At 45.1% G+C, this 119744-nt stretch overlaps 4 protein-coding genes and 1 long non-coding RNA gene across 17 annotated transcripts; all 5 read right to left on the reverse strand.

The window, feature by feature from the left end:
- Positions 1-441: 441 nt before the first annotated feature.
- Positions 442-8343, reverse strand: tmem269 (transmembrane protein 269). 4 transcript variants are annotated; one of them, XM_037456833.2, is made up of 8 exons: positions 8081-8342; positions 7106-7147; positions 6062-6111; positions 4533-4680; positions 4271-4368; positions 3010-3153; positions 2718-2918; positions 442-2478 (listed from the first exon to the last, which is right to left on the reverse strand). In XM_037456833.2, exons 4-8 carry the CDS (start codon positions 4571-4573, stop codon positions 2369-2371), a joined length of 594 nt encoding a protein of 197 aa, XP_037312730.1. In that variant the 5' UTR covers positions 4574-4680; positions 6062-6111; positions 7106-7147; positions 8081-8342; the 3' UTR covers positions 442-2368. The 4 variants fall into 4 exon arrangements, with proteins under 4 accessions (XP_037312730.1, XP_037312727.1, XP_037312728.1 ...); XM_037456830.2 differs by lacking the exon at positions 6062-6111 and having other exon boundaries at positions 8081-8343; XM_037456831.2 differs by having other exon boundaries at positions 4533-6111.
- A 785-nt stretch (positions 8344-9128) lies between these two features.
- LOC134132693 (uncharacterized) lies at positions 9129-10750 on the reverse strand. Its single transcript, XR_009956873.1, has 3 exons — positions 10694-10750; positions 10080-10252; positions 9129-9374 (listed from the first exon to the last, which is right to left on the reverse strand). It is a non-coding gene; the product is annotated as an uncharacterized LOC134132693 (long non-coding RNA).
- A 2924-nt stretch (positions 10751-13674) lies between these two features.
- On the reverse strand, positions 13675-89893 carry hspg2 (heparan sulfate proteoglycan 2). 10 transcript variants are annotated; one of them, XM_037478125.2, is made up of 88 exons: positions 89424-89892; positions 68378-68507; positions 68036-68095; positions 59694-59803; positions 59485-59543; positions 59234-59406; positions 59054-59092; positions 58277-58402; positions 57915-58127; positions 57695-57814; positions 57439-57570; positions 56923-57067; positions 56332-56489; positions 56075-56215; positions 55782-55945; positions 55513-55692; positions 55232-55428; positions 54845-54992; positions 54542-54669; positions 54253-54339; positions 53952-54019; positions 53443-53498; positions 53084-53224; positions 52792-52965; positions 52314-52493; positions 52102-52220; positions 51904-52015; positions 51587-51700; positions 51282-51409; positions 50968-51054; positions 46270-46331; positions 46091-46155; positions 45851-45991; positions 45133-45324; positions 44696-44734; positions 43485-43769; positions 43314-43367; positions 42761-42844; positions 41569-41661; positions 41397-41489; positions 40965-41195; positions 40736-40849; positions 40495-40622; positions 40114-40200; positions 39868-39926; positions 39252-39416; positions 38952-39062; positions 38363-38463; positions 37689-37869; positions 35432-35491; positions 33417-33539; positions 33125-33277; positions 32254-32414; positions 31938-32015; positions 30028-30163; positions 29795-29946; positions 29445-29589; positions 28782-28925; positions 28060-28194; positions 27771-27952; positions 27392-27587; positions 27070-27249; positions 26728-26988; positions 26422-26584; positions 25789-25886; positions 25434-25700; positions 25207-25319; positions 24939-25086; positions 24719-24835; positions 24502-24519; positions 23142-23226; positions 22910-23054; positions 22708-22810; positions 22502-22611; positions 22298-22406; positions 22061-22159; positions 21751-21972; positions 21362-21606; positions 21099-21270; positions 20820-20942; positions 20334-20396; positions 19205-19280; positions 18920-18998; positions 18449-18496; positions 18036-18106; positions 17870-17953; positions 16758-16861; positions 13675-15992 (listed from the first exon to the last, which is right to left on the reverse strand). In XM_037478125.2, exons 1-88 carry the CDS (start codon positions 89490-89492, stop codon positions 15820-15822), a joined length of 11184 nt encoding a protein of 3727 aa, XP_037334022.2. In that variant the 5' UTR covers positions 89493-89892; the 3' UTR covers positions 13675-15819. The 10 variants fall into 10 exon arrangements, with proteins under 10 accessions (XP_037334022.2, XP_062421394.1, XP_062421400.1 ...); XM_062565410.1 differs by having other exon boundaries at positions 53949-54019; XM_062565416.1 differs by lacking the exon at positions 24502-24519 and having other exon boundaries at positions 53949-54019; positions 89424-89893.
- A 2419-nt stretch (positions 89894-92312) lies between these two features.
- Positions 92313-97392, reverse strand: agmat (agmatine ureohydrolase (agmatinase)). The gene is made up of 7 exons (XM_037480637.2): positions 96960-97392; positions 95694-95896; positions 95553-95601; positions 95110-95305; positions 94741-94920; positions 94475-94559; positions 92313-94389 (listed from the first exon to the last, which is right to left on the reverse strand). The coding sequence occupies exons 1-7, from the start codon at positions 97250-97252 to the stop codon at positions 94313-94315; spliced, it is 1083 nt and encodes a 360-aa protein (XP_037336534.2). The 5' UTR covers positions 97253-97392; the 3' UTR covers positions 92313-94312.
- A 3579-nt stretch (positions 97393-100971) lies between these two features.
- On the reverse strand, positions 100972-109534 carry kcng1 (potassium voltage-gated channel, subfamily G, member 1). Its single transcript, XM_037480961.2, has 3 exons — positions 109357-109534; positions 103967-104804; positions 100972-102689 (listed from the first exon to the last, which is right to left on the reverse strand). Exons 2-3 carry the CDS (start codon positions 104747-104749, stop codon positions 101910-101912), a joined length of 1563 nt encoding a protein of 520 aa, XP_037336858.2. The 5' UTR covers positions 104750-104804; positions 109357-109534; the 3' UTR covers positions 100972-101909.
- Positions 109535-119744: the final 10210 nt, after the last annotated feature.

The raw sequence follows: 119744 nt of genomic DNA on the forward strand, positions 1-119744 counted from the left end.
CACCTGCTGATGTTATCGTACCTTGTGTCTCATGCTGAGAATTCAGAGAATTTAAACAATATCCTATTTGTTTAGCATATTTTAAGCAGAAGTAGGTTGACAATCAGTGTGCCAAAAGTGGCAAAATGTAAAGGTCCAGTGTGCAGGAACTTCATCTGTAGCGGTTGCAAATTACAAGGCAGCTATGACCAGTATTTTAATTTAGTCTCTTACGGGCTACTGTAGAGCCCACCCCCCTTCCTATCTTGGTCCAAGCTAAAAAAAAACACAATAATCATTTTTAGTTAATTATGCACTAAGGAAAAATAAGTATTTATGAATATTATGTTACATTTCTGAAAAAAATTACCCTACAACTCATTACTTTGAAAACAAGTAATCTCCTTATTAACTCCTAACTAACAGAAATGAATGGACAATGAAAGTAAAAGCACTCAATCATTAAGATTTTTTAAAAATTTTATTTATTGGGCAAAGAGTCATTTTTGTAATTGTAATGCTCCTGGCATGCGTACATTACTGTGGCTTCACAGTTTGAAAACCAAAACAACCACACAGGAAAGCAGATCTGTGGTCAGTCTGAGTATAGGCCCGGGCAAGAATTCAATAGGATAATTTATTGTCTTTTAAATCATCAATTAAATCATCATTAAAAGGTATATCGACAGCTGTCAACTATGTTGTCTAAACATCTTAAGGATAACAAGCACATAGTAACAAAAATTCTCAGAAGATTTTACACTCAAGTTCTTAATTAAATGGGAAAATACACAGTACTCTTCATTTGTCAAGTATTTCATTGACCCATGGCATTACCATGTGGTTAGTTCATACAGAATATCTTTTGAGCTAACATGCTTTATTGTGACATATACTGTATCGCTTTGGGGATATTAAATGACCTGTCGGGATAGAAAACTTCCGTCATTTATAGCCCCAGCCCTAATATGCACTTTACACTTCAGATGTTTATTTTCACAACATTGGTTATTGTAACCAGGTCAAGAACCACAGTGGGTTTAGATCAATATCAGTACCAGAATACATGGCCGTTTGTGTTTAATTTTCATGATGGAGATTCTGCCTTCGTCTTTGCCTCAGAAAACTGTGAGATAAACATTCAGATAACTGGGTTTCCATTTTATGTCTCCTTTATGAACATTTTTAAAACAAATTGAATGCAAAAGTTTATGTCGTCCGGGTTGTGATATTGTGTATATATAGGTTGAAATTATTAAAGCATCATTAAATTCACTGAACTATTGTTGAGGGTGATGTCATACCTTTTATTTCTACATCTCAGAAGATGAAAGATGACTTGTCTTCAGATAGTGTGGAGTTCAAAATGAAATATGGGTATACTGTATCATTTCAGCCTTTGTCACACACGCAAGGAGGCACAATTACACATTGCCGCAATGCAACGCCTCCTAAAACAGAGGCAAACACATACAAGGACCAAGTAAAATGACACAGAAGAACTATGGAAGCATCTTAAAAACATTCTCACAGCAAATCTAATATTAGGAATGACTGCACCATTTCATTCGAAGGTTTCTTAACGTTAGTCACTGGATTTTTTTTTTTTTTTTACCCCTACGAAGTGGAAAAGCGGATTACGAGGAAACGCGCACTCTGACCTGAATGCCGTGAAAGTGAAGTTACCTTTAAACCTGATAACAGTTAACATGAAATTAGTCATAGTTCTGTACGAAGGCCGGTTACTGTGTTATAAAGCAGAAAGGACATGGAATTTGAATCTGGCAAAACTTTACTGAGAAATCTTGTATATGATTACAGGCTTTACCTACATACCGTAGCACTCAATATGCTATGCTGCATGCGCATCATCTTAAGAGTTATGCTCCAGTGTGATTACACGGTTCAACTTTTTCTAAAGTTAGAAGCCAAAATCTATTAAAAATTATGGATTACTTGTTTGAAATCATTAATTTTTTTTAATACCATCCCGTGAGAAAATGATGTGTGTGCTGCTGCTGCGTGATCACAACATTGATGAGAGATTGAACTACTGAAGTCGGGAGATTACACAGGAGATAAACCGGGTGAAAGTGTGGAGCAAGGTGTCTGACCACCAGACACAAAACAGCATGAAGGCGGGTCATTACGTTAGTAACATTAAAATGCACTTCTCATCCCTCACTCTAACTCTCTTGGATCTGTTTTAGAGGTGTCACGTCAAAATAAAGGTCAAATAGAGCGAGTGTTCGCCTGTGGAACATGAGCATGTTTCAGCTTGGGTCCTCCATGGCTGTAGGGAGCAGCAGCAGTCTGGGAGCCTCAGTTCACCCAGATGGGCCATAGAAGCAAACCTACATGGGAGTTTTGGACAAAGCCAGCACCCATTTTACACTTTACTGCTCCAGAGGGATGTTGGGAACAAAATGTAGGAGACGGACCACAGCAGATAGTACACGCATGCAGGGGGGAAGGATGAGCAGAACAGCATCACAACTCCTGAAAATAACAAAAAAAAGTGTAGTCAGATGTTAAGGTTAAAAACACAGAATGTATTGTCAGAAAAAGGAGAAAATAAAAAGCCCAGATTACCAAAAATATCCACATGGCAAGATGCCGCTACCGCATGCAATGTTGTAGCTGATATCTAAACTTGTTGAATCTTTTCAAGCCATTGCGCTTAGCTCTTGTCGGAGAGAGATGTGAATCATTGTGTGTTTTGTGTTGAATAGCTTTACCTCCAGCATAGACTGCCTTCTTCCAGGCCTGGGACTCCAGCACTCTGTCGTGGGGGTAGAAGGTCTGGCTGATCATGAAGAGGATCATGAACACGGCGATGACCCGCAGCATGGGCAGGTTCTCCCCTGACAGCAGAGACGCACTGGCCAGGATGGCGGCGGAGTAGATGCAGGGCAGCCCGCGATACATGAACGGGATGCCTAGGAAACCAAACGACGACCCAAACATCTCCAGTAGCTCCTTTAAATAACCGGCACAAGGTGTACGATAGCGAACCATATCGGGACTTACCGCTTGTAAAGAAGCACAGGCGGGTGAAAACAGACAAGACGTAACACACGCACAGGATGTTGTCCAGCAGGTCGGATGTCCTTAAGAGCAATGAGGTGGCGATCCCGAAGGTCGTGAAGTCGGCGAAATCATCCAGCTTGGCACCTGAACACGATAAAATATCACAAGGTCATCTGAATTGTTTTGGACTGAAACGCATTCTGAATAATTGGCTCCCGAAGGAGCGACTGGTGAGCGGCAAACGATCTATTATTAAGCTGCCTTAAATCCGGCAGTGATTGATAAGTAAATCATGAGTTTTAATTCTATCAAAGTCTGGCATGGCCATCGGACTATGTCACCCACAGTGGGATGGGGTAGGCGAAAAAATTTCCAAGTGGAAATTTTACAGCTGCCCTACGGGCAACCATTCTGTAAACAACATTCTCCACTGCCTCGTCGCTTTATGCCCTTGGAGCACAGAGCATGTTTTTCAGCAGATGAGGTGATTCAGGCTCCGGCCCAAATGATAGAGGTGGAATTCCACAGTCCGGGGTCAACAATTTTAGCAATTCCAGATATGCACAGAAGCAAAAGCAACGGGATGAAATAGACAATTGGAGGGTGATCCTGTGGAATTAGGCTGCTTAATCAGAAAGTGATTGTTCATTCGACAAAATACGTGGTGGGGGTCACAACAACATACACCTGCAAAGTCATGCAGAAAAACCCTGACAGGACACAAAGCCCCCAGAAATGTGCAGCCTACGATGCATTGTGATGCACCTGGGAGCTATTTTGGGCTCCGGAGCAAATTTGAACTTTCCCACTGGAAGCTTTTTACAACAGCTATTTGTGCCTCTTTGTTTAATATTGGCTATTTAATGCTGGGGTATTTTTAAATCAAGCCACATCTTATGTTCGGTGAATAATCATTTGCATTGGGTGCCTGTTACTTTGGTGGTGGGGGCAACAGGAATGGCATGCCACTCACACTGAATTAAAAAAAAGAGAAAATGATTTTACTTGTGGAGTAATTAAAACATATAGGAATAGCTCAAAAGATGCCATTTGATAAAGCTCAAATGACCTTCGATTAAATATGTATGATCCTTCTATTTGATACTTGGTAAGACTATCCAGAGTGTTCAGTCTTTCCTTCTGCTACTCAGTGTTGTTTATGACTTTGAGTCCAGACAAAAGACTGTGCAGCGAGCCCTGCCAGCACCCGAGTCAAGGTTTTATCTTTGGTAGAAGCTCCAGACAACAACACTCCACTTACCCAGTGCAGAGCAGGCATCGAGTTGCCTGGCAACTGCTCCATCTGCCAAATCCAGAAGGTAGCCAATCAGAACCAGCCAACATGCAGCGTGATGGTGCCTGAACAAGAAACAAAAATTCTTGAGGTTTCAGAGTCAAATTTATTATGATGATATGGAGCTAAAATTCAAACATACAAAACATTTCATTAAATATAGTTTGGTCATCCTGCAGCTAAGCTTGTCTAATGTTTAAGTTAGTAAAATCCAATAATGTGAACTCACCCATTTAGACTGCTGAGTATGGAGCTAATGCCCATGACCATGTTAGCAAGTGACAGAGCATTGGCTGCATTTTTACGTGCAAACTCCTTGATCTGGAGTCCTGTGGCTTCATCACTCAGAAAGAGCTTGTTGGTACACTGGAAGAGACCTTAGACCACAACAACAGCAGTTAGTAGTTGTCTGTGTTATGTCAATAACCCCTGCCTTGCTACAGCTAAAGGCAAAATCCTCACTATCACCGGGTGACCATAGCAGCTGACCTTTTGATGAAGGTGTCTAAATTGTGGACAGCTTAATCATTATATGCCAGTTTGAGACAAGATTCCAGTTGTAGTGAAAGAAAAAAATGTGTAGAAATTCAGAAAATATTCTTGATGCTAATTTACACAGTACTTTGTACACTATTGGGTGGGAAAATATATGGCAAAATATTGTAGCATTTGTCTGTTTGTTTTTTTAACGTGTGACTTTAAAAAGATGATTACCCTGTCTAATGTAAAAGAAGCATCACTTACCAAGACGTATGTATATTGGACGAAGATCAACCGTATGATACATTCATCCACTTTCAGATCACTAAAATGCATTTGTTACTGTACATTCGTTCATTCGCAGCCTATAGCATGCAAAATTACAGTCTCTCATCATCTACCCATTCAATTATCAGTTATATCTAAGCAATTCAAATTATTATTATTATATATATTATATAACATTTTAACTTAAAAGCAGCATGCAGCAAAGTTTCAGTTCCAATATCAACAGATAATATTTGAAAAGAAAACACATCAAAAGGATACATGTCTGAACGGGATGCGTGTGGCGTGTTAAGACTCAATTGTAATCAGATTAGGGGTCAAATACACACAAATACTGGTGTGGGAAAACAAGGTATAAACATTTACGGGACTATCACATACACCATTGGCAATAGTGAGATTGAGTTTGACCTACTCAATAGACACATACCAGACGTGAGATGTGTGGTGACCTTAGACAAGGACATGGCAGCAGGATTAAATAGCTCACTATTCAAGTCTATTAATACCAATGTAGCTGAGGCTTTAATCGGGATCATGGTCTACATCTACAACCTCTCATTGTTTACATAAACACACAGTATCAATTACAGTACCTAACGGCATGGGGGTAGAAGGTCAATTGAATTTGATTTAATTTATTGAAGCTTGTTTTAAAGTGCAGTTGGTAAAACTAATAATTATTGATTGAAAATGTAGTTGATTTGAAGATAACATTAAACGTATGAACGATCCAGTTTAGTCAGCAAGAGGGAATGCCTTCTGACACTAACCAAAAAGCCAGAAACGTCTTCCTGGCCTCTAAAGCCCTGATGTTTCTTTAATGAAGCCAAACAAAGAAACCAGTGTTTCCTGTCCGCCTCCTCTTTTGGGAGTTTATTGCTTTCTCTCGTCATAGTACAGTCCAAGACAGAGTGCACAGATAAATTGACCTGCAAAACTTTAAGATTTTTTTAAATGTTGCAGTAGCAACCCTTCAAGTGTTTTCACCCTGAACTTCCTGTGATTCCAAAGCCAGGCGAGTTCAAGACACTCTTCATCTGAAAGAAAACAGCGTATGAGACACAGCAAAAGCCAACAATAACTTACACTTTTACTTGACAGCATGCTTTCTACTTCTCATTTGGGATTTTAAAACAATTCACAACCTGGCATTTGGATTGTTATCTGAGAACTGTTCATGGGTAAACAAACACATTAGTTAATGCAGTTTGCTAATGGAATAGTCAGCTTCATTAACTTTAGTCACAGTTCAAACAATTAGGGAGGCCCCGCGTGCAGCTCCACGTGTAAAGTCCGTGAGGTTGCAGATCTCACTGCCATGTTTTGCCCTAACCGCTTTCAGACAGTGTTGTGGTCACAAATTTAAAAAAAGCAGGTAAAGCCAGAGACACTGACAGTTTGAACCCGGTCTCTTTTCTTTCTGGATTGCTGTGTAGTGACTGCAAAGCATGATTGGGAGGCCGTTGTTATGTAATTCTCTGCTGTGCTATGGTAACAACTAAAATACAAAGAAAAACAAGGAAATCAATTCAGAACAGGAATATTCTGGCTCGACCCAATTGGACAGTATAAGCGAGAGAGAGAGTTAACTCTGTTTTGTCCTAATGGTCTATGCCATTAAGGCAAAAAGGCAATGCCATTGCAATTCATTCTGAATACTAAACACCAGTCATTCAACATGTATTACCATTCTATTGGGTATGGTTTGTGATTCTGTAAAACAAATTTACAGCGTATCCATAGAATCAGTGGAAATAAACAATAAAACACAATCTTCAAACTACCTGCACGTAATGTAAAATAATTGCATCTCAAACCTTTCTAAAATCCACTTTAAGCTAAATGTATTCTATGTTGTTGCTGTTTAATTCGTTTTTATTCAAACCAATCATCTTTAAACCTCACTCAGAAAACGTGTGGTTGTTTTCCTGCCTAATTTAATCCGGGTAGACCTCCATGTAGGTTGGATTTCTGGCCCCCATTCAAATAATAATCCAAATATTTAGGTGAAATTCAGAAACAAGTACCTACCAGAGGAGGGAGACAGCAGGATCATGATTGTCTGGTTCACAGCTGTAAAGGAAATTTTTTTTAAAAATGTGCTTACTTATATTAACGTTGAAACATACACTGTTTTTAGCAACGTCATGTCACAACAAGCCCATTGTACGTTACTAGTTATGAAACCCGTATGTGTACGCGTTGAACCAGTTTTATCAGTTGCGTCACAACTTACTTGAGGTTTATTTTGTCAATGAATGGCTCCACAACTCCGACAAGCTTAGAATGAGGGCCACGGTAACCTGGCCGGCCCTCTCTCGTCTGTCACTACTACTAATTTGTTGAAAGCATGATGGCAACACGTCAAATTGACCGTTGGCCAGGATATGCGCCGCGCGTGGGGTTGTTTTACGCATCTCAAATGTGATGGCACGTCTTCGGGAGCACGCACGCACGCACGCGCGCGAACGCACGCGCCATTCTGGAACAAACGGTGGAGGGGTCTGACGTCGGAGCAACAGGTGAACACCTCGCGCCTCCGCTCAAATCCCTTTGTCTGTCACGACACACCCTCACAGGATTCTTTTTTTTTATAAACCCTTGAAACTCCTCAGATAAAAATAAGTTTGTTGAGTTTGTGGGGTTTGTTCGCGGTGTTGTAATAAAGTAGGTGTGTTGGTTAGATTGTTATACGGGGCTCCTGTTTTGGTTAATTGCCGAGATGTTTGTTCTTTACCGTCGTGGTTTAACATCTCTATATTGTGTCATATATTTCTAGCCCCTGTGCTCATCTTTCCCGTTAAATGACTCCATGCAGTCCATTTCCCCTGAATAAACGAGTGTCGTGGAGGCGGGTATCTATAGAGATGTGAAACGCCACATCGCAACTGCGTCACAGACAAACGGAACGAGTGGCGCGAAGCAGGCCTGCGTTTTCCTAAAGAATAAAAACATTGACGACGGGGATACAGGCGTTATACACATGTGTGCGTTGTTTCATCTTACCTGACGGGACCTCCAAAGATGACAAAGTACAGACAAATCCAATGACGGAAAAGTCTAAGTGCGCACGTAGTTAGGAGCGCGCGGGTTTTCGTTTTCTTGCTTTTTTTTTCACGTGGATGATCTCTGTGTCCTTTAAATCTCTTTGGTATATTCAGTTGCTGCGCGAGCTAGAGTACCATTGGCAGTTTACGTTTCAACCTCACAACCGCTATTTCAGCGCGTCCTTTTAAAGACCAAGGCTGGAATTTTCCACCGGAAATGACGCCACTATTTATTCTAGTTTCTTCTTCTAGTCTCTTTTATTATGTAGAGGCAGCTTCCGGGTTACTTGAGGTGAAAAATGAGCCGTCCGGTGCGTGCACAGTTTTTTAGAAGTTGTTTTATCATTTCATCGAAAATATACAAAGTACCTCAGCGGTAAGAGGAAGTGTATAGGGACTTTTTTTCAGAGATCATATCTTTGATTTTTGATGCAATAAAAAAAAGCTGCAAAACGTACAGCTAAATTATATTTCTCTAGAATAGGCTTCTGCTATTGCTATGACGCTATTTAAGTTAACATGTGGATAATAAGACGATAAAGCCACGTAAATAAATAAATGATGTTAATCAAATACAATCTTCTTAATGTTGCATTTTCTTTTGCATATTTATGAACACCTAAAAAATCGCACCAACAATATGCTGTAAGCACCGTGGAGGCGTAACCGTTCTTCTCCTGCTGTTATTGGTCTTACTGCGTCATATGAGAAGTAAATGTAGTTCTGGGAATCAAGCATTGCAATGGCACTTCACATGAAAGTTAACTCATTAACTGTTAACTGAGTCGCTAATTATTATAGATAAATGTTAATAGCCTATCCCCTTGTGAGAGTGACCCTCATGCCACTAATGCTACTAGGTCTACACATGTGTCATCCATCAGATGCCTAATTATGTCATTATTTTACTCATGACTTGTCAATCAATGTATGGTCCTAATGCAATCAGAGGAATGCAAGAAGAGACTGTACCTTACCTACATTTCTTTTTTTTAATTGATGCTGTTTTGACAAAACCTCTCGTCTCGTGAGGCGCAAGCCTGGAAGACTTCTATTCTATAGGTTGACGACATATCATAATGCCTTATGAGACATTACACACCATGCACCAACAGTAAATTCCCAAAAATGCACTCATAGGTCACACTGAGCAGAAAGTCAGCGGGCATGTAAGGCGGACCTTGTAGTCCTGACAGAGTTTTCCACGAGGCTGCTCGGCATTCACACACGCAAAGCCGAGAGTAGCATCAAATCTGCAAAACATTCAGTGAGAAAACTATTAAATAAGGCAAATGTACACATGAATCTCAGTTTACTCTTTACGAGGAAGGAGGACTGTGCTTAGCTTATCACAAATATCGGCTCTGTTCCATAGTTACAGAATCTGTCAGGTATCTCTAAAGCTCCCAAGATCCCCAAACCTTAAAAGTACAAGAACGGCGCCAGACCAATGTAGTCTACCTAAACTGTGTAATATGGCTTTGTATAGAAAAGGTACTAGTGTTTCATCCGTGTTTTTTATAAGTAGAACAACCAACTTCCTCATACAAACCACAGTGATACTTGTGAAACACAAATCACAAGACATATTGTAATGCACCATGATATACAGAACCAGTCAAAGATGAATCATGAGGCAAACAAAACACAGCATTTGTTTCTTTGATAGTTACCTTGTATCACAGTTTTTGTCTTAGGCAAGACACTCAATATTCCTTCTAAAAAAACGGAGTGACCTCCTGGAAAAAAACAACTTATAAATACATTGAGACACAATGTAGCAATGATTTGCTTTTTCAGTGCCGTTTGGTATAATTAATCTCTGCCGAGTGGCTTTCGGCTGATGATCTTCACGTTGTAGTTTTTAGTTACACAATAGGATTTTTTACATGGCGCTGCCGACTCCAGGTCTTGCAGGTTTTTGTTTATCCATCAACACTTAGGTATTGACTACTCACATCTGAAAGACGTCCCCCAGTCCTGTGTGCAGGGACACCGGACACTGTCACGGCTTCAACGGCCACGGGCCTGGAGCAGACCTGACTGGGATACAATATCTGCAGCTGGAGGAGGGTCTCACAGTCCCCTCGCTTTGTGGGATTGTCCACGTTGAACCAGCGTGTCCTGCAACCTGCAGACCAGTGAGAAAAATGGACAGAGTGCAAGAGTCAAAGCAGGAGCTTAGTGTTTAACGTAGTGCGGTTAAAGGAGAATTCCCCCATGCAAAGGTCCTGAACATCCCAATTATGTCGAGCATGCTGGGTGAACTGTTGCCATGGTTATGGAAGTAGCTTAACAGTTGTGTTAACATCTCCATGTAATCAACAACTGACTGTCGGATAAAATGAAGTTAGTTAAAAGTTGAATATCACAACAGTATTGTCAAAGGTTTTATGGACATGTGTTATTATGAATAATAATAAATACATGCTATGCTCTCATTTTGATTTATAGGACTGAATTTAAAAATAAAAAAATGACCTGACGGAAACTTAAGAACGTAATTTAACAAAATGTAATTAACTGAATTATCCTGTAGCATTGAATTCAGTTAATATTCTATTCCTGTTACCTTTTGTTGGGCCAGAAGTTGGAGGGACTTTATCCTTGTTTCAGTTTTATTCTGCTTTCAGTTAACATCATCAGTGTCACTTACCTGATACTGATCTCACAACTATTAGGAGTTAACTGCTGATATGAAGAATGAAGATATACAGGTCTATGCAGTTAAAGGGTAGGGTTTCAGAAAAGAGCCTGAAAGATGTTCAAATCCGTGAATAAAAACATGTCAAATAAAAACACCTCAATTGTAAACCACATTTTACAGCATTGTCATGGTGACGTCACGTGACACATGGCAGCAAAGTTACACCATTTCAAGCCCTTACAGACTCCGTCTCTCCCCTCTGAGTATGTCTCTTGGGCCGCGGTGTTTACCGAGCTACACGTATTTGATTGCTAGGTAGCATCAGGTGATGTGATTAACAACGCATGTAATGGGTCGCTGTTCCTCCGGGACCGATGAACGAGTGCTGTAAAGGCTAGAAAAGCTGCATCAGTTAAAAAGAAGGCAAATTTAAATGATGATCAATTATCTAGCACACAGCTACTTATCTGTGATTCAAAATGAATGGTGCTTTATAGTATGCAGGAAAATGGAAAGCAGAGGAGCAGGTGGAAGGTCAGCTTATGAAAATCATAGGAAAACTCTGGACTCAAGGGGAGAAGAGGGGGATGAGGGGGAGACAAAGAGCAGCTTTAGAGGATAAAATGACATTAATACTTACCGTGACAGAAAACCGAGGGACAGGTCAGTAACACCTGATAGTCCTGACATTGTTTAGCGCTCTGTTTTTTTCGTTGATGCATGCAAATCCGAAAGCAGCATCGTAGCTGTATTAAGAATATAAAAACAGATAAAAAAGACTCAGACTGACACTGGAAATGACACATTACAACTTGAGTACAGCAAGTCTTGACTACAGGAGTCCATCCCAGCTTGCACTGGGCGGGTCACGTGATGAAATAGGGTTAGGTTTGTCTGTAACATGGTGCTGATAAGTCTTTGTTAATGTTGTTGTGAAAATGGTTATGATATTAATTAGCTTGGCAATTATGAAACCAGCTACTTTCGGACGTTCAGTCTAAAGCAACAGAAGAAAATGACCTTCACAGAACTCATTCGGACATGTAAACCTGACTTTGTAATCCTCACAACTCTTACTCGCCTGCTCTGCGTTTACACAGGCGAACCCGATGGTGGCATCATAACTGCAACAAGGAGAAGAAGGTTGGTGAGTGTCCTTAGGTGATTCAATAGTTTTAGTTTATGGTGCTTATCTCGCTTTATAAAGGTATCGGTGTGGGAGGCGGGTTCCCCGTAGATGGTCTGGACCTCGATGGCTATTGGCTGAGGGCTGATTTCTCTCGGGTATTTGCTTCGGAGGTCACTAAGGACCTCGAAGTCCCCGTTTCCTCCTGGGTCATCATCATCAAACCAGCGCGTCCTACATTCTACAAAAATTAGGAATCACATTTTAGAGCTTAACCCTTTGTTTTTCCTTGAATTTAAAGGGCCAGTGTGGTTCATTTTGGTGAATCCACTATCAGAAAGCATTTATGACTACGTTCTTCCATCAGTGAAATCACTTATATTTGGCGGTCCACCAGTTTGACCGCCAACGTATATATCTTCAGTAGCTCAGAACGGGCAAACCCATCAGTAGCGGACAGAGGGCCTCTTGCATTTCTTTGCAACCTGAGGACCGCCGTCGTTTTCACAAAAGTAAAACTACGGTAACGTGAGCCGACAACCGCATGAGTTCAATCGTGTCAGCCCGGTTCTGTGAGCAGTGGCCCAGGTTAATCCACTCTAGGAGTTAAGGGACTGAGCAAAGGGGAATTCAGTTGCCTGCAATCTGTAACCATACAGATGAAAAATCTTACCTGAGCAGAACTGTCCTGTGCAGGTGAACAGGACCTTGTAATCGTAGCACTGTGTCCCTTTCTGTTGTTCTGAGTTGAGGCATAAAAGGCCCTCTGATGCACTGTAGCTGCCGAAATACAACCATCCCATCCAAATGATACACATGGTCAAAAAACGGGTTCATTTGGTCTGAGTTGCCATGGTTTTTACAGGCAATGAAGAAGTGAGGCAGTCGTGTTTGTGTTGTGTTTTCTACATCTTTGGTTGTTTAAGAGAACAAAATACAAAAGTATTAGATTGCAATACCCTTTGTAAAATACCCCAAACCCAGTTACTGTCACTGTTATTCAATAAATGGTCAGGTATGGTCACTTGTAAATGAATTACAAGTGCTGCAACTTAAAAGAACAGCAAATTGTTTTGCCTGGAGAGAGAAATTATTTATTTTTTGGTTGGCGGGCAAATTATTCATTTTAGAAATAAGTCTTCCCAAATCTGATCTGTGAGCTCTGGTGTCAAATAAAAATTGGGATATAAAATAACTGGAGTAAAGTTCTCTTTCATACCCAACTTTTTCCAATGTGTGATTTTCCACATGTGTGGAAAAAGTGAGCCACCTCCACCTCTGTCCCGTCCTCCCGTGGCTAAAGTCCCCCGACCGAATTGATCCTCGCAACTCATCCATACATCTAGTACCTCTAAGTATTCAAACAGTTCATCACTGTTACCACATTGTGCTCTTACAGAATCAATAACCTACTTCACCTCGTTGTTGTTATTGCAGCACATTCATTTTACATAATGCAACATGTATTAATAAATGAATGCACTCGTTAATAAATGCAGAAGACTGTAAAATGCTCACTGTACCGGTGGGACAGTTTTAGTGTTAGAAACCTGATTTGGGTGTAACCTCTACAAGGGAACATTGGATCTCAACTCTTTTAATGGACTAGTTGGCCCCTCCTCGGGGACAGGATGACCTTAACGATTACCTTAACAATGGATTATATGGGAACAATGACGTGGTTTGTGGCAAAAATGATCCATCTAAACCAAATCAGTCAGCGTTGAGCCAAACACAGAAATTAAGACCTGCCAAAAGGAAAACTCAGGAGATAAAAAAAAATAGTACATGAATTTTGTTTTTAATTAAGAAACACCAAAAGCAAGGGGAGCATCTTTTAAACATTTCATATGGTACACTTTCATTCAAGTTATCCTTTTTTTGCCGTGGCATTTTCGAAGCAAAACAAATTTAAAAATAAAAATTGTCCATCATTACTACAAGTGCACCAGTCATTGCAATGGTACAGTGTACAGTGTATATATGAAAATTCAGTTTTAGAGCAGATACACAAAAGGCATCCAACAAGGGGCTTACACACCATCATTCTCTGCTTCACTGTCCTAAATCTGGACCACAAGCGTGGCTCCATTTAATCCACATGTTCACATCTACATCAACATCGACATGATGACAACTTTCTGCATAGATATATAATACATGTGCTGAATTTGAAGCCTACAATTTCTTTCGTTGAGTGAATAATAAAACCTGTTTCCAACTTTCTGACCAATCAGTTCAGAGTTTTATGCATTAACCTTTTCATGGAATTTCATTGAGGTTTTTTGATGAACTTCCTGGGGGGGCGGGGGGGGGGCATAATAAAACTCAAACATGATGGGGAAAACAAGGGTATGTGGGAGGCAATACACAATAACCAGAAGAGAGAAAATAGAGAGAAAGAAGAGAAAGAAAACGCAAAACAATAAATAAAAATGAGTCAACTCTAAGAGGAAGGATAGTGCTCATTTCAATTGTATAAAGGATATTAATGCACATATTTTAAGCTTAAAGAATTGAGAAAAAAGGTTTGCGAAACCCCCGTTGCCGTTTTGTGGTGTGGTTGAAACTAAACCCGAGCTACACAACTGGTCGCAGCACCTGCACGAGGCTTCCGCTGCATTCCCACACACACCATCAAACACACTATCCCAACTGTGTCCGATACTGCTGTTTGCTGCAGATGCATCTCCTTCTTCTTCAGTTTTGTAGCTTACTGCATTGCTAAAGCCACCAAACTTGAAAATAAAGCAATAGGTTAATGCAGCTCTGAGGATTACACAGTCACAGGTAAACACACACACACACACACGTACTGTGGCTTAAAGTATGGTGACCTATGAGAAATGGAAGGGACTTAAGCATACATAACCAACAAAAAGTATTCACCTCATTTCCTCCAGATATTGACCTCTTTGGCACAGAAATTGCAAATTACTGCTTCCGCTCAATCAAATCACTGGATCTACTCAATCAAATATGGCTGTGGAGGCAACAAATCATGCCATATTCTTCAGCAAATCAACCTCAAACGCCATGAATATATTAACAAAGGTGAATTGCTCTACAGCACATTTGACAGACAGCATGCTGTTTCGTTACTTCTGACATTAGCACCATAGTTTCTATCTTTGTCATGAAAAAACCCCCCAATACAGACACAGAGGACCCTAAAGCGCTGTGAAGGACTTGCAAAGCAAGAGATCGGCAGAGTCAAAGCGGCGGTATGTAACATTTGTGGTTATTAATTGGTATTGGACGACCTGAGTTGTGTACCGAGGCTGCGTGTGACCATGCGCCCTCATCCCTCAATAATTTGTAAAAGACTGTAAATGCATGCTCACGTGCGGAAGAAAAAAAAAAGTTCCTCTACAGAAGTGAAGAAAGAAGGCCTTAACATTGTCAAGTATGAATACAGTTAGACCTATACAAAGCCCTGGACACACATTATTAGAACCCAGAAAAAATTCTAGGGAAGCTGAAGAGCAGTTATGGTTAGTTTGCATGTTTCCCCCCCACACATATAATATATTTATATGTATATAAATAAAAAATTCAGTGCTGTAAAAACATCTCCAACTCCATAGGATCTGACCCATCGTAGAAAGCCTAATATGTTTTAGTCTTACTCTTTTCATGGCTAAACTACTGCTGGAAGTATATAAGCTGTTTTGGTTCTTGACTCTTTAATTGTCCTTCATTGAGAATACACCACAGAGTAGGAGAAAACTTGTTAATGTCGTTTCATGGTTTCACTCTATTTTTTTGGTTTTTCTGCACATAGAGAAAGATATCCTGTTGTGTCGTCTCTGCATTTTTTTGGTAGCAGCGAAGCACCAAGTCTCTCTGTGTGCGTCTGCTGTGTCTGCGTGACTTAACTCCATAGTCTGTGTGTGTGTGTGTGTGTGTGTGTGTGTGCAGAGATCTATGACGTGCATGGCATCACGTTGATGCCGTGGGCTGCGTGGGTCTGCAGGTCGATGGCCTGGGCCGGCTGCTGTCCCGGCCGGGCATTCATCATGGCCAAGTTCCTCACGCAGCCGGTCATTCCAGACGAAAACTTCCCCCCTGTCATGGCAGCCATGTCTGGGGCTCCACCTGTGGCGGGGGGAGGAGGAGGAGGGAAAGTAAGGGAGGACGTTCCTCCTTGGTCATTTGGACCCACACAGCATCTATGAATCTGGAAGAACTGCCAAAAAACGAAGCGTTTGAGGTTGCATTTTCCACTTCTGAAGTGAAGAACAGTTTGAAAATAGTATGAGGTAGATACTTCCATTGTGTGGACTGCTAGCTTAACCAAAACATTGGAAGCTAAACTTACCAAAGCACAGATTTCCATCTTGGTTATTGATGAAGAAAACAGACGCATGTGTAAAGCTGGAGATGATGTCATTGAAAGAGGAAATAGTGTCTGTGTCCAAGTAGCGTCAGCTAGCTAACTGCGCTGGTGTTAGCTTGCAGGCTAACATGTGTTACAGCAGTAGTTTTATGAAGAACAGTTCAGCTAGGTAGCTCATTAAAAAGTCTGGCGCTCAATGTATTGGCCACTTACACAGTGTTTTCTGTGAAATGAGTCACCACACAGTCGTTCTTTCTTAGACAGTTAAACAGTTCAACAGATTAACAGTTAAAGGAAAACTATAAAGATTCTATTTTAGTCCTGCTCCTTTTGAATTAGGGTTTGGGCTGGTGAGCGCCGGCCGGCAGTCATGGACCAAAGAGCCCGACATCGTGATTTAAAATCGAGAGCACCAAGGAGCAAGATGTCTGAATGTTAAGTAATCCACAAATGAACTTTAGCATCCAAACATAACCCTTCTTTAAGTCGTCAGTTTTGGGCCTCCGAGCTTTCAATTCACACACCGAGGTATACGCTGCCTTTGGTGTTGACCATGAGGCTTCTGCCTTTGGACTGTCCAGAGAGCTCGGCGCCGCCATCAATCTGGATGTATCCGTTTTTTCCAGTTCTGTAACAAAAGGAAAAAACATGAGGCGACACACACATATAAGCACTGGTCACACAGAGACAAATGAGAAGATTGTGCACGCAGTTCATTGATAATAGCTGATATACAGTGTTATGAAAAAGTTTGGGCACCCCTGATAATTTTCAAGATTTTCCTTTATGTTTCATTGGTTGTTCGGCACAGCAATTTCAATTAAATATATCATATAGCAGACAAACACAGTGATATTTAAGAAGTGAAATCATGCTGTGGGGCTGTGTGGCCAGTGCAGCTACTGGCAACCTTGTTAAAGTCGAAGGTCACATGGATTCCAGTCAGTATCAGCAGATTCCCCCGAACAATGTCCAAGAATCAGTGACAAAGTTGAAGTTGCGCCGGGACTGGATACTTCAACAAGACAATGACCTCAAATTCTACCAAAGCATTCATGCAGAGGAACAAGTACAACGTCGTGGAATGGCCATCTCAGTCCCCAGACCTGAATATCATTGAAAATCTGTGGTCTGTTTTAAAGCGGGCTGTCCATGCTCAGAAACCATCAAACCTGACTGAACTGGAGATGTTTTATAAAGAAGAATGGTCAAAAATACCTTCAACCAGCATCCAGACCCTCATTGGAAACTATAGGAAGCGTTTAGAGGCTGTTATTTCTGCAAAAGGAGGATCTACTAAATATTGATGTAATTTTTCTGTTGGGGTGCCCAAATTTATGCACCTGCCTACTTTTGTTGAAGTATTTATTGCACACTTTCTGTAAATCCTATAAACTTCATTTCACTTCTTAAATATCACTGTGTTTGTCTGCTATATGATATATTCAATTGAAATTGCTGTTCCGAACAACCAATGATGCATAAAGGAAAATCTTGAAAATGATCAGCGGTGCCCAAACTTTTTCATACCACTGTATGTAGGCGTATCTCGTAAAACAACACAGCTATCACTAGGGTCCAAAGTCACCAAGCTCTTTTTACGTGAGTACGTATATATACATAAATGCAAACATACCTGACTGCTGTGACCTTATGCCATCTTCCATCATTTATGGCTTTCCGGGACAAGATTTGTGCCTCTCCGCTGCCCAACTGGTAACTGGAGATCATACCAACCGTCAGCGTTAGTGCGACATTAATAAGCGCTGACACAGAAGCACCAGGTAATTCGGCTCAGTCACCTGAAAACAAGGTGTCCGTTCTGCAAACCCAGGCTTATGAAGTCCTTGCCTTTGCCGTGTTCTCCATGTTCCTGGAAATACATGTTTTGTCAGCAGGGGGAAAGAATGCTGTGGGATCGAATGCCGTGAATCATTGAACAGCTTTGGTGGTTGTTCGCACCAACTGTTACAAAAGCAAACATGAGGCCACGCAGACAGATTGCTCCCGACTGTGTTTGTAGAAGTGTGACTTAAGGCCTCAGGGCAAAAAAAAACAGTGTCAGTAGGAAGAATCGTGCAAAACAAACACTTTGTCGTTTCAAATGTGGGGATTCTCCACTAGTGTCTTATAAAACCATCGAACATGTGAATGAAAAGCATATGGTGTGAAACATGCAAAATAAATAACCAGTGTCTTGTGTTCGAGTGGATACCTTTTTACTAGCATGCACCTTTCGCAAATTGCGTGCGCCATTGGTCTCCTGAGGAAAATGGAGGGTGAGTTAGAGAAGCAACATGCATTTATTTAGTGGTGTGAGATGGAGACTTGTAGCCAACATGCCCAAATATGTCTCAGCCTCGGGGGGGGGGGGGGGGGGGGACAAGGATGAATTAAACAGTGAACACTGAAATGAAAGAGAATTCAGTAATGTGTAAGAGATGTATTATTGTTGACGCCTAAGCAAAGAGGACACAAAACTCGCCGAACGCTACGACAACATTAATGAGCATCACGTCTTTAAAAAGGTGAGGCAATGGTGATGAATTAAGAGTTCCTAAGTGCCATAGACATGTTAGGGTGAGTATGAAAATTGTAAAAGGGAATGCACAAGTATCCGTTTTAAGATTTGGAATAACCTTGATCCAGTACTGTTAGTAAGTCTGAAGGCAAGAGCAGGACTCACCACTCCCTGCCACAGGATCAGGCCCTCAAAGGAGCTCGTGTTGATCTCCAGTTCGATTGTCTCTGGTGAGTCATGAGCACTGATACAGCAGAAATGGTAATTATTTGGACCAATGATGCATTGTTACATCAGTTTTGTGGGTTTAAACAGGTTCACAATCTTTTTTTTTTTAATTAAATACTAAATCTCCCATACTCCCTGCAGTACTCCAACGGTGTACAAGAACCATTTAAAAAACAATGGGCTATAATTGTTAAAACAGTGTTAAAAAGTAAAACTAATTACCTTCTCGGAAAGACAGATTTAGGAAGGGCAATGTATCCATCATCATGGAAATGAGCTGCATACTGGTAGGGTGAATCTAGAAAAAGAATACAGTAAATACACATTAAAATTTTATTTAAATAATTATGAGCCCCCTGTGGACTTTCATTCTCACTGCTGTAGTGCCCTCCAGTGGCAAAAGGAGGAAGTGACCCAGAGACAGAAGTTACATATCAGTCAGAGACATCTCCGAAATCCCTTAGAAATATGTATATTATGTGTTTGTGGTGTTTAAAACGAGACCATGCAACTTCTCAAATAAAGACATAACACATTGTTCATCTTGTCAAATGAACATTGAATTCATAAGCAATACAAGTGGATGTTTTATGACAAGTTGCTTGGTGGCTGATGACTTCACTGCTGACTTTACTGCTCATTTCCGCTAAACTGTCATACATACTGTCACAGACAATTACAATTACAAACGGCAAAACTCTTCGATATGCCCAAACCAGGCTCCATGATGCAAAAACCTGACAGTCCAATGTTGCTCACACGCTTCACCATTTCTGAACTTTCACTGAGATCAAACGGAACGCACACCACGGGTCCATGCAGGAGCACCTATATTCGAAGTGCATCTCATCTCACCCAAACACCATCACACTGCGCTTTCAACAGAGAGAAAGGTGTTAGTAACAGAATAAGTGTGTGCAACAGATTTAATGGTTTGATATAGAGAAGGACAAGTGTTACTGTTTATCTTAGGCATTCTTGAGGGAGAAGACAATAAGATTATAAGCTTCCATCGTACAGGCACTGACATGACAACAGGGAAGAAAGAGAAACAAGAGGAATTCCGCATTTACGTCTGGCAGCATGATCCAGTCGATCTCCCAAAAACAGCCCAGCATCCGGTTACCTTTTATTACAGATGCAGAGCGCCCCTCTCCCGACAATACAATGATGGGCATAGGAGCTTCAGATGAGCACAGACGCATGTTTGGTATGCGCGAACACGTGTTAGGCAACAGACAGTTTGGGTCGGGTTTGGGGGGGGGGGGGGGGCGCTGGGCCCCCTCGGGCTCAGATGGGCCCCTGTTAGTCACGGTCAGGTCAGGCAGACTGAAATATTGAGATACTGTACCATTTTCATCGCTACTTTCCAAATTCCTCAGGGCCTGGGGGAGGGGGAAGCTGGAGACCTGACCTGTGTGTGCAGGATGTATAGCATTGAGAGTGCAGGGGTAAAACAAAAGCCATCACTGAGGTGTAACCCTCCCAGCATGCAGTGCAAAGCCGGGGGGGGGGGGGTTGTGGAGTCGTCTGATGTCCGACGGGCTTCATACTGTGGAGAATGTGAGTCATGTGTGCTCATTTCTGGTTGTGGGTCTAGTCTTTGATGATGATTATCTTTGTCCATGAGATGCAGGTGCATGAAGTCATTTGATAGCGGCGGGAGAAACGCTTTGAAGATCTGGAGGTTTGCTTTTCAGAACTCCTTTTAGACAAAATTGGCCACTGAAATGATAAGTAATCGGCCATACAACCAAACCATTTCCTCCCATTCTTTCTACAATTTCTGGCTTACAAAAATGTGATACACGCGGCTGTCTGGTTGGTCAATACTTACTCTCTTCACAGTTTAGACCTGTGCGGCCGGGTGCACACACACACTGGCCCTTGACACAGATGCCACCATCTTGGCATTGAAGGTTGCTCTGGCACACGTCTCTCACCACCTCACAGCGCTCACCTGCGGGGTCACATTCCGGTTAGGGGTCAGGAATGAAAAGGCAGGGCGAGTTCCACCTGATGTTTTGATGCTCCCACAAGTCAAACTTTTTTGAAGCCGATGATGATGAAGTGGACATTGGGCAGGAACCAGAAATATAGAGCAGGTGACGCTAACCTTCAAATCCGTCCTTACAGAGGCACTGGTACTCGTACTCAAAACTTGTCATGCAGTGGCCCCCATTCAGGCAGGGCCGGCGGTCACAGGGGCTGTTGTCCACACACTTGCCGATGGATCTGCTGTCGGTGAAGCTGTAGGACAGATCCACCTTCTTGTTGTTGATAGACACCTGCAGCACGCAGCACAGACACATTTAAGCAAAACAAACACTGGACAGTATTCATTACATTTCCTCTCCGTTCTGAGCATCGATATCTCACCTCTCCTATACACCCCACAAACATTTTGCTGATGTTAGCAGGCATAGGCAGGAGGTCCGTGTTGGGAATTCCGCCCAGGTACATGGGGGTGTGGATGTTGAGGCCCTGGGCTTTTCCTGGAGACGTTTTTTTCTCCACTGGGCCTTGGTCAACCCTGAGGTGGCCGACCCTCTTGTTTCGCTCGGCCACAACCCTGTGCCACTGGCCCAAAGACACTGCCTCAGGACTTCGAAGGATTGCTTGGCCTAAAAAAAAAAAAAAAAAAGGGCTGTCTCAATTTGAGCCTCTCTAACTCTAACCGTACCAAGAATCCTAATAATGTTCATTTACAAAAGCATACAGGATATTGTTCTAAGGAGAACTACAAAGGATTTGTGTGGATACTTTACCTGAGCCCAGTTCATATCTGAACTCCACGTGTCCCTCCACCATGGAGATTGCTACAAAGTCCTCCACCTTCATTTTCTTCCCTCCACAGAAAAACATCAGGCCATCTCTTTGCGTGGGCTTGAACTCCAGCTCAACGCGCAGGTCGTCGTGAACGTTGGTCAGGGGAGGATACGCAATGTATGACTCCTCGACATCAAATAACGGAGTGGTCACCAATTCCCCTAGGGAAAGTCAACAAACGTCAGTACCAATATCTCAGATCTCGCTAAAATTCTTAGATTTGTAGAAGAGAGCAAATTCCATTCTTACCGCCCATGCATTTGTTTCCAAACTTGCCAAGATGGCAGCGGCATTCGTAGCCCATGCCACTTGCGTGAGTGATGCAAGTGGCGTCTGGTCCGCAGGCCTCTGCGGGAATTAAAGTCAAAAACACAGACATGAAACACTTTTTTAAAAATACCTTTGGTGCACATGGAATAGAGTTGATAGAAACATCCAGGTTGCTTTGATCGGGTCTTTGCGGTCAGGTGGCGATTCTCCATGTACCTGAGTGACAGTGCAGGGACGAGTGGTGCTGGCAGTTGCTGCCTGTGAATCCTCTGGGGCAGCCGCACTTGTACAAGCTGGCTTCGGAGTCCTCGCACATTCCTCCATTCTGAATAAGGACACGGAAGCAGTAAACTGTCTGCTTTGGATTTAAACAAAACCCCCGAATGCTATAAATGCATCAAGCGGATGGAAGCAACCGACCTGGCACGGGTGGTCTTTGCACGTGGGGCAGTTCGTGACACCAGTAGAGCTGCGGTCGAGGTCTTTGAAAATGACCTCCTCACCCTGGATGACCAGCTGACGGATACAGCCTGCACAGGAGCAACATTAAATGAGAAGTCACGCCGATAGGGCTTTTTCTTCCATTCCATGTTTTTTCCATGGTGTAAAACAGAGTGACGTCTTACCAACAAAACCAGTATTTATTCCAGCTGTTTTGGCGAGGACTGTGTAGTTGGGGTAACCGCCCACGTGCACCTCCTCATTCAGATCCAGGCCCTGGAACTTGCCCTGAGGACAGAATATGTGCATTTATTAAACACAATTACACACATTAATGAATCAAACCCACGTATGTGAAGGTGGGAGTTAACATTAACATTGAAGTACCTGTGAGCTGCCATTGATGGGCTCCCCTCCGTCGACTATGATGTAGCCCAAAGTGTGGTTGCGATACAGCTCAACGGTGTGAAACTCTCCCAGTTTGACGGGAGTGGGATCGCGTATGGTGGCCATGCCTGAGCCGACGTCAAACCTATGACAGCATCCGAACCTTCATCAGCAAGATCATCACGCTGGCTTTCTGTCAATCAGCAGGACGTTTAAGACGAGCTAAACTGACCTGAACTCTAAGCGGCCGCCCACAAGTCCCACAGAGATGAAGTCTGCTCCAGTGGTTTTCTTCTGGCCATTGTAGAGGAGCATACCTGCGTCCCAACAACCGGATGAGGGGGGGAATTAGTACAAACTAAAAATATGAAATGTGTGCCCTAAAATATTACCCATCCTGGCAAGTGAATGAATCTAGAAGTTTTATTATTTACAATTGGAATCTTCCAGTTTGTTTAAACAAAATGTTGAGCCCAAGGTAGAACCATTTCTGTGTTTCATGTTTTGTCTCAAGATTTTTTGTTTTTATCCATCCCTAACAATAACCAGGTCAGCCCACTGGCAGACCCTTCTCTTAGGTAAACCAAAATATTTGGCTTAACATGAGAGTAAGTGTCTTGTTAGGATGGAATATCTTAGGTACGGAGTCATCTATAAAGGGTATTCTTTAAAAGCTGGACGGTAGGCAGCATGCTATGGTGAGGCAGGTTCAAAGCCAACCAAAGCCAGGTCACGACCTTTCCTCGTCTCTAGGCATCACTGGGCTGCACATGCTGGGAACACATGCTTCGTACGAACCGCAGAGGCTCACAGGGAACTGGGAACATGCCCTCTCACACTTCCATCTATGTCATCTCTGAAAGTTGAATGCCTGAATGTGCAACCCAAAGAAGATTTTTTTTTAAAGTGTAAAGTAAGTTCAGACATGCGTACATTAATGTTCTCATGTTTACGATGCACTTTCACACATTTGAGGAGCCAAGCGCATTTCAAATAGCTTCTGCGATACATTCATGGCCGGTTTGTGGCTGTTTGTCACCTGAAGGGTGGAATGTGATGAAAATCCAAACAGCACAAATCATTTCAAACTAGTAGATCTCAAGCATAATACATTTTCCTCAAATTTTTCAAATATTTACTGTAGTGTTCACACATGATGCTGTCTTGTTCCAGCACCAAAGCCGCATGGGATAAAAGAAGCCATGTCTTTTTTTTTTTTGCAAAAGCAATTTGACTTTGTGTGGCTCCCACTATTTTCAGAACTTTTCAGAAATGTGTATGTAGCTTTTAACAATTCCAGCGCACAGCAACTGTGTTTTTAAGCAGCGGGGCTTCTGTGTGGACAGTGTAGAAGCTGATGGGGTCGTAAAAGCACAAGATTTGGAACCAAGCTATCCTGAAGACAATGTGGTTTCATAAAAGGTGGAATGAAAGCCAAAATGAAAACATGCACCATCTTGTTGCACATCTCTTTCACAGCCCCTAAATCAGCTCTGAGCTAGATGCACAATGTGAGAGAAGGCCGGAGGCAAAAAGCAGTGCTGCCGGCATCAGCCTGTAGTTTCCTGTGGTTCTCAAGCACTGAGACTCACCAGCGTACAACATGAGACCTACCCACCGCGTTGGTGAGGCCGAGAGGGAGGGGACACAAGACGCAGTTAAGTTATACACAAGGAAATATGATGGACGTAGTACACAACAAAGTACTAGAGGCAGAAAACACACTGCAAGATACAACAAGAGAAAAGTCGAAAATGTATAAACCCTTTGATTTGACTGTGAGGCAAATGTAAGGTTGAAATTTCTTACCATCAACATTATCAGGTCTAAAGTTGATCTTAATGCTGAAAGCCTTGTAGGCATTTTTGATGGTGGGCAGGGTGAGGTAGGACAAGGGTTCCTGGGCAAAGTACGGCATCACTCTCTCTGGAAAAAAAAGGACACATCATCGATTTTTAGAAACAGCACACGGTGCATTTGATCCTCCAAACGGTTCCTTCGCACCGTGCTCTCTACACCGCGGACTGACCGTGAACTTGAAGTGTAGTAAAGGCTTCCACTTTTCCCTGTTTGTTAGAGGCTGTGCACACGTATATCCCTGAATCGTCATGGGTGACGCCAGGAACCGTCAGCACGTTGTGCTCCTGGAAACACTTTGGCGGAAGCTCTTTTTCCACCTAGAAACAGACACAATGAGCATCAACAAAAAGGTCTATCCTTTTAAGTATATTGACATCGAATGGCATTTAATAGAGTTCCTTAACAATGAGTCACAAAAATAGAGGTATCTTGGTTACCTTGGACCATTTGATCTCGGGTGCAGGGTACCCTGAGGCCACGCAGGGCAAGACGGCGTCAGACCCGACTGTGACCTCCGTGGTTTCTGGCAGCGCGGCAATCTGAGGAAGGGCTATGCAAACAGGCAAAAGGGTTTAAATCAGCGGTGCCCCCCCTGTAAAATGCACCAGTGGACGAGGCTCTGTGTGTAACAGAAGAGTTCGCTCTCTTCCCCTTTCGCACTCACACTGGACGTTCAGGACCACCTGAGACTGGACCGAGCCCACGTCGTTGGTCGCCGTGCAGCGGTACTTCCCGGCGTCGGCCTCCGTCACTCGGTCGATCCTCAGCATGCCGCCCTTCACCACGATGTGAGCGGGCAGAGAGCCACCGACCTTACTCCACCGCACCGTGGGCTCCGGGTCACCGACGGCCTGGCACTCAAACTCCACAGAGTTCCCGATCATCACGGTCTGCACCGAGGTGCGCACGTTGATCATCACCTTCGGCAGGGCTGAGGAAAGGAGAACGGCAGCGGGTTTTATCGGGCTCTGATGAGAGCGGGGCGTGAACTGGTGTGTCATCCGTGGATGTTGGCAGACCTTGGATGGTCAGCCTGGCAGTGTCCTGGGCCTGACCGTACACACCGCTGGCTCTGCAGATGTAAACGCCTTCATTGCTCTGCTCCAGGTTCTCAATCCTACAGAGAGATTCGATGAAACACTTTACTTTGCCTAAGGCACACTATGCCTAAAACGTGTAGGGACATTGAATGCTTAAAGCCATTCAAGGATCCGGGTCCGGTGAATCCTTTTTTCTGTTTGTCAACGCATCCCATTAAAAATGACCCGAAGCCTGGCAGCTTATTCCCTTGGCGACATTTCAAAAAATTATCAAGGAGGCACAAACATGTTCCTTTATTGAGAGGAGGAATAGGCAGTGTAGTTTCTCTGGAGTTAATCCCACACGCTGGTTATCTTCCTGCTGTGCTAGAGCACCAAAATCATGGCTGGAAATCGATACCACAATGTGCAATGTGTCAATAACAACGACAGGGTTCTTGCAAATCATTCAGCCTATAAAAAATGTCATGCCAGTGACGAGATCCACAGACAGGCTGGTACAAGTATTATCTGACCTAAAGTCCATATTATGTGTAAATTGTTGCTCAAATTTGGTTCTTTCATTCAGAGCTTGTTTCAACCAACAGGCAGCAATGAGAGTGTATGAGTCACCTGAGCACCCCGTCCTTGATGTGGTGGTTCGGTGGCAGGGCTCCTCCTTCCTTCAGCCACTCAATTTTGGTCTCTATACCGCCAGCTGAAGAACAAGTGAACTCCACAGCACTGCCCTGGGCCTTCACTTCCACCTGGGGCGACACGCGCACTGCTAAAGGAGCTGCGGATGGGAAGGATCGAGAAAATTATTGCTCTTGTAGAAATGCATTTCTTTCATATGTGGTTCACAGCAGACTTGTCAAGCAATTCCATCTGCATCCATATCGATAACGACACATGACACAATATCTTCAGTAAACTTACATGTGACGGTGACTTTAGCGATCACTTCGCTGTTGGCCACTTTGTTACTGGCCACGCACTTGTAGCTCCCAGCATCCCCAGCGGTAGCCAGGTTGATCTGAAGATCCCCCCCGTTCACCTGGGCCCTCGGAGGCAGGTTTCCGTCCAGCTTGGTCCAAGTGTAGGTCAGGGGAGGAGTGCCATGCGCAAGGCACTGCAACCTGATCACCTCCCCGACCCGCACGGCCACATCGTCGGGCATGGAGGTGGCATAAGGAGGCGCTAGGGGTATACATTACAAAATGAGACGCTGCGCACTGACTTTAACAAAATGACAGCCAACGACGGAAGCGCAGCACTCACTCTCTACATCCAGCATGACGGTGACTTCAGTGGTGCCCATGTTGTTGGTTGCAGTGCAGATGTATTCTCCGGAGTCTTGGCGGCCCACCGTGGGCAGCACCAGGCTGTTTTTCACCACCTTGTGTCTCCAGGGCAGAGGAGAGCGCAGCTTGGACCAAGTGATCGTCGGGGAAGGGAAACCTAGAGGCAGAAAGTTTGCTTAAATGAAGATGAAAATATGTTATGATAAAATATATATATTTTTTAATCTTCAGACATCTTCGATCTGCAAGACAAAAAGTGAATCCCAGCTGATTGAATGGGATTTTCGGGCCATCATTACCGTGAGCCTCACAGCGCAGCGTCGCAGTCTGCCCTTCCACCACAACCATCAGCGTCTCGGGAACGGAGGCCCGGGGTACGGCGGGCACTTGGGAGCCCCCCTCGACAACAACCTCCACCCTGGTCTCAGTGGTGCCCTCGTTGTTGCGAGCCGTGCAAATATAGGTGCCGCTGTCTTCTGGGCGTGCCACTAGTATCTGCACAAGGAAGAAAAACATGAACATCACCATACAAAATGACACAATGTCAGAACGAAAAAAAGCTGAAATGATTTGACATGATTTGAAGCTTTAAACCTGTCGTGAAAAATCTGCATAATAGCAACACAGACGTGTTGGATAACAAACTGTTCTACAGATCTTCCTCGTCGGACACATCACCTGCATGACTGCGTTGGACTCCATGGGCACGGGGCTGCTCAGCATGGTCTTGCGGTTCCTGTCCAGCCTGTGCCATGAGACCGAGGGGCGGGGCTCTCCGGATGCCTGGCATTCCAGGTTAATGGGTTCACCCACCCGGATACGCAGAGGTCCAGCTGGGGTGACAGTGGCCACAGGAGACTCTGAGGGCACAGATGCAAAATACTATAACTCCGTATCCTAATCAGCCACCAGGGGGGAGCCTTGCCTTAGAGTTGTATGGTTGTGAGAAGACCAAACTCTGGCCTACCTTTGACGATCAAAGACACAATGCTCTGGGTGATGCCGAACGGGTTGCTTGCCACACAGCGGTAGGCACCGTGGTTCATGGGACGGGCGTTGGTGATGGTCACAACAGAACCATCGGGGCCAACTTTAACATTGTCTGTAAATCAGAGTAGCAAAGCTTTTTTATTTAGTGCTAGTTAAATTGGTACATTATCAGTCTGAGCCGGAGCAGTTCAACGATCTTGTACTTGAATGTTAAGTTTACTCATCGTGGTAAGCATTATTCAGATCCACTTGCTGTGTAATTTAAAGTTATACAGAAAGTTTAAAAGTATATTAGGGCATATAGATATGAGGAGTGTAATGAAAACTGCTCATCAGTTGCATTGTGGGAAGTATGTGATCCAATGTTTTTGTGTCTGTTGATTCCCTCAGTTCTATGGAAGGCTATTGTTGGCGTATATTGAGTATAGTGAGACTGGACATTTTGAGTAGCTTTCAGTCTTAGGTCCAAGTCACCCTTGGACCTAAGACCATCAAGTCGTGCTGGGCTCAATGGCATGCAATACTTACTGCAAAACTACTCAATGCAAGTCTGCAGGAAATACATTTTCGAAAACCATGTTGAAAAAAAATCGTTAGATGAAGTAACAAAAGAGTGATTCATGGGTGGATTGTGGCTGTAATAGCATGAATATAATGACATCATAAAATCAGAACTCAGTGTGTGTGTGTGGTTGTTACCTGGCAGCGGCTGGTTGCTGGCCAGTTTCCACTCCAGTCGGACAGGCTGGGCTCCACTATACACTTTACACCTGAAGCTGGCCGACTCCCCAACACTCACTGCAGTGATGTGGGGCTCAATGGCGATGATTGGACTCTGAAGACCTGCAGCAGCAACCAGCATTTTAGGCTCCTGACATATTTTATTAGAACGTTGCTGTTTACAATCACATTTCCAATAAATGACTGTAGTTCACGGAAACCTGAAGTAACATATGACTATTCAACGAGGGTATGGTCTTCACTGGGAGCGGTTAAGTATTTCAAACAATCCTGAATTTGAGGCAAGAGTGAATGAAGATGAGATCATGGGACCGTAGCAAGGAAAATTTGATGTGAGATCACACTGGGCTACACTGGAGGAAATCCATGAAGCGAGGCAGTGTGAGAACAAATCCCAGCCATGTAATGCCCTTCCCTCGATGTATTTCTCCCAGCCTCTGACTGAAGCTGACATCTGCTGTAATTAACATGAAATGTAACTCAAAAACTGTCATGTTTAATTAAAGTTAAAAAAAACGGGGAAAAAAATAGGAAATATCAAAATTGGCCCTTTGTTTCTATTCCGTTGAAAGACGGACAATGTACCACCTGGATGAGGCCTAACGTGTTTGACCAACTCACGTGAGGAAGTTGAAGTGACGGACACCGACACAGAGGCCGGTTGGACGTGAGATCCTGTGTTTCCAGGGTTGACCTTCACCCGGCAGACATACTCCCCTGAGTCCTCTGGAGTGGCCGACAGGATACGCAGCTGACTGCCCACGACCTGCAAGCAAATGAGGTCCCTTTACTTCAGCTAACAGGAAAACTAAGTAAAATAATACTACTAGCATCCGCTAAAACTACCTCCAGAAAGGGAAAATAATATCTCACAATAGTAACGTTCCCATGTTGCCTGTAGGAATCAGTATTCAGATGGGATGGAAGTGAGGCGAAAGCCGGCATTTTTTTTTTACTTTTCATGTGATTACCTGGTGGTTAGAGGAGAGCCGGCCGGTGGCTTTCGTCCAGGTGACTTGCGGAGGTGGGTTTCCAGGGGCGAAGCAGTTGAGCTCAAGATTTTGTCCCTCCAGCACATCGGCTGTAGATGGCTGGACGCTGACCACCGAGGCGCTGTGGTCCCCTGCTCAAACACAGACAACGTGCTTCCTAATTTGGGTTTTCTCTCGTGTTAGCGGATAAGAGGAAAGGGCGGATGACTCACCTTTAAGCACAGAGACTCTAATGGGAGCGCTGTTTGAGCCGATGCTGTTGCTACCGACACACATGTATGTGCCCGAGTCAGACATCTGGATGTTGGGTATGAGCAGAGTGCCGATGTCGGTGCGGTCCATGCGAGCCTGGAGAGGACATACCGATGGACGTGGAGAGATTAGATGCCTATCAAAACCTTACGGCTGACATGGCAAACAGCACTGTGCACTACAATTAATAGGGTCATTTACACCATAAAAACACACAGAGCCACGTCATATGCTGAAGACAAAGCATCACTTACCTGTCTCATGTCGCTTGAAACAACACAAATATGACATTGGAGACATTACAAGCTAATAGCAACACAGAAGCGCCACAAAAGAAGATCTTTAACACAAGGAAAGAGCTGTTATTTCTACACTTACGTCTGTGTGAATGGATTTTATATTCATGATGTCTGTGACACCATGTTGAACATAAAACTGTGCACAAAGACAGTCGATAGTTCTTCAACGATTGGTGGAGTTATAATTTGTTCAGGGAAGACAAACCAGGCAAAGACTTTGCTTTCAGAGGAAAGAAAACATGCATCCTTATTTTATTGTACTGTTTGCACCTGTAATTTCTCCTAAATTCAAGTTTCATCATATAAAGGCTATATTTTAAACCTCAGATCTAAAAAATAAGATGAATCATCTTAAAGTAGATAATCAACTAGTATGAGTTTCATAGCGACCTTTACCGTATTCACCTGGAGTGTCTTCCCATATACATCATAATCAGTGAATTTACTACGCATGATATCATTAAAGTTTGCTCTAAAACAAGATTAATGATTAATTTGAAACATCAGGAGAGTTAGAATTGACAGTTTGGGATACATTGATTTAAGGTTACTCCATAAGCATTGCCAAGCAGTTCTTAACTTGACTGAACTGAGAATAATCTCTAGGCAGTGCCCCGGAAATCTAAATAGATTAAACAGTAATTAAAAAAACTAATAAATAAAAGACCAGCCAAAAACATCTCAACTTGTTTGTACACTACTCCACTGTCTGAAATCCAGCAGGGCTAGATTCCATAAAGTTTGGAAACACCTCAAAGGGGAGGGGGGGGGGGAACAAGCCCGGGAGGGCCTGGGGAGGGATTACTGTATCCGGGAGGGGGGTGGGGGGGGGGGGGGGGGTGTTGGTGCATCCGCGGACAAAGCTGCTTAGCTCACGCTCATTCAACCGCGATGGGAGGCTAAACCGAGCACTGGCTGAGGCGGGCCCAGACTCAATGTGGGTCTGAGCCCCATTGAGGAGTTTTCAAAGCAAGCCGTTTGCCAGAGCACACAGAATTTCTGCGTGGTCGCACGGCGGGGCCCAGCTGCCCCTGGGAAAGGCTGACACGACGCAGGGGCTCTCTGAGGCAGAACTAAACGGGCCCCGGAGCCCTCGTGGGGGGAGGGGGGGGGGGAGGCAGCGCCATGCGTCTGGCACGGAGTAGAACATGTCTGAAATACCTAAAGTTCCTCCTGTATACTTAGTCCTGTTAATACACTCAATGGAATGACGAGGGGGGGGGGGGGGGGGCTGAGGGCCCAAAAAAAGAGTTAGGGATGGTGTGATGTGACAGCACGACACAAAAAACAAAGACTATGAAACACCTTTGTTAATACAACACAACATAAAAACATGTGCCGCCTGCAAATTATACATCAACAAGTGAACCTGGCCCAGCGGATTCTAATAATGTATTTGGCATCAGCTCTAAAGCGACTTAGTAGGCAGGCGTAGTAAATTAACAGGGCCACAAGGTGAGAATCAAGGACAGGCTCATGCACTTGGACTCGACAGTGTGTGAAGACAAGGTAAGTGGGGGACACTGGTTTTGATGAATGAGACGGGACAGACAGCGGACAGATGGACAGACCTGGAGCTCCCCAATACGTCTCTGTAACACATCGAGACTGTTGCTTTTAAACTGATGGAAACCATGAGAGGGAATGGCCTGAGTAAACGTCAGGACAGGGTGGGGATCCAAATAAAAAAAAAGGGGAAGAGACAAACAGAGGGAAAAATAAGGGTACATGGTCAAAACGCTGAAACAGTCATACAAACTGACACAGTATGAGTACGAGGCACACCTTGAAGTGCAAAGTAGAGATACAGCACAGCAAATGTAAATACAGTTATTCATCCGAGTTAAAGCCAACTTCAAGGGACTGAGACAGCAGGTGGTGTCTCACCTTTGGAACGACTTGTCCTCCGTTTTTCAGCCAGGTGAGCTTCGGGGTGGGCACTCCTGTTGCTCGGCAATACAACCTCAAGTTGTCTCCTTCATGAGCTTCGATATTTTGGGGACTGACTTGGACTTGGGGCTTGGTGCCGAGGCCACTTGGGTTAGACTCTGACCGAAAAAGGAGTAATGATCAATTGAAAATTCAAATTCAACCCAACACAGCTTAGCTTAATGAAATAAGCATTTGCTTATTGCTTTTCTTATGTAATGAAACCCTTAGAAATATTTGTGAAATGTTAAAACATTGAATGGCATTATCACCAATTGAAAATAATCATGAAGTCAATAAACCATCCATAACAACTGAACAACACAACATACCAGTTAGACCAGCAAAAGCTGCTTTGACTTTGGCAGGTTTTGTGTTATTGTCCATTTTTTGTTCATCCATGGAAGAAGATTAACTTATTCTTTTTTTTAGTTGAGGAGAATGATGAGCTAAAGCCATTCGATCTCATTCAATATCTATGAATTTTTTTTAAATAGTGACATGAGATGCTTTTTTAGTTTCAAGCAGTCGATAAAATCCTTCAACCTAAACATGAAGGAAACTATTTCCCTGTACTGGGATTATTTTGAAACATTTGAATTTCCATATATACAGTATGCAAGGTCCAAACGTACCCACACACACTTGTTTCCCTGTTTTAAGGGAACATTACTTTGACAGTAACCATTACCTACTCCCAAATATGTCCCGTTTACATTAACATGGAAATTGGTATTTTGTCCTCAAAAGTGAAGAGTCCCCACGTTGCAAGTGTGTGAACAGATGAGTGTTTCCACAACAAGAAAATACACACAGACGCAAAGCATACTTTGGACAAACAAGGAAACCCGCGCGGTGTGCTCCCCGTGAGTGTTCAGGGCCTTGCAGGTGTACTCCCCCTCATCAGCTGCGTCCACTGCTGCGAAGGTCAGAACGCCGCCTCGTACAACGGCCCTCGGACTCATTCTGTTCCCGGGACCCCCTGTAATAACCACACAGTTACACTCTGCCTCTAAAGGGCCGCGTGTACTGGATCAACAGAAAATGGCCTTTCCACTCAGATTACTTTAGGTGTAGCTCAACACTAAACACGGCAATAGAGGCGAACTGACTAGACGTACCGATCCATTCAATGGCGGCCGGTGGGCTCCCGGTCACGGTGCAGCGAAACTCCGCCCGCTGGCCCTGCTGGACGTTCAGCACTGAGGGAGTGACGGTGGCCACGGGCTGGGCTTCCTCGGAAGCTACCGAAGGAGAAACATCAGTCAAGCACGGCACAAGCTGGAGGGGGGGGGGGGGGGAACTTCACAGCGGCGTGTGGAGAAATGTAGCGGGATGATGTGGGCGGCTCTGCTGGGGTCGCGGGGGGAGTGAGTGAGGGAGGGAGAAACCTCATCTGGAGTCTACAACCGATTGCTTGGGCATTCCATTTAGCAGTGGCAACCCGCTAATAACTTGGCCAAACTGAGAGAGCGATGGCCTCTGCGCCCGCCCCCCCCCCCCCCCCCCTCCCTCCCTCCCTCCTCTCCACCTCCTTCACCCTTGGCAGACTGGGACCAAACGGATGAAAAGTGGCAGGAAAGCATTGGCGTGTCACGAACGATTCCAGGGTGAGAGAGAGCAAAAGAAAGGCCCCCTTTCAGTCGGAGGGGAAGGAGCACGAGGCGGTCTGAGCAGGCGGAACACCTCTGGGACTGTTGTGAGCAAGCGTTTGACTCTCTCTCTCCCCTCAGTGACATCAACACTACAGGAAGGAGAGAAGTTGCATCGTCTCCCGTGGGACACAGGGCAGACATGACCGCCTGCAGTCTACACTGAACAGACAAGCAAATATTTGAGAATGATTTGAATATGGGTACACTAGCGTCTGTGCTAGGTTTAAATAAATGCATCAATTCAATAAGGTCAGGAAATTACATCCTTTCTTACTTCACCACCTTCAGAGCTACCTACAGGACATTGATTTGTCCAGATCTCCAGTTATGGCTTTGAATTCAACCCAATACAACGGAGGTGAATGGATTTTCACTTACTCTGTGAGGTTGAACTGGACAGCACAACTTTGAGCGCAAGCGTTAATGACAGTGTAACAATGTCAGTGAGATAACCATTGCTAATTATAACTAAACATAAAGTACAGCTGAGGCTGCTTATTGTATGTGGTCATTGGAAAAATGTCAATCTTGACCAGATCATGACCAACCACAAATATGGCTAGAGAAAAACCCCAAATAAGGTTGATTCAGCTTCTTGGGTCCACAAACGTCTGTATAAAACCCGGAGAGACTACAGGTGAGGAATTAAAATATGTTCCTATATCTTTATGGAGCACTGAAACCAGGCCTCTCACCTCGGACTCAAATCTGCTACCCACATTTAGCAATGGTGCAATGAGTTTGCGATAGGACGTATTGAGCACAGTATGATGTTTGAAGTCAAGACAATAGCTTTTTACAGATATAGCATGTTTCCTAAGGAGGAAAGGGAATAAGAAAAGTACAAAGGATACAAAGAGAAAGAAGAATAACGGGCTTCTCTGAATGTGGAGACGTCGTGAGATGTTATTGTGTTTGTCCAATTGACAGTGAAATGTATCCAACACTATCCAACTGGTTTGTCATTTACTCCACCAGTTTTGAAAATCATTTGAACTACACCATATATTTAGACCTGTAATTACTGTACAACACTGAATAACTTTTTTATTTTTAATACTTGACTCAACATTCATGAGTAGTGGCCCTTAGAATGAAGATTTTTCCTGCAGTGATGGAACCTGAAGGACCAAAGAACAAGGGGAAAGCCAGTAATGCTCATGTACAATCCAACTTATGACTCTTTCACATTTTGTGAACTTGTCAACTTATAATACCATAACGTGTACCAACACACTGGAAAAATACATCTCTAGCTCTGAATTCAAATAAAGGCGATTGCCAGAGAACGCGATACAGCACAGAGTCTCGGGTTTGCAGGAAGTCTCTGCAGATGCTGTTTGGTGGATTGTACATGGGCGCCAGCGGGTCAACAGTACGTCCATGCTGAGGAGAAGGAGTGCATACATGACGCAGAGAGGGAGAGGCCGGTCCCTCCAGGGAGCCCAGCAGAAGAGGAAACCATGCCCATGCCGACTTACGCTTTCTGTGTCCTTCAAACATTTCATAGGCTGTGTAAAACATCTGAGTCTGTGAGGGCTCTGGAGTTGTGGAGGAAGGGAGGAGGAGGGGATGGGGGGGAGGAGGGGGGGGAGGGGGGGGGGAAAGGTTAACTGAGGTTTCGGGGGGTTAACGGTAAATCTACCCTTCCCGGAGACAGTTATCTCCAAACATGGGCCGCTGTAGTTGTGCCCGACTGATTCCACAAAAAGCATCACACATGATGTACACATGCAAACAACGGTGTTTTCCATCACAATGTCTGGTGCCATAGTTCATTCAATTTTCACACTTACCTTGATGTATGTTTATAGGAAGAAAAAAAAAATGAAGATCTCTGTGATTTGAAGAATGCTGGTTCGAATGCCGTTTTGCTTGTAACAGTTCATGCTTCTCTAATAATTGATAACAAACGCAACAAAAATGCTCCAACACAAGGTGAGATGGAGGTATGCAGTGTTTAGTCACATGTGAGACATGCTGGTTAGTAGCAAAAAGCAGTTTCAAATATTGGAAGTCTACTTCCATTTCAGCAGATAAAAAAACATACAGCTTGGGGTTATCCTGACTTGATTGAGGTAATATATGTTAGTGGTACACATCCATGAATTAGCAAATCACTTTGATCAAATGTCGTTATTTTAATAATTTGCTCTTTTTCACAAAATATTTTCACAGTTAAGATAAGTACATTACAACGTGACACGTGTGCATTACATCAGATAGGTATTTCTTTAATGAAATAAAATGAGTAAAACTTTAACTAAAAGCACTTTTGGGAGTATTTCCAATCATGTAGTCTTTGAATTGTGAATAAACAAATAAAGCTAATGCAATGAAGGTCCAACGATAAAAAAAGATTTTCAATGTGACTTGTAAGTGTAAGACGGTCTAAGAGATATATAAAAATATTTTTTGCTTAAAACCATTTAACAATGCTTAAATGTAAACACACATCATGCAAGGTAATTGTATTCAAATAGAAAATTCTTTTGAAAAGAAAAACATTTCTAGAGTGAAAAATTTCAGGATAACATATTTCAGTCAATCAAAAAAAAAATGTGCCAGCAACAATGACAGGATGTAAATAATAATAGATAATTGGAGATGGTTTTTGACAAAATTTGGATAACAAAGTACTTTTCTTTTGACATTTTAATCCACTCAGAAATATTTTACCAACTCAATCTGACACAGATACAAACGAGACTGACTCATGCTGAGACTTAAGGAATGAAGGAGTAATATTACAGCAGTGTAACATCACTTAGAAAGTGGCAGGTTTAACCAACCACATATCACATAGCTAATAGCACCATTTTGTTCAGTAGACAGTCATTTCAGGAAGGAATACCGCGTGGAGTACGATGGTACGAAGGAATCAGGGGCACTGGGGTTCTTCCTACTTTTCATCTCTTCCCGGCACACCGAAGTCCCGTTCTGAGTCGCGGAGTCACTTAGCACCAACCGTGGCATCCGCATTCCTCCTCTTCCTCCTCATCATCATCATCATCATTATACACTACAGCTCAGGCTAAGGAGTGCCCCCCCCCCCGGGAGCCCAAAGTTAAAGACACCAGAATCCAGCACCCTGCTAGTGAAAAACCTCGGACAGCGGAAACCAGCAGCTACGCCAGGGACCAATGAGCCACCGAACCACCACCAATTAATTCAACCCACGTGAAGTAAAATCATGAAGAGGAAGGATGAAAATCTGCCCGTAGCCTCAGTTGAGTGTTGGAGGAAAGCAAATTGGCTACATATCACTCATCCGAAAGAGCACTTATTAGATCGCAGTGTAACTGATATGCAGCTATTTTAAGAGCCCAGTAGTTAAATCTGATACTGCATACTTGACCCCGTGCGCTATTTGGAAAATTTGTAAATACACTGTTTTAGTACTACCGAACCCACAAGCTGTATTTCTTCATATCCACTGATAAAGCGACATACAAAACAAAGCGTTAGGCAGTAAGAAGATCACTTTATGTTGCTGTCTGAGAGCAGAGGGGGCAAAAGCGTTGGGGGAGTTAGAGCGGCAAGCTTGTTACGCTGTTTACACCATGAGCGCTCACAGCGTTCGGAGAGCACGATGGAGGATGCGGCAAAACGGAGAAGCATGCACCACCGCAAGCTGGGGGGGGGGGTAAACTACGGGATGCCAGGGGGCTGGTAGGGTTGCCGGGGAGGGGGGCGGGTGTCGATGGGTAATGGAATGCGTTGCCGAGGATCACGAACCTGGCACGTGGAGGACGGCACTGCCCTCGTCCATGGCAAACATGTTGGAGCCAGTGCAGACGTACACGCCCGCGTCCTCGGGCTGGACGTTCCGGATTGTCAGGATGCCGTTGAAGTCCATGGCCCGGTTGGGCAGCTTCCCGTTGCCCATCCGGGTCCACACCAGGGTGTAGGCGGGCGACTGTGAAGCGCAGGTAAACACATACACACATCACCAGATGCATGCAATCCCTTACGCGTTACGTGTTTTTTTTTCCGCAGACAAACTTTGTTGTGTGTTTTTTTTTTAACTTAAAGACAAGGCCAGGCTCTTGGTTTTCAGTCTTTATGCTAGGCTAAGCTACGCTAACAAGCAGCCACTGGCTTCAGCGTGGTGCGCTGGGAACCGCCAGGTCAGTGGTTCGAATCCCAGCTGCTCCATGTGCCATCCCGAAAGTGTCCCTGAGCAAGACACCTAGCCCCCAATTGCTCCCTTGGGCAAAATGTAACGCATGGGTTGTAATGCAATGTCAGTTTAATGACAAGTGATGTAATGTAACGTACAGATAAGAGTGGAAGACATCAATCTTTTCATCTAACTCTTGGCAAGAGAATGAATACTATTTGTACTAAATACTATAGTATTTCCCAAAATCGTCAAACTGTTCTGTACTATGATCCCTGTCTAGGTTTACCTTGCTTTTAGCAGTGCAGATGAAACTGATAGTTGTCCCCTGGTGGACAGTCTGGGATTTGGGCTCCTCGATTGTAACCTCAATGTTTTTGGACGGGACACCTGGTGAAATAAAACGATAAAACAATTAACTCTGATAAGGATTGGAAATAAACAAAGTAAACGGTTAGCAAAACACAAAATGAAAGCAAACTGATTGAACACCTTAATAAATGGCAGTTTTGATGTTTTTATGTACAGGGTTTCTTCCGCCTCTGTTTCTTTATTGACTGCAAAGTTCTGTCATGTTTCCACTCACCCTTAAAAGTAGGTCATTTATCACTTATTTTAAATTCACTGGAAAAGCTAAAAGAAGAAAAACATATTTTCTGTGCTCTCATATCAGCAATCATATACCAGCCCTTGCTTTACAAAACTTTAACTATGCAGTACCCCCCCCCCCCCCCCCCCCCCCCGCCCCCCACACCAAAATTAACTATGGAATCCTCACATAATCCCTGCGTAAACAACTCCATGTGTCGAACCACGGGTGCAATCTATTCTGGGAGCTGCACCAAGCAGCATGTTTGCGAATGTAAGACCGCACACACTTGTGACAACAATTTCAGCGTGGCTCCTGTTGGTGCTGCGCTGGTCTCTGCAGGTACAGATGTAGACGCCGGCATCGCTCGGCTGAACGTTGGGGAAGTACAGCTCTGCTCCTGCGCACACAGATGATCAAACGGGTGTAGACCAATTATTTAAAATGCATGTATTCAGATTCAAACCAAAAGAGAGCGCGAATCACACTTGAATTGCGTTGCAGTGACCTCGAGGGATCGAGGGGATGTGCACATTCATCCATCCCGGGTCCTTGTTGTGACCCGCGAGGTGGAGGTGTGTGCCCCTACCTTGTCGGCGTCTGTCAGCACTGCTGGAGATGGATCGTCCGTCCTCTCTGGACCAGTGGAAAAAGTGAGGAGGAGAGCCGGACACCTGACAGCGCAGAGTGACAGAGCCACCCAGAGACGAAAGGACCCTCGCGGGGTAAACCTTCACCACCAGTGAGCCCGCATCTGCAAAGTGCAAAGTTCATTACAAAATAATCAGGAATACTTTCTAAAACATCACACAAAGTGGTATTTCACTCTTTTACAAAGTACAACTGGATGGAAACTAATCTCACTTTAGATGTTTGACAACTTTTCAGAAAATATGCTCGTTCACTTTCTTACAGAGTGACATTAAAATATCAATACCACTCTAGTATTAGTCTTTTTTACTGTAAAACGACGTCTAACTGATGTAAAATCGGTTTGGTAATCTTCAGTAAGCTGCAGTGTGCATAATTCTCTCACCTGTAATGGCTCTGTCTTTATTTTAAAGACTCATGCGTGTCATTTGATGTTCAAACGTAATTAATCACACCAGAATAGTTCAATTTTTCCATTTTTTTTTCAGTTAATGTGTTGAGTACAGATACACATAGACCCCTGATACTTTTACTTATGTGAAATGTAGCCTTACCATTGTATGGTTGACACTTTTGTCTGCCCTGAGGGTTGCCAACGTATCCAGAAGCACAACTAATGATGGTAAAAAAACAAAAACAGACAGACCATTCAGTCAACAACATCATTCATCTTGCTCAGGTTTTGATAGAAATACCCATCATGGAAAGTTGTTGAGACAGAAGGTGAAATCGATCAAAACAAACTACATGTCATTTTTTTTATGTAGCCGTTTTGACCCACATCGAGAGGGTCATCTCACCGTTCACAGTACTGGCCGGTGTACCCAGGCTGACAGGCAGTACACTGGTAGCCTCCATTTCCAAGGCTCTCACATGTGGGGGAGAACCTGTTACACGAGTCACACACACACACACACACACACACACACACACACACACACACACACACACACACACACACACACACACACACACACAGTTGATTTACTGCTGAGCCAAGGACATTATGTACACTGCCTGTTAACATGAATAATTATGATTTAAATTAATTTACATAACATTCGGGGTCAATTGAAAAGTAGCTTGTAAGCCTTGTAAAGGGTGTTGGCACCCCTGCAGCGGACAGTAGAACCAATAATGGAGGTGGAATGTCAAGTGTTGGTAAATGCACCAGTACTCACTGGTTGTCTGGGTCACTGTGAGGGCAGGCGCAGGGCTGGCAGTCCTCCGGGGTGCCAACAGTGGGGTCGCCAAAGAACCCAGGAGCGCACTGCTCACAGAACTCACCCTGGGTGTTGTGCAGGCAACTCTGGAAGAAGAAATGTACCCTGTTTATATAGACCCGCCCACTTGTGCCAGGATGATATTATCCAACCACAACTTGACAAATATCAGCCATGTGCTAATCTGGCTGCTTCGTACCGTGCACATGCCAGTCTCAGGGCGGCAGGAGTCGGAGTGTCCGTTGCAATCGCAGAGCTCACAGTGGCCCAGATATAAACCTCCTCCGGTGCGGGTGTACCCAGGCGCACAGTCCTTGAAGAAACACCATGCGATTGAGATAATCATGAATCAGTACGCATTTGTAAGTAGCACAATTCGACTGTATTGCTTCCAAGGGAAGTCAACTATTCCCGAAAAGAAAGCGTACCTGGCAAGACAGTCCCTGGTATCCAGGTGGGCAGCGACACTGCTCCACCTCGAGCGCCTGGGCCAAGCCGCTGAAGTTAGGCACGGCAACGTCCATGCTGATGTCAAAGATACTGGAGGACCGCATCTCAGTGGAGTAGGACGCTCTGATCAGGATGTCATCCAGATCCGCCAAGACCATCAGCAGGTGCTCTCGGGTGGCCGGCATGCCATCTGGACGACGCCAGTTTTCCTGTGAGGCAGAAAATGCACTTAGAGCTCATCTACCGTTTTTATTTGATCTAGTTACATTTTATTTTTGATCAGAAATGAAAAGAAATGCCACTTTGCTTCCTTTTTTTTGGAAGACGCCAGCCCTGGTTCACTTCAACGGGCCAGTTTGTGGGCCAAAGTACTTTTTGTTGGTGTAAAAGTATAGTTATGGGCAACTCACCTCTTTGAAGACAATCTCAAAATGGCGCGTCTCCTTGACGCCCTGCTGCCTCGGCTGCCAGGGCTGACGAGCTACCAAAGTGATGTCGTTACCCTACAAGAACGAAACAGGTCACTAAAAGCTGCAAACGCGAGAAAAAACATTGAATCCAGCAGGACGGCATTTTACTCACAATAATCTGGACGTCCCCATCATCGAGGGGTAATCCTCTCTGGCCAGCAACGTAGGAGATGGAGTATTTAATCTTGCCTCCGTAAGAACCCACCTAAGATGGTCAGCAAGGAAGAGGCTTTAGATATTTCGGGCAGTTAGAACAATGTTTAAATTGCCCTGAAACATCAAATGTAGCAAAAAGAAATGCTTAGGCGACTCCTCAGAGCAACAAAGATTGCACAGTTAGGTCAAATGCATCCTGTCCTAGAAGGATGTGAAAGAGAAAACTTATTTAGACATTTGAAATTTGTTCTAACAGTTAACATGTTCGATGGGGCGAAAGAAGATGAAAATACCCCTAATGATGTCATACGGATGACTCACTACGGTGATACCTGACTTTACCTGACGTAGATACCATAGTCCGAAACAGAATACAGCAGCCTTGGAGTTAGTGGGGCATGTGACATTTCACACAAAAAAAACCCCACTTAATTCCATTGATTGTTTGTGTTCAGTTGTGCGAGCACTCATAGCAGTTGCAGCCTACTGCAAAACTATGGAGCCAAATCCAGGTCAAAAGTTTTGTTCATTCGAGAAAAAAAACTGAAAGTTTAAGTTTTGTTGTTGAACATTGAAAAATACAACACTGTATTCAAAATAAAAATAAATGGACGAAAAATATTTTTGAGTTGAATATAGTTTTGACTTTGATTTTTTCGAATGAAATATTTTTTTTTTCATTGTTCACTTGTATTTATTTTTTGATATTCACTGTATTATATTTTTCGGTTGCAGATTTTATATTTTCAAATTCAAAACTTTTTTTTTTAGGTTCAAAACTTTTTTTTTCCCATTCAGACTTTCGACCCTGATGTGGCGTAGGGGGGCGGGGCGTCGACTGGGAGGGGCGTGTCATCATGAGTGACAGTTTCATCGACCGCATTGCCTTCTGGAGACGTGGGCACCCGAGACTTAAGAGTCAACCCTAAAAATGAATACAAGTGAAGAATGAAATGTACTACAGTGGAGGAAGGTGAGGGGCTGGGTGGAAGGGAGTGTGAGGATGGAGGGGGGGGGGGGGGGGGGGGCTTGTGTTGAAGGGCGTGGGCATAGTGCTGGAGGATACTACGGGTGCTGTATTTTCTGTGACCTCACAGGGTTGACCGGCGGTCGGGAAGGGACGTGCCTCTGGAGGTTCTCGCGGTTACCTTTTCCCCTGTGAATTGCGCTGGGAGCTGCCAGTACAGCAGATCATCCTGGTGCAAGCTGAACCCTTTGTCCGCAAGATTGTACTGAGAGGCGGAGGAGGAAAGGAAAAGGCAGAACAGAATAAAAGGCACGGATGGAGAGAGGGTCGACAAAGCATGCCGAAGAGTAAAGTGCAATAAGAATCTCGGGGACAAATGTGTGACATTTAGCCAAACTCTAAAAGAGCATCTTCTTAAGTACACATGCTTTTAAGGACAGTTTGATTATAGCCTACAAGTGGCACGGTGCTTCGTCTGAGGACAAAAACACCTTTTGCTGAGAGGGAGCTATTGGCTTAACAATGAGGAATACCAGCCAGTCAACCACCGGAACTCGGTAAATTATCCATTCTTTACTTTACTACAAACTCAATATATTCTTTAACATAGCTGCTGAGAGCTGCTATGAGTTTCTGAACTAAACATTAACTGCCTTGGACAAAGTGAGGGCAGTTGGTCGCTAATTAACTTTTCAAAGCTTTACAATCAAGGACAAGTCCATGCAACGGTCTACCTTGCTGCTGTCTCCTGAGGCACGAGCTAAAGTCTTGCTCACAGAGTTCTTGCTCTGTTGCATCCCCAGCAGGGCCCAGGCCCCAAAGACAAACGGCACAAGTCACGTTAATATGATCACGAAAGAAAAAAAAGGACTCCCGAACCTCTTGCAATCTCTGACAAAGTGTACCTGGAGATGGAGAGAGCGGACTGGGGAGTAAGCCTGAGGTTTGGTTGGTTTGAGTGAAGACGACATACCAGACCTAGAGGGGGGGCTCGGGTTACGCAAGGACCATCGGGAGGAGGAGGACGAGGAGGAGGAAGAAGAAGTTGGGATCCGAGAGGAAGAAGAAGAAGGAGAGGAGGAAGAGGTGGAGGATTTAGAGGAGGGAAAGAATCGAGAGGAACCAGCGCGTCCATTGGAGAAGTTAGAGAAGAGCGCCCAGACCTCGTCGTCCAGCTGACTGATGCCACCCTGTGGGGGCGGACGTGTAACCACGGAGAAAGTCAAAATAATGGAGGCAGGATTTAGAATCAAACTCGTCAGTGTAAGAAAGTGAACACGCCGAGTCATGCTTTTTAGTCCACGATGCTTAAAAAGGTGCTGCGGGCCAACATTTGGGCCCCCGCTGGAAGGGCAATCTCCCTCCAAACAGACGGATCCCACCCCGAAGAAACACACAAAAACCACATACCTCCTTGCATGTAGTAACTTTCCCCGAGTGTGCATACCGACTCACACCACTTTGTGCTCCACACACATGCCAATGCAGTGTGTGACAACACGCTGCCGCTCAGTGATCCTTCATCAAACCGAAGCGCTACGTCATGCTGCTACATCGACGTTTCTTCTTCCATGAGCTACAAACTATCAGCGTGTTAACTTCTAATGAAAAATTTCCCCGGGTAGCTCTTTTAGCTCCGTGGATGTCTCCACGCTCGGAGGCCATTGGCTTCCAAGTGGAAGCATCTTTCCTTAGTTGCTCCCCCTCCCCCCCCCCGTGAGTTGGAGTCACTCTATCGATGCGGATAAAGCAAGCGCTTTGATCGCTTTCCTCATCACTGAGCTGACGGTATTCGGGGGTGTTGTGAGAGTGTCATTGGAGCAAAGTTAAACGGTATGAAGATCCTCGATGGAGCGGTCAACAATGGAGCCGTTTCCGCAGCCCCCCCCCGCGCGCTGTGAGGCGGAACACAATGTCTGTGTGCAGCACACAGCTGCGCATCAGGCTGCAGTGAGACACCATGCGTCTAATGCAACTCAACGAGGCGAAGGTTTGTTTTAAGCCACAAAATGCACGTTAACCACACAAAGAGTACAAGATTTGGCATTCAGTCCTCCACACAAAGCGTTTGTAGTTTTTAACCACACCACACAACGTGACATCCACCCTACTGTACCTGCTGTGCTCGTTTTTTGCGAGTGAAAAAAGATGTTTTCTATAGAGAGGGGGGGGGGGGGGGGGGGGGGTGCGAACAAAGACACAGAGAGCTACGTTATGTAAGTTGACACGTGGGGGGGGGGGGGGGGGCATTGGATCTATGCACATATTGTGTGAAGACAAAGTTAAAAAGAAGAAACAAAAGGTTGCAACAGAGGAAAGGAAGTTGCAAAGAGACTGAAAAAGCAATCCGCTTGAAAAGAAACGCCGTCTGAAAGTTTTAAGAACGAGAAGCAGAAGAAGGGTGACAGCAATGGAATAAAAGCTATTTTAAGCTTTCTACGTTTCAAATGAGTGCTGCTCAGCCACTCAAATGCAGCCGGGGGTTCATGGTCTTTTTTTTTTGGACTCATTTCCACTGATTGAGGTGCAGCGTATGTGCTCCTTGAAACTGACCTTGTCATCCTGGAAGACCCCTGGAAGCTGCCAGTAATGAGGCTCCTGTCCCAGGTAATCAAAGTTGGTGTAGGACAGCTGAGTGCCTTGGGTGGAAATCTCCACGGTGAAGCCAGTGGTGATGCGGTTGGTGCGTTGGCGGTTCACCAGCGCAAATCCCTGGAAGTTTCCCGGTGAGAAGACTGAGGACACCTGCAAGAGCACATGAATAAAGATAGATACAGTTCAATGGACATTAAAAAAAAGAAGCTAAAATCACTGCAGCAATTTTGATTTCAACTGGACATTTGGCTTACTTTGATAACAGTATGAACATTATAAGAAAACGACTATTGGGCTGCTGTTGACTGCCTTTGCATTAAATGGGTTAGGGTTAGGGTTAGGGGTTAGGGTCATTATAGTGAGGACTACTTTAAGTTTCAGTATTGGTTAATACTCTCAAAGTGGACTCAACTGGTAGATCACAGCCCTTTAACTGTTTTAGTTCCCCACCCATAGAGCTATCTTTTTTTTTTACTCTAAATGTGAAGCCAACATGTGACCTCATCAGACTTCACAGACGGATCTCCCCCTTTTTCCCTGTGGAAATTCTGAGGGACAACATCTCCAATGTACCATTGCATTAAGAACCACTTGATGGTGTGATGAGGGTGTGATGTTTTTTTTTTTAGATGTTTGACCTCATGCGTCTTTGTGTCATGTCACTTAAAGGCCTCACCGTGTCTCTGTAGTGGTTGGAGCTGGAGCACTGCTGAGTAACACCCATGCAGAAACAGGACAGGCAGCCGTCTTTGACCTCCCGGCTGAGATGGAAGGTTCCGGGCTTGCAGTTGGAGCAAGACGGGCCCTCCACGTTCAACTGTGATGCATTAAAAGAAAATCAGTTCACTGTAAAAAAAGACAAAAATACCAAAAGATAACAACAACAACAACCAGCAAATAAAGTTTGTTCGATCACCTTGCAGTGGCAAACATCACCATCACAGCCTTCACTTCCTCTCTCGTCACAGTCGTAGCAGTTATCTGAAACAGTAGATTAGTTACAGTGTGTAAATGATAGATTATTATTGGACAGAAAGGGAATCCAGAACATGGAAGAATTTCTGTGCTGTGACCAAATTAAAACAAAATCTTTACCATTGTTGTCAACACTACACCTCTGTCCAAGCAGCGGATTGCCAATGAACCCTGGTTCACATCTGGAACAAAAATAGATACGTGTTTTTGGGTAAATGTCCTTAACCAAAAGAACAATGAGCTGTGAAGTCTGCAATAGGTGACACATTTTTATGAATCACATCTTTCGGGAAGTCGTCTTGACCAAAGTCAGACCTCAACCACGAACAAAGAAATGAGTCATTCAGACGATAAGCATACAAACTATTCTGTTATTCCATCCACTAAGTGCCCGGATCTGCACTTAAGACTTAAGTTTTAAAAGGCACACCAAGCTTTTGTAGTGACCACAAACATTTTCCCCAGAGACAGAGGTCATGAAACAGTGCTTGAAGACGGATGAAGCGTCGCCTCAACGTGTCCGAGATGTTGATCTCATCTCTCATTTAGGTGTGACGCAGCTCAAACTGAGGAACACCTTTGCGCAGCGAAAGAAACTGTCACCAAATGGAAACAAAACATGGTTGAAAGAAAAGCTTCAAATATAGAAAAGGTAAAAGAACAAAGCAGAGGTCCAAACAGCCATGATATAAATATATATCGAGAGAAAAAAAAAGACGCTAAGCTGCCCAAGAGGGAAGTTATTTCTGATATTGGAGCATAGCGAAGCAATAAGCCTTCAACCCAAGCAAACAGCGCCACTGCCACCGGAGCAAAGGCCAAGATCCCACATCTGTGCAGGTCGCCCTGGGAGCAGCTGCTGTCAGTCTTACCTCACCTGTCCTCTGGCAGGTCCGCCGGTCAACAGCCAACAAGAGCACTTCCGTGCTATGAACTCTTTTTGGGAAACTCTATTCAGACTAACCGAGCCGTACAGCAGTTAGATTAGATAATGTAAGCGTTCATAGCTACAGACTAGACTATCAAGAATGGACACACAGCGCTTGATGAGATGAAAATGAATTTAGTTTAACATCACATTAAAATTAAAATAAATCCCCGGAATTTGAAACAAACTTCCACTAAACGATGTGTAAAATGATCTTAAAATTCCATGCGTTTCTTAAATTTCTTCAAATTTTAATCCAGTGTTTTTTGGGGTACATCCATCTTTTCCTCTAGTGCCATCATGTCGAATTTTGTAAATACTTCATGCGATATATTTGACTGTTAGAACTTGATGAATGCCACCACTGCGTGCTTCCAACAGGTTTAATCCAACAGAAACAGTCCTGATGCCATTCTAAGCACGGCTATGCTAACATATCCCAACATGTTGTTGTTTAGCAGCTGTCATTTTCCCCACGTTTGATGGATTGTTCGTTTTTACCATCGATTCATGATACAACAAGTATTGGACAAATTACATTTTAAAGTGCTCGTCGAGCTCAGTGAAAAGACTCGGCATCAGCAAAAATCATTTTAATTCCTCCCCCCGGGGGACCACAAATGTTTCTTTAAAAATCAATTGCAATCTTAGTGTGAAAGTGTGTTAGTGTGAAAGGCCTCATTACGGTTAAAGCTCTACGAACAACAAATGAGGATGTTTTGTTTGCTCTTCCAATCCTTTCAAAATTGTTCATATAATTGTAATTGCAGCATGTAATGCAACTACCAGAACACATTGGAGGTGTGAGGCTTCTCAACACATTTGATACCAGTAAAGCATACTCATGAGAATGCAGGAAATAATAATAATAATGATTATTATTAGGATCTAACTAAACGTTGGGCTGTGAAATTTGAGGTAGTTTGGGCTTAACACAATGAAATAATGCACACTTAAGAGGTACGACTGTGGGTGAGTGGGGCCGTCTTCCAATCGGAGGGTTGGTGGTTTGATCCCAAAAACCCGGCTAACCCGCATGTCGATGTGTCCTTGGGCAAGACGCTCAACCCCAGCTTTGCTCCTCTAGCTGTGACTACAGTGCGTGATGTCATGTAGGGTTAAGGCGCTTTGAGTGGTCAGAAGACTAGAAAAGCGCTGCACAAGCCCATTTACTGCCGAGTTATCTTTTCATAGCACAGCAACGGTTCTGATCGTAGTAAAACACACCTGAAAAGTAATTAATATATCAAGAGAACATCCCTTTCAGGATGGCATCAAATGTCTGAGAAAGTCCCTCTGGAACAACACAGTTGCATGAACTTAGTGCCTTCATTACGTTCCATTTAATGTGTAAAATATATAAATATGAGAATTTAGAGATATCCACAATGAAAACATAATGAAAAGCAACACGTTATTCCCTAACCATCGGGGATAATTTTGATAGGAATGGCCAGCCTTCCCAAGACAACATGAAGAGAACCGTCCGGATTGTCCTTCTGCTTTGCAGACTTGTTTCCTCCTTGTAGGAGCCTCAGTAGTTCCAAGACAACAGATTGAGTGTTTTTCTTTTCTTTCTTCTGCGGGTGTTTTTTAGTTACTTTCTTTGCAGCGGCAACCTCGGCTTTAGTAGCTTTTCTTTTTGCCGTTGTGTAAGCCTTCTTCTTTGCAGTGACTCTTTTCATTGTGGTTTTGGACCTCCTCGCAGTAGCAGCTTTGGTTGGTTTTGCTGATGAGAGCGCGTTCCTCGCAGAGCTGTTCTTTGCATTCCGAAGGAACACCTTCTTTGCGCTGGGCTCCGTCTTTTTGTCATTTTGGCCAGCTTTGTGGGACTTTGACAAACTCTTTGAAACGCCTTCAGAAGACTTTGTGTCCTCCCGAACCTTCTTCGTAACCGGCGCGTCTGATCTGAACGCCTCGTTGCGTCCCTTTCCGTCGGGCCGGCCGGGATTCGAAGGCCTTGCCTTGTGAGACGGCGGCTCCAGCTGAAATTTGGTAACCGCTCCGATGACTTGCTTACGATGTTTGGGGTTCGCCGTCCCGGCGGGCCTTCTCCCTTCGGGGCGTTGGCTTCGAGGCTTCACTGCAGACGCTGAAGTGGTCTTAGGTTTACTCGGGGTGGCCCTGAACTTTAGCGTTGACCTCGTTGAGACGAGACTTTTGGATGTGACCTCTGCTGGTGTGGCGGTGGTTCTCGCCGATTGGACTTTGCGCGCTCTCTGAGAAGCGGAAGTGGGCTTGTCTGCCGGCAGGCTCGGGGCGGGTAAGCTTTCGGGCGCCGTGGCTCTGCTGGCGAGTGGCCCTTCTGTGGCCGTAGTTCTGACTGTAGCGAGTGAGGGCAGAGCCCTCTTCTCTTGCAGGGAACGGGAGATGTGCCTGCTGCGCTTCATTTTGTTCAGCTCCTGAGCGAGGTCGGTGAAGCCGTCAATCAGGATCTCCAGCCTCCCCTCCAGTCTGCTCAGGCGGGCGTCCATGTCTCCGTAGCTCTTCTCCAGCTCGTCGGCCTTCTTCTTCTTCTTCTCCTCCTCCCCCCCCCCGGCCGGCTGGATGGCGATCAGCTCCTCCAGTCGAGAGCCGAGACGGCTCTGCTGCCGCCCCATGTTGTGAACGCTCTCCTTCATGTCAAGTGTGTTTCTCTCCAGCATGCTCAGGCGTTGGTTGAAGCTGTTCAGGTGAAACCGGAGGAGGCGGTGGTGGCTGGAGTGCCTGACCTCTGGGCTCGGGGTGAAGCGCGGCGGGAGTCTGCTCGCCGATCTGCGCGTGGTGACCGAGGCCGCGTTCGCCACAGCCGCCGTCGTCCAACGAGTGGTGCCGTGGCGAGCTGCTGTGGACAATAAAGTCCTAGTAGGGACTATGGTCGCTGCTGTGGTCTCATCATCGTCGCCATCGTCGTCGTCTCCACTGCCAGACGACAGGATCTCTTTCTCCCAGCTGAAATTGAATACTGCTTCTGCTCCACATAACAAAGGTAGAAGGCCTTCTGTGTGCTTATCCAGGAAAGGGTCCCCACAACTGTCTGCAGACGGCATCTCTTCTCTTAATGTCAAAACAGCAGAATCAGGTACGATGCAGGCAGAGACGTTCAAATAGTAAATAATTCATCAATTGGCATCTTGCACCCAAATCACCTCGTCATCTTTGCCCTCGGCGCAGCAAAGATTGATCAGTCACGAGTCCTCATAAATGCCACACCTACATTTATGTCGTCGGACACTCAGGTTATAGAATGTCTGTGCTCGGACAGCAAACGCTTGAGCCAACACCTGGACATGTCATTCCTAGCAAAGCGCAAGGCCGAAGCAGAGAGCCACCTCAGAGAATGCATTTGGAGGTAAAGCAAAAGGAAGGAAGAAAGCAATCGAAGGATCTGAAGTAGACTAAAATGAAGGTTTTCCACAGGACACACAGCCCTTTTATTCCTCAAATTTCTTTTCCAGAACAATAAAATCTGAGTGATGACGTAATCACTGCCACCAAATATATTATTCTACCACCGCCGGGTGACCTTAAATTTGGCAGAACAATAAATCCAAGAAAAACAATATCCACCAGCAGATCTAGAAAAACATCTCGCAGTACAAAACATCCGGACGGGTTGGAACCCATTTGTGTCTCCCATCCCTGCACTGACACACATCTCAATCACACCTGCTGAGGGAAGAGGGGGGGGGGGGGGCGAGAACCACGGACATGCTCACATCCCTTTTCCTGTGAATGAAACCACTGGGTGCTACTGCCGGCCCCTGGTGACCTTTGCTGCCCGCCACCCCAGTAACCCAAAAACACTGTCCAGAAGACCGTGAGAGCAAGACAGGGGAAGAAAGGGAAAGCAGAAAATGAATGGGGGGGGGGGAGGAGGATGGGGATGGAAGAGGGGAGGGGGGGACTACCTTTCACAGCGTCGGCCAGTGTATCCGGCGGGACAGCCTCGACATGTTGGCTGGCCGTCGGCCTCCAGATAACAGGCGAGGGCGAATCTGTGCCAACAGAGGGCGCGGAGAAACCATGAGAACACTCTTTTTTTTTGGCAGGATTCATGTTATTTCAAATACAGTGTGACCTTTGTTTACTAAGGAGCAAATGAGTCGTTTCTTTTCTCTTGGCGCCGCACGCTGCTCACTTTCCATTGTCCACATCCTTCAGCAGCGTAATTAACAGTAATCTGCAATGCAGACCGACTAAAGCTCAGTAGACATGAACTCACTGGTTGTTGGAAGCCGTTCCAGGACAAGGGCAGGGCTGGCAGGCCCGAGCGCCGTCCGTTACCGGGTTTCCGTAGAAACCATCCTGACAGCGCTCACACCTGGGCCCGGCGGTGTTGTGGAGACATTGCTTTTGGTTCGGGACACGAAAAAATGAAAAATCCACGGTGAATATATACTGTACACAAAAGTGTTTCCACATGTGGTCGGGATTAACCCCGGGAAACCATTAGTGCATTCCACTGCTCACATCAAAGGGGGGGGGGGGGGGGGGGGGGTAGAAGAAGAAGAGCAGCATTAAACCCACCAGACAATTGCCGGTCTCCTTGTCACAGCCGCTGGCGTGACCGTTGCAGTCGCAACTCTCGCAGGTGCCCAGGTACAGGCCAGAGGTCGTCCTCGTGTAACCTTCGTCACACTCCTGCAACGACATAGAAAAACGCCTCGGGGTGAGAGACGAGTACACTACATTACGTTTATTCTTGATCTTGGAAAAAGTGAAATAATGAGTCCACATACTAGTTTTTGGATTACAAAAAAAATCCGATGTCATGATTTAGCTCCATTTGGATCGTACAATAATTAAGTCAATTTATGACCGCTCTCTGAAATCTGCACGGTCACCTGGCAAGAAGGTCCTCTGTATCCCTGAGGACAGGCGCACTCCTCCACCTCCAGAGCACGTCCGTTACCAGTGGAGTCCGGAACGGCGACGTCCATCTCGATGTCTTTGATACTATTGGACACCGAGTGCACGCCGTTAACGAAACACGCCGCGTCCCCTCGAGATGGGCGATGGCGCGCCAATGAGCCGTGACAAACCTGCTCTCCGTCATGTCGTCCGCGTAGGTCGCCCTGATCATGAGGACAGTGACGTCGGCCAGGGCCATCAGCAGGTGCTCCCGGGTACACGGCTGCCGGTCAGAGCGACGCCACCCCGACTAGCAAGCAGAAGGTTCGGAGAGAAAGGGCGCCGTCAGTCCGCCGCGTTCGGCACGCGATACGCGTTTCCCCCTTTGAGCGACGCAGCTCACCTCTCTGAAGGTCACGGCCACAGTGTTGGAAACCCGTGGAACAGGCTTGGTCTGAGCGTAGTGCTCCAGGACGATGCCGTTGCCCTGGAGAACCACATCTGGCTGGCCGTCGATCGGCGGTGATCGCTGATTCTCCTGGAACAGCACCGTGTAGCGAAGCTCTCCGCCGTAGGCCGTCACCTGGGAGCAACGCCGTCAAAAAACAAAAATTGCATGGTGGGAAGGCATATCACCCCACCTATGATATTGTGGGGGAAGTCACAAGACACCAGATGTTGGGCCTGGCTGTGAATTGAAGCCAAAAGGTTCAAAGGAGGCTCTAAGGGGGGTTGTGCATGAGTGCAGTCTTTTCACTTCAAAACATGTCAAGGCCTGACTGAGTGAGACAGAACAAGCAGACACATCTGGCTGCACCACCACTTTTCTTTCCTTTCTTAGCCTCCTCCTCTGCTCCTCCACCCTGTTGTGTTCCTCTTACCTTATCTCCTAGGAAGCTCTCAGGCAGAACCCAGTAGTAGATATCTTTGGGGGAAAAGGGTGATGTGCGGTAGACAACTTCAGAGGAGCCCCTCTGGGAGATGCCTTCGGAAACAGTTTTGGTGTTGGCTCTGTTGGAGATGGAGAAGAGCTGCCCGTTCCTCCCTCCGCGCACCTGAGAGTGACGCAAACTAGTTGTCTGAGATGTGAACAGAGACTATTTGAACATGGCATCTCCCTATTCAGCATTTGACAGGATTTGCTGATTCACCATTTGTAGCTGAGCAACCTACTTGATCTCTATTCCAAGTGGAGCTGGCGCACTGCTTGGTGACGCCCATGCAGAAGCAACGTTGACAGCCGTCGGGGTTGGTCTCCGATAGGTGGAAGAATCCGGCCTTACACTCATCACACACAGCGCCCGCCACGTTGTTCTGAACCACACACAAACGCACACGTGTAATTCTAACCAATAGAATACTTGGCCCGGATCGTTTTACCTGTTGGATTTTTTTATCTTCTGCAGAGTTACGTTATTTCATAGCAAAAGACTAAAGAAAATAAACAAAGAAGTAAGACAAGTCTGCCCCCAATATAGGACAGATCTCACAACAGATGGTTAGAATATAAGTTTGCATTAAGGCATATATACCTTGCAGCTGCATGGTCTGCTGCTAGAGGTGATTGTCCCTCTGTTATCACAGCTTTCTGCAGGAAGACAGCAACGGAAAGAAGATGACACAATGTGTGGGGTGGAAAGTACACCTGGGAGTGTTCCAGCCATGCTGCATATCTGAGCTATGACCACATACTACTGCCTACTGAAACACCAGTGTGTGTGTGTGTGTGTGTGGGGGGGGGGGGGGGGGGCAATGGTAATCATTTGATTTGATTTGATTTGAAGCATTTTATTTCTTGAACATGTAGACATTTAAAAAAAAATAATATTTAAATTTATTTAAAAATCAACATAGACATAGACCACAAAATTAGAAAAGTCACCTTTTGTTCAAGAAAAGGAGTAGAGAGAAGCAAAAGCTTATAGATACCCACCCCTATCTTATCCATATTTGCACAGGACTCCTTGAATTCCTAGCACTAGAATTATTTCCATGCCATGAAATGAGAATAAATATGTTCATATGGCAATATACTCACTGGTGTCAGGTGTTATAGGAGTACATCTTCCATTAGGCTGAAGAGGGTTACCCTGGTAACCAGGAGCACACCTGAAAAGAAAAGAAAAAAGCCCAAAATGATTTATGCTTTCCTAAAAATCCAATTCTGGGACAGATGATGTCATTGCTAGTTTTAATAGCAATCTGGTGTTACACTTGTATATATGAATTAAGATTGAACTGCCACTAATTAAATAGGATTGTTGTGTTATATAATCCATATTACTGCCATCTACAAACTATTTCAATAGTAATAAAGGCACAGTTGATATCAGTTTCCTCACTTTTCACAGCGTCTCCCTGTGTAGCCGGGCCTGCAGGCGTCACATGTTGGCTGTTGGTCAACGTCCAGGAAGCAGGTGTCCGAAAACCTACAAAGCCCAAAAACCAACAACAGTGGATTAATGACAAGCAGGTTGAATGAACCTGTGCCAAACTGTTGAATGAGCTCAGCTTTAGGGAATACAAAAAAAACAGCACTTCCCTTTGATGCCTTGTGTGTGGCCCGTGTGTGTGTGTGTGTGTGTGTGTGTGTGTGTGTGTGTCTATTGTGTGGTTTGCTTGGGACCTTACCGCCGCGAGGTCTCATGGTATGGGCAGGGGCAGGGCTTGCAGTCATCTGAGCGACCTCTGGTCGCGTCACCAAAGTAGCCAGGGCGACACTTCTCACACTGAGGGCCCTCTGTGTTGTGTTGGCAGCTCTGCGGCAGGGAGAACACATTGCTCATTCATGTGCCGGGATGCCACTCATAACAGGACAGGGTAGTTTGACATTTTGGGACATGAGAACTAGTTTTAAGCTCTCCAGGGTATGCTCAACAAGATGAACTCTTATTATTCCCAAAAGAGGGAGTTAGCCATTAGTTAGCCATTTACCAGACAGCGTTCACTGATTGGGTCACAGGCGCTGGCGTGTCCATTACAGTTACAACCAGCACAGGTGCCAAGGTAGGAGCCGCCGGGGACACGCTCGAAACCAGGGGAACACATCTCACAGGACAGGCCCGAATATCCAGGAGGACATCTGGGAACGATAAATATGACCACCAGCAGCGACGCTTTCATCAGGTTCAGGAACACAACTGTGACAAGTAGCAAACGTTTCTCAAAGCGGAGATAGAGTCACGAATGACATTCTATAATTGTGCAGCACTTCTCACCCTTATTATGTGCAAAACGCATCTGTGAAAAAGGTGTCTTTGAATGTCATATGCTGCCCGAAGGCTTACGAGGCGTAGGAGAACTCATTTTGAGGTGTCTTACCTGCACTCTTCGACATCCTTAGCGTGACCCAGAGTGCTGAACTCCACAGAGGTGGTGTCCATGACGATTTCACTGAGCCCCACGCTGACCATGTGGTTGTCGTAGATAGTGCGGATGCTTATGCTCTCCAGGTTGGCTAGCGTCATCATCAGCTCCTCGCGGCTCACAGTGCGGCCGTTGGAGTGCTGCCATTTGTCCTAAAACAATGGCAAGCAGGTTTTACCGATGTCGATTTCAATAAATGAATAAGGAATATATGGCTTTCTTTGCCAATGACTTACTTCAGTGAATCTGATCTCCTTCTGGTTGACCACTCGGCCAGGGGTAGGTCTTCCCCTGACGGACACAAGCCTGCGTCCATTTCCAACAAGAACCACATCGGGCTTCTCCACCGGCTCAGACAGGCCGCGGGCCAATGTGTACCGCACCTTGAACCTCAGGGAACCTCCGTAGGAGTCGATCTAAAAACAGTAGAAATAAACGCAACGCTTTAGTTTGCGGGTAATCAGCAAAGTGCAAGAAAAGCCCGCCGATCTTTTTACCCTCTTACCTTGTTGCCCAGGAAACGGCGAGGCAGTGTCCAGAAAGAGTCAAGGTTGAGGAAACGGCGCGACAGGTCGACGAGCTGGAACTCCTTCATCTCTGGATTGACGAGGAGCTGGGTGGAGGAGAGCGGAGGAGTGCCCGGCCTGGACGGGTAGGTGACATTCACTCCTGGAAGTAGGAACGACACAATCAGCTAGCTCCGTTTCTATGCCCTAAATCTAGGGCGACGCAAACTTTTCGAGGCAAAGGACAGCGCGACCGCATGGTCGGTTTAATAAGCATCGACGGCTTCAGTGCCTTGGAAGTCTTCCTCCTCTGTGAAACGCAGGCTGATCTGGTTACGGTAGCGTCCGGTGCCCTTGCAGTTTTTGGACGTTCCTGCACAGAAGCAGGAGACACAGCTGCCCTCCACGCTGAAGTGACCAGCTCGACAGTTGCCTAAAATGATCAAGACAAAAACACAAGACAAATGTAATTTGTACGAAGAATTCACTCGGGTGAAAACGGGTAGCGATGCTGATAGCGAAGCCACAGTAAAAGTGAGAGGGCAGTACCTAGATTTGAACTGGACGTGAGAGTGAGCACGCCGTCGGGGATACCAAACACCAGGCCCTTGGCGTTGATGGCCTCACAGGTGTACGCCCCCTGATCGGCCTCTTTCACATCGCGAATGGTCAGGGTGCCGCGGCCGTCCTCGCTGGTCATGGAGATCCTAGGGCACACGGCGCAGAGGATCAACTGCAGTCATTGTCTGAGCACGCGCGCACGGCAGACCGCTCCCACCGGGTGGACGTTCTGACACTGCAACTTTTAGATTGGAGTGCGCGCCACAAAATACTTGGAATCCCCAGTGTAAATAATCTGATGAGTCGGCGCAGAAACCCTTGCGTTGTTACGTTTCTCGAGAGTTGAGTGCGAGAAATGTGCAGGGAAGGCGAACTCGTAGTCCCTTTTAAATCCTCGAGGTGTGCTGCAGATCAACTGAGCAGGAAACGGCTTCCACCAGATGTTTTATTTGAGATAGCCTCCCCAAACAGTGCAACACATGCTTTTAAGAAATGTAGCACCAACAAAACTCACATTGGATTTTCTTTTAAAATTGATTTGTAGTACAATATAGAAGAAGAACTTGTCATCAAGCCCACCTGCTGCTGAGTGGAATGTGTCCCCAGTTGAGTCTCCAGGTGATGATAGGTGTTGGCACTCCAACAGCCTGACACGAGAACGTCACCGTCGCCCCCCGCGCTGCCTCGATGGACTCTTCCGGCGGGCTCGTCACAGAGGGAGGGGCTGCAGATTGTCAAGAAGATGACAGCTGTTTTTAACGTAATAAACGCACACGTGACTGGAACTCGCCGATGAAGGGAAGCCCATAAACGCCCGAATTGGAATCAGAATTCTCTGCTTTGGACGGACAATTCCCTTTCAGTGCTCAGGAATGGCCGCTTCACAAAAAAGCCCTGTGTCTAAGTTGCCGCATGTGCGGGAAAAGAACGGTTCACAGCGAATTCGTCGCAGCATGGAGAGGAAGTCACAGGGTAACTATGCAGGAGAGTCAGAGGAGCGTATAGAGAGGGTGTAAAAAAGTGTAATGTGCATGAGAGAAGAGAAAGAAAAAAAAAAGGAAAGGCGCCGCAGACAGCTGCCGGGGCGCGACTTACTGCAGCCGTACTCATCCGAGCGGTCGGGGCAGTCTGGTTCTTCATCACACTGGTAACTGGCTGGGATGCAGGTGCGACTGTTCAGGCATTCAAATTGCTCCGGAGCGCACCTGTCGCCGGGGCCCTTGGTGGCTGCATTTGTGACAAAATAAAGAGATGGAGCGCAACTTTCATCGACTTGTATCCCGGCAGTGGTATCCTTTGGCTGCTTAAGGAAGTCTGCGCGTTGACCTCTTCGGGCTCAAAGGGGACTTACGGCAGTCCGTTTCATCCGAGTTGTCCTCGCAGTCGTTGTCTCCGTCGCAGCGCCACAGCTTGAGGGCGCAGCGGCCGTTCCTGCATTTGAACTCGTTGGGCTCACAGGGAGACGGAGTACCTGTGAAAAGACGGAGGGTAATTAGTGCGCATGCTGTTGTCTGAGAGGGGGGGGGGGGGGGTGGGGACACACACTCGCAACGGCCCGTGTCTCTACGCACCGCATCTGAACTCGTCGCTTCCGTCCGAGCAGTCCCTCTCTCCGTCACAGATGTAGTCCCGGGGGATACACTCGCCACTCTGGCATGTGGCTTGATCCGCCCTGCAGGGCCCGGGTGGGCCGGGGGGCCGCACGGGCTTCTTGCCGGCGGCGGTCGTGGTTGTGGTCACGGGGGTGGTGGTGGGGACCAGAGGGGGTGGCGGCGTTTTGTTGGCTAAAACAAATCTCTGATTAACTTTTAGAAACCCCCAAGGAACAAAGGACTTACTTCAGTTACAATAGGGGAATGTGTGTCTCTCACGCCAAGGCCAATGATTCCACGCAGCCGCCGACCGCGTCGCAACTCGAGCAGAAGCCACTCACCACAATTGGTCTCGTCGCTCATGTCTCTGCAGTCGGGTCTGTCGTCACACAGGTATTCCATCGGGATGCACGTCCCGTCCCCACACCTGTGCTCGTCTGACATGCAGGGTCTGATGCCGGGGGGTGCTGTGAGAGATGCAGAGGCTATAGTTCCCGCCCATAGACCACACCAAAGGCATACCACGCTGCGCGGCTACCAACAAAATGAGGTGGAAAACCGAGGCTTTCTGAAGCCTCTCGGACGTCAGAACACTACGGGTGTGAAGCAGGTGTCGGGGTGTAAAGACGATTTGTGTGACACTCAGATAACCAAGGATATTCTGAAAAAAGAAGAATTTGTGGGGATGTAGATGGATGGGCACCACGACTTTAATCTTCTGATTGAAGAGTTTAAAGATAAAGTTACAATTATTCTCTATCAGTTGCCATGCCTGTGTAAAGAGTTGGTGGAATTTGTGTGAATCAAAAACTCTGGTTTAAACAGCAACACTCCTAATCAAACTCAAGCCATGCAAAGGTCTTTCCTATTCACCGGGGACCTCCCGGGCACTCACAAGTCTACTTTATATTGGTGCTGCCATGCAAAACATTCCTCAAACCACATGAACACTGCTTGTACACCACAAGGTAAAAGGTCGTCGCCCCGGTTTCAACAACAACAATAAAAAGACAGGATACGCTCGACTGTTCTTTCAACAAAAAACAAAAAAAAGGCACTACAGCTTCTACGGTACAGTCGGCTCAGTCACCATGCAGAGGGCCTGGCCCAGTACAAACCTGGCACCGCTATGGGCTCCACCGGAGGCAGAGGTTGAACTAGAAACCAGAGGGAAATGTTAAGGGCACCGCCTGCCGGTGGACCTTAAATTTGCTGTAAAAACACACAGCCGACGCTTGTGTGACAGAGTCACCTCCACCGCCCGTGTTAAGCGCCCCCCCCCCCTGTAGATGTCTCACCTATCCCGAGGTGTCTGAACTCAAAGCCCTGGACCGAGGTGACGTAGGAAGCGATGGACCCCTCCCTCACCACGTTGTACAGGACGCTGCGTATCTGTTCGGTGTTGCTGTTGTGGTCGGAACCCACGTCCATCTCCACAAATATGTCCACGCCATCGTCTCGTATCATCTTCCTGCAAAAGAGCAAGAAAAAGCCTGGTGAGTCTGCGGAGGTTTAACAGGATTACCGGTCTAAAAGATTCGGTTCTTACTTAATGAGGACCACGTTCACTGTTTGGACACCTGGAATCCGGTTGTAGTCTGACTCCAGCTGCGAAGAGAAAGTCACACTCGGTTGAGTTGAAATACACTTATTTATATTTTATAAATAACATGGCTGAACCTAGTAAGGTAGCCCAAAATTTGTACTAATGTAATGGGTTCTTTGTACTTGAGTTCATCCTGTTAGAATAGGACGTACCGTGTCCACCACTGCTTCGGAGATCTCATTAAAGGCCACTGAAAAGATGTCCTCAAGCTCGGGGCCGTACACCAGGGAGTCAGTGAAGTTGACAAGAGCTCTGTAATATACTAGAGACACAGATATGAGAGGAGAATCTGTCAGGCAAACAGTACAACAGCACACAACGACCAACAGGCTCAGCGTCGATGTCCATCTGTTGTAGACCCTAGATATTATAAGCCAATAAAACAATCCAAGATCAAGTGGCTGAGCTTGTCAAACACAATGTGATACTGGGATACTGTTCGGGAATTCTTCTTCTTCGGGGAAGGCTTTGGTTCAATATTTCAGAAAGTCCAAACTGAGGCGCATGGCTGAATGAGAGCCACAGACAAATTATGGCATCTATTTCCATATCTCAGTTGTGGTCGGGCTCCGCGCTAAAAACCGACGACCGCTGGGCTGCACCACACACGGGGCGCAATGACAGGCTGCTCCCCAACACTCAAATATAACCATGGAGCTAAAGTATCAGGCCATGTCTTCTTCCCCCGTGTCTCTTTTTTTGTGTTTTTTCTTTTTGGGGGTCACGGACACGGGGGAGGACGTGCTCACGACACGTCACAGACAGGTGCTGATTCTTTTGCAAAAGCGGAGTTGAATGTGCTGTCTGAAACCTAATCCACGAAGACGCTACGAAGACAAAGTACGTGCGTATCAGCCAAAACAGCAGGAGATTGCAGAGGACCTCCTGAATGAACGCAGAGGATGTCAGACATTTGGAAGGGAGTTTGATTGTCACTGCTGTGCTCGCGGCTGCAGAGGAAGGGTCAAAGGTGGCGTAAACATCCTTTTCCCATTAAACGAGTCATTTCCTTTTAACTTTTCCACTTCTTTATGACGTTTTTTTTTTTTTTACACTTGCGCATATCCATCCATCACACATGTGGACCGACCACAAAAAAGAGTTTTTATATAATGCGTCATGACGTTTTGTGTTAAAAAACATTACATGAATAGTGCTACTAACACTTTTGGCACGTGTGTTATATCACATGTAAGCAACCATTCCGAATAGCACATCTCAAAAGCTGGATATTTTTCTAGAATCGACTCTTTCCCAAATTTGTGTTGACTCCCCAGTCATTATCTCAATACACTACATCTAAGCATCACCTAAGCCCCCCTACGCCCTCTAAGAATGATTAATTCATCCAACCATCACTCCAGCAATGTATACTTTTGTTAACTCACCAACAAAAATGTAGACTGTATATATTATGATTCCGATGCCGTGCAACTTAGCAAAGGCCCACTGGGTGCCCAGTTCTCAAATAGCTGCCAACGCTTTGTTAGGAAGGGCCAGCCAGCTTCTGATCTCAGACTGGCAGTGTGGGTTTAGGGAGGAAGTCAATATTTGAGCCGTTTCTGGCATTCAGGCGGTAATTTCCATGCCAAAAACAGCCATGTTCCTGGAATGCAAACATACATACCCAATTATCTGCATAAGAATACATAAGAAAACACTTCCCCTTGGTGCTTGCTCTGGTTCCTGTCTCCTTGGGTAATCCCTTAGCAGGTGGACATGTATCATGCTTGCTTACCAGGAGAAACTCAAAGAAAGCTCTGTGTTTCACATTCAAACTGCTTTATCTGCGTTCGAGGCGTGTTTTTGCTGCACTGCCTGAGCTCTGCCTGGTTAACCGCTAAACTCTCCTTCCTTTAACCAGAGCGTTTGGCACTAACCAAACCTCCCATTCCTGGAGAGGAAAAAGACCCATTTACGACAAAAGCAAACCGAAACGCCCGTGCAAACATACAGTAACGTTAGCGTGTAACAACAGAACTGCAGGCTTTGGGCTCGGCCTGGCAGGGTGCCTGAGCGCTGGCTGTTACTGTCAGACTAATAGGATTAATAGGCGGGGCTTGAATGTGGACCCAGAAGACAGGCAACATCAAAGTTAGTCATCAAAGCTCCTCATTTGACCCGCGTATAATCTAATCCCTCGAGTGGGTACTTGCCGCGAGGTCAACGGCGGCCCGCGGGGCCCCCCGACTCTCTCTCTCTCTCTCCCCCTCTCTCTCCCTCTCTCTCTGAGCTCGCCGCTTTGACGTTCGCAGACTGGCAAGCGTGGAACTGCCGCCGCCCCGAGATCTTTTGATTAGAGCGGCGGGTTGTGCCCCGCTGCGATCCTGTGGCTCTTTGACTCTGAGAGCGGTTTCTCTCTTGTGTCCAGGGGTTAAGGAGGTCCCCCGCATCCCCTCCCCCCCCCCTCCTCCTCCTTCGTCAAGCTCGACAACCGTTCAAGAGCGATGGCGTTGTCAGATGGGCCGACATGACGGGCAGAATCATAGCATTCCATACTGTTAATGTGCAAACTTATTGAGCTATTAAAGCTGCTCAGTAGAACTGTGGCGGCTTTGTCCGATGGGCCCCTCTGAACACATGGAGGCCTTTGCAGAAGACAAAGACTCGATTGAGCAAGGGAGCGCAGCTTGTCCTTTAAAAGCCCCGGCCGCTTTGGGCTTGACCTTCAACCCCTCAAGGCTGCGCCCCCCCCCCCCACGGCATCGGCCTGAGCACCACCCGAGCCATTTACAGAGGATCTTATAAGAAAAAAGGGCTGGAAGCCACACCTGCGCTTTCTACTCAACACTCTTTGATAGCATATATGTTAGCACCCCGCGTGGGGTTTTCTACTTTGTCCCTCTAAATATAATTCCAAAACAATTCTCTCTCCCTCAGTTCACACACACGGCTTGTGAGCATAATAGAGACACCATGTGTATGACAGATCCCGTTTTCATACCCAATGTTGCAGTGATTCTCAAAGACAGCTGGTTTGCATCATTGTAATGAGCCGTTGAAATTACAACCACAAAAAAAGTCCTTTTCAAATTAAGTTGTTGGAACCCATGTTTAGCAAGTGTTGGGCGGTCCACAGTGATGAAGAGTCACGTATTTCCATGATATCTTGACGAAGATGTCCCGGGCTGGAATACGCAAGTGTTGTCACGTCAAAGGGTGACGAACTGTATTACTCAATGGAACAACTCACTTATTTTCCACAGGCATCAGAGCGGGACTCTTGGTGGAAAAGACACTCAAACGCTGCATGCCCAAGCCTTCCTTGGAATGTTATCTGAGAGTGTGTTTGGAAACGAGAGCCGCACAACTGAACGGAGCAGGTGATAGGAGAGAGCGCTCTAAAGGCGAGAGAGAGGGGGGGAGGAGGAGGAGACAAAGACTGTAGTGCGGTTTGACTGGGGCTCTGTATGTTCCCCAGATATGAAAACTTTGACCCGCTTGCTAAGGCAGCCCAAGGAGACGGAAGAAATGCCGAAGCCCAAAAGGGAAAAGGGTCAAAGAAGAAAAGCGACACAAAGACCAAGGGAGAAGGATCAAGTCGGCCAGGTTACATCGTCAGGAAAAGATTGGGAGCAGGGGGAGAAAATAGAAGGTGACAATCAGAAAGGGAATTGCTATAAGAGGTGTAAGAGAAACATTATGTTTAGGAAAATGCAAATAGTTAGCATGAAGATTCTAATAATGTAAATAGACAAAGTAAAACAGCTGAGACAACAGCTGGAGTGGAGTGCTGATCCCTGGGGAAGTCAGTATCCATCTCTTGCAATAAACCGCCCCACTAATCGCCCCCCCCCCCCCCCCCCCGTCCACATGTTGTGGGTTGGTGGTGCTCGGTGGGACAACGGATCCCGTGGGTTTTGTTTACTTGATGCTCATGACTTCTGGCAAGAGAGTCAAGGAGAAAGGATCAGAGGGCACATCTCTTTCTAACCGCCCCATCTTTTGGTCCGGGCAGAACAAATAGGATATCCTGTGAACCAAACACATGCTTCCATGCGCCAAAATGTACCCTTCAGCTGTCCGCTCCAGAGACACACACACACACACACACACACACACACACACACACCCTGGGGTTTTGCAGTGACGCAGGGAGGAGCCGCTTCCTGTTTTCCCTCCCAAATGGAAAAAAAACTGAGCGCCATGATGAGTGTGATTATTATTATTTATTTTTTTTTAACCAAAAGTCAAGCCCTGGCAGAGGCAACAATGACCATGTTCTGTTTCGCGGTGACTCATTCATTCTTCCACTTGCTTTGGATGCAGTTACACCGTGGGACGTGCTCTGAAATGTCAGCTGAGCAGAAGCCTCTCGGTCTGCAAAGTCTTCCGAGAGCCTGTTCACTGTCTTTAAATAGAGAAATGTTCTCATCTAATCTCGGGGACCAATACAGATTCTACATTAACATAGCGACACTGTGCCGAGACAGACATGCACACTTGGATCCGGACTGTGTGCGACTCCACTCCTTGAACAACAGCTCCTTCATATTCAAGTGGGTGTGTTGGAACCAACTGTACAGCTGTTTAAACAAAATAAATAAAAAATAAACACATGGCTCCTAATGCATCATTACTATAGCTGTTTGCATGTCTTTTAAAAGGAGAGAAGATTGATAACATGTTTTTTGTAAAGTTTTCCCTTTAGATTCATCGCGTTTGCTGCAAAACTACTACAAAAAAAAATCCCAATATCTCCTGCCGAGAACGCAGAGTATTAAAAATAATGAAATATCCACAACATGAAAGACTGCAGATATGCTGCGACCCTTGTCCTAATGGGAGTGAGAGCCAGCCAGACGGTGGGTAACGGCTCTATTATTACTCTTCACTCCTTTATGGTGATCAGCGAGTGAAACGAGGCCTTCACTGCGAAAGACCACCAACGCACAAGATCCCTGCAAATAAACCCCTCGAGAGATTAAAAGCTATATCTGGAATAAGTGCCCGCGTACAGCAAGAAAAAAGTGAGTTAACCGTGTTTTCACAAATCCCAGGAGAGGTTTCTATTTGCTTCGGATGTTCTGCAGAACACAACCAGGAGGCCTGGTGCAGCTTTTATCCAAATAAACCTTCAAATCTGGGAAAACTACAGGACAACTGGAGCCCTGCCAACAACCACACGTTCCAACGCAGCAGTCGTTGTGTGACACAAACAAACTCATTTCCCCCCCCCCCCTCTTATTTAAGGTATTTTCATCCGCTGCAGCATAGATCAAATAAACTGAGGTACCAGTTGCGAGCTTGTCCTTGACCAAAGAGAAGTCCTTCAAACAGCTGCACGCGCCCTCTTTCCGTGTAACCCTCCCCATCTTTTTTTTTCCCTAAAAGAGGAGCAGCACAGGCAAGTCCTCCAAGGCAACACATTTTTGTTATTTTGGCACAACAGAGGGAAGCATCACGGGGCAAGGTGCAGTAATAAGGCTCGAGTCCAATCACCCCGCGGTTCCCCTCCATGTGCATTAAGCACAGTGAGCGGCTTCCACCAGCGCCTGACCGCTCCGGCTGAAGACGGACCGACCAGACGCCTCTTTCAGTGGACGCGGGCCCTCGTGTTTCTGTCTGCCGTGTCCACGGCTGGGAGCGGGTCCTCTGATCGTATTGTCAAACAAGTTTTCTACTTCTGCTCTCGGGTCATTTTGTGACCACCTTTAGAGCTCCCCCCCCCGCCCTCCTCGTCCTCCTCTCCCCCCCGGCGGGGCAACAACAAAGACTTCACCAAAATAGCAGCAGCTGCCAGCACTCGTCCCCCCGGCGTAACTGCCCAGGAGTGCACCAGTATGCGACACACACACACACGGAGGCAGGGGCACTGAGACCGCGCACTTCTCACACTCGATGATGATGATGGAATAGTGAGTGGGTGGCCGAAAGCAGCGGCCGGTTCACTGCCCGGGCCAGAGAGAGAGAGAGAGAGAGAGAGAGAGAGAGAGAGCGAGAGCGAGAGCGAGAGCGAGAGAGAGCGAGAGCGAGAGCGAGAGAGAGACAGGGGACATTATCCTGATGTATGGCCCACTTATGCTGCAACATCTGTTATTCTCTGGAGAAAACAACAAAAAAATATCGACTACGGCTTGCTGACATGGCCAAAATCTTTGATCCAGACCAAAGTTGTGTTCTATCTTGATAATGAAGCAGTGGACATTCTTGTATATACTGCATGTGTTCAGAATTGAAACATTTAGTCCAATCTGTGTCGGACCAAATATGCGATATTAAATCACTTCTCCAAAAAGAAAAGTCTCCGACAGAGACGTATTAAGACTGCCAAGTGTATTGCGTCACAGTGTGACATCGGAAACAACTTTATATTTAACAAGGGGTTTTTTTTCCAATACTGTGACACCCTCCCTGAAAAACACTTTTCTGAGGATAAGAATTCTCAAGGTTTTCTTCCCAAATTGGCTCCCATCCCCATTACAAAGTGGGACATGGTGACTTTTGCTTCTTTGCTTTCTCAACAATGTGGCCAATATCCTTGGTGCAATGGGAACGTTCGGGACGGAGCAACAAGGAAAGGCTTTCACGGATGAGATCAATTCTATTTTGTCTCCCAGAAATCACTTCTGGGATCTCAGTGTGGAGGTCAAGACAGGTTGGGAGGACATGGGACGCAACCTTCGTATCCCCATAGGAGATTGCAGACTATGATTGTGTGCAAATAAAAAAAGATTAAGAGGCTAAAAATAATCTCATCTTGGCTTCTGGGAGGGTAAGGATAGGGGAATGGGGATTCAATAGCTGTAGGCAAATAGTGACACAACAGGAAATAAGCCTTAATCGGGGCAAATGTGGTAAATACATCTCCTACTTCAAAGTAGTGGAGGGGGAAGGAAGGAAGAGGCTTGCATGAACAGTACAGGACGAGAACCCTCATAGAAAGTATTCAGCATTATGCACAGGAAACTCAATTTCCTTCCCACTGCTGTTGGGCTCAAAACTATATAAGGAGATGGCCTGTCTCCCCTAATGGCACCGGGATCACACCGAGCGGAATCCAAATATATTGCCACCTTTGACATTCCGTAATATGTGAAATAAATTGCAGCGTAATCTCAGTTTCGCATTTAATTGCCACATTAAAGCAACACTGACCTTTAAGTGGTTACGAAAGCCAGGACGTTCATGGAAACAGACGCAATTAACCAAAGTTACGGGGAATGTTTGCGGTCGCGTCTCACACCACAAAGTGTGAGCACAATCGAAAATACATTACATACACGTACATACACGTAAAGGAGTCTATTTTTGTGGTCAAAACTGGCCTTGACCTTAGGGATACAGTACCAAGACACACACAAAAACAGATAAACTGTCATCACTTTAGTAGCTAAACATTTTCTTCATCATTTAGCGCTGCTAAAAAAGTTTTTAACCTAAAATTGCCAGCCGAGGTTTGCCACATGCTTTGAAGGCCACGCAAACAATTAAAAGCTATTTTAATGAAGAAAAAAAAGAATCACAGTGGTTCTATTTCTATTTCTGTGAACGAGGCACATGATGCGCCTCAGCTGTGATGTCAGGCCGCAATGCTGGTGGCGATGTAATCCGCCCGGCGACACCAAGGACAAGACGACAATAGGAACATGATCTGACCTGTCAGGATATTGATTATGTTATTGTTAACAAACTGTTATACAACAGTATAATCATTTTTTTTTTTCAAAAATAATTTTGACTTTTTACCCATGAGATTTTCAACTCTATGTATTTGATATTTTCTTTAAAAAAAAAGTTTGACCTAATATAATATTGACAATTTTTTAACATTTTTTTTATTTTTTTCTCAAAACATTTTTCAATCAAACATATTTGGACCTTTTTTTAAAAAACATTTTTGACTTTTTTCGGCCCAAAATATTTTGACTTTTTTTGTAGGACAATTGACAGTAACACCTAGATGCGGTCTGATAATAGACAGGAAGAGTAACACACAGCAGTAAACCACAGATGTGAATTAATAGTTTCAAGGATTAATTTGCTATCTAATTAATGTTTTAAGTTTTAATTTTTCTTTCTGGTACCGTCCAATTGATGTATTGAAATAAAAAAAATGCAAGTGTTAAACTTAAACACAAAAGTCTACAAAAAGTGAGAGGGCTGCAAATAGCGAAAAGCATTTGAGTGGAAGGTTCTGTTCGGGGAGCTTTCGTATATCTCATTGTGCTGTCGCCTCGGCCGCTGGTTTAACAGATGAAAGAGGAGCGGAGATGCTTTTGTCTCAAAGACAAAGCTGAACAAGTGTGTTATGACCAGACTCTGGCAGGCTGGAACGGACGGGGGGGGGGGGGGGTGTATTAGGATGTGACGGTATCATCATTCAGGCACCGACGCGCGCACACGCGCACACCCCCACACACACACCGCGTGTAGCGACTGAACTTGGGAGTCACAAATAGGGGAGCTTCAGAGGGATGAGTTATCTACCGCACATTGACAAAATCTGCCAGGAGAAAAATGGTTCCATTCAATAGATGTTCTGGTCCCTTACTTGTGCTCTCGGAGACGTCAGGCCAGGGCGTGCTACCATCATCCTCTCCACTGGGCAGATCTTTGAAGACAGAAAATTGGGTTGATGGTGAAGTGCGCTGGTTATGCTCAGCTATGTAACACTTACTGTATAATGCATAAGACTTGCTCTAAATTCCTCCTGAAAAGCGTGAATGCTGCACGTCAGTGGTTGTATGTGGCATGAAATTCACCCAAGTACTTCTGTCATTGCATATCTAGTATTGGGACGGGTTAACAATACGAGGAATGCATGGGTGGAAAAACATCTTTAAGGGATTTAGGGCAGCTGTGTTTGTGGTGACACGGCCTCCATGGAGCCCACCTCCTGAAACTCCGTCGGCGGCAAAGTCCTCGTCGTCGTCCAGCAAGCTCTGAGACGCCGGGGCGGCTTTCTCCTCCTCCAAGTCTTCTGGCAGAGGGACCTCTCCCCACACCTTGGAGGCCTGAGTCACCTGCAGCAAACAGAGAGAGATTTATAGGGGTTGAAGTCTCCGCAGAGAGAGGTTACACCCAGTACTACACGTGCACACTGGAAGGGTGCAGGGAGAACAAAAGCTGGGACAGGAAACATGGGGTTGTGAGGTGTTTACTTTTACCATTTATTATCTCCTCCAGGCCTTTGTCACAAATCCCATACAAACAGCACTAGTGTGAACAAAGCTCATTCAGAGATTTTCTGTTGAAAAGAAAAAATTCTTTGTCTGTGTGTTTTTAATATGAATGGAAGAAGCTGGCAACTGGCAATAGATTTGTACAGCTGGTTGCAATGACGGACGGAGGGAGATACACACACACACACACACACACACACACACACGAAACAAACACGAAACTCTGAAAGCCAAAGAAAGCAGCTGAAGTTGACATCAGATTAAGTGGATGAAAAAAGTTGAAGTATGATTCAGAATCCCCCCCCCCGGGACACAAAAACAGCTCCACACTCTGGAACTAGTAAGGAGTCTATCGCAGAAACATGAGGAAAAAAAACATTCATTAGCCACACCTAGTGGGGGGGGGGTGGGGGGGGTTAATTAGTAAAAATACACAGTTTTATGCCAATAAGTAGTGTTATTTTATTGAGGGGATTATTCCGGTATTCATTTGCATTACATGAAAATAGAGAAGGAGCTGGCTACACTCACAGAACACCTGATAGACATTCTTCCATCTTATCATCATCATCATCATCATCGTCGGGTTATCTGTGCTAGCGGAGCGGACCTGTGTTGGTTTGTTATCTCCACTCTCACCATCTCAGCGAGCCCGGACCCCGGCTATAAGTTTGGAGAGGACCATGGCAGGATGGCACCAGCGGCATTTACGAGTCGGTATGGTCCGCATACGGGACATATCCCCAACAAATCCCTCTTCCCACCGACTGAACACCCTTGTAGCAACAATCCCGGGCCGTTTTCAAAGGGAAAGCGCTGACCAGCCGAATTCCTTTCAGTGGTGCCGACCGGCCAACCATCAGTTTGATCACCTCCTGCTTCCCAGTCCCTCGGGATGGGTTATCATCCGAACCCGTTCGGTTAACATTGAGGCAAAAATACACCTCAAACTTATTGGAGCAGCCTTCGCTGATCTTAAAGCCGGCGGGTTAACCCACACGTCACACAGGAACTTGCTTTCTGAGCGGGCTCCTGCGACCTTTACTCCCGGTCCAGGAGTTAGACGGGCGTTGCTGTGGAATAAGTAATAGATCCCTCGAGATAAAGGTTCTCGACAAACCCCTTGTGATTCTTTGGACTCCACCCCACTCAAGAGGGCACTCGCCTCAGAGACCATTCCCAGAGGGGACAAATCCCAGCCAGGTAGCTGCTCGCGGTGCCCATTTACATGCACGCACACGCATGTCACACGCTGCAGAGCGCAGACATTCCAGCCAATAGGAATTCCACCGTTTTACTTATGAAATACTGCGCGCACCAAGAACAATGTGTGCCTAGCAGGACGAAATAGTTGTAGCTCTGGATAACTGACAGAAACCATGAATAATGACTGACAGGTGAGGGTATCCAGAGGCCTGTGGATGGACATTACGTTTATCCAGCTGTTAGCGGGACCAAGGGAAACAATATAGAGTTTGGTCATGTGAACCAGTGATCAATGGGGCGGATGCAGAACCTTCTCCAAAAAAAAAAAAAAAAAAAACCTGGTAAATGTGAAATTAAAGCCAAGATTCATTCTTCCGTCTGTGGTGAAATCTCGCAGCTGGAGACCATCTGTCGTCTCGACTTCCAAACAAATGCTCAACATGGTGCATTTGTGCCGCGTGCCCGTTTATTTCATTTCACATTGACTTGCCATTAACATCCGCTCCAGTTTGCCTGCTTCTCTGTTTCCGGATGTAGATAATAGACTGCTACCAGACACACAAAGGTTTACCATCCCATCACAACAACAAATGTCTCAAAGAAATGATTTCAAAAAAGCGGGGTACATTTTTCTGTAATTTGACCTGGCGAGATAAAGCTGAATTGAAATGTTTTATTGTGAGAATCTTCAGTGTCGTGTAATCAATGCTGAGATAATGATGCACGAGCTTATTCACCACAATTTACTTCTTCATATCACCCCCCCGGCTGCTTTGCCTTAACACTCCCCGACTGGTGCTTATTTGCAAACTACTGTGTGTTGCTGTTGAGATAACATGCACTGACTTACAGGGGGTCGTTTGAGCATTACCGGATAGAAAGGAACACAAAGAACACAAAGTCAGAATATCACTAGACGTATACTTTAAGCCCTCTCATCAAAAGCTTTAGATCCAGACACATTCTTCATGTTTACCGCGATGGACATGCCTGTGTCTGTCCAAAGAATCATCACGTCATCATTTGATCCTATTCAATGGGAAATTAGCATACTGTAACGACTAGCGAGGTCGCAGTGAGGTTTCACCACCAAATTATGATCGGAACATCCTAGTGTCAAATTCTGCGTCGAGGTTGAAGAACGGTTTCCAGAAGCAGTGAGCGTGGCAGGAATGTACAGAACGACATCCAAACAACTGGAATCCCCCCCTTCAAATGGACTTCTACATAAATGTAAGTGTCCACAAACACACACGCGAGCATGCGGCAGTACACGCAAACACACATCCACACTGTCACACGCCATTATAAACCCGCACTTGTGGTTACAGCTCTGTGACAGCCAGATCCTGTCAGAGGCAGTGGGAAAAGAATTCTTCATGGGATTTGATTCGCCCCCTCGGCTAACAAACCCACCGATGCAGCTGCAGGACAATCTGTGAGAAACATCTCAACACGCATAACCAATGTGTAACAGGAAACACGAAGCTGCTGTCCCACAGAGAGGTGACGCTCCCTACTGGAAATATGTAATGCTGTTTCATGATAGAAGCTGCAAGGCTTTAGCATTTATAGCATCTTCTGAGATCACGCCATGCATCTGCACACACACACACACACACACACACACACACACACACACACACACACACACACACACACACACACACACACACACACACACACACACACACAGAGGTGAAAGCAGAAGGAGGCAACGTGCCGTATACGGTTCATTCCCATCAATCGATTCAAACCCCAGGTTGTGACCTTTCAAGCAAGCAAGCAGTGCGCTGGCACTCGCAGAAAACCTTCACAGGATGAATTCCCAACCTCTCTGACCCTCCATCCCTCCCCAGCTACTCACCTCTCTTTCTCTCTCTCTCTCTCACTCTCACTCTCTCCTTCTTCTGGACTAACAATATCTGCTTGGACTTGAAGTTGCGGCGTGCGCTAAAGAGGAATGGAATGTAACCGTCAGAGAGCATTAAGGGCCTGAATGCTTAACACATGCTTTCTTCTCGTTAGGCAGAGTGGGCTGAGAAGAAGGAGCTCGCCCAGCCCTACCAGGCACCAATGAGCTACCGAGCCTCGGGAAACCCCAGCGCTGCCTCTGCCCGACCCCGTTGCCATCAGTGCTGCAGGAGTATTAGGGGGTGTTGCGTTAACCGCGGTGATCGGAAAAATGAATCCGGTGCATGTTGTTTGCGATGTCCTTGGCCTCGTGTTATGAGAGGGGGCGATGAAAGATAAGGCGGGAAAAAGGACAAACCCTGGAGAAATGTTTCTCTTCCACACTCGCAGGAACGGGAGACACAGACGTTTCAAGGTTCCAAACAACGGGGGGGGGACGGGGGGGGGACGCTTTGTCTGTGTTGGTGTATGTTTGTGTGTGAGAGAGAGAGAGAGAGAGAGAGACAGGGCTCCTACGCGTTTAACCCTTTGGTGGAGTGCTGGTGGATTGACCAAGCGCCACCTCTGACACCAAACCCCAGCCTGGGCCCCCTGCGGCATGGAGGGCCGACGAGTGAGCTCCTTCAGCTCTCTGCGGCTTGTTGACATTTTCTACAGGGTTAAACCCAAAGTTATTGGAAAGGGAGGAGGTGGAAGGAAGCTCTTCATTCAACGTACAAACACCCTTTGACAAGGTGCAGGCATTGTCTTCTCGAAGCGTCCCACGACCAAAAGCACATGTCGGAAAAGCGGGCGTGCTGAAGGGGGAGTGAAGGGGGCCAGGGAGGGAAAAATGTGAAGGACAAGTCTGCATTTTTAAACACGTGCTTTGAGTGGCTGCCCGGCCTCCCCCCAGGTCATTCGTTCTCTCTCCCACACACCGGCCATGCCGCGCTTTTTTTTACCATAAGCTTGTTCTCCCCCTGGATACAGACTGAGAATGATGCATTTTTAGACATATTCTGGTATAATGAGGTGATGCAGGAGAGTGCAATGCACTGATGGCCTGTATTTAATGACAGCATTGAATGTATTCAACGTGTAACAAGCATACAGTGTGGTTTATTCTGTGGTGCATATTGTAAAAGGACCTCAGCTGCTCAAAAAGTACTTTCGGTTCAGTGACTTTGTCCGACTCATGATGCACAATAATAAAAAAAATGATTACCCCCCAACGCAACAGAACAAAAGATATGAACGATGATTTTGGCCGTGTGCCTCAATTACCCACAAAGCAAGTGTAGTCGGCAAACCCAGACATTGACCCACGTTGCCTTGAACAGATATGAAGGGCGGGCTGCGGAGGTCTGCTGAGCATCACTTTCATCATTGTGTAAACCGCACACAGGAAAAAGCCCACCCGCTGCACCTGGATGCGATCAAAGAAATTCAACGAAACGCCATGAGAGGGCCTGTTGTGTCTGCCTCCTCCGAGGCACAACACTCCTCTGTGATGAAGCAGTCAGCGCCTCCCACCATGTAAGCATCTGCTAAGCAACCTCACACACTCCCGGCCCTTCAGACCAACTGGTTTGGGAGGCACGTCTAAATGAGCATCCAGCCCGTGTGGACTTGTGAACAATAGGTGCAGTCACAACGGGGCGAGCGAGGGGGGTGGATGTCTACAGACCAACAATTCAATGAAAAGATAAACTAAATTGCATTTTGTGTTTGGCTTGAGGGTTATCTTTTCTTGCTCTGCTGCCGGTATGAAAGGAACATGAGGATGAACGGTACACAATTGCCTCAAAAACCAATTTTAAGTTAATACCAATAACCCTCTGTTTTTGCTTTGGAATGTGCGTTGTATCGAATCATCAGTATTTCCCCATGAAATTACATTTCCCACAAGTTGAAACTGCCAAAGGAAAGCATTTGCAAGTCAATTTAACACATTTCTGTAACTGACACAGATTAAGTGATTTTATTGGGTGTCCCCAATGAACAAAAACCAAGACTTGGGGTAATTTAATAATGTCATTTCTGCCCTTGTCTGAGTCAGCCCCAAATGGCCCAGATTGCAAAATAGGGACGAGTCACCATAATGTATTTTAGGCCAAAGGTCGCAGCCTGGCGACACAACGACCAGACCGCGAGCAGAGGTCGTATTAAGCGCGCTGTGAAACCAGACTCCCGGGCCCAACATGGAAACAACAGAAACAGAAAGCGCATCTCTGATGGCCTTTTTTCAGCCTCAGTGATACCAGAATCACATGACCTGGGATTTGTCTAGACTAAAGTAGAGCAAAACCTCATGAGTCTTATAATGACAGTTGCTAAAAATTGGAGGTTTGAAAGAAGGACACTGTGTTCTCTCCCTTTTGAGAATGTTCCCCCCCCCCCCAAATGAATATCATTCTGCCTTCTTTACAGGTATCCTAAAAGTGTTTTTAAAAGCTGTACTGTATTCCCTTTTTTCCCCCCGTGGGTGGGATAATACATTCACAGTATGCATTCACTACATTCCACCCAAAGATCTCTTTAGGCGTGAAGGTCCGGTTGACACCTTCAGGAAAAGCCCCATCTTTTCAATTATCACCCCAGCAGGGGTCCCCGGACGGACCCTGCGTCAACAGACCACCTAGGACGGACCACGGATCAACCGACAAAAAGCCTAAAATGCACAACACGCACACGAAAAGGCTGCACACAAGAACACAAACGCAGAGGAAACCCACCTTAACGGGGCCGTAAGTTATCAGCCAACCGCTCAAGCCCAGAATGAGGCTGTTCTGTTTTAATGGGGCTCTGTGGTTTGTGGGAAAGGCCAATAGATTGGATTTGAGGTTTAGCTCTTCGAACGGCTGGTAGTCTTACTGTGAGATAAATATCACAATGAATATTTTTATTGGTAAACCAATTCATAGCTAAATCAACCTGCAGCAAAAAACAATCGAATGATGGAAAAAAGAAGAAAAAAAAACGTTCCTGTCTCACCTGAAAGGCATGTCATATTAAACATAAAGACAAGGAGAGCAATTTATAGGTCTACAAATAGTGAGCGCGTTTCCGGTAGTGTCTCCAGGAGGAGGGGAGCCTGGGGAGCGAGGGAACGGGCTCCGGTTCCCCCAGACGACAGCTGACATGGTCGAGGTGCTGAGACTAGCGGCCCAGGCCCGTTTTATTTATATCATAAAGAGGGCCTCTTCTTCCACCCTAGGTGCCTGCTTTTCCTGCTACTGGAAAACAGAGCGATCACAGATCCGCGAGGTACCCTAAAAGTTCAAAGGGGATCTTCTGTATTTCATAACCTGGACTTCATGTTTTGTGTGACTAATGGGGACAATTTCTGGAGAAAAAAAAGCAGGTCAACGTTGAGGGAGAGAGGTGCAGACGGCTAAAAAGTAATCGCTCAGGGTAACCGACTTTGTGAGGTTGTGCCTTGGCAGAGGTTGATTTGAGCTGAAATCTAACCCAATGTGGGCAATCCATTCGCTGTATAAATTACGGCATTGACCTGCTAGTGGCCAAAGACAAATCCCCAAAGCCATTGGGAGTCATCCTCTAGACTCTGGGGTATCTTATTACAAATCGCTGAGTAATTCATCCAACAGGTAACGAGATATGTTTTGTATGTTGGACCAACTGACTCAGGCGCTAAAGCAGCGTAATATTTAACCACAGCGAGGGGTTCTGCAGAGAAGCAGCCACTCTTTGATTAAGCTCTGGCTTCATGCATCACCGGCAGCGTTAGATTTAGCCTCCCTTTAGGACCAACTAATCTGACACCACACGTTGACCTGGCCACACTCACTACGTCCCTAACAATCACAAGCCAGAGGTAGCTCGGCCTTTTTTCGTCTTTTTTTTCAACCCTTCCCAACGGCGTCTGTGTATCGCGCTCGATCGGTTCACGGTAACACTGTGTGGGAAAAGTGGGATAAGCAGAGAAAATCTTTCTAAGTACGCAGCTTATGCAACCATTTCTGGAACAAATTGGATCCTTGGAGTACCAACAAATGCAAAAGCTTTCTACGGAGGTGCAGAGATGACTAATTAGCATTTCTGCAATAATAGCCTGCTTATGATGAGCTGACTTTGTGAGAACAGAAGTGCATCCAGGCTTTTCGGTGCAGGGAGAGAATGCCCTCCAGGCGCCCTGTCCAGAGGGAGCGGTTCCCAGGGTCATGCTATTTGGGATGAGGATCTCGTAATTAACTGGGATTTGGCAGGGTACCACGGTGAAGCTTTTGGAACGCTGAAGCAGCCTCCAACACGTTGGACACCCTCAAACCAAAAGTTTTGAACGGTCTTTGTTTGGTAACCCAAGACGCACGTTGATCTCATAACATCGCCACAAAACCCTGCTGTTAACTGAACAAAACCCGTTGTGGGAGCGCCATCTGCACATCAAGCCCCCCCCCCCCCCCCTCCCCACCTAACACTTTATTTATTTCAATAACACTCTTTGTTAGCTCTGCCAAGATGAAAAAAAGGCCACAAAAGTGATGGACTGTGAGAACAATAATATTCCTTCTCAGCTGTTTATACCATTAATATAAACAGAATAGAGCTGGAGCCGGAAAGACGGCTGTGCACCTCTCCAGATGTTGTGCTCTGCAGAGCAAACTAAACTATGGAGTCTGAAAACCATCAAAGCGAGGAAGCAGAGCAGGTATTCAGAGGTTATCCTCACCCTGCCCATTGGATGTTACCTGACAGCTGCTTTTGACAATGGGAAAGCCGGAAAGTGGGAGCAGACGAGAGAACAGAGGGCTGACCTCACTTGCAGAACAGCACAAAATGTCCGTGGGCAAGAAGAAAAGGTCAGCTTTCATCACAGCCCACACGAACAAGCATGAAAAAGGTTCTCTCGTCTTCTACTTCAATTCTTGGATCAAAGAAATACATGTACACAGGTGACCATCATGGGCTGGGTGCCAACATTCAATGGTTCAAAAAAATGATACTACAGAGCCATTCACACCAAAAATAAATACAAAACATAATGATACTACAGAGCCGTTCACACCAAAAATAAATACAAAACATAATGATACTACAGAGCCGTTCACACCAAAAATAAATACAAAACATAATGATACTACAGAGCCGTTCACACCAAAAATAAATACAAAACATAATGATACTACAGAGCCGTTCACACCAAAAATAAATACAAAACATAATGATACTACAGAGCCGTTCACACCAAAAATAAATACAAAACATATTAATACTACAGAGCCGTTCACACCAAAAATAAATACAAAACATAATGATACTACAGAGTCGTTCACACCAAAAATAAATACAAAACATATTAATACTACAGAGCCATTCACACCAAAAATAAATACAAAACATAATGATACTACAGAGCCGTTCACACCAAAAATAAATACAAAACATATTAATACTACAGAGCCATTCACACAGGTGCTTTGGACCAGAGGGGCATCTGTTACTTTGAACTCATTTTTTTGTCTTCAAACAAAAACAACTTTCACTGTGCTATATTACGTCCTTTTGACCATGAGTTGATGGCTCTTTGTGGTGTGAAGCGTCTAAAAGATACATAATTAACGGCACCCTTTGCAGCTGAGCGCAGACAGAGCCGCGTCGGTGATCTTTCTGCTCGCTCTGACAGCGTGCTGCAGGTCCTTCGACCCCCAAGGTGGCACAGAGTCAACCAATGACATAATGTGGTCTAAACGGCAAACAAGAATTCAGAAAATAGAAGAGTGAGGCGGGCAACGTGCACCCAAACACGAGTTCCCCTTGAATTCAGCCAGACGATCTCTGAGGAGAACAGAGGTGGAATTCCAGAGGGAGATAAAAATACCTCAGGTGTCATTACACCCTCCGCTAGAGGCCCCGCGTGAGGTCCGGCGAGGAGACGTCTCTAGAACCTCTGTGCCGTTTCAGAGAAGTGAAGTTAGCGCCCACGTCAAACAGTGCTTTTGGGAATTTGGCATCAGGGATTGCTACTGGTCGACGCGGAGTTCCCAGGAACTTTGAGCATATCAGTATAAATGTAAAAGGCTGGACCCGGTGCGATTCTCCACAGGATCAGTACAGTAGGCCGTCTGCTGCTGTGGTTGGCAACCAACCCCTTTGAGGTTAGGCCTGCACAAGAACCAATAAACACTGAAGAAAAGCCGTGTTTGAGGGGGCGCTGTGAGCGGTGCCAGGCACAGCCAACTGTTGCTCAGCTTGCCGGCACACCCACTTCAGCACAGCACGCCACTCAGGACCTCCAAGGATTGGTTAAGCTCCTAAAAGAAAGAAGACTGTGCACCTCTTACACAGAGCGCTCAGTTTTCTGTTTATACATGTACATCATCTAACTTTGCTCCGTCTTCCTCCAGGAGAGAAAGATTAAACACTTTTGTTTTGACAGCGGGAACAATTTTGTATGACCAAAAATAGTCATGTTTCGGAGCAAATCTTCCCACACGGGCCAGCAGAACTGTGACCTTGTGCTTCACTCTAACAAGGGACTTTCCGGCGCGTTGTCGTCTGTCTTTGGTGAAGGGAGTCATTTAATTCCTGAAACCCACGGATGGGGGGGCAAATCTTGAACGCCTTCCAAAAAGCCAGGGAGCTTTCCTCCAGTGATGACCCCCCCCCCAACCGCGAAAAAAAAGGCCAACATTCCTGAATCCAATTACTGGGTATGGCACGTGAGAGGGGATCAGGTGCCCACTTTGCCGGGATAACATGCGTCTATTCTGATTGGCTCTCACCTTCTCCATTCACTATATTAAAAAAACCCTTTGGTTCAGATTCCATCGCCCCCCCCCCCTCCCCCTCCTCCCTGCCTGACAAAGGATCAAGGGGCGGGACACTAAAGAACCAGATTATGTTCTGGAGGCTGGGTCCAGGAGAAGGCTCCAGGGGGGGGGGGGGGTAATCCCCCTGATGTGAAGGTGTAAAAGCGCATTTGTTTTAGTTTAATTTGCACCTTATTCCACAACCAAGTCAGACAGAAGCAGTACGTTCTTCCCTTGATAATAGGAAGAATTAATGAGACATTTTCTCTACTGCTGCAACGCCTCCAACTTTAGACACAAGTATGGGAATGTAAGCCAGCCAAGACCTAAGTCAGTCTCACAGCAGACTTTGGATAAGCAAGCTGAGAGAGTGCCGGATGAAGATATGGTTGTGAACAAGGGCCGGGGGGGGAAAAGCTCTTGGATGGGACATAAACAGAACAGAAGCCTTCATCGTTCATTTTCTTCGGGGTCAACAAGGGGCTCCATAAGAGCCTCTTCAGAAGACCTTACGTTTAGCCAAGTGTCTTAACACAATAAACCAACGTTAAAACACGCTTAAACTATACACAATATTCTCGTCATCAACGGCATCGCTGGAAGACCAAATTTGTCACAATTGCGTTTAATGTCTTATCTCGTTTCAACACTACTTATCCCGATTGACTTAAGATAGAACCCCTCACTATGATTCATGCACGAAACAGATGAAATGATGTATGTAGTCAGCGAAACAACCTACGCTACATATTCACCTAGTCTGGGAACCTTCCTGTCTAGACTGTGAGCCGCATCATTCACCTGTCAATCACACAGACTGAAAACCAGGCGGTGAATTCAATCCAGCTGTAATGATGGATTTAAAAAAAATAAATAAAAAGGTAAATTATCCCAGCTGAAATGAGCAGATCTGTAAAATATCAACAAGAAATCAAGCTTATCTAATCGTATTAAAATGGGTTATATATGTGACAAAAGAGCCTTTCAGTACGCATGCAAGCAGCCTTGTTGAGGTCCGGGGAAGGAATTCCCCCTGGCGGGACCACGCCCGCCGGATCTTACGCTTTGAGAGCCAGATAAAATCCCTCAGCTAAATCAAACACTTTCTTTAGTCCATTTATCTTTCCTCTACAAGATAGTCCCCAAAAATAAACAGGCTGCGTTCCCTGGGCAGAACAATCGTTAAATGCAGCGACAGCTTTCACTGCAGTGTAAACAAGACAAAAACAGACTGGGTCCCATTGAATGGTTGGGGGTCTACGGCATGTCAGCACATAGGACAAACCTCCTGATATCACTGTGGAATTAAAGGAGATGCAACTCAAAGCAAATTGAAGCACACTTAACGCCAAAAGACAAACTCATTTTTCCACTTGTGGGATTCAATCAGAATTTTTGTCTTGAAAAATCCTTTGCTTGTATCAAAACCAAGCAAATAGCAATCCAACCATTGGGAAGCTAATTGGAACAACAAATCTTTATTGACATTTATTGCAGACATTCATCTTGCAAAACCTTTAACAATCTCAGTCCTGTGCTTCGTGAACTGCTCCCTTAACAATTAGCCCGGAGCAGGAGGTAAAAGTCAGCAAAAACAACAAAAAAAGGTGGCTCAAGGAGCTCTTATTCCATCAATTTAAATGTTATTACATTGGTATTCTTTAACATTTAGGTCATAACTGACGTTTTATGTTCATTTTGCTCTTGAATACACCTTGTGTTTAATGTGCTTTGGCCTGGACATCATTGTAAATTGATGATTTTACCTGGTTCAATAAAAGGTCAAATAAAATATACCTGTAAGGCTCCAAACACCAGCGTCACATGGTCTACATTCCTACTATACATGGGATGATTCTGTTAAATATGCTACAAATGCAAACAGGACCATTTGTTTTTTTGGCAAATACGTAGAAGCTGGAGGGGAAACTTTACTAGATAATAAACTTTAATAACCCTCCACATTAAAGTCCACCCAGGGGCCTGACATCTGACAAGCATAAACAAAGTCTGGGGGTATCTTCCTCTCAACGGTTGACAGACGAATTTCCCCTGTCCTCGTAATTCAACAGCAAGCCTTCATTTGCGGGGGTAGTCGCACCTACAAAGACATCTGTTTGCCAAGAGTTTATGCAATATCACAAGAAAGCAGGAGGTCGATCCTGGCCATTCATTGGAAGCAGATGTGAGGGATCCATTTCCTACTATAATAAGAGGTAATTATAGACAAGGGTGTTTGTGTGAAAAACCGGCGAGCTCCGGTGGCTAATCAGCAGGGCGAAGCAGTCAGGCACATGAGAGAAACTACCTGCAGTCTGGTCTATCGGCGTGACTCATCGCGGTCCTAATGGACACGCCAGCACAAGCCAGTTCATGACCTTTCCAGGAGAGAAAAAGTGCAGAAAAGGGATCATTTAAGACTGAGCTTTCACCGGTGAGGTCACACCACTCATCCTGCAGACAGCTTGCCACAGTAAAACTTTGCTATCTGAGGCAAGATGCATTAATGCAGCCGCATTCTTTTACATGCATAAAAGGGTGGGAACTAAAATGCATTTAAAGTGATTTCACTTTCAAGTAGATCTTATGATATTCATGCCATTCATTCCTCACCTTAATTCCAGGTATTACTGCCCAGAGGGTTGGATGGGAGCGGGATGAGCCATGACCAAGCCAACACACATGCTGGTGATGCCTCGGAGTACAATACATGTTTATTCGAAAGATAAAAACATATTTTTTCTACTATCACTTACTGTTAAGGTGTTCTTGCAAAGGTTTTTCTATTCTACCATCAAGTGATCCATGCATTACACTTTAAAGCTACGCCAACTTCCAAACACAAGTTTTGCATTGCATAGATTAAGGAGCGACATTCAAAAAAAAAAAAAAAGTGGAATGGATAGTTTTTCTTTAGATGAAGCCTCCACTATGGGTTTAAGGCATGAGAAGGACAAGGTCTACCTCGGAGCTACAGCGGATAGCGCTGACTCGCCCTCAGAGGCAAAGCACCAGAGGCTGATCGGACCATAATCTCTGCCTGTAAAGCATGGAAAAACATCTTTGCTCTCATTCTTCTATCATCTCCCAAAACCCTTTGCATTATTCCTGCACCAGGAAAGCTGCGGTGAGACAATAGACTGAGGTTAACCATGTGCCAGCAGGCAAAAGTGATGTCTGGGCCAGAAGTTCTGACTGCAGTCTAGTGTGTCCCAATCTGCATCCTTTGAACCCCGGGACAGCGTCACAGTGGAGCCTCAGCAGGTGAAGACAAGGCTTCTTGGTGCTGGCACAGTGCTCAAAGTCCACGTAAATCACACAGGCTTTCAGTTCAGGGGGCAGAACCATTTAATTACCCCTATTAAAGCAATAATAGCCTGACTTGGCTGCAGGTCCCGCTTGCTCGAGGAGACAGAAAAGTGAGGCCTCCGATGATCACGATGAGAAAAACACGAAGGGAGACCGAGATTTGTGATTTAGTTTAGCAAATAAAATATTTGTACTCTCACATGGTTATACAAAGAGATCAAGAAAAGATATATGAAGTGTACTTAAAGTGTGAGCTTCACAATTATACGTGAAATATTGCTACGGACCACTAGCACATTCGTAATGAACAGTGTGTTGGTCTTTAATCTTCCTCAATTAGAGTCTCCATCTATGCCATCCATGCTCAAAATAAAGCATGCTCCTTCAACATGAGTGCAAATATGGCTCCTCATTCCACTGGATAAACAGAGGGTTGGGGTGGAGACAAAACTATATACAGCCACTTCAGGCTAAAACCACAGAAATCCGCATCGCTTTACCAACTGTGTAACAAGGCCAAGCTTCAGCTGCGCTCGGCCTGCCAGGTACGGAGTAGACTTGCCTCCTGTCGGGCCTCTGGGCACGTGACGGACGCTAAGCTCCTTCAGACAGCGTGGTGGTTCAAGGTGTCTCTCTTTGCGTTTGGTTTTGCAATGCTTCGAGGTGAATAAAGATAAGATCCCAAGTCCTTCCTCCCCGATGGCTTATCTGGAACAGCTTCAAGAGAATTCTATTTCAAAATGATCAGAGGGCTTAACGGTGATGCAGTGATTTTAATCCAGTGAAATGCTCAGCCACCCAATGGGCCTTTGTTTCTTATCAAAGGTTTTGATTCCTGCATCTATTATCATATATCTATGTATCTGTATATCTATTACACCTTCCCGACAGGTCGCTGTCTTTACAGCGTTGCAGTCTATACTGGTGGTGATGCGATCTGGGGAAGTTTGCTGTAGCCTTGTTCTCGTTTACCGATTGCGTTCACGCTTCACAGATTCTAAGTGGTGTTCATCTGCAAAGATCATCAGTTGATTTTCTGCAATAACGGAAAAGCGACCCGGGCTGGAGATCCGTCGTCCCCATGCAGCACTCTGTGGAACGGACTGCTCGGTGGGGATAGCGAAGGCTGCAAAGGGGGAGGGGCTTAGCGAGAGAGTCAATTATATCTTCGTGGATTTTTATTTGATTCAAATTAGCAATATGGCTGCATTAAGGTGTCTGATGAGGCCAAATGTGTGAATTTGCGATTAGTTGAGCAATAATCGAGGAAGATTTGATGTTAGTAGGCGCGTGTGTGTGTGTGTGTGTGTCTCAAAGACTTTTTCCATTACAACACAGTTCGGCTATTGGCAATGGAACATGCATCTTGAAAAAAGCAGCAAACCTGAATGGAAAATATTTCCAAACAAGAAAAAATATTGCATCCTTGCGGAGAGAGAAAACACAATCAACAAGATCTTGAAAGTGTTGCGTAATAAGGTCCACAGGAATTAATTAATCCTCATCTTTACTTACAGCATACATGCCACAACCCAGCTGACAGGCCCTTCACATGAAGTAGATCTTGCTTTGACATGAATAAAAAGCTTTGATAAATGCTCTTTTATCTTTGCTGAGAGAAGAAGAAAAAAAAAAAAAAAGACTGAAGATGCCATGAAATTGTTTAAATACAAGCTTGGTCGGAAAAACGAGAATGACTGCAGATCATGGGCATTTTCCGATACAGACATACTGCAGAGAAAAAAAAGGGATTTAGGAAGGGGGGGAAAAGGGGGGGGGGTGGGAAAACAACAAACAGCGTATAAAGAGCAGCACATCTGACATGCACACAGGAAAGCCTGAATAAACTTTGCTTCGGGGGGGGGGGGGGGGGGAAGTGGGGTCCTGTTGTCCTGCAGATTACTCCAGGTTTCATTTCCCCAACAGGATGGTGACTCAGCAAGAGACAAATGTTTCAGAGCATCGCAAGCCGCCGCGCCAAAAACAATGGACCAGCGGCGACCTCTTCACCTCAGTCGCTCCACAGATCTCTCATCGTCCAGACTGCCTGTTCCGTGGCTGGAAAGTCCAGATAATTATTCACTTTTACAGCAGCTCCGGTATGAACATAATGGTTTACTGCTTAATTACATTTTGTGAGGATTTGCAGGTCGTTAAAAAAAAAAAAAAAAAACGACAGACAAGAGGAAAGGACACAGGGTTCAAACGATAAACAGGCGAAAATTCCTATGGGAACACTAAGTGTGTTGGTGGTGTGTGTGTGACAAAGGAACGGAGCTGTTATGTCTCGTGGGGCCGCCGCTGACATGATAACACGGAGCAGTCTGCTGCAGCTCCCCTCTTATCTCCACAGTGGGCCTGGGCACACAGGGAGGGGGGGGGGGGGGGGGAAACAGAGTGCACGGCAGCGGGACTCCTCCGTCCATTTGAAAGGGAACCGTTGCATCGAAGAAGAAAAAAAAAAAAAACGGCGTACGGCCCCAAATCTGTAAGAGCGAGGCGAAACAGACGATGTCCCGTGTTAAAGCAAGTAAAGGAACAGCGTTGCTTTAGTATAAATCAGCATCCGATGCGAAAATGCGTATTCTATAAAAGACTGTCGAATTAGCCTGGTGTTCAAACGGTACATCAACGATTTGGCTCCCAAAAGAGCATCACACAAGTGCGGTTAACAAAAGAAGCCCCGGAAGGACGGCAGCCTTTGGGTTTCTGCAGGCAGAGGCTTGTCGTACAGTAATGGGAGGCGGAGGCCGTTCTACTGGTCTCAGGGAGCGAGACATCATCAGCTCTGATAAGACACCACGGTGGGATTTGTTTTTTTTGTTTTTTTATAAACACTTCACAGGATGTCGGGGGTTACACCTGGTTTTAAAAGACAATGGAGAAGGGAAAAAAAAAGAATGATGGTTTTCCTTTAGCAAGCTTAAGTACCATGGGAAAAAAAAAAAAAAAAACACTGTGCACAACACACAGAAATATCTTGGAGGGATAAAGGGAAGCAACCCCCCCATTGGAGTAGTTGTTTACATTAGGAGGAACCACACGAGACAATGCAGCGGCTCCTTTGAGGAAAAAGCATATTGCTCAAGTGACTTCTCATCAATGGCGCTCGGCAAAGACAATGGGCGATCGAAAAGGGCCCTGACAAACTATAGAGCACCTTCAAAGAGAAACTGCCACACAGTTAACTTAGCATTTCTATGAAGCTTTAGTCAGCGTGGGGGGGGAGGGGGGGGGGGGGAAACCTGGAGAGGGAATGTCAGAAGATTTAAGAAGGCAGTTGAAGTCTGGGAATAGGTCATGAGTGCTTTGCAACCTTTTGTTCTTTTTATCAAGCTTGTGTTGGATTTAAATATTCACTAATTTGCTATTTCTCGAGGAGCAAAGTGAACCATTAAAGCAAAGTGCTCATTAAAGTGAAAAAGCCACGACTTTAGCAAAAGCATGTGAATTCCAACATCTTCCCAAACTAGAATATTGTTCATATCCAAATAATCATCATACAAGCACACGGAGCAAGTCAAGGTGAAGTAAGGTATAAATGAGTAATTCCATTGGGATTTGTTTTATGACAAATATTTTCTGCCCATTGGCTGCTTTTTATTGCGTGTGTCAGACATCCTGTGACCTCAGCGTGAACTCTGTTGGCTTTTATTGCCGCCGGGGCTCCAAGCCCAAAGGACCAAAGGTCGATATATGCTGAAAGCATACTTTAGTTTTTTTTCAGAAGGACGCATTTAACCATTTCAATGGAATATGGTCAGTTATATCATGTAGCCTTAAGGATTCTTGGCAGGAAATCACTGAAGTACTTTTTTTGCACTGATTACAGGGTTCACTCAATCCAAAAAAATGTAGTTAGTATCTTGCTCTTCAGGAAGTATGAACTAAAACAATTTCCAGCTTGTCTGGAACTGAAATACAATATTTAGCAATATCTTCTAGCAAATCCCTATCCCAAATGTGCAAGTATTTAATGCACAGTTATTCATCTGCAGCTGATGAAAGGTATTGCTAAGAAGCTGGCCTTCTTATATCCTGTAAACATACAAAAATGTATAATTAACTTGAAACGCTAATGACGTGAACATTTTGTTCATCCTGAAAGCAGCAATTTCAGTTGGATGGCATTAGAGAGGACGAGGGCATTGCACCCTTTGATTAAGAGCAAGGCGGATTAACCCCAGTTGATCTCATGCAATAAACACATCCTAAATGTATAAAGGCAAAGCATGCACACATCTACTTTGGGCAAGTGGATTTCTGACCCACTTGCTTGAAAAGAAAAGGGCAGAAAGCAGGAATGTTTAACCCTGTGAAACATTTAACCGAACGGCATCAGTGTGTGAAGAGGAGTGAATGGAAACTCGAGGACTTCCAGTTCTAACAAGCGTGTGTGTGTGCTCATGTCGGCACACGCACGGCGCCGCTGCGGTTTCCAGCTGAGGCGCAGCTGTGTTTGGAATCGGCTCTTCAGTCCGACACGGACACGACTCTGGGCATGAAAGGGCAAACGCCGCTGCAGCCTCACACCGCTGCGTACTGTGAGGAGACATCAGAGTGTGTGTGTGTGTGTGTGTGTGACCAAGTCAGGGTGGGGTAAATATATTATATATATATAATTTGCATCACAACGTGTATCACATAGGTCTCTGATGTTGGAGAAAAATATGTTTTTAGTCAATGCCTGCTTGGATAATTGTAAGAGACAAAATATGTTGTAGAAAATATCCAGAAATACAATTATTATTCTCTATATTCATTTGCTTCATGAGCTCAGGTGTGTGGGCACTGAAAGTTTTGCGGTATTTGACGCTCAAACGGCATAAAAGCATAATAAAAGTTGCCCTTCAGCAAATAGTGAAAAAAAAAAAAAAAATACAAAGACCCACATTCTACACACAAGTCTGTAAATGTACTCAATCCAACGTACATCAATGGCAGCATTTGGTCATTTAGGCTCACAGCCAGGTCTCCAGGTAAAGACACATCAGCAGCTAATAACACAAGCTGCCATTGGCTGCCAAAAATAACCTTACATTTAAGTACAGGGTTGAGGCCTCATTACGGATTTAGCTAATTCATTATAAATCACGTACACATCACACATAACCGCATGTGGAACTCCATCCTCATACTGAAAGTAAAAAGTGGAGGATGTCGGGCGGCCAAAGTCCGTCCCAGCTGTGAGGGATTAATGAGGAACCTTCCGCCCCCCGCCCCCCCCCGGGGCTGAAGTGAGAAACAGAGTCAGGTTCACAGTCCTTCCCTCTCTGACCCCCATACCCGCCCGAGTCACACTTCGCCGCAGAATCAACAAATGACGGCCTGTCGTCCCCCCCCCCCCCCCCCCCTCCATATGTGCCAATGTGCTTTAGGAGGGGGCGAGCCAAGAAGGCCTCTCCCCCTGGGGGCTATTATTCAACAATGCAATGTTTACTGAACCCAGTCCTAAAGCCATTACGTGAATGGGTCTGGAGGGGTGAGGGTGAGGTGGGGGGGCGACCTTCCCCTACTGTTTGAACTACGGAGTGGAGCCGGTGTTTGCAGCTCCATAAGAGTGCCCACCCGGCTCTGCATGGGAATGAAACAGCATGGGGCAGGGGGGGGGGGGGGGGGGGGGGGAACCAGAAGGCACAGACCAACCAGTGGCCTGGACCATACGGTACCCGGCACAGACCCAATGAGTCATTGGTCCAAAAAGTCCCTGCGTGGGACTTGGCAGCGAATCAAAAGGGTCTCAGTTACACACGCAGGAGAGAAAGATGCCAATTTACGCCAACGACGTTACAGTCACAGGAATCCAGGCCCCCCCCCCCCCCCCGATGAAGTCAAGGGACACTTTTGAGTCTACACTGGGAGAAATCTCTGCGCTCAAAGTGTCAGCAGCGGGGCTGATGTCATACATTAGATTTTTTTATAGGATTAAGGAAGACCGGAGGCAAAGATCACCAGCCTCAACAATCCATCCATCCATCCATCCATTCTTTGATAACTCTTACACGAGAGAAAACAAATCTGGGAAAAGCTGTCTATACTTGGAAAATCAAGCCTTAAAAAAAAAAAATTCTCTCTCTCTCATCGACCCGGACTGCTCGAGTTGATGCGCGTGACCCCGGCATTCCAGTGCCGAGGAAAAGGAAGGGCCCGTGGTGACACCGGCGTACGCGTGTGCGCCTAATTGAATCAAGAGGTAGGGTGTCAGATCAAAGTCATGATGCGAGAAACAGATGCTTTGGGGGGGGGGGGGGGGGGATAATTCAATTACCATGGTATTGTTGGCCCTGGTAGTCAATCAAGGCTGTTGTAAAAAGGGTTAAACGCCATCTCCTGTTGCTGATGGACCTCATGACTGGATAGCTTGTGAGGATTGACGGCGGTGAAAGATACGCGGCGCTCGTTGCCCTCGACGACGCAGGTGATGCGCCTTCTAATCGCTCGTCGGCCCACATAGGAGTGATACAGTAGATCATGTCCGTCCGCTCGATGGCGTCTCACATCGACACTTTTTCACAGAACGCCCCGTGCGATATTAGCGCTCGTAACCCTCTGTATCCCGCAGGGCCTGCTGGCCCCCGCAACCACGTCCCATCACTCAAAGAGGCTTTCCGTCACATCGAGTCAACACGGGGAAGTCGTAGATATCTCAACCTTGACAGCTCTGTTTATTGGAGGGCATAAATGTGAGGGACCAGCTGAATATCCATTGGGTGGATGGGGGTGGGGGGGGGGGGTCTATTCTCAGCAGCAAAGCAATAGTCTCCTCCTCTATATGATTCATAAAACAGATATAGCAGCGAAAAATCTCTTATATTTTGGATTTGGGCTGCTGGTCTAAGAAACTTAGCAAATTTAAGACAAAGTATTGGACCCCGAAAAACTCTGGATATTTCACAATACAAGTAGTTAGACCGGCAGTATGGGCTCCTGAATGATTGTAATAGCTGGATAATTAAAACCAGAGGTAAGTTGGTAATTCCCAACATGCTGCATTCTCTCAGCTGCAGTAGCTGGATGGAGGAGAATGAGAAGTTCATTTTCTCTGCTTATGGATTTAAAAAAAAAAAAAAACAGATTTCCAGCACTGATTCATTACTATTAGGTCAAAGAAAACAAGTTGGTCGTGCAGTTAAAAGCAGCGCAAAGTGTATCCTGACTAGAAGGTTTGAGAGGATGGGGGGGGGGGGGGGGGGGGGACTATGAATAGCTAGTTTCTATGGACAAAGTTAGCCCAGCGTCACTCAACAGCAGGTTCTAGTTTATCACATTACTTTAAAAAGCTTCTCTTACTGTAAACACTGATATGACTCTGGCGAGGACAGGACTCTGCTGTACAGCCCACTTGCATGTGAGCAGCCCCGCACCAGCAGACCACTCCATTTACTGAACAGAAATAGTAACACCAACCAACACATTGCTTACTTTAATAGGAAGTACAGAAAAACGCTTCTAACTTCGACTTGACCCCCCCGGAGTGATTCAAAGGTTTCAGAAGTGTCGATGAATGAATGAAACAGGAAATCCATACAGATCAAAAGTGGCAAAAGTGCAGAGAAAGCGTGCGCACACTTACAGTAACCAGCTGGCACGCGAGGATCACGGACAGGATAAGTCCACGGGTCCGAGTGGTCGGGGTGCCCATTTTCCACCAACCCAGCGCGGGCTGCCTGTGCCGGGGGAGGGGGGGGAAACGGGAAGGAGCCGCAGTGCCTCACTCCTCCGGGCCGCTGGAGCGGTGGGTTCCCTGCACCTTCCTCACACTCCTCTTCCCGGAGAACAAATCCGACTGCTCCTGTGCGCCCAGCAGCGGGTGGGACTTCATCAACAGGTACGCGCGATCCTTTACCGCACTGCTTTACGCGACGCTTCTCCTGGGCGGCGGCGGCGAGGGTTTTTTTTTTTTTTTTTCGGTGCGTAAAATGTCGACGCGGAGACGCTCCAAAAATGTTGCACTCCGAAACTTTTGACGTGATGTGGCTAAATGCAGTCTTGCAAAGTCCTGTGCTGCGAGAGGGAGAGAGAGAGAGAGGGAGAGAGACAGGGGGAGAGAGAGGGAGCTGGCGAAAAAAGTAAGAGGCGGAATGGAATTCGGGGAGTGCTGAAAGAGAAGACGGCTAATCCCAGTGTGGGGAGGAGAAGCCCCCCCTCGTAGAGCCACGGTGGCTGCAGACATGAACAGCACACCCCTCGTGTGGGCCGGACCCTGCAGAGCATTCGCGTCCACGTGCGGATTCAGATGCCTGCGCGTGCACTAAATATCGTGTGAAAGTCATTATTGGTAGTAGTAATTAGTCATTATTGTACCAGTGGAGTAAATACGCTCGACGCCACTTCAAGTAGTAGATTATTCGTTTGTATAAAGTGTATGGCATGCATTTAATAGCTGGCGACAGCTTGATTGTATACAAATGCATTAACTGCTCATCGTGTTTTTGTTTTAGATTACTTAAAGAAAAGACTAATCTTCAAATATGTTTTTTTTTTGTTTGATTGGGTAACAAACATCTAAAAACGTGTCACCTCATCTCCACGTTTTCTTAATAATGAAATGGTAAATAAAGGTGACTATGGGAAGCCAAGAAAAAGTAAATAAAAGACTACATTTCTGTACATAAAACTGCTGTTGCAGACTTTATTCAAAAAGCTCACCGTAAACTTGAGCCTCAAGTGCCCTCTTGTGGTGCGAGAAGGGAATTACACCAAAAGACTTACTCCATGCAGTGGAGACAAAGGACCAACTCAACCAAGTAAAAATAGACTCTAGTATAAGCTGTCCTTTGCTGCTGTCACATCAGAGACACGTCCCGAATATACGTGACGCACAGGAATACGTGGTAAAGCATGGAGATTTGTTTGACTGTATCTTAGCGTCCATTAGTGTCAGACACTCAGAGGCAGCTGTTGCCAATTCCATTCAGGGTTCATATTTTAATTGGCAAGGAGGAGCTCATATGTGCACCAAAATAGGCTAAAGGGGAGATGAACAGAACAGGCTTCTCAAGTTGTTATTATTGTACCACTTGTGAGATTATATTTTTACAATTGTTTTAAAATATACAAATGTACTACATTTTGAATGACAACTTGTGTTTGATGGGGGGGGGGGTTCCCACAAAAAAAGTTTAAAGTATTCTTGAAATAAAAGTTACTCCTTCTGGCTCATTGAAATCTATAAAAATGCAAATATGTTTTGCTTGAATGAACTAGCGGCTTTAAAGTCGCCGTCTACCACGTTCCAACTCATTTGCACCAACCATCACCATCCAAACTAGTGATGTCACGCAGGTGTTAAAACTCACATTTTAAGGTGAGTACAAACTTGCCTCTGTACGGCAAATCCTCAACAAGCAAAACATGACTTCTGAATAGATGGGAACTTTTAAATTCAGCTTCCCCTCCGTCGCACAGCTGTTTAGTTCAAAGTAAACAAAACCAAAGCACGAGGGAGTAATGAGGAAGGAATTGAATACTAAACCTTTGAGCCTCACTGTTGATGCAACATTTAAGACTTGGATTTAGAAACCACACTCGGAGGAATCACAAAGTAAACCAGAGGCCCTCGGAAGGAAACATTTGTCCCTCTGGACTCTTCTTGAATACACACATCGTTTCTGGCCCTCGCCGGCGAATAAATACTCAGAAGCATCTCACATGACCACGGCGGGTTGATTTAAGGACTCTTCCCGTTGCCTCCCGTCATCAGAAAAGCCCTGGAAAAATTGTCAGTCTCAACCCATTATTATAAACCCTGAAACCAACGTCGCATTCAACAAAATGTCAAGTATACTTCAGCTTCTTCGAGTCCTCTGGAGACTCGTAATGTAGAAGGCTAGAGTCTATGAAGGAAGAAGCATCTATTGGCCACAGAATGCAAGGAGGATGTGCTTTGAGCCATGGCCCAAAGAGGTCACACGACCTTTGACCTCGAAACCATCTCCTCCCCTGAAAGTGGAGCCGAGTCACATCTCGCCGTCTCTGCCCTGGCGGCGTCGAGTCAAACGTTCGCAGAGGAGCTCGAGGGAGACCTGGACAGCCCGCGTCCAAATAAAAAGCCTCGGCAGTTGAGCCCCAGCTAATAACGAGATCAATGAGCTCACCATCACGAGCACTCAAATCATCGGCAGTTCTTCAAGTATACCGAGCTATCGGGGGGGCGGGGGCCCTCTAATGAGTCGAGACACGTAGCTTGAGTTTCAAAGAGGCGTCAAGAAGACCGGCTTCCTATCACGATCTATCTATAGCTGGGACTTAAACCAGAATGAACGCAGCAGAGTGGAGGGGGCTCCAGCCACACGGGGGGGGGCACACGGGGGGGGCTGCAGTACCTTCGCTCTCACAACAATCCTCTGAGATGTGTCATTTCTCTTTGATCTCTTTGAAATAAACACGCCTGTGGTTGTACTTTTTCGTGCCCTCAAGACACACGTCACAAAAGACGCAAAATCCTTTTCTTTTTTTGGGGGGCTTTCCCGAAACAAAGTTCCACTCCACTCACAGTATTACTTAATCCATTCAAGTCAAATGAGGGTTTTGTGGAATCCTGCTGTTGTTAAAAGAGATCCTTCTCAGGAGCTGCTGCGCTGACGCCAGCGACGGACTTTTGGACTATTCTCTAATAGCTAAATACAGTCAACTTCAGCATTTAGGGCTCTCTACTGGAGGGCCATTACACTGAAGAATAAAACCACTTATCTGTACAGCAGATACAACCGACCAACCAGGTAAAAACAGAAACACTATTATTTCGCCCGTGTTGCTGAAATTGTTTAGTTCGACCAAGTTCGAGTCGGTTTTAATCGCCGAAAACAAACGCAATTGCCACAACAAATGTTCCGTGTGAGATGGCCATACGCTGACCTTTAGCCCCCAATGTGTGTCACGATGGAAAACACTAATCCTACACTTCCTTTAATGGAACTAATATCGTACCTAGTTCCACCATCCCTGCCTCACAAGTACTAATGTCTCACTACCCGTCCCCAGTAATGTAATGTCAACTGTAATGCGGGCTTTTTGTTATACACTAGCGCCCTCGGACATGACGACGCGCTCCAGGTGATGCAACAGCTATTACTGCAAATGGCCCTTTATTGCAGTCATTATGGTTTTATTCAATGGCCCTTATAAACGTTTAAGATGTGGTCTCGGATGCTGAAGCAGAGGAAATTGTTTCTACTTTGTTTCAAATTGGCCTGGACTTCCATGATAAAGTCGAGGGCACTGCTCCACAAAGGCCGCTATACGTTTTAAAGGTTTGGTGAACAATTATACAGAATGGGAAATACATCATTTAGATAAAGCAAAGCAGAATTAAAAAAATTATGTTATGCAGGAATACAGAATTGGCTAATTCTTCTGCAACAGCTCTCGTCTCCCTGTTGGCTGGAAGTTTACACTTATTTTCTTTGCAAAACGTTTATTTTATTTAAACTATGTGCCTGTTTGCCAAAACCAACTCTAAAAGACAGCATTGATATTCACCGCCCACATGTGCACAACACACATGAGGTATTCTACCGTGTCACACAGTTGATGTCCTATAATGTTTTAATTCTTTTTAAATAAAGCATCATTTTGTGCTTCTAGAAATACGCCTCTTGGGGCATGCCTGGTTGAGACACTTCCTCATTTACATCGCCGCCTTCTTTCATCGGCCCACTGATGAGGACAAAACTCTCCTACAGGCACACAACATTCATTCAGAGAGAATGTTTTTCAAGGCATTTTGATTAAAACAAAAATATATTTGCTGAGGTCATCAAGATTGTGGAACTGTGGAAGATGTCCATGATATTTCATGATCCTTTTCAAGAAGGACAAATGTCTTAGTTGCTACCGTTACAGGCAGGCTGGAGGACATCCAGCCAGGCATCACCATGCCTGCTTTTCATCCTAAATCCATCTTAAACTTTCTACAGCAAGAACCAGAGGGACTTCACTGACACGTTGTACTTTAGCCGGTTTATCAAAGATGTGCTGCCTGACAGCCACACATGATAAAGATCAATGGCTCATTCACGTTGGGCCTATCTGCAAAGAGAAGATGGAGACTCTGTAAATCCTCCAGAATTATTCACACTTTGCCCTTCATGTCAGTTGAAAAGGTAGAGTGTGTGTGTGTGTGTGTGTGTGTGTGTGTGTGTGTGTGTGTATTAATACCCTCTTGGAAATGAGAGCTGGGTTGGCAGTGGCCCACATTGAAAGTTTAAGTCAGTCATATTATATTTTTCCACAAAGCTGCAGCCAAAGGAGGAAGTTTGTAGAAGACACTCTCTCTTGTTGGGGCTAAATATTTGTTTGTCTCGTTAGATGTTCATAGATATATTAGATATATCTATGCATATGTATGATTGGTAAACAAAACAAGCATTTCAAGGACTGAATGTTTACACAGTGATATTAAATGAGTGAAATTTTGTGTGCAACCTAATTTAGTCCTTTATTTAATCTGTGATGTCTTTCCTAATCAAAATATTTAATTTTTGGGAGGACGCACAGCATTTCAAAAAGGAGGTTGGCACCAGTCAGTGCGGTGTTCCCTGTGAAAAAACAAGTCCCGTATTAATAATAGTCACACTGATACAATGCAGCAATGTGATGAGGATGAGAAGAAAAAAAAGGTACCTGTGGTGTCGTAGGGGGGAGAAACCTCCACAAGATCACATCCAACAAGGTTTAAACCACGGCAGCCCCGAATAATCTCAACTCCCTGAATCCAACCAAAATAACAACACATTTCAGTATTTATACAGATAATTCCTGTGTGTTAAAAACCAAACGCCTTACATGTAAATGGAAGTTACGGTACTTGTTGTGAACCAGTAAATAGTAATAGGACCAGGTTGCACCATCATTTCATGAGGGATTAAAGTCCGTTTCACCACGGTTACCTGCACGGGAGTAAGCCCCGCTATCTCTGGCGTGCCTGTCCCGGGGGCGAAGCCCGGGTCAAGAGCGTCGATGTCGAAACTGAGGTAAACTGGTCCGCTGCCCATCTGGGCCCTCACCTCGGCCATCAGGGGGGAAAGCGACTTGAACCAGCACTCTTCCACTTGGACCACGCGGAAACCCTGCACACAGTACGAACCTGGGTCTTTAGTTTCAGCGCGAGTCCAACTCTTCAGACGGAACCTGGATGCTTCATGTGGTCAGTGATGACACATACTGGCATTGATGGGCTGCTTACTGTTACATTGCCCATGCAGTAATACCTGAATGCTGCCATCAGATCAGGACATCCAGTGTTCTGGCAGAGGTACCTGTGACCGGCTCCACTCGTACGAATCCGCTGAGTAGCCTGTACCGCGCAGGCCGATCTGGACCACTCGCTTGCAGTCCAGGAGCCCTTCCTCCACGCAACGTCTGAACGGAGTCCCGTGTCCAATCTTCTCCCCCAAGACCACGTCACTGGTGTCCGCATGAGCATCCACGTGGACCAGACCCACTGGGCCATGCCTGGGAAATGAGTGGTTGTGAAATGATGTTTCTAATTGGCCGTTATCTTAACCAATCATTTACAGGAAAGGAAACATGAAACAGCCTTTGTTTTTAGACTAATTGAACACATTTAAGTTTATATTGTCAGATAGTTGCACATGTCATTAATATTCATAAGAAAAAAAATCCACTATCTGTATTTAGAAAAATGCAACAGCCTTTTAAAATTTGAGGAAGAACAATCTGGAAAGCACAGCCCACTTACTGTTCAGCAACAGCCTGCAGGATCGGATATGCAATCGTGTGATCGCCACCTGCGGACACCAGCAACAAAAATGACTAGTTTACGCTCTTTACGCGTCCTTGTTGTTCCTCTGGGTTCTGTGCTGGTTCTAGCCCCTCTCACCCATAGTCAGAGGAATACAGCCAGTGGCCAGGATCGTCCTGTAGGCGTCTCTGATGCGTTTGCAGGTGTCCTTCAGGTCGTACACATTCACATTGACGTCCCCGATGTCAGCCACCATGAGGGACTCGTAAGGCGCTGCCCTGGTGCCACTGTTGTACGATCTCAACAAGGCAGATTCCACTCGGATCTGCCTAGGACCAAACCTGCAATGGTGGAAGTGTAGATCTGGTTCAATGATCTGGCATTCTGTTCTGTTTTTACTTTGGCGTAAGTACAATTAGTATACTCATGTATAATGTGGTATTCTTTATGCAAAAACAAGGAATTCAGTATACTGATTATATACCATAAGGGCGACTATAACTCTTAACACAACTAAACAACCTTGAATGTACTATTGGGAGAAAGTTTGAGGGTGAAACCATTAAGATTAAATTAAATATAAAGCAATCATTTTGTGTTGATTCAGTTCAAACTGTGGACAAACGCTGTAGTGTTCCAAGCGTCAGATTCCTTTAGGAAAACCCAATTTTACTGCAGCAGCGTTGGACAATCTGGCAAGAGACCATCTTAACACCTATCTGAGAGAGACTGAGGTGTACTTACTCCGACTAGGCCTAGAATTATTAAAGTTTGCTTGTTATAGAAGGACGATGTCCTCCAGCTTGTGGCTCAAACAAGGCACCTGGATTGGGTCATAAATCATTGTCAACTCAGCCGAATCAGTGAAATGGCCCCCGGGGGCCTTAGAGTCTTATCTGCACTGAGTATCAGACATTAGTGACTTTGTACTGACAGCGGCTCCTGAAGGTTTATTAGTTCAGGTGTGTCATTAGACATTTTAGCTTGAGCGGACAGACCCTGTTCATTCAAACACCCAAAGGTGAGCGGTTAGATCCAGTTAGTTATTAATACTAACTAGTTATATAAGGCACATTTACTCAAATACATTACCTTTAGACCTCTATTTGACACAAGTTAACTTACTATTCATCTGACTTGTTTGAATTTTGCACAAATCATTGGAGTTTTGTGAAAGAAAGTTGGGTTTGGTTCCCCTAATAAAACACCGAGGTCACACCTTCTCCTTATGTTGCAACCGCCAATCCGATGCATTCGTTGAACCCATACATTTAATTAGCGAGTTTTTAAGTTTTTTGCACCATCTTGGTGTGAGCTGCAGATTTTCGATGCAATACCTTGAACAAAACCACCGCGCTCTGAACGCACAATTATTTCATTGACGGAATTTGCAGAGACACGCACCTCGCTCCGGGTCGGTTGGACGTCCCGGTGTCGATGGGGACCCCGATGAACGCCGCATCGAGCCCGTCCGCCGTCTCCTGGTACGGTAACTTGGCCATGGTGGGGATCCCCGACACCCGGGCAACAAACTCGGCGCTGGGCGGCACATTGAACCGTTTACCCGAGGACTTCCTGTGGGGATTTGTGCACAGAAGCGACCCGACCGAAGCGGGACGTGGAGAGAAGAAGTTCGCAGAAGTTCCTCTGTGAAGAACGCCGCGAGTTGCGTTCAGGTTTCTCCCAAACGAAAGCATTCTTGCTGTTAGTAATGAGCGTGACGTGGAGCTCACCGATGACAGGACTTCGGTTGTTGAGCAGTAGGTTTGTTAGCTCGGAATATTCTGTACCGGCCGTGCTGGAGATGATTAAAGTGCACCATGTTGGTAGAAGATATTACGATTAAATGACGATTTGCGGCTGCGTTGAACGCGCTTTCCTGGGCCTTCGCGTAGATGACACACATGTCACATCACGTCAGGGCAGACGTACATTTGGCTCCTTTTCCCGTCCTTCGTTCATCTGCTTTTGGTTTTGACAATTACGAAAAGAGCCTGAAGGCAGCATGAGACCATAAATAAACTGAAAAGTAAGGAGCTGAGAGAGTGTCAGCCTGAAAAATACATTTGAACTGAATCGACTAAGTTGATAACTGAAGAGAGTTTTGCTTTTAACTAATCTTAACACTCATGGTAATTTGGCATTGTGATACAGGAAGGGAAGTTTTGCAGGTTTCGAAATCAGATGACATTTTTCCTACAAATTGTTTTGGATTAATCACTAAATAATTCAAAAATAAAGTTTGGTTACTGTAATACAGATTTCCTTTTATGATATATTCTAATAATTATGCCACGAATGCAGACAGAGCTATTATTTGATTGTAGAATGTAACAGTGAGAGGTATAGATTTACTGGACATGCAATTAGTTATTTTCGCAAACTGCTGGCACCGCACACCGCAAAACCATGCTCTCACCTGACTGCATGTTTTTATAGGCCTTGGGAGATGCCGAAACGGTAAATACAGAATATTATAATATTGCCTCTCTGAGGAAGGAAAGGGGTCTTGCACTGGCACCAACGATTGAGTGGAACAATGCAGCTATATTCCCAGATGACATCAATGGCAGGCTAGTCAGAGACCAATACATTATTCATTTCAGATGACAGATTTTATTGTCTTGTCCTTTACTGGGAGAGCTGGGGAGAGAGAAATAACATTATTAATACATTGTTTTACAGATAAGTTTGTGGAGTGAAGTCACTTATTTTTCTAGTTCCTTTATCTCCTCAGTGTTCTTTTCTTGATTTCAAAAGTTCCAGATACTGGGGACTTCTTTTAGTGACTGCAATCTGTGCATCTGACAGCTTGATGTGCTTTGTCAGATGTTTGTGATTTAGATAAATTCTGTAAACCACCCATTGACTAGCACAGCAGGAATTGTGCATAATATACGTTTACTTCAGCCCATACGTATAATCGTTGCCAGGCTTGGGTTCATTTTTGTCTTGTTTATAAGTCATGTGATGTCTTACCGCTGAATACAAACTTTCCTTCTGGAACAAAAAATAAACTGAACTGACTTCTCATCCATTATGGGCTTACTGAAGAGTCCCTTCTGTTTCCCTGTGGGGTCGAGGAAATTCTATTAGGCCTACAATAGACTTTCACTTCCTTCCACATCACCATGTTAACCAATGCCGCCTCTTCTCCTCGACGCTCTCCTCTTTTAACAATTCAGAGTAACTGTGGAGGTCACAAAAGGCGAAGAAGCTAAAACACACAAACCGAGCTCGGCCAGGTAGTCTGAGCCGACCCCTGCAGGCTGAATGGGTCGACTCGAATGAGAGGGGGGGGGCATAGGTGGCGAAGGGAAGGGAGCTTCTTAACAGGCCAATGAAAAGGACTCACTCTAAAGACTTTTGCCAAACAAACAAACCTTTTGTGTCAGAAAGCAGCTACTCCCTCGTTCTGCTCATTGTGACCGGCAGGTACTTGGCGTTGGAGCGCTCCATTGAACCGAATGCCATCTTGGTCATTGACAGCCTGCACATCCTCCTCATCGAGTGATGACCTGCTCCATCCAAATCATGCAATGCCAGACCTCAGCCTTCCAGCTCCACGCAGACTTCTAGGGTCTCAGATGCTGCTGTGGACAGTTTTGAGGCAGCAGACTCTCCAGATGGGGCTGAACATAATCCTTGAAGTTCCACCACAACATACTGGTCACCCTTCAGTTCCTTGAAATAATGACAAATATTTCTCCCTTACTAATCTTGTGTCCTTTTTTTTGCTGAACATAAACCATTGAGTGCTCTTAATAATAAAATTGTTAGCAATATAGGTTAGGTTTCAGTAAAGAATTGGCAGCCATTGTAATCAACATGTCAATCAACCTACCGTGGTGTTCAGGTTGAATGTTAAGAAGGCCGTACAAGTCATGATCAGATGAACATGAATCAGAATAAGCTCAGGTGTTTAGCATACCACCCAAAAATCCACTAGAATGCACGAAATAACATCTACTTAAACCGAAATGTCTTCAGCTAGGTCTGTGCTTCACAGAATGTAACCAATGGCGTCCAGTAGGCCGCCCCTATCAACGACGCTGTGCCCCACAAACCACCCGATTGAAGGGCACAAAGCCAAATTCAATTCACAGGTATTTGTGCCAACAACGTTTGTGGCTGCGTGCGCCGCAAAAATTATGAGTCACTCACCCCTGACAAAATATCACTCCAGAGTGTTTTTTAAAAAGTTGGCAGCTCTGCACTGTGTCAATGTGCGCAAAGCCACTGTGACGTATGCGAGAAAGACACCACTGAAAATGGCGACGCTACCTCACTGTAATACAACAAACCGCTAACACGTGCTAGCAAACATTTTACACATTACATTTACACATTACATTAATTAACACAATTAGTCTAAATCGACCAACCAGAACAGAACGAATTGATTAGTTTAATTGCAAAGGAAAGGTAACATGCAAACTCAGGGAGGTTACAGAGGGCCTCCATCATCCTAGCTAGCGTTCGTTCTAGAATAACTAGTCAGTCTTTTAAAACAGCGTAGCTAGTAATCCCTAAAAACTTTAGAAGGTTAAATGTAATAAGTGTATCGATTATATTAGGGGCATTTCATCAGTTACTGACCTGAGAAAACCGGAAATGAATAAGACAGGCAACCGTGTGGCTTCTTTTGTCTTCTCGAGCGACACGAGACGCTGCACGCGCACATAAACGTTTAGGACCGCGAGTCGAAACCACAGCGCTGCACTGCCCCCTACAGGACACACACGTAACAGAATGTCACACGACACACGTCTTTTCTTCCAAATCAATGAAAATAAACAAACATGTGACTATACGTTTTGTGTGTGTCACGTGGTGAAAAAAAGAAGATGTATAAGCGTCTTTGTCCTTTTGTGACTTATGCTGACACCTACTGTTTAGAAGAGGTAACATTTCAATGTGTCACTGTGTGTTTCAGAAATAAGAACCAAAAGGCCTACTTTCTACTGCAAAATAGTGTTGTTTTTCAGGAAAAGAGGGACACCCGGATACATTCCCTAAAATAACTATATTTCTGAACTTCTTTGACCAAATTAGAACCATTTTTTTTGCTACTTTGAGACCAGTGTTTTATTTACACCTTTCAGATTATAGGAACCTTATGTTTTTCCAGGAAATTTAATGTAGAATCCACATTTTTAGACTACTGATATTTTAGTTTTGGGGAAATTTACGGAAAAGTACACGTTTTGTTTGAAGTTTTGTGAATTTACGTTCCTGTATTTTATGATGTGATTTGTCACTGTGACTTTTTGCATTGTTTGCCTTCTGCCTGTGTGTTATAACACAATGCATATGGTCTATAGTATATGATGTCTGCCAAGTGTGTTTTTATTGAGTTAAATATTTATAGCACTCCTGGCACTATAAAGCTTAAAAGTAATAAGAGAAGCAATAATGAAACAGATTTCCGTTTAAATACACTTTAAGGAGAGAAAAACTAAAATGGCTATGGTCAGCAACTGCAATAATTACAAGCGCAACGATGTCCATGTCCAAAAGTATTCATAAATTGCATGTGGAACATCAAGGTGGAGAAAACAGACAATACATATATCACAATTGATATCTTGATGACAGTAGTACTGGGGGATGGGGAGTTATGATTGATAACAAAATAAAACTGTGTACTCAGGACCACGTTGTATCATTTAACCTTTTGGACTTAACAAAAACAGAGAGCGACTTCTGTTACATGACACTGGTTCGCAGCACATGACAACAACAAATCCATTTAAACGTCTGCAAAATTCGAAGATCAAAAATCATCACTATGTTTTTGCTCATTAGGACAGCTATTTATTTTCTAAAATGCACATTTCACATGTTGGAATTACATCATTGTTATGCTCAATTGCACTATAATTAAATGCAGGGTCTTTGTTCTGTATATTGGACTTCTATTTTGATATACTGTGACAATGTTATAGTATTTCTATATAATATATTTCAGTCAATATTAAATTAAATTAAATTAGAATGTTTAATGAGTCATACATTTTCTGCAGGAAACACTTATTTAATACTTTATTATTTAAATAATATGTATACTTTTAGAACGTTCCGCTCATCTTCTTTTCTTCTCTGTGTGTTTGGCATCCACACGTACACTGCTACACAGCAAAGCTGCATTTCTGGGAAGAAATAAAATCTCTTTTCGCTTTTGCATGTTATTTTAAAAACTAATCTCTCCGCTCCTCTGTTTCCTTTGACTGAAGTACAGGATAGAGGCACCCTGTACTTCAGTCAGTCTCCTCTCTCCCCCCCGTCTTTTTTGTAACCTCCTTCTTCTTCTCCTTTTTGTCCAGTTCGCAAGTCCTTCCCTGTCAGACAGTCTCAGACATCCCTCTTCCTGGTGTCCGCCGACCTCACAGGGAAGAGCATGTCACTCTCTAAGGAGAGGTCGCTGCCCATGCCGGCCATGCGGCTCCGCAGCAGGAAGTGTGTCCTCCTCTGCAGCACCCTCTGCTGGTCCTGCTTTAACTCCACGTAGGACCGGGAGAAGGTGTGGAAGATGGAGGTGACAGGGAAGGCCATGAGGAGGATCCCGCTCAAGATGCTGCTCAGCGCCACCACCTGACCCGGGATGCTCCTGGGCACCATGTCCCCGTAGCCCACCGTCGTCATGGTGATGACGGCCCACCAGTATGTTGCGGGGATGCTGGTGAACTCCTGCGTGGCGGCCATTTCATTTTCAATCAGGTAGAGCAAAGGGGAATACAGTGCTATGGCGACGCACAGGAAGAGGAGGAGCAGTCCGAACTCCCGGGTGCAGCGGCGCGCCGTCAGGCCCAGAGTCTGCAGGCCCAACGAATGGCGGGCCAGCCGCATCACGTAGAGGATGCGCAGGGCTCTCAGGACGCGCAGCACCAACCCCACCTTGTCCAAGTAGCTGTTGCCGGAGCCCAGGCGCTTCTCTCCTTTGGAGGTGCTGTCCACGGCCAGGGTGATGTAGTACGGCAGGATGGCCACCACGTCTATCAGGTTCAGCGGATGCCTGAGGAAGGCCAGCTTGCTGCGGTCTTGAATGAAACGCAGGGTGAACTCCAGGGAGAACCAGGCCACACACACGGTCTCCACTATGAAGATGTTGTAGCACATCTGGGAGCATTTGCCCTGGGGGGGGGAAGAAAAGACAAAAAACTTGAGTTAGTATGGCTCATCGTCAGCATGTGTGAGGGATAGCTGTTGTCACTAGAGGGAACCACTAGTATGTGAAATGAAAGAGGTTCAGCACTGTGGGAGGCTGCAGCATTGCACACACAGTGCAAAATGTTTCTACAACAAACAAAATAAAGAAAGGAAAGGAATTTTCTCTTCATAGAAGAAGCTCACTTGCACATTGTGTCTTCAGCAATTATTTTGAAATACATTTTAGGAAGGTTAGATATGATTTATGTTTGAGTAGTGCCAGAAAAACGTATTGACCGTCACCTTAAACATGGTCCTTCTTAATAAATTCACGCTTTAAGCTTTTTTGGAAAGCTTTTTGTCATGTGACACGGTGACGAGGCTGAATTAATGCGTGGCTGAGAAGGCTCAAAGCATTTCAAAGCGTACATCGCATGGAGCGGAGCTTTTGAACGCAGTCCATATCAGGGCAAAACATCATTATGAAACACACTCCCACAGAGGAGGAGATGGTTTGAGTAGAACCATACAAGCACCTGAAAACTCCAGTAAAACCTTGTTCTCACTCAGGAACACTGACACACTTTCAGTGCAACGCTTTGTTATCTGGCTGCTAGAAATTAGAGGCGGCGGAGTTGTTAGAGTGCAATTACTGGCACTTACTTTTAATTTAAAAGCCTTGTGGAAACACACACTGCGCATAGCAATGGAAAATACGAAGCCAGTGTGTCAAGGCAAACACAATACTGTAACTTCATCAGTCCAGGCGTTGTGTTTGTTTAATTTTGTTTTCATTATCTGTTAAATTTTTCCCTGAACATTGACTAATGATTGACTTAATAACTGTGCAAGCGATGATATCAAGCTCAACCCACGCATGAACTCGCTTAATGCACTGGAGCTCCCAGAAGCCACATGATAAATAAAGCACACAGAGCAATAGTCCAACATTAAAGTAGCCCGCATCTGAAAGTTGAGTCAGCCCCATGACGAGCGTTTAGCATTTACTCAAAAAAACAAGAAAAAAACATTGAGATTTTGTTTTTCTTGCCCTCCACCCACTGAAAGTACCCCACATACAGTATCAGTAGGCTACTTGATATGCTGAGTGTATACAAGAAGTAAATGTAAAGTGGCGGTTGCTATCCACTTCCGTCCAAAGTAGATATTTCCATTAAGGAATTAAAAACATCTTTGCACTTCAATTCTGCAAGGAAATAAAATAAAATAAAATGTGTGTCAAGTCGCTGGCCTCTACTCACCGTCTCCTCCTCTTCCCTCATGGCAGGCATGGTGCTGATGGACAGGTTGACCGCGGTGATGGTGACGAACATCACCGACAGACAAGCGAAGATCTTCCCGGGCAGGCCCGAGTGAGGCCTCTCCACCATGTCTCTCAGCTTCCCCATGCAGCGATTGAGTCTGGACTCTGCCGCCTGCTCCCTGCGTCCGCCGTCCGAGTCCAGCAGGTCCTCCAGGAGCTCCTCTTCCTCCTCCGCCCTCTCCATGGCCTCGAGCTCCTCCATGCGCTGCAGCAGACGCCGGCGGCAGCACCACTCCAGGCTCTCCTCTGGGACCCCCCAGTAGAGGAGCTCCTCTCGGAAGGAGAGGGCGCACATCTCCCTCAGGGACCGCAGCTTTCCCGCCCGCACGAAGGTCAGGATGGTGCGGAAGGCGCAGGGGCTGCGGTCGAAGAAGAACTCGTTGTGGGTGACGTCGTAGTCGTCGCACACGCCCATGATCTCGTCGAAGCTGCTGCACAGGTGCAGCTGGCCCAGACGGGACAGCGGGAAGTCCTCCAAGGTGGTCCAGGGCAGCTGGTAACGCAGGCCACCCACATTGATGATGGCGTGGAGCTTACGGGCGCTGGACAGTAGGGTGTCGCAGTGGATGGAGCTGAGCTCCGGGGCGCGCTGCGCCCTCTTGTAGAAGGCCCCCTTTTGGGGCTCCTCTTCGTGCAGGGGAGGCGGGTTGAAGGAGGAGTCGGAGCCACAGCTCAGGGCACTGTAGTCGTAGTCGGAGCCGTCGCCCGCTAACAGGGTCATCTTTGCTGGCCCACTCGCATCCCGGGGATCAGCCCGCCAACATCACGCCGCCACCCTGCAGAGAGCGGAGGGCGTTTCTGTTTACACGTTTAAGGCCACATCAGAAAACCCCTGTTGGGGTAGGCACATTTTATTAAAGCTCTGAAAACCCATCAGTGTTCCAGTAGAACGTAGGGATCGTTAAAAGGGACGGTTAACAATATTGACCTTTTCTATGATGTCGGAGAAATCAGTGTTCTCTGAAGAGTCACCCGTTCCCGTTTGAAGGCTCTAGCAGTCGTCTTCGTGGCAGTAACACCACAGCTTGCAAATGCTAGTATCTTAATTGCCTCTAATTTCCCGATTTCTTTGTACCAGACTGTAAACATTTGTGCTGTATTGTCGTGGGTGATTTTCTGTGGGGATTTATCTGCTTTTGCAGCCAGATTCGATTTGCCATATTAACCCATCCTGGTTGCCAGGTCCTGATTGTTGCATGCACATGAGAGATGTAGTGAACTTCGTATGTCACTCTTGGAATAAAAACATTCCAAAAATGTGAAATCACACACAATCACTGATCATTGAGCATCGAGTGATAACAACTTCACTCCCAACTGTGTGCATGAACATCTGTTACCCACAGCAGCCAGGGATTTATCCATAATGGCCTGATGCTATGCTGCCTTATCTCAGATAATTCCCTGATGTAACTCCTTTGTGCAGTTACTGAATAAGGCGTGTTTTCCACAGGGGGCTTTTTAGCTTTGAGAGGTTTTACAAGCAAAACCAGATGTATAAATCAACACAAATAGAGACAAAGATCAATGTATCTAAAAGGAGGAGAGAGAATGAAAGAGATGAGGATTGTATGTCACTGGTGCAAAGGGTACCTCATGGCCTGTGTCCAAACTAATTCAATCAATTACAGTAATTTTAGGGGGAGGCAAGTTAGCCCGTCAGGAATTAAAATGTCTGTGTTCTGGGTCAGGAAGAAGACCTCAGTTTCTAAAAACAGGGACGTGAATGTGTCACTGAATAGTTATTAGGCACCTGCACTGTCAGCCTCTGTGAGTCCCTGATTATAGTCGGCGCCACATCCCGCCCATGAAATTGGAGCAAACTCTCCAACACCCTGCTTTGTTGCATTAACCTTCCATTCTTCCTAGCAGTGTTTCATTTTAAACATTATCTGATAGCTCACATGTGGAACTTTGAGTAGTGCTGTCCATCAAATCCTAAACCGGGCCGGTGAATGAAAGATAATAACAATAATTTTAGAACAGATTAAAACCCCTCCTTTTTGCTCCTACAAATGCGACAGTTCTCACATTCTCCTTCCATGTGGCGGGGCTATCGGTACGCCTACAATACACCACCAGTGGATGTGCACAGGCCTCCGCCACTCTCCCAGATTAAATCACACTTAACCCCTCCAGGCTGTTTGATTTCTCCCTCTGCCTTTGTGCAGAGGCAAAAGCACAGTCGACTCAGTCACCAGAGCATTTTCTCAAAAACCCCTTTTCTGCTTCAGATGTCTCCTCTGGGGGGGGGGGGGGGGGGGGTCTATTTCGCGAGCAGAGATGAAACACTGCAAAGAGATCGAAGCTGTTCCCCCCCACCAGATCGGCTGAGGTCTGGCCTTTCTCTGTGCCAGGGTTATCGCAGCTAAGCCACAGGGCACGTTCTCCAGATTGCCTGGTGAGTCACTGGGTCACTGGGTTGTGAGTCTCTGGTGCCTGACTGCGTTGGGCACGCATTACCCACGGTGCCCTCCCGCGGAGTCTCAGAAGAGTTTCACTACCGTCAATATTAATGGAGATAATCGCACTGGGCGCAATGATGGTAACTGTCAGTGCGAGGTCGAAAAGCAGAGCAAATCTTTAAAGAGTTCTGAAGCCTGTGAGAAGGGGAGGTTCAGTGTGGTGAGAGGTTTGTGCGACATTCCTGTTCATCGGGATCCCCCCCCCCCCCCCCCCCCCTCGATTGATCGGCTGGAAAAATGTATTTAAAATGAACAGCAGAGTATGTGACTCAGTCATTGAATGATCGCTATTCATGGCTACTGATATAAATATTGGTATAGTGCTGTGCACGTTGTAAAGAGTCAGGATTGGACAGATTTTTCCAATCTGTCTCTGAGAGGAAGAGACGCAATTGAATGTGTGTCTATGAAACACAAACACATGGTAATTAAATTACATTAAAGCTGTTGGACTTCCGGTAACAGCTGTTCAGTGCATCGGGGGTCTTGTTTTTCTTTTCTGCATATAATCTAAAAACTATCTATTCTTATTGGCATGGTAATAATGTATTCTTGTAAGCCTCTGCATGTCAAGATGTTTCAGAAATGACAGATGTCATCCTGTGCGCTTTTTCTCTCAGGCTAAATGGCCATTAAGACACCCCCCCCCCCCTCTCCCCCACACCCCGCTACAACCCATACTTCTATCTCATTAACAGCTCACTGCTCTCTAATGGACCTTGAGAGGGTGGTTTTACAGAAATGGATTTGAAACCACCAGGACCAAACTTTCTTCCTCTTTCTCCCTCAGGAATCTGGTTAAGCACGGAAACAGTCACTCAGGGCACGAGCCTTTCCAACCCTGGAGCCTTCGTGCTTACAGTAAGTCCAGCAGGAATAGTTGTAAACATAAAATGTCTCTTTTTGTGTTGAAAAGTGGGCGGCATCAATGCCTACTGGAAGGAGCTACAGCTCCAGGGCAATACGTGTCTCCCCATTGCTGGATGAGACCATGTGTTGGTCGCAGAGAAGTATGCCGTGGCTACAATGCGCTTCAATAATGTGCTCTTTAGCAGTAAGGATTTTTTTTATTCTGTATTCATTAACTTATCGCTCGGCCAAACGCTGGCCTGATTATATTTTAAAGGCTGCAAAGAGAGTGACCTTTTAAAAACCGCTACCTTATCGGTACCTTTTTTTCCGTCTCCATCTTTCGCAGCCCCTCCCCTGTCTGTCTGTCTGTCTGTCTGTCTTCATAAAGCACTCTATCCTCCAGACGGGGTCTGAGCCGACAAACCAAATCCCCTCATTTCTGCATCAGCGCTCCACATCATGCCCCTAACAAACTGCGACATAAAATGTCCAATTGACCCCCAGAAAAATCTCAACAACACCTCAGCTCTACGCCTAAACGTACATACTGTACATTGTGGATGAATGTGCGTTAAACACACGCAGGAGCTCAACTGACTTCATTAAGTACAGATTGCATAACAATACATTTTTGAAGGAAAAAATACTTTAGTTGATGTGATGGATTAGATGTACCACACAAACAAACACACTGGCTGGGTCGATGAATGCAAAGGGAGTCTTTGTGAATAACAACATCGCCGTGTTATGGACGGTACCCTGAACAGCACAGCCACATGAAGAAAAGGTGCAAGTGAGTATTGGTCTTGGTGGTGTGGAGAGGTGCGTCGCTCAGTTTGGACAGGATATAAAAGAGGAAAGTTTTCATTGAAACACACACAGCCTGCACTGTTTTAATGCAGAGAGAGAGAGAGAGAGAGAGAGAGAGAGAGAGAAAAAGGTGTATCCAACTTTCGCTTTCATCCATCACTCGGTTTGTGTTAAGTCTGAGCCTTGACTGAAGATCTCTTTGTGTACCCACTGGTGCCCTCTGGGAAATTGTGCCACTGGCAGGACCGCAACTCTTCGATCCGCTCTAATGAAACACGAGGACATGCCTCCCAGATACCTTACACATAAAGGCACCTGGGAACAGCCCATTGCAATGAGTTGGGCCCTTCTTTGTGGGGGTGAATCCGACTATTAGCTGATAGGACAGGACAGAGTCATGAGTTCATCTCATGATGGTCCTAATTACCTGGAGGAGGGAGAGAGGATGAGCTATTGCGTATCATATATCACTGATCCAGAGTCTAAGGGATGCATTTGCTTTGTGGACTCATAATCACATTATTGCGCATAATCTCGAATCCTCAAAATGAGACCATGTGCTGTTTTGAAAAAGATCTCTCCCTCTAACATAACATGAGTCAGTGTTTGGAGGACTTGAAGTGGCTCTCAGATTCGAAAGTTTCTCTAACATCAATTTTCATTTTCTAATTTCAAGTTTTTATATTGTTTTATTTCCTAAATGTTAAAATGAAATAAAGCATACTAGATAAAGTGTCCCTCATGAAATATCCATAATTCCTGACTGATAATAACATGCTTTAATGTATCTTCAGCCTTGTTACCATGGTGTCCAGCATGCAAGTCATTCTCATTTGTTAACGACATCTTGTCGATAAAATATTGCTATTTTGATTAAAAGCGGAATGATTATTAACAATTTTACTAAAGCATTTTACAATAAAAAATGAATGCTTTTAGAAAGGATTGCAGTGCAACATTCAGAAATGTGTTTTGTTTTTGTAAATTAGGAAAACCATGAGATCCGCTGACTAGTCAAATGCGCTACCCCAAAAATGTCTCGATATCAACCTCAATCAGCTGCAGACACATCGGCCCTGCCGTTCCCAACTTCTCGCTGTGAAAAGAAACACCTTGCTGCATGTGAACAAACTCTCAACGTGTGACTTTCAGCAACAATGTCGTTATGCACCATGGTAAAAAAAGGAACGAAGATACTCACTGCGCTCAAGAATGGGATCCTAAGCAGCCGTTAGTTTGCTGAAGGCGCTGAGAAGGATGCGCGCCAAAGGGAAACATGAAATATTTTCATCCTCCGCCGCTCTGCTCCATCAGTGCACGTCAGGCACTCTGGTCTTGTGGAATACAATGTGGTTGCTTGACGGTCATGAGCAACAGGCTGCCCCCCCCCTCCCCCTCCCACCCCCCCCGCTCCCTCGTTCCCTCATTCCCTCTTTCCCTTCCCTTTGCCCTCGTCTCTCCCCTCTCTCGCTCCAACTCCGTGCTCGAGCGCTGACATCAGAGGTGGGCGTGCACGTTACACCAAAAGCTTTTGAAAAAGAAAATCCATGGCAACCACCATCCAGAGAGCAGTGCTTTCCCTCCACCTTTAAATGAGAATATCATCAGGTTTTTTTAATGCTTTTTTCTCACTAAAGGTTGTATTTTTTTAGTCCGGTTGGTAAACAGACTGAGGCGGAGGGAGGGAGGGAGGGAGGGAGGAGAGGAGGGGAGGAGGGGAGAGCCGCTGTGGGCTGGCTTAGACTCACCAGGGTGTCCAATTTTAGACAAGTGGTGGGAAATGTTATCATGAGGTATGGAGATAAGGGGGTGTGGATTGCTCATGCAGAGGATGCTCGTAGCAAACGCACCCTTTATTCTTCTCGTCATTTGTTCCCAACGGACCATCGAAGCGACGTCTCGCCGTTAGATGACATGACAGGTCGACACAGGGTCTGCATGATGAGGTACTTTTGGTATGTGTGCTCGACGACAGCGCTTTGTCCACTCAGCGTTGCATCAAGACTGTGTTTGGGTTCAACATACTTTTCTCGGATTGAAACTGCACAAGTAGATGAACAAAACCGGTGTGTCCCACTGATTTATCTGCCCTTCATTGCTGTTATTACCCATAATGGATAAGTGAAGAAAACAACAATTTTCAGCTATGTTTTGGTGGTCAATTTCTCTTTCCCAGCGTGCCGTGCATGACTTGTGTTTAAAAAGTGTGTGTGTGTGTGTTTTGATAAAGAGATTTATTTTAAAGGAAAGGAGGCCTTGGATTCATTTGAGCCACCATGTTTCAAGAGCAGAGCTGTTTTCTAGCTGGGTTACTAAAAGGCAAGTGAAGATATTGATACAGATCAAGAGTGAGAAGACAACATCGCTGCAGCACAACACTCATTACAAAAAAAAAAACAAGGGAAATGATCATCCTCCACGTGCACTGTGGCATCCAACAGGCTGCTTGTCAATTTGACATTGACTGAGCTTAAACAGCGCACGGCCATCCACTGTGGCCATCCTGATATATGGTCACGTCCCACAGTTCACCACTAAGAAGCACCACGATATTCCATGCATCCTTTATGTTAGCAATGAAAAAGTTGTAATGTTGAATTACAGTGAATCATGCTCACCATTTTATTTTACTTTGTAAACATTTACTATTCAGGACTAAACGTAATTAAGTACAGATGAGGCTGATTGGAATACCCTTGTTGCTTAACAATTATTTAGTAAAAAAGTATTTCTTTCACTAGATTTTTTTGAATATACAGCAGACAGGCTTAGAAATCACCGAATTGGTTACAGTTAATGTATGAAAAACAAAAACCTACCCTCTTTGGTTGTTGTGTCATTTTACCAATAGCCAGTGAGAGAACATTCAGGGGATCGTCAAAGACCACGGCGGGATAACCGGGTACCACACGAAGAAAAGAAGTGGATGTTGTTCAATACCACTCAGGACAAAGAGCCGGGGAGGAACCAGAGGTTATTGAAGAATAAAACCAACGACAGTACGCCAAATTCCCAAGCTCAGACATCATATTACATTGTTTGCACAATAGCAACAGGGAGCGGACCGCTAAACACATTTCACCTCCCCGATATTTAGGGATTTCCTTCAGACTCAATTTTTTTTTTTTTTTTAAACCAATTGTTTTGAACCAGTTTTAGCAACGGAAACTTTAGAGATAGTCTTAATGACTCGTATCTCCTTTTAAGACCGGACTCATCAAACGAAGCTTCCAACTTGATAAAAATATCTGCTCACTCTCATGTGACGGCTTTTGGTGGCAAGATATGGCTTTTTTTCATTTTAGATTAAAGGTGGCTTGTTGTTCATGACTAAGTCTGGATACATGCTCGTTTTGGCTCTTGAGTGGGCCAGTTTATTGGCGTTAACTGAGGCTGATTTAGACCGCATGACACAAATAAAGGGTCTAAATGTATTCTGAAATCAAATCAGCAACACGGTCACCTTTGGTCCATTTGCTATTCATGACCATCAATGATTCAGGCACGCTGCCTTTCGTGAGAATCAGTACTAACCTGAAATAGAAAGTCCTTAAAAAAAAGGCAAAGAAGCAGGCACTGTATGTTTTCAGCAGTGATTGCACCTACAGGTGTTTTCCTGCCGATTGTTGATTGCTAATTAGGCTATTAAAGCAATTTGAACACATTTGGTTCTGAGGATGGATGTATCTTCATGACTCTCTCTCTCTGTTTGTGAGGTGAATTGCTGTCTTTACGCTGTATCCTACCATTTAAAGAGGTCAAATCTTCTCTGAACCTCTGGCATGTGGAGAAGCTTCTTGTCTTATAATAATCAAATATAATTTTCTAGGCAGCTTTTACCTGTTGGTTGAAATGATTCTGTCATGTGCCTCTTCTTCATTGCTGTTAAAACAAACCAAACCGTTTCCCATGAAACCTTTCAACTGATTAATAATAATGCAAATATATGCACACACACACACACACACACACACACAAGCCCCATAGATTAGCATGTCACGTGTGCCATCAGGCTCAATGATCATTCCTGATTTTCTTATTCAGTGTACTAAAGGTACTTGCTGGTGACGACAGATGCTCGCGTAACGTAAAACAGATTTCTTACAAAGAGAAAAAAAAGGGGGCTTATGTCGTGGTGAGATTCTGCATCAAAGCTCTAAGTTCCCGGGCAGCGGTGCGTTCGGAGCTAGGGGACATTGTGCTGCTGATCAGTCGGAGCCATCTTGGCTTTCTGTCCGTTTACCACAGACATCTCGTCAAGTACCGCTTCCTACGTGCAGGAGTCTAAATCTGTGGTTCAAAAGCACTCAGAAGTTAAACCGTATCATTTTTTGCTGGCTATCTATGCTGCTCATTCTGAGAACCCATTGAGGGTTTTTATTTCGACTTGAGAGTGGCTGCTTGTGTCTTTACACTTCATGAATTGGCATGGCCACTGCGGTGTCCTGAGGCAGGATGAAGCTGTGGCACCAGAGTCACCGTTTCACTCAGCGCTCTGACTCATGTCAGCTTTTATTGATTTACAATGATTTCATTCCCTCCTTTTGAAAAGGCATGGACTTGGACATCTCCCCTGTTTCCTGAATTAAAGAACGACTTTATAAAAGCTTGTGGTTTACAAAGCGGTTGATAATCATTTAAGTGTCCAAATGTCTGTGAGTTCTCAGGACAGTTGAGACAAAAGCCATCCATGTTTGCCAGTACTACTTTTTTTTTTATTTCCATGCAAACATAGACAAACAAGCTCTCTCCCTAATGCATAATTGCATATGTTCAACAGCTTTTGTGGTTCTGGCCAGTGTCGTCAGACAAGCGAAAGTGGCTTTCTTTGTAATTATTAGCACTTGTGGTTCTGGTTATGCATCGGCCCTGATGACATTAATTCAAAAATAAATCATCCACACCAAAGGTTAGACAGAAACCGTGTAGTTAATGACAACCACATGCATTGTCCCCTTGTCTTAACTACAATCCCAACCGAATGAACGTCTTCCAGGAATTGCTGCTAGGGGGGGGTCTCAGATTGACGTTAAGCATGCACTAGTCTGCCTCTGATGAATTAAGAAACTGAACGAGTGTAGAAGGGAAAAAATTGGACAGATCATCCAATTTCCTCATTAGCTGAGCCGTTGTGTATGTTGTACTCTGCCTGGAGCCCAGCGGTCGATACACCAGTGACGAAGTACAATGCCTTACCTGCAACAGCGATTGCATAGAGCAGAGGCACAGTGGCGTTGCATCTATGTGAGGTGGGAGTTTCCATGATGGAGGAAGGGTTCAAATGCGGACTCTTACGGGGATACGTCATGCTCTGCGTCAAAACCTAAGTTAAAATAAGTCAATGTTGACTTTTGAAAAATGAATGAAATCAGGTTCAGGTGTAAAAAGACGCACAGCTGCATTTGTTTATGAGTAATAATCTGAGCTTTACCTTGCAAACTCAACTAAGTGGACCTGGCCTTGCCCGTGTGCACGGTATAACGTCTTTGTGTGCGGGTGGGGGATGAAGTTAACCTCACGTGCGCTGGAATCAAATAAGAGAAGAAGAAGTAGACAGTGCAGCGGGGACGGCTACACTGTTGGAACACCATGTGTGACATTGTGGAAACGTGTGGGAGGGATCTGTGACCTCAGCCTATTTCTGACAACGCACTCTTCATGCTAACCACACGGGGGGGGAAAAAAACACACTACACGTCTACCAATAAGAACTCTATGTCGAGTGCATAGATGTGATTTTGGGCTCGTGCAATCCGTTAAATTGTCCACCTGGACGTTTAAAAAAATTCCATCTTCCAGTAGGCATGGGATCTATTTCAAACCCATATTTTTGGCATGTGGATCGGTCCATCTGTTGGGTGAGCCAGTTTGTTTAGATCTATATTTTGTAAAATTCTAAATCATGGCAGAGCCTGCGTCCCCATTCACACACAAACAACAGTTCTTATGTGTTCTATTTACCTCGGCTTTCGCGAGACTAACTAACTCAACATTTGGAGATTGGACGTTGAGAGACGTTCTCTAGATTCCCGTTTTTCAAGTATTCACAAAGAATGAGGCTCTAAATTAGTTTGTTTTTTAACATTGTCTATTCATTTATGAAAGCATGTATTATTCAATTCTTAAAGCCTGTTTGACATGACAGGATAATGAATATAAATACAAAGAGCACTGACAGCGGACCAAATGAAACGATATTACTGTTTCACATGAAAGAAAGTAGAAACACCCGTTGGCATGGTAATCTCAGCACGGGGTATCACACGTTGATGTCAGGAGTTCACATGGTTTGTTACCAAAAATAGCACAGGGTCTGAGCCCGGCACACGGTTTTGTCAGAAATAATGATTTATTAGTTGGGTTGTTGTTGCCTTTGAACAAACGTCTCCCTGCTGCTTCCCTCTCCAGACGGGGTTTGTTCAGCCGGACCATGACTTCATCCTTTCTCCCCTGAGCAGACTGACGTTAACGCTTGGACTGCTGTTACATTAGCGGGCTGATACATGGACTGACGTGACATATTGCTCCCCAAGAATTGTTCTTAAATTGCCGTTTTTTGAATTTTTATTTTGAATGACTGCGGCTGGAACAACCGTGATATGATGCCATCGTTTCTCTGCACTTGATTAAAGCTCGGGCCACTTTTGACTTATAAAAAACAGCAACAGCGCAGGTGGAATTAACAATGGCTGTGTTCCATTAAGTGTCCTCTGAGGGTCTCTGCTGTGCGTCGGCATTTTAAATTCCAAACCCCGGGACGAAATACTGCCAGCAAAAATGGTGTATTAGGTATCAGCATTTAAAAAAAAACACTTTAGCAGTGTGCAACGTGAATAAGTCAATGTGAACTTGAATGTGGTGAACATCATTAAAGGACACATTTTGACAAATTGTCGAATTAGTTTTACACAGCGTAAGATTGAGCTTTGAACCATATTAACTCTGGTACATGAGCATGCAACGTCACCGTGGGCCCGTTCAGAAGAAGAAGCCCATTGTTAATCTAATGATATGAGCACAGCAGATAAAGATTAACAACGTTATTAATTACACATGTCATGTGATGTCAGTTTTACATTGAAACTTTAAAATGTTCAGCTTCGTTGTGAGAAGGATTGGGTCTTGCTAACATGTACAACAACTTGCATTTTTTGCCCCTTTGTTGACAGTATTGCTGCATTTTGGTTTTTTTGGTTAAAATTGCATACCAATGGCAATAATAATAGTAATAATAGGTTTTGAGAAGGGAAAATAAAGCTAAGCTTTAAGGTAAGTGTCAGTTTCCAAACTACCTTGTTAGCTTAGGTCCATGGATGGGTTCAGTTCATCTAAACTCTGAACAATTGCACCAATAGATTTTTCTTACACCACTTGACTGGGTTCCTGTAAAAATGCGTTGGGATGGTGGGGGAAGACGTTTAGGGAGGAATATACGTGGATACCAGAATAGCGTGTTGGAGGCGTGGTCCTGGTCCCGATTTCATGCCAATTACCCTCAATAATTTATCCGTTTATTATTATGGTCTCAGCGACCGTGGATACATTGATTGAACTTTTTTACATCTATGTTGACTAATAAGTAATCATTTAAATTTGAATGTAATCATCACAGCTTTAATTTTTCCACTGGAAATGAGCCTATTTCCTCACTATTAATTATCGTCTGCTTCTTCTCCTGCTTCCAGTCGGAACGACTGTGTAAAATTGAGTTATTTTTAATTAATAACAGTAATTCAATGTTCTCTACTGGGCCTTGACCATTTTTGGACTGAGACGTTTAGGGCAATAAATATTAGAACGCGGGGCAAACTAAAGTTCAAGTATGAAATCCTCCCCAGTTAAGGAATAAAAAAAACTCTTGGCTGGACATACACTGATGAATGCAAATACTTATTTAAGCATCAATACCATCATTTGTGCAGTAAAATAATTATATGTTAATCATTATTACAAAAGATAATAATTTTAGTCAATCTAAGGGATCTTTGAACTTCCACCAATAAAACTATTTTTTTTACCGGAAAAACTTGCAAAAACATCCTGAAGAAGATGAGGATTCCTTCGCTGCAGCCAGCTGTTAAGGATCTCATGCCACACATGGTGAGCAGCTGATGACCTTTGGCTTGGCAGCAAGCAGAAGGACTCATCTTTGTGCAAACAGTCGACTAATCACTCTGGGAGTTGTGAAAATGATTAACACATACTGTTCGCCCTCTTGAAAATGGCACCATGTCTCACTCCGGAGCGACCAGGAAGAGTTCATCCTTAAAATAGCCCAGATGTTCATATGAAGATCCAGCTGTAGACACGCACAAACACACACATTATCTGTTAGTCAGGATCAGCAGATGTCTGACTGAAGGCGTTTTTGGGGATGACACGGTTTGGATTGCGAGGTTTTTACATTAATGTTATCCAGCAAATATTTCTCTTCCGATCGGCATGATCCATGGAGGTCAATCTGACGATAATTGTTGTATCAGAGCATCTGAGTCATCTAATCACAGAGCACTTTAGAGGCTGGATTTATGGGGTGGGACAGAAACAGCTAAAAGCACAATTCAATAGCAGTCCCACGTCAATGTACTTCAATATTGTCCATTTAAATTCAAGACACTTTGAACACCCGGTCTGGAAAGCAGGCCAACAGCGTAGAAATAGTTTATGCCGAGGTACATTTTAATTCAATCCAATTCTAAACGTAAGCACCAACCAAATCTCCTTGGGTTTGGGTTTCATTCGGTTTCTCAGGATTACTTTGTTACTTTCTGACAGAGTGGAAAAGTGAGTTGGAGATTATATGCGGCATATAGTGTATGTGATGCTTTAATTTGCATTAATAACAAAAAGGTGAAAATACAAGTTATTTCAGTGATAGTTAACAGATTAAATGCAAGTCCATCTGCTGTGCAAATATTCAGCTCATATGTGATTTGGATTCATACGGGAGCAGGAATACCATTCCCTTTAGCCTGGAGACTGAATATGGCCTGTTGGTTAAACGGCTTACATTAACCGAAAACCCAATTAGTCCGGGTTCATTTAATCAATGGCTCCTGCTTTCCCCTTTTGTTTTACAGCATCATTGGTAGCTTCTTTGTTTTTCTAATTAGGTTTCACAGAAACACCAAGGGATTAAAGAGAAAGCCTATGCATATTCACTTTCTTTCCTTCCGTTACACTTCTCTGTAAATTCGACTTCTCTGAGAACTCAACGTCTGCTGTCGGTGTTAAAATGTCAGTGTATAACTCAGCAGGTCTGTTGATCACCATGGCTTGAATTATAGCTGTGCAAAATAACAGCTCCCCTCACAGTGCAATCTGTGCAGGCCTTCCTCTGCCTGCTCTGCTGTGTGCCATTTAACAGGCTCCTTTGTTTCTGTGAGGCTTTTCTCTGATCATAGTTATCATCAGGGATGCATTGCAAAATGATGCAAAATTGATGGTTTCCCCCATGGCGTGAATCCCGCGGTGATTTTGCATGTGCACAGATTTTGTGCAGAGAGAGAACATTTCACTGCATGTGAATGGGGCCTATTTACAATGCTAACATGGAGAATGTGTTGATTACTTCTATAAAAATGAACTCATTATATGGGTTCATGTCACATGTCACTCAGTTTTCTGTAATTGCCATACACGTTGCAACTTCTGAAAAATAAAAATCACTAAGAATATGACAACCCGCAGGATCTGAAATAAATATGGTTGATCTCATAAAGTACCCATTTAAGGCAGAATGGTTTCGATATGCTTACACTAATAACACACATTTGCGTGTCTGATTTCTGAGATTAAACCACTGTCATTCTCCTCTCAGACGTGGCCGTGGCTGAGTGTTTTTGAAACGTGAGAGGAGAGGAATGCAGAGATCCACGCAGTCTGTCCTCACACGCAGCATTTCCCACTGAACCCCCGAACACACGAGACAAAACAAATACGAGATAAAACTTGTCGTGAGCAAACCCTTTAATAGCATCCATACCACACACTGACTCCACTAAAGAAGATCAGAGGCTGATCATGAGGCCGCAGAGCTCACATGAATGCAAATATACAATCTTTAAACCACAGACGTCTGGAACAGTACACGGGTTCAACAACGGCGTTTGGACACATCGTTGTGAAGATGCACTCATGCCGATCCATGCAGTAAATGAGATGATCCACTGGGTGAAGGAAAGGTTTTACCTACTTCTTCACTTGGAGGTCATGAGTGTGTATGTGAATGTGCAAAGTCTCGGGTGTTCATCCACACGGTCTTTTGTGAGATGCTTTGGTCTCAAAAGTGGTTTACCGCCAACCCCCGAGAGGTCCGGTGAGCAAGAGCTTTCGATGAGGACTTATCTTGCCAATTACTCCCTTGTTAGGAGTGGACTGCAGTGAGAAGGGAGCATTATGTAAACGCAGGGACTCTGACACATGGCCCGTGACTCTGACACTCAGCAGTGTGTTTGCTCGTGTTGTTGTTGGTGGGCGGCAGCTGTATTTACCACTCGAGCCTGTTGTTTCCTCTGACTTAATGAGCAACAGGGTTCAGCGAGCGCGGGGATATGGCGCTGATCAGAACATCGCCAAATGTGCCGGCTTCGTTTTCCATTGCATTCTAAATGGGCCATCGTCTACATGTAGTGTTGATCTGTGGTAAAGAATGAAATGAGAAGTCAGGTATTTTTGTTATAGACTTCAATCAAATTAATGATGGCAAACACAGGAGTCCCCACTGATGGCCAAAAAGAATCCAGCTGTGAGGAACTTCCACATTGAGCTCACTTTCCAGAACTGGAGGTTAGTGCCTGAACAAAAGAAACTTTCCATTTAGGTTCCATAGGTGAAGCTCGGGCCTTTTATTTCTGATATTCAATATGAATTCAGTTTGAACAGAGCTAACTAATGCTTTGGATTAAACTAAGAAACTATCACTGACATGCTTGCTTTGTTGATGCTTCCTCCTGAACCAAAGGACACAGTGGCCCACTCAGGCCGTATAATAAAGCATTTTTATGCCTTTAGCGGTTACAATAACAGGTCTGCCATTAACTTTCTCATTATGAGACTTGTATAAGAAAAACATCTTTTAAAATGTCATTATGAAATAGTTAATTATGCTGCGAGAATGTCATCAGAAAAAAATCTAAATAAAGCATACAGCTGTTTTGTCAATGCTTCACTGCATTTAATTTGCGGTGCCGACTTGATTTTCCAGTCCGCTGGTAAAAATATACTGCGTTGAAGTATAGCCGTTTGTTCTGCAACGTGCCTCAGTTAAAGTCTCTTGACTCCTTGTAGGGCTTCTTCTGCTTCAGGGTCACGTTCACAGCTTCTTGTCTCCCCCTGCAGGATATTTGCAGAGCTCAACACTAACTTTGAGTTTTCTCCTCGTACACTAGCTGTCGCTACAACACAGGGCATGGACGTACGGTTGTCTACTTGCTGCTGCTTATATACCTGAATCTTCCCCAACAAGGTTTTTCTTGACTGCAGAGGATTATGCCACAAACTCTACCCCAATATGATGAGAAGCGGCTTGTATATTACTATTATTGAAGACAGTACATTCAAAATTGCATCATTACAACTCTAAGATTA

Source organism: Pungitius pungitius, chromosome 1, assembly GCF_949316345.1.
Source record: "Pungitius pungitius chromosome 1, fPunPun2.1, whole genome shotgun sequence".
Classification (NCBI taxonomy): Eukaryota; Metazoa; Chordata; class Actinopteri; order Perciformes; family Gasterosteidae; genus Pungitius; species Pungitius pungitius.

What these genes read in the sequence shown, in the direction of transcription:
- tmem269 (XM_037456830.2), bottom strand. Translation starts at nt 7,130, where the DNA reads ATGATCCTGCTGTCTCCCTCCTCTG. An exon ending in ATACTCAGCAGTCTAAATGG is followed by an intron (nt 4,369 to 4,532) that starts GTGAGTTCACAT and finishes TTTCTTGTTCAG; the next exon opens with GCACCATCACGCTGCATGTT. An exon ending in CGATGCCTGCTCTGCACTGG is followed by an intron (nt 3,154 to 4,270) that starts GTAAGTGGAGTG and finishes TATCGTGTTCAG; the next exon opens with GTGCCAAGCTGGATGATTTC.
- hspg2 (XM_062565410.1), bottom strand. Translation starts at nt 89,492, where the DNA reads ATGGGCACCCCGACCACTCGGACCCGTGGACTTATCCTGTCCGTGATC. An exon ending in GTTTGAAGGACACAGAAAGC is followed by an intron (nt 33,540 to 35,431) that starts GTAAGTCGGCAT and finishes CTCCTTCGGTAG; the next exon opens with CTTCCGAGGAAGCCCAGCCC. An exon ending in GGAAAGTAGCGATGAAAATG is followed by an intron (nt 19,281 to 20,333) that starts GTACAGTATCTC and finishes TTCTTTTTCTAG; the next exon opens with ATTCACCCTACCAGTATGCA.
- agmat (XM_037480637.2), bottom strand. Translation starts at nt 97,252, where the DNA reads ATGCTTTCGTTTGGGAGAAACCTGAACGCAACTCGCGGCGTTCTTCAC. An exon ending in TCCAACCGACCCGGAGCGAG is followed by an intron (nt 95,897 to 96,959) that starts GTGCGTGTCTCT and finishes CCACCATTGCAG; the next exon opens with GTTTGGTCCTAGGCAGATCC. An exon ending in CTGCAGGCTGTTGCTGAACA is followed by an intron (nt 95,306 to 95,552) that starts GTAAGTGGGCTG and finishes CTCATTTCCCAG; the next exon opens with GCATGGCCCAGTGGGTCTGG.
- kcng1 (XM_037480961.2), bottom strand. Translation starts at nt 104,749, where the DNA reads ATGACCCTGTTAGCGGGCGACGGCTCCGACTACGACTACAGTGCCCTG. An exon ending in TGAGGGAAGAGGAGGAGACG is followed by an intron (nt 102,690 to 103,966) that starts GTGAGTAGAGGC and finishes TCCCCCCCCCAG; the next exon opens with GGCAAATGCTCCCAGATGTG.